A 144,179-nucleotide genomic window follows, 5' to 3' on the forward strand; every position below is an offset into this window, starting at 1 on the left:
TGATATCCGATATTGAAAAAATATCGGTACCCGGTATCGGAATTCCGATACAGCGACTATCGGCCGATACCCGATATTTGCAGTATCGGAATGCTCAACACTACTCCTGATATATAGACGTACATTGTTAATGTTTAAACTATGCTATATATACCTGCTATCTGATGATACTGTACACTTTGTCTACTTTTTATATTCTTGTTTAATCCATACTGAGCCTGGGAGTGTCTCTGTGTGACTGATGGAATATATATAGAGATTGACAATTATCCTTTGACTGAATAGAGCTGTACATTTCTGATACAGTGCCATATATCTGATGTTATTTTGTGTTTATTTTGTGCAAAATTTTGAAGTTTGGTGGAAGAGGCCGCGGACGTGGGCGCGGGGGGGCCAGCTGGTGATGATGATGGTGGTGCATCTGCTGGTAGTGGCAAAAGCACAATAGCAGCTAAGGCAGGAGGTGTTGAGCCTGCATCATGGTCTGGCTCCGGAACGCCTGGAACGATACCTTTTCTGGGAGTAGGATAACCGCTTTTAAAGGCGGAGCATGAGGAACTGGTTTTGGCTTACATTGCCGAAGCAGACTCCATCAAATATGCCTGCCTCCTCTGTAGTTTCAAAAAATGCAAGCACTGAGTGGTCAAGTGCTGGCTCCTGGTCAGGAAGAACCCCTTTCCTTGTGTCCTGCACCCCCACCCAAACTGAATGAGGCAGCAGGCCACTCTTCACATTAGTCCATGTAGCTCTTTCTATCATACCATGCCTGGGTTACCAAGTCAAATCGTGAATTCCCCAGTCCAAGATGAATCTGACATGGAGTGTGGGTGGCCAGCCAGGGCAGTTGGGTTAATTGGTACCGGGCCGGTGTCTCACAGGGATGTGTCACGGTGGTGGTGACCCGTTCCGTGGCCCTGGGCGTCCATGCAAAGGGGTGAATTACGTTTATAGGTGAATGATACGTGACGCCACCTCTGGTTTCTGATTAGATTGACCAGCGCTGCAGTGTCGCTTCTGTGGGACAGATGTTGTGGTGCAGTTAAGATGTAGAAGACCTGCACAGGTAGGGCCGTAGTCGCAGGGCAGATGAAAGAGTTGGGAGATGGTGTGCAGTGCAGGATGTAGCTGAGCCGTGTGCCAGGCGCAGGGGAAAGATGACAGACACAGTCGTGCAGTTCCTTTACCTCTACTTGGTAGGTGCTGTCCAGGACCCAGAGTACAGATGGAGAAGGAGTTGGTCAGCCTGGAAGCCAATTTGGATTTCTCTCTCTGCAGATAGGTAGTGTGGGCTCCATTCTAGCGCTTATCTGAGGTACTCGCAGTGCTGAGTTCAATGAAGTTCCACCTGTTGACTCTCTTTTGGAACTTTCTCATATGGCTGGCAGCTGTAGCCTTTTCATTCTGGCTCACACACGTCGATGCTGGGGCCTCCGAGCCTCAGTTGGGTACAGAGCATTTACAGCTGCTACTTCCTCCGGATTCTGCTGCAGGAACGTCTGTGTCTCGGACTCCGGAATCCGGACCATGCGCTCCAGCTATGAGTGAGCCTTAACTCTGCTCATCCTCCAGCTCCCCTTCTCACGTTCACACACTTCCCCTTCCCTGCACAGAATGGCCTAACTTACCTCCTCCCGACCACAGAGAGCAGCTCCTCAGCAGTCATGTTCAGAGGTCTCCCTGCTGGCGTGGAGTGGGAAATTTGTTGTGTGTTGGTTTAACTGCTAGAGAGATCCTTCGTTGCTCCCAAGCATGACATCACACTCCCTAGGAGGAAGGTAATGCCGCTGTGGCGACCGAACTCCTGGGGACGCCACAAGTGCACTGATGCCCAGCCACTGCTAGATGATTCTGCTGGTACTTTGACCCAGACCATTACATTCCCCCCACACTCTACACAGCCAGAATCTGACCCAGAGGAAACTCAGGTTCCCCTTCCCGCATACTATACCACCTTACACGGTGACAAAGAGGAAGGTGCAGATGAAAGTGCAGGTTCCTTGAGCTGGTGGAGGGGGCATACTCATGGGCGACGGCACTGGCACAGGGCCACTCATAGTACGCAAAAGTGTCTCTGCCGGTAGGAGGGCATACCCGCCGTCAGACACACCGCCACACACCGCCGTACTATGAGGGGCCCTGTGCCAGTGCCGTCGCCAACGAGTGGGCCCCCCCTGCTTGCTCAGGATCACAGCACTTGCAAAGATGAAATACTTACCTCTCCCTGCTCCACCGCCATGACGTCTTCCGCGTTTCCTGACAGTGATAGTCTGATCAGAGTGCGCAATGACATCACGTCTGTACGCCCTCTGCCTAAACAGCCAAGTGCAGTGAGATGGACGATGGGGACGACGAGGAGTCCAGACTAGTACAGGGATTCCATAGCGAGGAGACTTATTTAATTGTTTTCAATGTTGGGACAGCAATTTTTGGGGAGCACTATACTCTGGAGAATGATATATATTGGGCCCACCATACACTGGAGCATTCCAAAGGTGGACATCAGACACTGGAGCAGCATTTACAGGGCACATTATACACTAGAGCATTATAAATGGGGCCCATTATGTATGGAGCATTATTTGGGACCATAAAACAGTGGAGCTTCATCCATGGGGACCAACATATAGTGTAGCATTATGTGGAGCTCATCATATACTGTTTCAAACATTATTTGGGACCAATGATTCTGTATGGAGAAATATATGGGCCTCATTACTCTGTATAGCGCACTATGCGGTGGCCATAATACTGTATGGAGTAATATACTGTCCGTTTTTGGAGCTATTAAAAATGGATATCAGTCATGAGATGTAAAAAGTGAAGTATTTTTCATTGTACTATGCCGCTATTTCTCTACGGTATCGGAACATCATGAGTTGTGGTATGTGTTAAAGGGGCGCTCTTTGGCCCAGGGCACATGAAAACCTGGTGCCAGCCCTACCCCCCACAAATTTAGCCAAATAACCCCCATTTTTCAGTGCGTAACTAGTATTATGAAGTAAATTAAGGTTGAAAAGCTTCAGTAATCAGAATTGATGTTTTTGGCATTCAAAAGGGCACTGTAGGTGTGTTTCCTGTCCTCCACTCCCTGCCGATTTTGCTTCCCCATTGACTTGCATTGGGTTTCGTGTTTCAGTCGGCCTTCGGCTTTTCACGATAATCGGCCGATTTCGTTCAACCCGACTTTTGCGAAAGTCGGGTTTCATGAAACCCGACTCGACCAGAAAAAAGGCAAAGTCGCTCATCTCTACTGACCTGAAATCCTAAACCTTCCCGCTCTTTTATGTGTTCCAACTCCACCCGCCTCCCAGCACATTTCGTGTTCCAAGCAGGGAGCCACCAAAGGTGCTCTGCTACACTCCAAGCAGGGAGCCGCAATGTGGATTTGCTGAACTATTGTGTTGTGTGGGATGCAGGTGTTGGAGCGTGGTCAGGAGCCTCCAATCTACCTGGATGGTGGGGCACCACACCTCAGGAGGAGGTGCAGTACCTCTGTGGCAACTGAATCCTCAGGGGCGCCACACATATACAATGTGGGGCTGGGCTATATATACCTTGTGGGGCTGGGCTGTAAATAGCATGTGGGGCTGGGCTATATACACCATATGGTGCTGGGCTGTATATACCATGTGGTGCTGGGCTATATATACTATGTGGGGCTGGGCTGTATATACCATGTGAGACTGGGCTTTATATATACCATGTGGTGCTGAGCTGTATATACCATGTGGTGCTTGGCTGTATATACCATGTGGGGCTGGGCTGTATATACCATGTGGGGTTGGGCTATATATACCATGTGCGGCTGGGGTGTATATACCATGTGCGGCTGGGCTGTATATACCATGTGGTGCTGGGCTGTATATACTATGTGGGGCTGGGCTATAAGACGCCAGTACAATTGATCCCTGGGATCCGGCGTGCTGCAGCCTCTCTGTGCCGACTGTCAGCTTGAAAGCCAGTTCAGAGAACAGCTGACTCCCACTCTGGGGGGTGGCAGAATGCAGCTGTCGGGGGAGACACTGCGGACTTCTTTATTATGCGGCCTGACTGCGCCCCCCTGCCGGCTGTTCCCGGGGCACATGCCCTGGCAGCCCCCCTTAGATACGCCTCTGTTACCTTCATTACTACACTGCCCAAAAAAATTAAGGGAACACTTAAACAACAGAATATAACACCAAGTAAATCAAACTTCTGTGAAATCAAACTGCCCACTTAAGGTACTGTCACACTTAACGATATACCAGTGATCCTGACCAGCGATATGACGCGGTCAGGATCGCTGGTACATCACTAAGTGGTCGCTAGTGAGCTGCCACACAGGCAGATCTCACCAGCGACATAGCAGGGGACAAGGGTCGCTACTTACCTGTCACACTAGGCGATCCTGCGTCCTCCCGCCCGGCTCCACGCTCGTCGCTCGTCTCTCCACAGGAAGCGCCACAGGAGGCTGACGACGAGAAACGGTCCAGGACGACACAAGTTATAACGATATTGCTAGCGATATCGCTTAGTGTGACAGTACCTTTAGGAAGCAACACTGATTGACATTCAATTTCACATGCTGTTGTGCAAATGGAATAGACAACAGATGGAAATTATTGACAATTATCAAGCACACTCAATAAAGGAGTGGTTCTGCAGATAGGGACCACAGACCAAATCTCAGTACCAATGCTTTCTGGCTGATGTTTTGGTCACTTTTGAATGTTGGTTGTGCTTTCACACTCGTGTTAGCATGAGATGGACTCTACAACCCACACAAGTGTCTGAGGTAGTGCCACTCATCCAGGATGGCACATCAATGCGAGCTGTGGCAAGGTTCGCTGTGTCTGTCACCGTAGTGTCCAGAGGCTGGAGGCACTACCAGGAGACAGGCCAGTACACCAGGAGATGTGGAGGGGGCCGTAGGAGGGCAACAACCCAGCAGCAGGACCGCTACCTCCGCCTTTGTGCAAGGAGGAACAGGAGGAGCACTGCCAGAGCCCTGCAAATTGACCTCCAGCAGGCCACAAATGTGCATGTGTCTGCACAAACGGTTAGAAACTGACTCCATGAGGATGGTCTGAGGGCCCTACATCCACAGATGGGTGTTATGCTTACAGCCCAACACCGTGCAGGATGCTTGGCATTTGCCACAGAACACCAGGATTGGCAAATTCACCACTGGTGCACTGTGCTCTTCACAGATGAAAGCAGGTTCACCCTGAGCACATGTGACAGATGTGACAGAGTCTGGAGAAATAACGTAGAGGAGCAGCATCCAATCCGGGTGAAAAAATGTGTGGCGCCCCTGAGGGTTCAGTCGCCACAGAGGTACTTCACCTCCTCCTGAGGTGTGGTGCCCCACTATTCAGGTAAGGTGGAGACACCTGACCACACTCCAACACCTGCATCCCACACAACATAGTAGTGTAGCAAAGCACCCTTTGGTGCCTCCCTGCTTGGAACACGAAGCATGCTGGGAGGCGGGTGCAGTTTAGTTTGCACTAAAAGAGCGGGAAAAGAATAGGATTTAGTCAGTTAGTCACAGGAGTCTGACTAGGTCAGTCTGTGAGAGAAGATCACTTGAGTAGGATGGATGAAGGAAGTGCTGCAGCCAACCTCATTGATCTGGGTCCACTGGCACAAGAAGGGAACATTGATAGAAAGCCTGACTTTCCATAAGAAAGAAAGGATTGATACGGAACGTGAGGAGAATAAGAGAACAAGGACCAGGGTTAGAGGAGAACACTTCCCAAGTTCTAAGCGCAAGGCCAGGGTCCGGTCCCCGAGGTTGTATGGATACTAATGGTCCTGCAGCAGACACCGGAGGAATAGAAGTAGTGACCACTTTATTCCCACACCAGACTTGGGGGCACAACAGCAACATGTGTGAGCCGGGACTAGGTAGAAGGAGTCCCCGAAGCAGGCTACAGCTGTCTGCCGTACAAGTAGAAGTCTTAGGAACATCTGACAGGAGGAACTCCAGTGTAACTCAGTACTGTGAGTACTTCACTAAAATGCACTAAGAGGGAGACGTTCAGAAAAGGCACATATGTTGGCGGAGTGTTGGAAAGGTACTCCTTTCCAACACTCCGCCAACATATGCCTGGAAGTTGGCTGAGCTCCTGACCCAGAGGACACGGCATGGATGCGGGCACCTATACCACAACAGACTGTGAGTAAAGCTTTGGAACTACATGCCCTGGTGTCCTCCACTTATTCCTGCGCCAACCTGCTCGACACCGCTACATCCCTCCTGCGCACGACACTACACCATCTAAGTGTCACCTTGCCTACACTGCCCTGGGACTACAGCCCTGCTTGTGGAGGGCTATAACATCATTGCTGCACCACACCATCGGTCCCAGAAGATCTGTCTGCAGCGTCAGTTTAACATCTTCCTTGCCAAACACCACACGTGGCGTCACGAATCACTTATAAACTTTCACCACCATAAGCACACTGAAACAACCCCTTTTGCAATGGAGCCCCAGGGCCACGGACCGGGTCACTGCTGCCGTGACAACTCCCAATGGGAAGATCAACCGGCCGGGTACCGAGTACCCCACGGCCCTGGCGAGTGAGGGTGCTCCAACTTGGCGTCACGAACAGGATGACGAGACCCGGTGCCACTGGGTTCTGTGTGCCTACGATTTATTGGATTTAACAGCTTGTGAAAATGTGCAGAATAACCAATTTGATAGACTGTAAAATGAACGCTAAAAATGGCCGCCAGCGCGCAGAAGAAGGGCGTGACAACATGGGTGGTCCTAAGAAAAGACCGCGAACCGTCCTTGGCCTCCCATGTCTGAACTTCTATGCAACAGCAGCATGGCCCACCCCCCCGAGGGGTTCGTATGCTGGCTTGGTATGAAGGAGTAGGAAGAAGACGCCGCCCCCAGAAGGAGGAGCGGGAGCCGGTGGCAGGAAAAGAGTCCAGACCGGAAGAGAAAGGAGAGAACGCCATGATGAAAGGAGAGAGGAGGCCTGAAGAGCGAAGGGAGGTTAAGCTGGACCTCCCCGGTGCAATGGCTGAAGGCTCCGATCTGGCTTCCCATCTGGACCGTCAACAGCTGGAGGATGAGATTACCCGGCTGACTCATGAACTGCGGCTGAAGCAGGAGGCGCTCTGGATGAAGAAATGGCAGCACGCCCAGGAGGGGCCACCATCAGCGGTACCCCAGTCACCTGTGCCCTCCACTGCTGCACCGGATCTCCTCCAGGCAAACCCTGTGGAGCTTGCGGCCGCTGCCATACCACCGGTGGCATCTATCACCGCTGCCCTGCTGTCACCGTCGCTGGGAGAGGCCTGCCAGGAGGAGTTGTCCGAGGGCCTGGGAGCCGAAGTGGAGGAAGAAGTAGAGATCCCGCCTAGACCTGACGTGGATGCGCAGGTCCCGCCGGAGATCCCCGCAGACCCGGAACCGCCATCTGCTCCACCACCGCCGACATCCGGACAGACTACCCCTGTGGATACCCCTGCAGCTGCCCACCATCTCAAGTCTGCACCGGGGCCGGAACACCGCCAGGAGTCCCCAGGTACGTCTGCTGTCCCTGCACCTGGGAAGGCCCTGGGGTGTACGCCCGTGGCAGCATCAGGACAGGTCGTGCTGGACCTTGTCTGGGACCGGGACTCTGATCCCTGGGGGGAACACCTGAACCTCTAGCGGTAGTGCCCCTTTCCACCGTGGGTAGTGGCAGGCCCCGGGAAGAGGAAGATGAGACACGGTCTCGTTGCCAGGATACCATCCGCCGGCTGGCAGTGGAGCAGAGAGAGAGAGAACAGAGGAGACTGGCTGTGCTAGGCCCAGATCTGGACAAGAAAGAAAGGGTCTGTACCGGTCACTTTGGTCCCCGGGACTCGGCAGGATGGTGACAGGTACTGAATGTGAACCAAGAACAGGGGTTCGGTATCATCACCGACCCCAAACGGATCTCCGACCTTTTCTTTAACCGATGGGATGTGGAGTCACACCTGAGGAAGGGACACCCTGCTAGAGATCTGCAACTGGGGAATATGTAAACTTCACCCAGCATGAGGGGTTAAGAGGTTGGTACGCCATGAACATCCGCCGCATCCCTGAGGATTTTATTGCAGCCTATAAGAAGGAGAAGGCGTATGTACCCCCAGCAGGAATGCCTCCTACCAACACCTACCAGGTGTTGCACCTACCAACACCACACAGGCTATATCTACCTCTGTCATCCACCCCATGGTACAGGTAGCTACACCCGCTGTACCACAGGCAGCAATTGCACCAGCTGCCACCACTTCGTCCTATGTAAACCAGTCAGCAGGAAGAGGATGCCCTGAAGTTCTCCCCTGGAAGCAGCCAAGGAAACCAGCTTCCACCACCCCAGGAGGAGACCACTATTAAAGAACATTTCCCAAATAACTAACTTTTGTTACCCAGGGGTATTAGCACCATTGTGCCTGTTTTTTCTGGGTTTTTTTGTTCATCATGTTTTTCTCGTTTAACTGTTTCCAGTTTTGTTGCCCAGTCTAGTTGGCAGCGTTTTTACACTTGAACTGTGGAGATCATGGACACTGAGTGATCCAGAACTGTCATGTAAATAGTTTGCACCTCTTTAGGTGCTCTCTCTTGGTTTTACATAAGACTTTCCTGGAATAAGGACTGCCTCTTTTCCTTGTTGAATAGGGACATTTCAAGACATGTTGGCTGGACCAGTGTCTACTCTTTATAGAATTGCACTTAAAGAAAAAATGATGATGCTTAGTATTTTTGTAATAAAGAAGTAAATAGTGATAGTGTTTACAGATTTTACAGAGAATGTTTTATGATGTTTAAGAACAAGGGAGTATTTATTGAAGTCTGAATAAAGATTTAAAATTTTAGGTGACGAACCAGGTAGCGACTGTTGTCACTTAGGCTTTTAGAAAGTAGTAAATGTGAAGGAAAAGAGAAAGTGAAGAAGAAGTGTATTAATGATGATACTTGAAGTGGTAGTGAGTTATTGCCAAAAGCACTTTTGAATTAGTTACTATACTAAAGTATAGATATTTAGTTAAATTGTTTGTAACGTTCAAGAATGAGTGCCTCCCACATTGGGACGTCTAGATAAGAACTGTTTATTAGCATTATAAAAATTTTGTATGCTCCTGTATTTGTCCACCTTTGTTTTCTTGCAGCTTGCGGACGTGCTGTGTTTAACGGTGGGGTATCTAGCACCCCTGAGGGTTCAGTCGCCACAGAGGTACTGCACCTCCTCCTGAGGTGTGGTGCCCCACTCTTCAGGTAAGGTGGAGACACCTGACCACACTCCAACACCTGCATCCCACACAACATAGTAGTGTAGCAAAGCACCCTTTGGTGGCTCCCTGCTTGGAACACGAAGCGTGCTGGGAGGCGGGTGGAGTTTAGTTTGCACTAAAAGAGTGGGAAGAGAATAGGATTTAGTCAGTTAGTCACAGGAGTCTGACGAGGTCAGTCTGTGAGAGAAGATCGACTGAGTGGGATGGATGAAGGAAGTGCTGCAGCTGACCTCAGTGATCTGGGTCCTCTGGCACAAGAAAGGAACATTGATAGAAAGCCTGACTTTCCATAAGAAAGGATTGTTACAGAACGTGAGGAGAATAAGAGAACAAGGACCAGTGTTATGATTGAGTCACCGTAGGAGGCAAAAACAGAAATGCTAGCTAAGTCCAGAAAACCAGAGAGGTTGGCAGCTATCGGATTGCAGACCCCAGATCCTATCCACAACAACTAACAGTAGCCGTGGGGGGTTCCTACGATGCCCTAGACCCCTCGATCACAGCCGGAGAATTAAATAGGCCTAAAGAAAGAAAGAGGAAATCTAAACTGCCCCAGAGCAGACCCCAAAGCAATAGGCAGCCCCCAACATATAATGACGGTGAAGCAAGATGAAAACACTAACACAGACAGAAAGATAGACTGAGCAAAGACGGGGCCCAAGCTAAATAGATAGGAAAGGACAGGAAGGCTGCTGTCTGCAATCCATGAAAAACCCTATGAAAATAAGAGCCAACAGACTGACAGTGAAAAAGGCCCTGAAGACGCTAGGCTTCAAAAAAGCTATGTCAGAACTCAGGAATATTCTGAAGACAGAGCAAACGGCAAAAGGAGATTCAGCTCACCCCAGCAGGGAATGGCAGAATCCAGAAAAGCAAGGAAAACAAAAACAAAACACAAATGCTAACAGGCAAAGCAGAAGACTTAGCTTTAGAGGAGCAGGAATCAGACTGGTGTCATAGAAGTCCACAGAGAAATCACCCGCAGGGCAGAAGGGCGTCGGCAGCCTTATATCCAGTCCGTGACTCCACTCAGCCAGTCATCATCATTAGGCTCAGGTGCCTGATAATCAGGCTCATTACCTTCCTTTACCAGAATAGGGAGTTCACCAGACCTCAGTGACGAAGGGGAAAATGAACTCACAACAGACCAGGGTTAGAGGAGAACCCTTCCCAAGTTCTAAGCGCAAGGCCGGGGTCCGGTCACCGAGGTTGTATGGATACTAATGGTCCTGCAGCAGACACCGGAGGAATAGAAGTAGTGACCACTTTATTCCCACACCAGACTTGGGGGCACTACAGCACCATGTGTGAGCCGGGACTAGGTAGAAGGAGTCCCCGAAGCAGGCTACAGCTGTCTACCGTACAAGTAGAATTCTTAGGAACATCTGACAGGAGGAACTCCAGTGTAACTCAGTACTGTGAGTACTTCACTAAAAGGCGCTAAGAGGGAGACGTTCAGAAAAGGCACATATGTTGGCGGAGTGTTGGAAAGGAGTACTTCATCTTGCCTGGAAGTTGGCTGAGCTCCTGACCCGGAGGACACGGCACGGATGCAGGCACCTGTACCACAACAGACTGTGAGTAAAGCTTTGGAACTACATGCCCTGGTGTCCTCCACTTATTCCTGCACCAACCTGCTCGACACAGCTACCTCCCTCCTGCGCCCGACACTACACCATCTAAGTGTCACCTTACCTACACTGCCCTGGGACTACAGCCCTGCCTGTGGAGGGCTATAACATCCTTGCTGCACCACACTATCGGTCCCAGAGGATCTGTCTGCAGCGTCGGCTTAACATCTTCCTTGCCGAACAACACAGGTGGCGTCATGAATCACTTATAAACTTTCACCACCATAAGCACACTGAAACAACCCCTTTTGCAATGGAGCCCCAGGGCCACGGACCGGGTCACTGCTGCCGTGACAACTCCCAATGGGAAGATCAACCGGCCGGGTACCGAGTACCCCACGGCCCTGGCGAGTGAGGGTGCTCCAACTTGGCGTCACGAACAGGATGACGAGACCCGGTGCCACTGGGTTCTGTGTGCCTACGATTTATTGGATTTAACAGCTTGTGAAAATGTGCAAAATAACCAATTTGATAGACTGTAAAATGAACGCTAAAAATGGCCGCCAGCGCGCAGAAGAAGGGCGTGACAACATGGGTCGTCCTAAGAAAAGACCGCGAACCGTCCTTGGCCTCCCATGTCTGAACTTCTATGCAACAGCAGCATGGCCCACCCCCCGAGGGGTTCGTATGCTGGCTTGGTATGGAGGAGTAGGAAGAAGACGCCGCCCCCAGAAGGAGGAGCGGGAGCCGGTGGCGGGAAAAGAGTCCAGACCGGAAGAGAAAGGAGAGAACGCCATGATGGAAGGAGAGAGGAGGCCTGAAGAGCGAAGGGAGGTTAAGCTGGACCTCCCCGGTGCAATGGCTGAAGGCTCCGATCTGGCTTCCCATCTGCACCGTCAACAGCTGGAGGATGAGATTACCCGGCTGACTCATGAACTGCGGCTGAAGCAGGAGGCGCTCTGGATGAAGAAATGGCAGCACGCCCAGGAGGGGCCACCATCAGCGGTACCCCAGTCACCTGTGCCCTCCACTGCTGCACCGGATCTCCTCCAGGCAAACCCTGTGGAGCTTGCGGCCGCTGCCATACCACCGGTGGCATCTATCACCGCTGCCCTGCTGTCACCGTCGCTGGGAGAGGCCTGCCAGGAGGAGTTGTCTGAGGGCCTGGGAGCCGAAGTGGAGGAAGAAGTAGAGATCCCGCCTAGACCTGACGTGGATGCGCAGGTCCCGCCGGAGATCCCCGCGGACCCGGAACCGCCATCTGCTCCACCACCGCCGACATCCGGACAGACTACCCCTGTGGATACCCCTGCAGCTGCCCACCATCTCAAGTCTGCACCGGGGCCGGAACACCGCCAGGAGTCCCCAGGTACGTCTGCTGTCCCTGCACCTGGGAAGGCCCTGGGGTGTACGCCCGTGGCAGCATCAGGACAGGTCGTGCTGGACCTTGTCTGGGACCGGGACTCTGATCCCTGGGGGCAACACCTGAACCTCTAGCGGTAGTGCCCCTTTCCACCGTGGGTAGTGGCAGGCCCCGGGAAGAGGAAGATGAGACACGGTCTCGTTGCCAGGATACCATCCGCCGGCTGGCAGTGGAGCAGAGAGAGAGAGAACAGAGGAGACTGGCTGTGCTAGGCCCAGATCTGGACAAGAAAGAAAGGGTCTGTACCGGTCACTTTGGTCCCCGGGACTCGGCAGGATGGTGACAGGTACTGAATGTGAACCAAGAACAGGGGTTCGGTATCATCACCGACCCCAAACGGATCTCGACCTTTTCTTTAACCGATGAGATGTGGAGTCACACCTGAGGAAGGGACACCCTGCTAGAGATCTGCAACCAGGGAATATGTAAACTTCACCCAGCATGAGGGGTTAAGAGGTTGGTACGCCATGAACATCCGCCGCATCCCTGAGGATTTTATTGCAGCCTATAAGAAGGAGAAGGCGTATGTACCCCCAGCAGGAATGCCTCCTACCAACACCTACCAGGTGTTGCACCTACCAACACCACACAGGCTATATCTACCTCTGTCATCCACCCCATGGTACAGGTAGCTACACCCGCTGTACCACAGGCAGCAATTGCACCAGCTGCCACCACCTCGTCCTATGTAAACCAGTCAGCAGGAAGAGGATGCCCTGAAGTTCTCCCCTGGAAGCAGCCAAGGAAACCAGCTTCCACCACCCCAGGAGGAGACCACTATTAAAGAACATTTCCCAAATAACTAACTTTTGTTACCCAGGGGTATTAGCACCATTGTGCCTGTTTTTTCTGGGTTTTTTTGTTCATCATGTTTTTCTCGTTTAACTGTTTCCAGTTTTGTTGCCCAGTCTAGTTGGCAGCGTTTTTACACTTGAACTGTGGAGATCATGGACACTGAGTGATCCAGAACTGTCATGTAAATAGTTTGCACCTCTTTAGGTGCTCTCTCTTGGTTTTACATAAGACTTTCCTGGAATAAGGACTGCCTCTTTTCCTTGTTGAATAGGGACATTTCAAGACATGTTGGCTGGACCAGTGTCTACTCTTTATAGAATTGCACTTAAAGAAAAAATGATGATGCTTAGTATTTTTGTAATAAAGAAGTAAATAGTGATAGTGTTTACAGATTTTACAGAGAATGTTTTATGATGTTTAAGAACAAGGGAGTATTTATTGAAGTCTGAATAAAGATTTAAAATTTTAGGTGACGAACCAGGTAGCGACTGTTGTCACTTAGGCTTTTAGAAAGTAGTAAATGTGAAGGAAAAGAGAAAGTGAAGAAGTGTATTAATGATGATACTTGAAGTGGTAGTGAGTTATTGCCAAAAGCACTTTTGAATTAGGTACTATAGTAAAGTATAGATATTTAGTTAAATTGTTTGTAACGTTCAAGAATGAGTGCCTCCCACATTGGGACGTTTAGATAAGAACTGTTTATTAGCATTATAAAAATTTTGTATGCTCCTGTATTTGTCCACCTTTGTTTTCTTGCAGCTTGCGGACGTGCTGTGTTTAACGGGGGGGTATGTAGCACCCCTGAGGGTTCAGTCGCCACAGAGGTACTGCACCTCCTCCTGAGGTGTGGTGCCCCACTCTTCAGGTAAGGTGGAGACACCTGACCACACTCCAACACCTGCATCCCACACAACATAGTAGTGTAGCAAAGCACCCTTTGGTGGCTCCCTGCTTGGAACACGAAGCATGCTGGGAGGCGGGTGGAGTTTAGTTTGCACTAAAAGAGTGGGAAGAGAATAGGATTTAGTCAGTTAGTCACAGGAGTCTGACGAGGTCAGTCTGTGAGAGAAGATCGACTGAGTGGGATGGATGAAGGAAGTGCTGCAGCTGACCTCAGTGATCTGGGTCCTCTGGCACAAGAAAGGAACATTGATAGAAAGCCTGACTTTCCATAAGAAAGGATTGTTACAGAACGTGAGGAGAATAAGAGAACAAGGACCAGTGTTATGATTGAGTCACCGTAGGAGGCAAAAACAGAAATGCTAGCTAAGTCCAGAAAACCAGAGAGGTTGGCAGCTATCGGATTGCAGACCCCAGATCCTATCCACAACAACTAACAGTAGCCGTAGGGGGTTCCTACGATGCCCTAGACCCCTCGATCACAGCCGGAGAATTAAATAGGCCTAAAGAAAGAAAGAGGAAATCTAAACTGCCCCAGAGCAGACCCCAAAGCAATAGGCAGCCCCCAACATATAATGACGGTGAAGCAAGATGAAAACACTAACACAGACAGAAAGATAGACTGAGCAAAGACGGGGCCCAAGCTAAATAGATAGGAAAGGACAGGAAGGCTGCTGTCTGCAATCCATGAAAAACCCTATGAAAATAAGAGCCAACAGACTGACAGTGAATCATAGAATCATAGAATCGTAGAGTTGGAAGGGACCTCCTGGGCCATCTGGTCCAACCCCCTGCTCAAAGCAGGATTCGCTAAATCATCCCAGTCAGATGTCTGTCCAGCCTCTGTTTGAAAACTTCCATTGAAGGAGAACTCACCACTTCTCGTGGCAGCCTGTTCCACTCATTGATCACTCTAACTGTCAAAAAGTTTTTTCTAATATCTAATCTGTGTCTCCTCCCATTCAGTTTCATCCCATTGCTTCTAGTCTTTCCTTGTGCAAATGAGAATAAAGTTGATCCTTCTACAATGTGACAGCCCTTTAGATATTTGTAGACAGGCCCTGAAGACGCTAGGCTTCAAAAAAGCTATGTCAGTACTCAGGAATATTCTGAAGACAGAGCAAACGGCAAAAGGAGATTCAGCTCACCCCAGCAGGGAATGGCAGAATCCAGAAAAGCAAGGAAAACAAAAACAAAACACAAATGCTAACAGGCAAGCAGAAGACTTAGCTTTAGAGGAGCAGGAATCAGACTGGTGTCCTAGAAGTCCACAGAGAAATCACCCGCAGGGCAGAAGGGCGTCGGCAGCCTTATATCCAGTCCGTGACTCCACTCAGCCAGTCATCATCATTAGGCTCAGGTGCCTGATAATCAGGCTCATTACCTTCCTTTACCAGAATAGGGAGTTCACAAAACCTCAGTGACAAAGGGAAAAATGAACTCACAACAGACCAGGGTTAGAGGAGAACCCTTCCCAAGTTCTAAGCGCAAGGCCGGGGTCCGGTCACCGAGGTTGTATGGATACTAATGGTCCTGCAGCAGACACCGGAGGAATAGAAGTAGTGACCACTTTATTCCCACACCAGACTTGGGGGCACAACAGCACCATGTGTGAGCCGGGACTAGGTAGAAGGAGTCCCCGAAGCAGGCTACAGCTGTCTACCGTACAAGTAGAATTCTTAGTAACATCTGACAGGAGGAACTCCAGTGTAACTCAGTACTGTGAGTACTTCACTAAAAGGCGCTAAGAGGGAGACGTTCAGAAAAGGCACATATGTTGGCGGAGTGTTGGAAAGGAGTACTTCATCTTGCCTGGAAGTTGGCTGAGCTCCTGACCCGGAGGACACGGCACGGATGCAGGCACCTGTACCACAACAGACTGTGAGTAAAGCTTTGGAACTACATGCCCTGGTGTCCTCCACTTATTCCTGCGCCAACCTGCTCGACACCGCTACCTCCCTCCTGCGCCCGACACTACACCATCTAAGTGTCACCTTACCTACACTGCCCTGGGACTACAGCCCTGCCTGTGGAGGGCTATAACATCCTTGCTGCACCACACTATCGGTCCCAGAGGATCTGTCTGCAGCGTCGGCTTAACATCTTCCTTGCCGAACAACACAGGTGGCGTCATGAATCACTTATAAACTTTCATCACCATAAGCACACTGAAGCAACCCCTTTTGCAATGGAGCCCCAGGGCCACGGTCGGGTCACTGCTGCCGTGACAACTCCCGTTGAGAAGATCAACCGGCCCGGTACCGAGTACCCCACGGCCCTGGCGAGTGATGGCGCTCCAAATGTACAAAAGTTTATTCTGCCATTAAAAATACATACAACGTTTCGACCACAATTGGTCTTTTTCAAGAATTTTTTATGTCCAATTGGGTCCTTGGACTGGGAGCGTGCATCTCCTTCATTCTGAATGTGCTGTTGGCTGCTTTCTTTTCTGGCTGGTGACAGAGTCTGGAGACTGAGAAGAGCAATCTGCTGCCTGCAACATTCTTCAGCATGATTGGTTTGGCAGTGGGTCAGTAATGGTGTGGGGTGGCATTTCTTTGGAGGGCCGCACAGCCCTCCATGTGCTCGCCAGAGGTAGCCTGACTGCCATTAGGTACAGAGATGAGATCCTCAGACCCCTTGTGAGATCATATGCTGGTGCGATTGGCCCTGGGTTCCTCCTAATGCAGGACAATGTCAGACCTCATGTGGCTGGAGAGTGTCAGCAGTTCCTGCAAGATGAAGGCATTGAAGCTATGGACTGGCCCGCCTGTTCCCCAGAAATGAATCTGATTGAGCACATCTGGGACATCATGTCTCGCTCCATCCACCAACGTCACGTTACACCTCAGAACATCCGCCACCTCATCAGTACCAAGCCCAGGCATTGTAGGGAGGTCATACAGGCACGTGGAGGCCACACACACTACTGAGCATCATTTCCTTGTCTTGAGGCATTTCCACTGAAGTTGGATCAGTCTGTAATTTGATTTTCCACTTTGATTTTGAGTATCATTCCAAATTGATATCTCCATGGGATATTAAGTTTGCTTTACGTTGATCATTTTAATGTTTTATTGTTCTCAACACATCCCATTATGTAATGAATAAAGATTTGCAACTGGAATTTTTCATTTAGTAATATCTAGGATGCAGTATTTTAGTGTTCCGTTTATTTTTGTGAGCAGTGTACATTATTATCAGTGGTATGTACTGCAGATTTATTACCATCAGGGTCGGGACAAGGGGTAGGAATGGTAGGCACCTGACTAGGGTGATTCCTTCTGCCTACTTGAGGGGGGTGCATTTCAAAGAAAAAAAAATCCCTGACATTGCTGAATGCCTGCAGCTTCCATCACATTCCTCCGGCCATAGGCATACAGGGGAGCAGTGTCAGTCACTGACACCATTTTCCTCTCTGGTTGCACCCCAGAAATCACTCCTTCCTTGCACTCAATTATATTCGCGGCTGAAAGATGCAAATATAATTTATCTCAATGCCACCCGGAGCAGAGGAGCTATAGTCAACTCCCTGCTCTGCCAGGAACTCCGATGCATGCATTGATCTTTGGAAAGCAGTGTTGTAATTGGGTCACCCTCCCAGGGCTGTGGGGTACTCGGTACCGGGCCGGTGTCAGGGGGAAAGGTGTCACAGCGGCGGTGACCCCGTCCATGGCCCTGGGCGGCCAAATCAATGGTGGTTCGTGATATAGTTTATGTGATAGTTCGTGACGCCACCTGTGGTGTTTGGCAAGCAAGATGTTAAGCCAACGCTGCGTGCAGATCCTCTGGGGCTGATGGTGTGTTGCAGCATAGATGGTGTAGCTCCCCACAGGTGAAGCTGTAACCCCAGGGCAGTGTAATAGCAAAAGATGAGAATAGGCGCAGGCAGTGTGAGGAATGCTGGTACACAGATGTAACGGTGCTGACGGTGTTAGCGCACAAATGAATGGAAGACACCAGGGCTTGCAGTTCCAAAGCTTTACTCACAGTCCGTGGTACACACTGGTGCCTGCCTCCGTGCCGTGTCCTCTGGGGCAGAGACTCAATCAACCTCCCGGGCAAGTCAGGATTCTCCTCTCCAACACTCCGCCAACATGTACCTCTCCTGAACGACTCCTTTATTGCGCCTTAAGGTGTGAAGAGCTCCAGTACCGTAGTACTCTGGAGTTCCTCCTGTCAGATGTTCCTAACAACTCTACTTGTATGGCAGACAGCTGTAGCCTCTCTCGGGGACTCCCATCTCCGGAATCCTGGCTCTCTATTCAGTTGCTGTTGTGCCCCAAGTCTTAGATGGGAGTAGTGCATTTACAGACAACTACTCCACCGGTGCCTGCTGCAGAACCATAAGCGTCCATATAACCTCGGGGACCGGGCCCCGGCCTTGTGCTGAGAACCTATAGGCAGGGTTCCTCTTCTGACCCACAACTCCTCTCTGTTCTCTCTACTCCTCTTTCCTAGGGAAACTTAGGTTGCAGTTCTATGTCTTTCTCCTTCTGTTCCTCTCCCGTGCCAGCTGACTCAGATCACTGAGGCAGCTGCAGCACTCCTTCTTCTCTCCCTCTTCTAGGGATCGCCTTCCTCTCGGACCCGTCCTCAGACTCTCCTGACTGACTGTCCAGACTGATCTGTAATTCTAAACCTTCCCAACCTTTTATATGGATCTCAACTCCACCCACCTCCCAGCACATCATCCAGTGTTCCATGCAGGAAACCACCAGGGCACTCCTAATGTCTAGGAGGAGCGAGAACTCTCACTGTGGTTGTGCTGAACTACCCTGTCGTGTGGGATGCGAGTGTTGGAGTGTGGAAAGGAGTTCCCAACTTACCTAGGTGGTGGGGCACTACACCTTAGGAGAAGGTGCAGTACCTCTGTGGTGACAGCCTCAGGGGTGCCACATACCCCCCCGTTAAACACAGCATGTCCGCGGGCTGCAAGACAACAAAGTTGACAGTACAGGAACATACAAATTTTTTTTATAATGCTGCATAAACAATTCTTATACTAAGCTTCCTAGTATAGGAGGTACTTATACTTGAATGTTACAAACAATTCTTAATTAACTATCTAAATGTCAATTCAAAAAGTGCAATTTTTCATTCTAAGTGCCATTATCTGTGACTCACTATCACTTCAGTATTATTGAGCTTTTCCTTCTCTAGTATACAATTCTTTATCACTTTTCCTACTTTCTCTGTCTCTTCTAGACGCAAGACGCTGACCGCAAGTACCTGATCCGTCACCTGTCTACTTTAAATTCTTTATTCTTAATTCTGTATCAAAACATTTCTCACTCTATCTAAAAGCCATTTCTCAGTTACTAATACAGTAAAACATTCAACAATTATTCTTGTAAGTGCTGGACACTACTCCCAGCCGGGATTTCTTGCAGTGTCCTTTGAGGTAGACATCATCTTCGAAAAGTGTCCATGCAAAACATCATCTTCGCAAAGTGTCCTTACGTAAAACACCATCCTCTCAAAGTGTCTTTCTATGTAAAACCAAGAGAGTGCACCTAAAGAGGTGCAAACTATTTACAAGAGAGTTTGTGATACACTTCAAGTTCATGATCACTTTAGTTCAAAATTGAAGAACGCTGCCACTGCAAACATTAGGCAACAAAAGTGCTACCAGAAAAGCAAAAAAAAAAACATGATGAACAAAAGGGCACAACTGGTGCAAACAAACCCTCCTGGGTAACGAGATTTACTGTAATTTTTTCTTAATTGTGGTCCCCTCCTGGGGCTCTGGAAGCTGAACTGGAACTGTCCTCATCCTGATTCTGGTTTCTCACTAAAGGACCTTGAAGCTGTGGCAAATGGAACCCATGATGTATCTCAATGCCCATCAACTGCTCCTCCTCGATAGGTGGTTCCGCTATCCTAGTACAAGGTCTAGCTCCTAGGGCTTCTGCAGCTTGTCGGTGCTGATAAGCAACTACCTGGGGGCTTGGCAGTGAAGGGATCCCGAGATCACCGTCCCAAAACGATCCAGACCCCCCTCTTCCCTGAAGATATCGGATCGGGCGTGCCGGCTCCAACCGTACCCCCCAGCAGCAGGGACCTCCTCCGCCTCCCCATCAACCCATTAGGAAGGCCGGGGTATATACCTGGGAGTTCTCGGCGGTGCGGTCTCTGCTCCGGTGCAGGCGTGGTGGCAGCGGGCGCTGCCGGGTGAGACACCGGGGACGGCGGTGGAGCCCATGGCAGCACTGGCTCCGCGGGGGTCGCTGGCGGGACCTGTGCAGCTGCGTCAGGTCCAGGCAGGAGCCTCTTTTCTTCCGCTTCAGCTCCCTGGGCTGTGTTCAACTCCTCCGGTATTAGCGGCTAAGAGGGGACAGAGTACGCTGCTGGTGGCATGGCAGCGGCTCCAAGCTCCACAGGGTCTGCCAGGGAAAGGTCCGATGCTGCAGCAGCGGTGGGTACTGGTGTCGCGGGTACCGCAGGTGTAGGCCCCTCCTGGGCGCGCTGCAAGTTCAATGTCCATAGCGCTTCTCGCCTCAGTCGCAGGCGGCGCGTCAGCTGGATAATCTCGTCCTCCAGCTGTTGGTGATTCATCCCTGAAATCGGGTCAGAGCCTTCAGCCATGGCACCGGGGAGATCCGTTTCCCCGCGCTCCGCAGGACTCCTTCCCTCGCTCTCCAAAATTTCATTCTGGTGTTCTTCTTCCTGCCTCGGCCCCTTTCCCGCCACAGGCTTCTTCTGCCCCTCCTTCTGGGGACGGCGTCTTCTTCCAGCGCCTCCATACCAAGCCATTATACGAACTCCTCTCCAACACTCCGCCAACATTTACCTCTCCTGAATGACTCCTCTATTGCGCCTTAAGGTGTGAATTGCTCCAGTACCGTAGTACTCTGGAGTTCCTCCTGTCAGATGTTCCTAACAACTCTACTTGTATGGCAGACAGCTGTAGCCTCTCTCGGGGACTCCCTTCTCCGGAGTCCTGGCTCTCTATTCCAGATGGAAGAATAGATATAGCTACGCTGGATAGCGAGATTGGATTAGGTGAGTATAAGTTTTTTTTTTAAACCAGTTATTTTTATTTAGGTTTCAAAAGATTTTAAACAATAAACAGTGGATATCAATATACATGTAACAATTCACATATCTTGTAATAACACTCCTCTCTCCCACTCACTCCTCTTGGTATTTGTTGTGATCTACTGTATGTGATTATTGTTATGCTGTAATGTCTATTGTCTGTACAAATCCCCTCTGAAATGTAAAGTGCTGCGGAATATGTCGGCGCTATAAAAATAAAATTTATTATTATTATTAATAATACAATCATAGCCATCCCCCCCCTCCCCCCTCCCCCAATACTCCTTATGCCGGGTATAATTGAGAGTCTTAGCAATCATATCACCGCCATCCAGGCGGACCATATTTTTTAGAAAGTTCTTTCACCATGCCTTCGCCTGTAAATGCTTTCCTCTAAATGCATTACCGTACGTGTCTGAGCAATAAATTCCATCCTAGTGGGGGATTCCAAATCCTTCCATTTTCATGCTATTAGTTTGCGTGCCACATACAGCAACCTCGCTATTGCCACCTTGTAATGTTCTAAGACACGTATCCCATCCACCTCCCCAAAACACACAGCACTGGATTCCTTTCGAGCGTACATGCATAAGCTCTCTCAATTTTGTTGATAACGACCAGCCAGTATGCCCCCAGCCGCGGACACGACCATAACATATGCAACAGTCCGGCCTGGTCTGTGCCACATCTAGGGCAGCTAGAGTCTCCCCTCAAGCCCGTCTTGAATAGGACCAGCGGTGTTTTGTATGTTCTATGTATTACATATAATTGGGAGAGCTGTGCCTGCTCGCTTAGAGAGATCTTCGGGACATATTCAAGAATTGCCTCCCATTGTTCTGTTGTGAGGGTACCCACCTCCGTTTCCCATTTACTCTTTGCAGTGAGGTGACTGTCCCCCAGATAAGAGTGTAGTAGATCATGATATATGCTCGATATAACTCCCCTCGTCCCTCCCTTCATACACACAAAGTCTAGTACAATGTCGCCCTGAACCGTCATGGCTCCCAATCTACACTGTGCCCTCCAAGCATGTCGAAGCATATAGTATTGAAACCCCCATACCGAAGGCAAATCGAATTCCTCTCTCAATGTCTCAAAGGTCTTCAGGTCCATTCCACTCTGCAGCTGGCACACATATCTCACTCCTTTCGCCTTCCAATTGCCCATTTGACGCAGGTTATTAAGTTCCGGCAGATGTTCATTGTCCCACACCGGTGAGTACCTAGTCAGCTCATCCACCCCTCTGATCCTTTTAATGGTGTCCCATACCTTCTGAATCATGCCTATGGTAGGATATGGTGCTCCCCATTTCTTAAAGGTACCATCCTCTAGACCCTAGATAAGTGGGCGTCTCCCTGTCACATGTACCAGCACCCGGTGAACTGCTCCTCCACAATCGAGCTCTCTCCACCCCCTGAAATGCTGGCCCTGTACTGCCAAGAAATAGACCCATGGACTTGGTGCGGCCAGTCCTCCCTCTTCCTTCCCTTTTTGCAGAGTTCCAAATTTAATCCGTGCCTGCCTCTTGCCCCATATCAAGGATCTGAAGACAGAATCAATGCCCCGAAACCGTTTTTTTGGTAGCCATATCGGCGAATTGTGCAAAACGTACATTAGTTGTGGCATAAGGACCATCTTAATCAGGTTAGTTCTACCCATTACCGCTAAAGCCAATTTGCACCATGCACCTATTTTCCCTTTAGGCTGTGTGCACACGCTGCGGATTAGGTGCGGATTCATCCGCGCGGATTTTGTAAAATCCGCAGGTGAAACGGCAGGTCAAAAGACCTGCGGTTTTACCTGCGGATTGCTCTGCGGTTTTGCCCTGCGGTTTTTCATCTCCTCAATGGAGGAGATGGCAAACCGCAGCAGAATCCGCAGAAAGTATTGACATGTCAATTCTTTCTGCGGATTGAAAACCGCAGATAATCCGCGCGGAAAATTCCGCACCGTCTGCACTGCGGTTTTTGATTCCCATAGGGAATCATGGTACTGTACACCGCAGCAAAAACTGCTGCGGGTCCGCAGCAGCCAAAACCGCTGCAGAACCGCAGCAAAATCTGCAGCGTGTGCACACAGCCTTAAATTTCTCTAGCAGAGGAACCAAATTCAGATCCGTGAATCGGGACAGTAGAAGAGCTACCCATATCCCTAGGTATCTAAACTGTGAAACTAGCTGGAGTTGTTTCCCCCTCTCATCTATCTCCTCTGCTTCTATTGCTCTATCCACAGCCATGACATAAGACTTGTGCCAATTTATCTCCAGTCCCGAAATGCTTCCAAATTGTTCAATTACATCCATCGTGCACCCCAGTGTCTCTCCTGCACTTTCCAAAAACAACAGGATGTCGTCGGCATACAATGATATTTTTTCTTCCAGCTTCCCAAATTTAAATCCGACCACTCCCCTCTCAGCTCTGATCTTGGCCGCCAGGGGCTCCACTGCCACCGCGAACAATAGCGGGGACAGCGGACACCCCTGCCTTGTGCCCCTATGCAAGTCAAACATCCCGGACTGTTCTCCATTCACCTTAACTACCGCCTTTGGGGATGAGTACAATAACTTCACCCAGGCCATGAACGCGGGGCCGAATCCCATCAGTTCCATGATTTTCCATAAGTATTGCCATTCCACGCTATCAAATGCCTTTCTAGCGTCCAACGACATCACTATTCTCCTGCCACCATTATCAGCAGGCAGTTGCATATTAAGAAATAATCTTCTTAAGTTAACAGCCGTGGAGCGGTTAGGCATAAAGCCCGACTGGTCCTCGTGTATAATAGTATGCGCAACCCCGGTGAGCCGGGTGGCCAGGATCTTAGCGAGTATTTTGACATCCATTGTCAACAACGAAATGGGCCTGTACGACTCCGCATCCATGGGATCTTTTCCCTCCTTCGGCAGAACTACTATCACCGCTTCCTCCATTGATCTCGGCAGTGCCCCCGTCACTAAAGCCTCATCAAACACAGATTTCAATTTCGGAGCCAGCAGATCCACTAACTCCCTGTACACCTCCCCAGGTAGACCATCAGCTCCCAGTGATTTGTTATTGGGCATAGACAGTATTGCACATTCCACCTCCTTCACACTCACAGGTTCTTCCAACCTCAACCTATCTTCCTCAGACAATTTAGGTAGTGAAATGCCTTCCAAAAAATTCTCCACATCCCCCTCTGTGTCCCGTGCTCTCGAAGTGTACAGTGCCATGTAATATGCCTTGAAGACCTCCAGTATGTCCTTTGTGTCTGTCAGAGTCGCCCCTGTTTGATCTCTCAGTTTATACACCCTGGAAGACTCCCTCTGTGCCGCAGATATCACCGCCAACAAGTGACCCACTCTCTCTCCTTCTTCAAAGAATTGGGCTTGCTGAAATGCCCTTTTCCTCTCAGCTTGCATCATGTGCAGTTTATCAACTGCCTCCTGAGCCAATTTTAGTCTATTGTGAGCTTCACTCGTTGGCGCCAAAATCATGTCTGCCTCCGCTCTTGTCAGGTCATCCTTTATTTGTTGATCTGCCAATTTAGTTTTGGTCTTACACCTCGCAATCTCACTTATAAAAAGTCCCCTCGTAAACGCCTTCATGGCATCCCATACCGTTGTGGCCTCAGTACTCCCTTCGTTCATTTGGAAGAAGTGCTCTAGCTCTTTGGTTATGCCACCCATATCCACCACTTTAAGCCACGTCGGGTGAAGATGCCAACCTCCCCTCTGACCCTGAGCAGATCTCACCAGAAGTGTGACCACCACAGTACCATGATCCGAGAGAGTCCTCTGTAGGTATTCCACCTCCCCCACCATCCTGTCCATAGTGGTATCCCCCAAAGCCAGGTCTATCCTCGACAGTGTTCCATGTGTTGCCGAATGACATGAAAAAGTCCTCTTACCCTCATTCCGCACTCTCCACAGATCTACCAGCCCAAGTTCCCCTACATACGTGCCAAAGGCAGTCATCTTGTCCTGTCCAGCTTCCCTACCTGCCGGTCGTACTTTATCCCAATAATCATTTAGAGTGTTGTTAACATCTCACATAATCAACAATGGAGTCTCCCCCATCTGCCCGTCAGTTCCAGTACTGCTTGTAGTTTCTTTTTAGAGTAAGGTGGAGGGATATATAAAGCCACTAAAATCATTTTGTGTCCGAACAATCTGCAAGCAATCCATACATACTGCCCTTCACTGTCTACATGCACTTCCAGCACTTCATAATGTGTGTTTTTGTGTATTAGGACTGACACCCCCCTGGAGTACGAGGAATAAGTAGAATGATATGTCTTTAGCATCCAGGCTCTTGACAACCAGTGCATAGTGTCTCTAGTGAGATGTGTCTCTTGCAAGCACGCGATCATAGGTTCACAGGATTTGATATGATTCAGAACAGCCGCCCTCTTAACCTTATCAGATATACCACGTACATTCCAACTTAACATCCGAACAGTACGGTTACTCATTGTGCATTAGAAAGAACAATCCATCATCATCAAGTAACATCATTACATTGTGGTCCCAATCATACCCGGTCAAACAGCATGAAAACCCCCATCTCCCTACAAATCCGCCCCACCCACCTCCCCCCATCCCTCTCCGCTTCCCCTCCCCCCACCCTTCCCCTTTTGCAGTTGTCACTCTCTCCCCAACGTGAGAGTGGGAACTCAAAGAACCTGAGCAACGTCTCAGTATTCCGCACTTCAACATGCGTCGTGTCCTCCTCCATCATTGGCAGCCTCTCCGCCATATTGTCAACAGTATGCATAGACCCGAACCATTAGTCAAACAAGTAACCATAATACATAGATCCCAGTGGGGAGTTCTCCCCCTCCTCTGCGCTCCTATTTCGCAGAGTAAAGCAGCGCCACGACCCTGTTCAGTGATCAGTCTAGCCGGGTCATGTGGTCATATTGCCATTATCCTCTCTCAATTTGCTCCGGTTGCGCTCCAACCACGAAGCAGCCTCAACCAGTGACGGGAAAAAAATGACCTTTCCAAAAGCTTCCACTCTCAATTTAGCAGGGTAAATTGTAGAGTATTTCAAATGCAAAGAGCGGAGCTGTTTCTTCACTTCGCCATACCGCAGTCGTAACTTTTGCACCTCGGCTGAGTAATCCGGGTATATTTCGATTCGTTTGCCCTCCAGGTTAAGATCTGTCAACTTTCCAGCCTTTCGTAAGATAGTGTCCCTGTCTCTGCAATTCAGGATTCTGGCTAGCATCGTGCGAGGTCCATCTCCCGGCACGGGGGGTCTCATGGGTACGCGATGGGCACGCTCCACCGCAAACACTCTCGACAAGTTATCAGCACCAAACTTGTCCAGCAGCCAGGTTTCAATAAAGGCTGTGGGGTCAGCACCCTCAGCTCTCTCAGGGATGCCCACAATGCGCAAATTGTTCCTACGTGACCGGTTTTCCAGGTCATCATTTTTATTGGCTACTACCGTGATCTTCTGAGTGTGCTGTTGTTGTGTCTTTTGCACTGAGGTTAAGTGATCTTCTGTTACACCAACTCTGTCCTCCACCTCAGTTAATCTGGCTGTAACTTTCTGCATAGATGTTTTTATGCCTCCCATTTCCTCTTTCAGGCAATTCACCTGCTTTGTCAGAGCAGTTAAGGCAGTCTTGCAGTATAAGACAGCATGGAATACATCCCGCAGGGTGGGCTCTGCTACATCTGCACTTTCAGCTGCCTGCACAGTGTCACCATCCCCCTCTTCCTGCTGCTCCAGCTCTGCATTCAGCACAGGCATCTCCTCATCGTCTTCCTCCTCATCTCTGTGCTTCTCACTCCCTCCATTTCCTTCTTCATCTGTCTCCATGCCCCTCACATACCTGATCAGCCGGGCTGAGACTTCCAGCTTCTGTGCATAGGCTGTGTTTCTTCTTCCCGCCTCCTCCTCTCTCTCAGCACCATCTTGGACTGGGGCACTGCTGCAGGCTCCGGCATCTTTCTGCCTTTTGCGGCCCATGTCTGTCTCTCTGAGTCTGGCAGAAGCTCGCCCCTGACTCCTGGGACCTTCAGACATCTGATCCTGGTAAAGGAATTAGCTAGTTCGGGCTCTGTGCAGGATAATTGAGGCTAATGGCGGCAGAGAAGCACAGCCACCCAACTTCTCACATCAAGAGCTAGGCCCCACCCCTGTTTTTTTTTAATTCTATTATTTTCCTAATGAATGGAGGCTATTATACCTAGGGCCTGTGGGTTCAATCTAAGGCTGGTTTCACATTAGCGCTTTTTAAGCGCACGCACGGCCGGGGGTAGCTCCGCCCCCGAGCCGGCTCTCTGCCCGGCGTGCCCGCCCCTTGCTTGTAGCGCCGCCTCCTAGCGCACAGCGGCGCCTGCGATTGGCGCACCCTATCTTTAGCATAGGGTGCGCAGATCGTGCGCAGGCCGTGCGCTAGTTGCGCTTTGACCTGCACTGCGCACTTTTGACGGTGCGCCGTGCGCGCCAAAATCGAACTTTTCGGATTTTGGCGCGCACGGCGCACCGTCAAAAGTGCGCAGCGCAGGTCAAAGCGCAACTAGCGCACAGCCTGTGCACGATCTGCGCACCCTATGCTAAAGATAGGGTGCGCCGATCGCAGGCGCCGCTGTGCGCTAGGAGGCGGCGCTACAAGCAAGGGGCGGGCACGCCGGGCAGAGAGCCGGCTCGGGGGCGGAGCTACCCCCGGCCGTGCGTGCGCTTAAAAAGCGCTAATGTGAAACCAGCCTAAGAGGGGCTGGCTATGAAAACATATTGGGGACCTTATATGGGGGCTGTGGGGACCATACTGTAAAGGGGGCTGTGCAGGGCATTATACTGTATGTTGGGACCTGTGGTGGATATCATACTGTGTGGAGTACTGTGGGGATATTATGCTGTATATATGGGACTGTGGGGAAATTATACTGTATCAGTGACTGGGAGGCTAGAATACTGTGTGATGTGATGTGCTGTGGGGACCAATGTACTAAATAACGGAGTCTATGGTGCACATCATACTGCATGGAGGGCTGTGATGAACATCAAAGTGTATATTAGGTCTGTTGTGGATATCATACTGAATGGGCAGCTGTGGTGACCATCATACTGTGTAGGAGTGCAATGTGAGGAGGGGGTACAGTTTGTACAGGACAACATGGCAGGAAAGATGAGGACATAGTTCGAAAAACGGGCACAGCATGAATATGCAGAGGGGGCAGGGTGAAATGGGGGCAAAATGGAGATAGGTTAGCATGGTGGTGGGACAGTGTGGAGCTATAGAGAGTGTAACTGAAAACAGCGGAGACGGGACAGCCATGGTATAGGCCATGGTTCATAGGGGCAGACAGTGTGGCTGTTATAGCTAATAATGGCAGACAGTGAGTACCGGGAGTGGATACCGGGAGCAGCTCCGGAGACGCAGCCCTGAATCTGGGGACGGTGAGTAAAGGACTGATAATTTTTTATAACAAACTGCAGCCAGAAATGAATATTGTCTGAATCTATTCTCTGTACAGCAACTGCTATGTGTGCAATTCTGTAACGTACTGCTGCGCCATTGTGGCTCTATTAGTCTGCTCTGGTATAGCGGTGTCATGGTTTGGTAGTTTTGCCTTTCCTTATGGCATTTCTTCTCTCACGTAACATCATTTGTGTTGGAGAGCAATGACATGTTCTGGATCCACAGCAGAGTTTTCTGCAGACTACAGACCTTGCTGCCCATCCGTCCCATTCCACTTCAGCATGTAGTCAGACTCTGCTCCACGTATTGTGGCCGTCTGCTGCGGCTGCTAAGCTGACAAACTTGCCTGAGCCGGCTGAAACCGGATTTATCCAGTTCCTCCCACTTGCAGAGCAACAGCTGCGTGCTCCTTCCTGCTAAACAAAGAAACAGTGACATTGCCAGTGCCTACACACATAGGCTGTAATTCACAGTCCGGGCACATAGAGCAGACGCGGCTAATTCAGGCCTGATAGAAATACAATCACTGAGATTGTGGCTGGAAAGGTCTGGAAATGGAGGAATGATTGCCTGCAGTGATCACAGTCTGTGTCTTCTAAGGGTGTGTGCACACACTGCGGATTGTCCTAAGGAATTTTCCACGCGGATTTGTGTAAATCCGCAGGTCAAAAGACCTGCGGTTTATCTGCGGATTTGCCTGCGGGTTTCCCTTGCGGTTTGACACCTGCCATGGAGCAGGTGCCAAACCGCAGTGGAATCCGCACAAAGAATTGACATGCTGCGGTTTTGAAACCGCAGCAAATCCACGCGGAAAATTCTGCACTGTGTGCACTGCGGATTTCTATTTCCATTGATTATAATGGTACTGCAGGACCAAAACCGCTGTGGATCCGCAGCGTGTGCACACACTCTAACAATCACCCAAATGCTGGTGGCAGATGGGGCTTCACATGCGATAACCATCGGGAACTTAGGTGAAATGTTATCAGTAGTTATAGGGGCTTTCTGGCTGGATGTAAGTAACCGTATTGCACTGTACAAGCGTAGACAAAGCTACTATCTAATATACTTATAAAATCTCTGCTTGCTGTCAGTGAATGAGATTATTCTTGTTGACAGCCAAAGGCTTTTGTACACGCCGTGTACGTCAGCAGCATAAATGTGGTGTTTGCCACAATATAGCCAGCATCGGTGGCAGAGTCGTTAACAATCCTAATGGCACATACAGGTACTTGTTATAGCTGGTTATATCTCCTTAGATACAACTTACACTTGCACGCTCTGTTTGGCTGAGCATCCATTTGTTTTAAATGATGATTGTAGAGTAAGCCGCTGCCAGACACCTGTGTATCCCGGGAGAACGAAAGCACAAATATCCCTCATTCCCCTGACATCATCGGGTGCCTTTAGTGATCGTCATCTATTGAGAAATAAACCATAGTAATTGAATACATCAGAATTGTATAATATTAATAAAAATTCACAAATTAGAGCTTTTCTTTTTAATGGAATTTGGCCAAGGGTAATACAAACTAATAAGCGCGTGTGAAAGGCTGTAGGATGGGAGTCTTTAATGAGGAATACTCTGCTATTCCTCAAGGGCCTGTCACACTAAGCGATATCGCTAGTAATATCGCTGTGTCTGATACTTACCTACAACCGGCTCCCCCGCTGGTTATCGCTGATCGCGCGAGAACGTCCAGGACTGTTTCTCGTCGTCAGCTTCCTGCGGCGCTTCCTGTGGAGAGACGAGCGACGAGCGTGGAGCCGGGCAGGAGGACGTCAGGATCGCCTCGTCTGACACGTAAGTAGCAACCCTCGATACCTGCGGTGTCGCTGGTGAGATCTGCCTGTGTGGCAACTCACTAGCGACCACTTAGGCCTCTTTCACACTTCCGTTTTTGACAATCAGTCAAGATCCGCCAAATTTGAAAAAAAACAGATCCGCCATTTTTCTTTGCGGATCCGTTTTTTTCCGCATTGACTTTCATTATTGGCGGATCCTGACTGATTGCCGTCCGTTGCATCCGTTTTTGTGAGGATCCGCCACAATGTTAGTGTCCATCAACATCCTCAAAGATTTCCAAACGGAGCTTGCAACGTTTTTTTGGCCGGCGGATTCTCCAGACACTGAATTAACCCCAAATTCTGTCTGGGTGCCGGACAAAAAAAATTCTCTCTCTCTCTCTCTCTCTCCTTCTCTCTCTCCTTCCCGGCCACCGGTTCCTTTAAATTTCATCATTTTCAGGATCCGTCTAAAAACGGATCCTGTGCCATCCATTCACATCAGTTGAGAACGGATCCGCTTGTCTGCCTTTTTGGCGGATTATAACTGATGCAAATAACTGAAGTGTGAAAGAGGCCTTAGCGATGCACCAGCGATCCTGACCGTGTCATATCGCTGATCGGGATCGCTGGTGCATTGCTAAGTGTGACAGTACCTTCAGTCGTCATCCTCTTCCCTGTTCCCTCCCAGAGCTTATTACTCATTGTTATCCTGTCTGTTCAGCAAGTGATGAAGCACAGAATCTCTACCAGGTCCATATAGAGTTGTGTTATCAGCAGAGTTCTGCAAGGCCTGAACAACAAATCCCAGTGCATGGAACCATATCTGTACTGTGAAGTTTTATCTGTTCCTGATCACTGTGGGTCCGACTGCAGAGTGAACCAGTGGCGTAGCAACTGTTTGTGGCGCCCGGGGCGGTCAAAAAATTTGCCGCCCCTTTGGTCGTTGATAATTCGGAAGCATCCGAAGAGCCCACACTACACTCAAAGATCTAATTTTTAGTCTGCTACTAACTCTGCTATTATTTCTAAATTTCTAGACTTTCAACTTCTTGCAGTTCTCTATATATATGTATGTATTAGCTTGATGATGCTGGATGAAGACCTAATGGCTTTTTTTAATAATAATTTTTAATAATGTGACAGAAAAAAAACCAGAAAGTACAAATTATTTTGGCGGACAGGGGGCGGACACTGACAGCTTGGGGTCCCTGTGCAAGAAATGTGTCCGGGCCCCCCTCCTTTTATGGCGTCAAAGCTACGTGTGTGTATATATATATATAGATAGATAGATTATTGATATTATATAGCCACACACACACATACAGGTATATATTACATAGTCTCCTTTATTATGTATATTGCTGTCCCATACACAGTGCCTTCTCTTGTTATGTACAGTTCCGTCCCTTACATATTGGATTATATAGAGCCCTGTTTTTTATTACATACCGTCCTGTCTTGTTAGCTGTATAATGCAATGATGGCTGATGGAGCATGGGAAAGCTTCCTTTCTAATGGAGGAGCTGATGGACTGGTCGTCTGGTCACCGGCTCCTCGATCAGCAGTCATTTTATATCTAACAAGAGAGGGGACCATGTAATAAAAGAGGGCGCTGTGAATAACAAAAATAACAAAAATACACTATGTAAGAGACAGCACTATACATAACAGCAGAGGAAGCTATATAATAAGGGACGGCACCATATATAACTAGAGAGGATGGTAGGTAATAAGGGGCGGTGTTATACATAATAAAAGAGGAAACTATGTAACTAAGGATGGTGTTATACAGAATTAGTGAGTACACTATATACTAAGGGACTGTGTTAGACATAATAAACGATAATGTCTTCCTCCACCTCCCCCTGTTCCTAAGGCCATTATAAGTCCCCCTTCCTCCCATCCCAATCCCCCACACCCCTCATTGTCCTCCTCCCCTCGCATCCCATTATTGTCCTCTCCCTCACCCCCATCATTTTCTTCTCCACCACTATCTTTGCTTTCTCCCCCACCACTCCCATCATTGCCCATTCCACCACCTCCATCATTTCCTCCTCCTCCACCACCCCCATTTATTGCCCTTTCCACCACCACCATCATTGCATTCTCACCCACCACCCCATCATTGCCCTCTCGACCATCACCCCATCATTGTCTTCTCCCCATCACTGCCTTCTCCATCACCCCATCACTGTGCCTTCTCCCCATCACTCCCATCATTGCCTGCTCCATCACCCCATCACTCCCATCATTGTCTGCTCCATCACCCCATCATTGCCTGCTTCATCACCCCCATCATTGCCTGCTCCATCACCCCATCACTGCCTTCTCCATCACCCCATCACTGCCTGCTTCATCACCCCATCACTCCCATCATTGTCTGCTCCATCACCCCATCACTGCCTGCTCCATCACTCCCATAATTGTCTGCTCCATCACCCCCATCATTGCCTGCTCCATCACCCCCATCACTCCCCTCATTGCCTGCTCCATCACCCCATCATTGCCTGCTCCATCACCCCCATCATTGCCTGCTCCATCACCCTATCACTGCCTTCTCCATCACCCCATCACTGCCTGCTCCATCACCCCCATCACTCCCCTCATTGCCTGCTCCATCACCCCATCATTGCCTGCTCCATCACCCCCATCATTGCCTGCTCCATCACCCCCATCACTCCCCTCATTGCCTGCTTCATCACCCCATCATTGCCTGCTCCATCACCCCATCACTGCCTGCTCCATCACCCCCATCACTCCCCTCATTGCCTGCTCCATCACCCCATCACTGCCTGCTCCATCACCCCCATCATTGTCTGCTCCATCACCCCATAATTGCCTGCTCCATCACCCCATCATTGTCTGCTCCATCACTCCCCTCATTGCCTGCTCCATCACTCCCCTCATTGCCTGCTCCATCACCCCATCATTGCCTGCTCCATCACCCCATCATTGCCTGCTCCATCACCCCATCACTGCCTGCTCCATCACCCCATCATTGCCTGCTCCATCACCCCATCATTGTCTGCTCCATCACTCCCCTCATTGCCTGCTCCATCACCCCATCATTGCCTGCTCCATCACCCCATCATTGCCTGCTCCATCACCCCATCACTGCCTGCTCCATCACCCCATCACTGCCTGCTCCATCACCCCATCATTGCCTGCTCCATCACCCCATCATTGCCTGCTCCATCACCCCCATCATTGCCTGCTCCATCACCCCATCATTGCCAGCTCCATCACCCCATCATTGCCTGCTCCATCACCCCATCATTGTCTGCTCCATCACCCCATCATTGCCTGCTCCATCACCCCATCATTGCCTGCTCCATCACCCCATCATTGTCTGCTCCATCACCCCATCATTGCCTTCTAGACCATCACTCCCATCATTGCCTGCTCCATCATACACACAGACACACACACACACACAGACATACATACATACATACACACAAGACACCACCTCTCTCCTCTCACCTGTCCGCAGCATCGCCCGCGCTTCCTCCCTCACACAGCAGCGGCCGCTGAATGATGACGTCACTCAGCGGCGCTCCTCTGTGTGAAACAGGAAGCGCGGCCTCCGGGCAGGAAGCAGGACGGACCATTGCCGCTCCGCTCCTGCTATTCACTCTTGCAGGCAGCGGAGCTGCCGTGATCGCATCGCTCCCTGCCCGCCGCTGCACTGCACTGCAGGGTGGAATTGCTGCTGCCGCGCCGCCCCCACACACATTCCGCCTGGGGCGGACCGCCCCCCCCGCCCCCCCCACGCTACGCCAGTGGAGTGAACCCAGCAATCATGAGACTCGGGGTTCTGAAAAAGTGGTGTGCGATCATGTGCACTGCCACTTTATTCATTCTTAATGGGTCTGTCGGAGATAGGTAAGCTCTGCTCTCAGCTGATCTGTGGGATTCCCATAAGAATGAATAGAGCTGATGCCTCGTTTTTGGGATCAGTGAGGGTCCCAGTGATGAGGAAGCTATCACCTATCCCACGAATAAAGGATAACTACCAAATGTGAGAAGACTAGTGATGAGCGAGTATACTCATTGCTCGGGTTTTCCCGAGCATGCTCGGGTGTCCTCCGAGTATTTTGGGGTGCTCGGAGATTTAGATTGGGTGGATGCAGCTGCATGATTTGCGGCTGCTAGACAGCCTGAATACATGTGGGGAATGCCTGTTTGTTAGGGTATCCCATGTATTCAGGCTGTCTAGCAACCGCAAATCATGCAGCTGCATCGACAGACACTAAATCTCTGAGCACGCCAAAATACTCAAAGGACACCAGAGCATGCTTGGGAAAACCCAAGCAATGAGTATACTCGCTCATCACTAGAGAAGACCTCTTTAACCCTTTAATGACCGCCGATACGCCTTTTAACGGTGGTAGTTAAGGGTACTTAAACCACAGCGCCGTGAATTTACGGCGCTGTGGAGAAAGTAAACAGCGCCCCCCAGTGTCGGATTTTCTCCAGGGTCTCGGCTCCCGGGGGTAGCCAAGACCCCAGAGAGCGTGAATCAGATCGGTTTTTAACGACCCCGCTTTTGCGATCGACGTTATTAACCCTATAATGGCGACTGCCAAAAAAAGGCACGATTTTGCATTTAATTTCTCTCTCCTCTGATGTGATCGCACATCAGAGGAGAGAGAAATAGGGTTCCTGATCCCCCGGTACTTCCCGATGGTCCTGGATCCCTTCCCGGTGGTCCTGGGTCCCTACTGCCTCCTCTGGTGGGCGCCACCATCTTGGATCTGGAAGAAAATGGCGAGTGCATGCGCAGTGCGCCCGCCGCGATTCTGCAAGCTCCGGCTGGCAGATTCCATTCCTTCATTTTGATCACTGTGATAAACTATCATGGTGATAAAAATAAAAAAATAGTAAATAACCCCCCCATTTATCACCCCCTTAGTTAGGCAAACATAATGAAATAAGGAAAGTATTTTTTTTTTCATTTTTCTATTAGGGTTAGGGTTGGGGTTAGGGTTAGGGTTATGGCTAGGTTTAGGGCTAGGGCTGGGGTTAGGGTTAGAATTAGGGTTAGGGTTGGAATCAGGGTTAGAATTAGGGTTAGGGTTGGAATCAGAGTTAGGGTTAGGGCTAGGGTTATTGTTAGAATTAGGGTTAGGGTTAGAATTAGGGTTAGGCAATAGGGTTGGGATTAGGGTTAGGGTTGGGATTAGGGTTAGGGGTGTGTTGGGGGTTAGGGTTGGAGCAAGAATTGAGGGGTTTCCACTATTTACCAACTTTTGGGGTCTAATTTCTCCTGTTACCCTTGGGAAAATAAAAATTGGGGGCTAAAAAAATAGCTTTTGTGGAAAAAAAGATTTTTTATTTTCTCAGCTCTGCGTTATAAACTTCTGTGAAGCACTTGGGGGTTCAAAGTGCTCACCACACATCTAGATAAGCTCCTTGGGGGCTCTAGTTTCAAAAATGGGGTCACTTGTGGGGTGTTTATATGGTTTAGGCACATTAGGGGCTCTGCAAACGCAACATGATGCCCGCAGAACATTCCATCAAAGTCTGCATTCCAAAATGGCGCACCTTCCCTTCCAAGCTCTCCCATTTGCCCAAACAGTGGTTCCCCCTCACATATCGGGTATCAACGTACTGAGGACAAATTGCACAACACTTTTTGGGGCCTAATTTCTCCTCTTACCCTTGGGAGAAAATAAAAAATATCGGGCTAAAAAATCATTTTTGAGGAAAAAAAATGATTTTTTATTTTCACTGCTCTGCGTTTATAAACTTCTGTGAAGCTCTTATGAGTTCAAACTGCTCACCACACATCTAGATAAGTTACTTCGAGGGTCCAGTTTCCAAAATGGGGTCACTTGTGGGGGGATTTTACTGTTTAGGCACATCAGGGGCTCTGCAAACGGAACGTGAAGACCGCAGAACATTCCATCAAAGTCTGCATTCCAAAATGGCACTTCTTCCCTTCCAAGCTCTCCCATGCACCCAAATAGTGGTTCCCCCTCATATATGGGGTTTCGGTGTACTCAGGACAAATTGCACAACAACTTTTGTGGTCCAATTTCTCCTGTTACCCCTGAGAAAATAAAACATAGCTTAAAAAAATCATTTTTGAGGAAAAAAAAGTGATTTTTTATTTTCACGGCACTGCATTATAAACTTCTGTGAAGCACCTGGGGGTTCAAAGTGCTCACCACACATCTAGATAAGTTCCTTAAGGGGTCTAGTTTCCAAAATGGGGCCACTTGTTGGGGGTTTCCACTGTTTAGGCACATCAGGGTCTCTCCGACAGCAACATGGCGTCTGATCTCAATTCCAGCCAATTCTGTGTTGAAAAAGTCAAATGGCGCTCCTTCCCTTGCGACCTCTGCCGTGCTCCAAAAAGTGGTTTACCCCCACATATTGAGTATCGGTGTATTCAGGAGAAATTGCACAACAAATTTTGTGGTTCATTTTCTCTTTTAACACTTGTAAAAATAGAAAAAATTGGTTCTGAAGTAAATTTTTTGCAAAAAAAAGTTAAATGTTAATTTTTTCCTTCCACATTGCTTTAGTTCCTGTGAAGCACGTAAAGGGTTGCTAAACTTCTTAAATGTGGTTTTGAGCACCTTGAGGGGTCTAGTTTTTAGAATGGTGTCACTTTTGGGTATTTTCTGTCATGTACACCCCTCAAAATGACTTTAACTATGATGTGGTCACTAAAAAAAATGGTTTTGTAAATTTTGTTGTAAAAATGAGAAATTGCTGGTCAACTTTTAATCCTTATAACTTCCTAACAAAAAAAAATTTGTTTCCAAAATTGTGCTGATGTAAAGTAGACATGTGGTAAATGTTATTCATTAAGAAATTTGTGTGACATATCTCTCTGATTTAAGGGCATAACTTTGAAAATTGCAAAATTTTACCAGTAACATGAAGTACAATATGTCATGACAAAACAATCTCAGAATCAGCAGTATCCATTAAAGCGTTCCAGAGTTGTATCCTCATAAAGTGACAGTGGTAAGAATTGTAAAAATTGGCCTGGTCATTAAGCTGCAAAATGGCTCTGTCACTAAGGGGTTAACAGGACTGGACTATGACTACCTCCTGCATGTATTGCTGTGGATATGCTGGTTAGAGTCTTTCTGCTTTTCCTTATATATTAGATGCAGCCATGGAAGCATGTAGAGGCGGGTACGGTTCATCTGTACATGTCACATGTAGCAATTGTTTTTCTTCCCTTCAGGCATGACCTGGCCTTGGTGTAGTGGTTTGAGTGCAGATTGTGTCTCTTTTTTTTCATCAGCAGGAGTTCGGTTTTTAAATACATGTATTTTTTCTTCTTTTTTTCTCTCTTTTTTTCTTGATTTTCGAGTCTTCCTTGAGTTTTTATCTGTGAATCAATAAAAATAATATTTTTAATGAACAAAGATTAACTTATATGACATTCCACTTGGTGTACATTGAACTTTGACATTTGTACCATATGACGTGATCATTGGCGCCAACTTTTTGAATCATGGTTGTATATAATCTGTGACAGCTTTATCTGTTCATATATGTCATCCCCTGAGGAAGAAGTGGTATACACTTTGAAACGCGTTGGGAAATAAACAGTTAATCTTTCTCATAATCTGGATTGGTGAAATTTGTCAGGCAGCCCACTGAAGTCCATGAATTTATTCCCTTAAAATCTGATGTGCAGGATACAGCAGACATTCACATGACTCAGTTGTGGGCTGGGGAGGGATAGCTTTTATATCCGTGTCATATTTACGGGTGTGACAGGCTGGACATGCTGCACATTTCTTTTTGTAGTTCATAGGGAGGTTGTGTATTATATCTGTGTGACTCATCTGTAATGTGGGGGGGCAAGGACTCTGTATACCTGTATAAGGAGGAGGCACAGGCTCCCTGGTTATTGCACACTTCCATAGTGAGGGAGTGGCGCTCTCTCTCTCTCTCTCTGAGCTCTCCTTTATGTGCTCTCATGTTTCTAGCCTTGCGGTGGGGAGGGATAGGCTCAGCGCTCAGCCCTCTGCTCTGTGTGGGGGAGGGATGGTTATTGGTTATGCAAAGCCCTGCACTGGGGGAAGGGAGGACTGGTCCTTGTTCCTGCTAACAATTATTTTCTGCATTTGCTGCTGTTTCTAGATCATTCTGTTTGTTTTCTAGATCTTTCTATTTCTATGATTAAAATCTTATATGAAATCTACAGCAGGATATAATACATCGGAGTGTAATCCAAATCCAAATTTTACAAAACTCGAGAGCTGCAAACCTTCCGGTCCCATGACTAAACATACAAATTTTTTTAAAAGTTCAGCTCTCGAATTTATCTGTGAAAAAGGGGTAATATAGGGATTCGTATTTGCTCACACACAGCAGCGTCTCAGATCCAGCCCCTAGATTTTTTTTTTGCTTGAAAAAGATTCTCAGGAGTTCAAGTTAAAACATTATTTTGTGAGGACACATAAAACACTCTATTTTTCCCAATTAATTGGAATGCTGCCATTTTTTTTAAAATTGGGAATTTTAAAACAGATGTAAAGTAATGCAGACATTTTTTGCAGTTTATATTATGTTACAAATATATTAATATATTTAAAACTTATAAAACTATTAATTTTATGTCAAACATTAGTGTTATTTATTAGTGATGAGTGAGCACTAAAATGCTCGGGTACTCGTTTCTCGAGTCAAGCAAATCGTAATGCTCAGGTGCTCGACCTGAGTAACAAATAAATGAAATTCAATGGGAAATTTGAACTATGCCCATCTGAGGTGGGCACATTTTCTTTTTCATTTTAATACTGTAAAGTTTGAAACTTGGAGGCCCAGTAGGTGGCCCTCAAAATTTATAGAGGGCCAGCAGGTGTTTTGTGGACAGATGAGACAAAGATAGTTTTTTGCTTAAGCTTATCATCTACTGTTTACTGTAAATGGAATGAGGCCTACAAATAAAAGAACACAGTAGTTCCAGTGAAATATGGTGGACGTTGTGGTATGGCGACTGGTTATGTGTTTAATGGGTGGTATGTATCATTTAGGTGGGTGGCCTCTGTGATGGAAACCTGAACTTGTTTGGCTCAACAGATCTGCTGCTGAGGGTTGATAATATGTTGGACAGGCTTCCAGGTGACTCGGAGTAGATGGGTGGGTCCAGTCACCTACACACCCCACTTAATGGGTGTGTTTCAACAAGATGGAGCCTATGTTTGTTGGGACAGGCGGCAGTGCTGGCGAGTCTGAGCCAGAGTGAGGATGCATATGATATACCTCTGGAGAGGATGGCTTGGCAACCGTGAGTGATATTGACCGGGGTCAGCGAGAAGTGTTGGTAGGTTGCCTCTGAGGATAAGAGGTATCCGGGAACCTGTGTGGTCATTGACAGTCAATGGACAGTAATCCATAGTACGTACACAGGGGGCTGCACGTTAGGAAGTTCCTGGAGAGTGGTTTATGCTGTGTTCAAATAACCTGAATGGACTTTTTAACCCTGAATGTCCCGGTATATTCCTCAGCAACCAGCCAAGTGAGTACTCCCCATTTACAACATACAAAGAAATTTTGGTGTTGTTTTGCTGCCTCTGGCCCTGAGTGCCTTGACAGTGTGCAAGGCATAATAAAATGTAAAGACTCCCAAAGTATTTTGGGTCGCAAAAGTATGCTTATGGTGCATGTGCCGGTTCATGCATGTACACTGGCCCCCTCAGTCAGTTGGGCAGTTGGAGAGTTGAGATGTGGGAGGAAACAAAAGTAATTGGGTTGCCATCTCTGTGGATTTTACTGTGTGGGACATTAAGCTGGAGGAAGAGGAGAGGCCACTTGACGAAGCGCTTGCCTTCTACTGGAGCCTTTGCTCTTTCTGACTCTCAACAAGGAGTACCGCTGTACGGCTGGTAAAGAAAGGTAGTCATGTAGTCTGTCCAGTAACAGATGTTATCATCTGTCTTTGGATAGGACAAGAAGATGTTTGTTCAGTAGAGCTTTCAGTACACTAAATTAACAATCAGTATTTATGTTAGTATTTATTTGCTGAGATAGTGTGTCTGGACCACAGTGCCTGCAATACATTATTAGCACAAATGATTTAGATAAGGAAATGTGGCCTCCTGCCTGCACCACACTATTAGCACAAACGAGTTAGGGCCCCATCACACACAGTGAGATAGCCAGTGAAATCGCTAATTTTGTGATGCCACAGCGATCTCGCTGTGTGACACACATAAGCGACCGGCCCCCCCTGCCGGGATCGCTGATCGCGCTTGACCATCCTGGGCCGTTTTTTGATCGTTAGACAGCCCCTCCAGCTATCAGGACCAGCGAGCAAGCTGGTTTCCAATGTAAACAGCGGATAACTAAGAGCCACGCGTTTCCTAGATACCCGCTGTTTACATTGGAAACCAGCATGCAGCGTCGCTGATCGTTGCTCTCCCACTGCCACACGCAGCGATGTGTGCTGGCCAGCGGGAGACCAACAATCAAAAAATGGCCCAGGATGATCCTGCATGATCAGCAATACCCGGCAGGGGGGGCGGTCGCTGATCCGAGTCACACACAGCGATATCGCTGGCGAGATTGCAGTGGCGTCACAAAATCAGCGATCTCGCTGTGTGTGACGGGGCCTTTAGATTAACAAATGTGGCCTCCTGCCTGCACCACAATGTTAGCAGAAACTAGTTAGATTAGGAAGTGTGGCATCCTGCCTGCACCACAATATTAGTACAAATTATTTGAATTAGGAAATGTGGCCTCCTGCCCACCCCACATTATTATCACAAACGATTTAGATTATGAAATGTGACCTGGTGGTTTCACCATAGTATTAGCACAAATGATTTAGATTATGAAATGTGGCCTGGTGCCTGCATCACAGTATTAGCACAATTGATTTAGATTATGAAATGTAGCCTCCTGCCTGCACCACAATGTTAGCACAAACGATTTAAATTAGGAAATGTGGTTTCTTGCCATCATGTCAATACTAGCACAAAAGATTTTAAATAGGAAATGTGACCTCCTGTGTTATGAATGGGTCACCAAGGAGAAAAAAGCAAAACAAGCTAAGTCACAGAAAACCAGAGAAGTTGGTAGCTATGCAGATTGCAGATCCCTGATCTTACCACACAACTAGCAGTAGCCGTGGAGCGTGCCTACGAAGTTCCTAGATGCCTCATCATGGCCGGAGGACTAAATAAGCCTAAAGCAAGAAAGGGGAAAACTAACTGCCCCAGAGCAGACCCCAAAGGAATAGATAGCCCCCACACATGTATTGTCAGTGAAACAAGATGAAGGCACAAACACAGGCAGGAAAATAGGCTGAGCAAATGATGGGGCCCAAACTAACTAGACAGGAAAGGAAAGGAAAGACACTGTCTGCAACCTGCAAAAAACCCTACAAAAATCATGTCCAACACTTCTGATAGCAAAATTAACCCTGATGTCACTAGACTTCTCCCACTATATCAGCACTATTCTGAGACAGAGCAAAAAGAGACCGAACTAGTAAGGGACAAAAAGCAAATTGGCAAAATACTGATAAATAAGAGTGGAAATTCAGCACAGCCCCCAGCAGGGGCTGGCTGACCACACAAAAAAACTTGAACAGACCAACAAAATCAAGTGTGAACATTAGCAGAAAAACTTAGCTTTAGATGACTGGAACAGAGCAGAAAACCAAGAGCTGACAAGCCAGAAGGAATCACCAGCAACTGAATAGGGCGTCGGCTGTCTTAAATCAAATCTGAGAATCCTGAGGTCCAATCGTCATCCTCATTCTCAGGTGGCAGACCTCCACCGATCAAACCAGCCTCACCACCTCCTGTCACCACCAGAGGGAGTCTGGAAGGGGAACTCACAACTGGTGAACCAGAGAATGAACTCACAACACTCCTGTCTACATTGCAATATTAGTACAAATGAGTTAGAATAATAAATGTGGTATCCTGCCTGCACCACACTATTATCACAAACTATTTACCATATATACTTGTGTATAAGCTGAGTTTTTCAGCACTTTTTTTGTGCTGAAAACACCCCCCTTAGCTTACACATGAGTCAATTGTCCCAGAGGGCCGGCAGGGAAGGGGGAGCAGCAGAGTAGCGGGTCACAGAGGCAGGAGACGGTGGCTGTGGGTGTCACTATGCCCGCTGTTAAAGAGAAAGGAATATTCATTTCTCTTATAGTGCACACAGTGACATCCACAGCTGACGGCTTTCAGAAGACATCCAACTCACCCTCCTATGCACCCTCACAGCATCTCGTTGGTTCCGGTGTCAGCAGCTCTTCCTGTGCCTAGCAATCACGTGGCCCCGCTCATTAAGGTAATGAATATGCATGCCTCTCCACTCCCATAGGCGTGAAGTGCAAATTCATTACCTTAATGAGAGGGGCCACGTGATCCCTCAGCAGGAAGAGCTGCTGGCATCGGAACGAGATGCGCAGGAAGGTGAGTAGGATGTTTTTTTTTTTAAATATGAAACATGCATACAACGACAGGGACCGGAGAACCATGAATACAACGACAGGAACTGGAGAGCCATGGATACAATGGCAGGGACTGGAGAGCCATGCATACCAAAACAGGGTCCGGGGAGCCATGCATACAACGACAGGGACCAGAGAGCCATGAATACAATGACAGGGACAGGAGAGACATGCATACAATGGCAGGGACTGGAGAGCAATGCATACCAAAATAGGGACCGGGGAGCCATGCATACGACAGGGATGGGGAGCAATGCATACAACGACAGGGACGGGGGAGCCATGCACACAATGACAGGGACTGGGCAGCTATGCATACAATGACAGGGATCGGTGAGCCATGCAGACAGGGACAGGGAGCCATGCATACCAGGACAGGGATGAGGGGACAATGCATACCTGGCTTATACTTGAGTCAATAAGCTTAGCCAGCTTTTTGTGGCAAAATTAGGTGCCTCAGTTTATACTTGGGTCAGCTTATACTCGATTATATACGGTAGATTAGGAAATGTGGCCTGGTGACTGCACCACAGTATTAGCACAAACAACTTAGATTTTGAAATGTGGTCTGGTGCCTGCCCCACACTATTAGCACAAATGATTTAGATTAGGAAATGTAAAATTCTGCCTGCACCACAGTATTAGTACAAACAAGGTAGATTAAAAAATGTGGCCTCCTGCCTGCACCACACTTTTTAGCAAACAAGTTAGATTAGGAAATATGGCCTCCTGTCTGCACCGCAATACTAGCACAAACAATTTAGATTAGGAAATGGGGTCTCCTGGCAGCACCACACTGTTCGTGCAAATAGGGCAAAAGTTACTGTCACACTTAGCGATGCACCAGCGATCCCGACCAGCGATATGACGCGGTCAGGATCGCTGGTGCAATGTTAAGTGGTCGCTAGTGAGCTGCCACACAGACAGATCTCTCCAGCGACAATGCAGGGGTCGGGGGTCGCTACTTACCTGTCAGACTTGGCGATCCTGACGTCCTCCCGCCCGCGTCCACATGTCGCTCGTCTCCACAGCAGGAAGCCCAGCAGGAAGCTGACGACGAGAAACGGCCCAGCATGTTCTCGCGCGATCAGCGATAACCAGTGGGGGAGCGGTCATAGGTAAGTATCAGACATAGCGATATCGCTAGCAATATCGCTATAACGTCACAAAAACCAGTGACGTTATAGCGATATTGCTAGCGATATCGCTTAGTGTGACAGGCCCTTAAGTTCACATTTGAATATATGTGCACAGCGTATTATCTGCATGCGCAAACGCATGCAAACGCGTACACACACAGAAAGAAGAAGAGACAGATGGAGAAGACGTAGTCGTCGCTACTGGCAACACCCCATCGTTGAAGTGCGAGAGAGCCGTGGAGCCTACCACTCGTTATACACCGAGTTGCGTGCAAACCCTGACGTTTTTCGAGTACATTAGGATGACTTACTGCTACGTGCTCGAGGATCCATCACAGTCAGGACACACAACTAGGTCGAACAATTACTGCTGAGGAACGTCTTTTGGTGACCCTAAGGCATATAATTTTGAAAAATCACCACCTGTCATTAATATTAATGTTATAAAAGCCATGTACTGATTTTTTTTTTCCCATTTTCTGTTCAGCAGATTCCTGGCTACCAGAGAGACCTTATCATCTCTACATTTTCAATTCTACATTGGAGTGTCCACCCTTTCTCGGATTGTTGGAGACACCTGCCGTGCTTTATGTGCCGTTCTGTGTGAGGAATTCCTCCCCCAACCCACAACTGAACTCCGGCTGGAAAATGCTGAAAAATTCCAGGACATTTGTAATTTTCCTAACTGTTCGGGGGCTGTGAACGGCAAACACATTTGGATTAGGAAACCTGCTGGAAGTGGATCCGAGTATTTCAATTACATAAAATATTTTTCAATTGTTCTAATGGAGATTGCAGATGCTGACTGTCGATTTTTCACCGTAGACGTTGGCTCATTTGGATGAGGAAATGACTCACAGACTTTCAAAAACTCTGACATGGGCCAACGTTTGTATGGGAACAATTTCAATTTTCCACAGCCACGACTGTTGTGAGTTCATTTTCTGGTCCACCAGTTGTGAGTTCTCCTGTCAGGCTCCCTCTGGTGGTAACAGGAGGTAGTGAGGCTGATTTAATCAGTAGAGATCTGCCACCTGATAATGAGGATGACGATTGGACCTCAGGAATCTCCGACTGGATTTAAGTCAGCCGACTCCCTATTCTGGTGCTGGTGATTCCTTCTGGCTTGTCAGGTTTTGGTTTTCAGCTCTGTTCCAGTCATCTAAAGCTAAGTTTTTCTCCTAATGCTCACACTTGATTTTGTTGGTCTATTCAGTTTTTTGTGTGGAGCCCCAGCCTGTATTACCTGTATTTGCCAATTTGCTTTTTGTCCCTTATTAGATTGGCCTCTTTTTGCTCTGTCTCAGACTATTTCAGAGTGCTGATATAGTGGGAGAAGTCTAGTTATTTCAGGGTTAATTTTGCTATCAGACGTGTTGGACATTATTTTTGCAGGGTTTTTTGTAGATTGCAGACAGTCTCTTTCCTTTCCTATCCTTTCTAGTTAGTTTGGGCCCCATCGTTTGCTCAGCCTATTTCCCTGCCTGTGTTTGTGCTTTCATCTTGTTTCACCGTCAATACATGTGTGGGGGCTGTCTTTCCTTTGGGGTCTGCTCTGGGGCAGTTAGTTTTCCCCTTTTCTTGCTTCAGGCTTATGTAGTTCTCTGGCTGTGACGAAGCATCTAGGCTCATCGTAGGTACGCTCCACGGCTACTGCTAGTTGTGTGGTTAGGATCAGGGATCTGCAATCTGTATAGCTACCAACCTCTCTGGTTTTCTGTGACTTAGCTTGTTTTGTTTTTTTCTCCTCGGTGACCAATTCATAACAGAATCACCAGCCTTATCGCAGATTCTAGGGTACTCAAAAGCAGGAAAAAGTTGTTTGAAAAAAAAAAGTGTCAGAATTTTTTAAATATAATTTTTCCTCTTTTTCTCTGGGGCCATAGGAGGATTTTGTTTTTCCTAATGGAGATTAAGCAATTGTCTGATCGTGTGGAGCAACTTGCTGCTGAAGTACCGGGAATTTCCACCTACCTCATTCAGTCACATGCTGCTGAACCTAAGATCCCTACTCCTGATGTGTTTTCTGCGGATGGGTCTAAATTTCTGAATTTTAAGAATAATTGTAAATTATTTCTTGCCTTGAAACCTAACTCATCGACGAGATCTGTGCAGCAGGTTAAAATTGTCATCTCCTTGCTGCGCGGCGATCCCCAGGATTGGGCTTTTTCTCTGACACCTGAAAATCCTATTCTGACTAATGTGGATGCATTTTTTCAAGCCTTGGGGTTGTTGTATGATGAACCTAATGCTGTTGATCAAGCTGAGAGAACCCTGTTGGCATTAAACCAGGGTCAGGATTCTGCAGAGTTATACTGTCAAAAATTCCGAAAGTGGGCGGTCCTTACTACATGGAATGATAGTGCATTGGCAGCTCTCTTTCGGAAGGGTTTATCAGAGACCGTAAAAGATGTTATGGTGGGATTTCCTGTTCCCTCTGGTCTGGATGATTCTATGTCATTAGCCATTCAAGTTGATCAGCGTTTACGTGAACGTAAAACTACACGGGAGGCGCTGCCACCTTTTGAATAAACGACTGAACCTATGCAATGTGATGGGGCTTTGTCTAGGGCGTAAAGTCAGGAGTTTAGAAGGCATAATAAGCTGTGTTTTTTCTGTGGAGATGTCTCTCATACTATTTCTGTCTGCCCTAAGCGAGAGAAACGTTTTGCACACAAATTTGCTGTGGGCAGTGTACAACCTAAGTTTCTTTTGGCAATTACACTGATCTGCTCCTTATCCACGTTTTCCTCGAAGGCTTTTGTGGATTCAGGAGCAGCGTTGAATCTGATGGATTTGGACTTTGCTAAATTATGTGGTTTTTCCATGACGCCTCTGCAGATGCCTATTCCTTTGAGGGGTATTGATGCTACTCCTTTGGCGGAGAATAAACCTCAGTTTTTGACTCAGGTGATAATGCGAGTTGCCCCAGACCACCAAGAAAATTGCAAATTTTTGCTGCTGCATAATTTGCATTATACTATTGTTCTGGGTTTTCCTTGGTTGCAAACTCATAATCCAGTTTTGGATTGGAAATCTGGGTCTATGGTGAGTTGGGGTTGTCAGTGTGTTCTTAGTGACGCTCCTGTTTTCTCCACCTCTCCTCAGTCTCATGATATTCCTGAATATCTAGCCGATTTTTCTGGTGTATTTAGTGAGAGCAAGTCTGCGTCTTTTTCTCCTCATAGGAATTATGACTGTGCAATTGATTTGATGCCTGGGTGTAAATTTCCCAAGGGTCGGTTTTTCAACTTACAGTACCCGAACATGATGCTATGCGATCCTATATTAAAGGAGTCGTTGGAGAAGGGTCATACTAGACCATCCTCATCACCTTTAGGTGCTGATTTCTTTTTCGTGGCCAAGAAAGATGGTTCATTAAGACCGTGTATTGATTATCGTTCCCTTAACAGGATGACGGTTAAATATCAGTACCCGTTACCTCTAATGTCTGATTTATTCTCCAGAGTTAAGAGTGCCTGCTGGTTTACTAAGCTTGACCTCAGGGGGGTGTATAATCTTATTCGCATCAAGCACGGGGATGAATGGAAGATGGCGTTTAATACTCCGGAGGGACATTTTGAGTACCTGGTGACGCCTTTTGGGCTCACTAATGCCCCTTCTGTCTTCCAGTCCTTTATGAATGATATTTTCCGATACATTGTGGATAAGTTTTTGATCTTCTATCTGGTTGATATTTTGATCTTTTCTAGTGACAGGGATGTGTCACGGTGGTGGTGACCCGTTCCATGGCCCTGGGCGTCCATGCAAAGGGGTGAATTACATTTATAGGTGAATGATACGTGACGCCACCTCTGGTTTCTGATTAGATTGACCAGCGCTGCAGTGTCGCTTCTGTGGGACAGATGTTGTGGTGCAGCTAAGATGTAGAAGACCTGCACAGGTAGGGCCGTAGTCGCAGGGCAGATGAAAGAGTTGGGAGATGGTGTGCAGTGCAGGATGTAGCTGAGACGTGCGCCAGGCGCAGGAGAAAGATGACAGACACAGTAGTGCAGTTCCTTTATCTGTACTTGGTAGGTTCTGTCCAGGACCCAGAGTACAGATGGAGAAGGAGTTGGTCAGCCTGCAAGCCAATTTGGATTTCTCTCTCTGCAGATAGGTAGTGTGGCCTCCGTTCTAGCGCTTATCTGAGGTACTCGCAGTGCTGTATTGTGAGTTAATTTTCCCCTTCACCGTCGATGTCTGATGAACTCCCTCTTCTGGTGAAGGAAGGTAGTGAGGCTGATTACCAAACACCTGATCTGGTAGATGATGACTGGGTAACAGGAAATTCTGACTGGATATAAGGCAGCCAACGCCCTTCTGAGTCGCTGGTGATTTCTCTGCTGGATTCTTGGAGACCAGTCTGATTCCTGCTTCCCAAGATAAGTTTTTGCTCTGCTATTGAACTTATTAGTTTTGTTTTGTTTTCCTTGTTTTTTGGAGTTCAGCCATCCCCTGTCGGGGGTGTGCTGAGTTCCATTTTTGTCTCTGATCAGTTTGTCTCTTTGCTCTGTCTTCAGAATTTACCTTGAGTGCTGATATAGTCTTTCTGAAGTCCTAGCGACTTCAGGGCCTGTTTTTCCTATCAGACGGTTGGGACATTTTTTGGTAGGGTTTTTTACGGATTGCAGACAGCAGCTTTTCTATCCTGTCCTTTTTAGTTAGCTTGGGCCCCATCGTTTGCTCAACCTATCTTTCTATCTGTGTTAGTGTTTTCATCTTGCTTCACCGTCATTATATGTTGGGGGCTGCCTATTGCTTTGGGGTCTGCTCTGGGGCAGTTTAGATTTCCCCTTTCTTTCTTTAGGCCTACTTAGTTCTCCGCCTGTGATCGAGGGGTCTAGGGCATCGTAGGAACCCCCCACGGCTACTGTTAGTTGTTGTGGATAGGATCAGGGGTCTGCAATCCGATAGCTACCAACCTCTCCGGTTTTCTGGACTTAGCTTGTATTTTTGTTTTTTCCTCCTTCGGTGACTCATTCATAACAGTGCTGAGTTCAATGAAGTTCCCCCTGTTGACTCTCTTTTGGAACTTTCTCACATGGCTGGCAGCCGTAGCCTTTTCCTTCTGGCTCACACACGTCGATGCTGGGGCCTCCGAGCCTCAGTTGGGTACAGAGCATTTACAGCTGCTACTTCCTCCGGATTCTGCTGCAGGAACGTCAGTGTCCCTACAAATTCGGAGACCGGAATCCGGACCATGCGCTCCAGCTATGAGTGAGCCTTAACTCTGCTCATCCTCCAGCTCCCCTTCTCACGTCCACACACTTCCCCTTCCCTGCACAGAATGGCCTAACTTACCTCCTCCCGACCACAGAGAGCAGCTCCTCAGCAGTCATGTTCAGAGGTCTCCCTGCTGGCGTGGAGTGGGAAATTTGTTGTGTGTTGGTTTAACTGCTAGAGAGATCCTTCGTTGCTCCCAAGCATGACATCACACTCCCTAGGAGGAAGGTAATGCCACTGTGGAGACCGTACTCCTGGGGACGCCACAAGTGCACTGATGCCCAGCCACTGCTAGATGATTCTGCTGGTACATTGACGCAGACCACTACGTTCCCCTCACACTCTACACAGCCAGAATCTGAACCTGAGGAAACTCAAGTTCCCCTTCCCGCATACTATACCACCTTACACGGTGACAAAGAGGAAGGTGCAGATGAAAGTGCAGGTTCCTTGAGCTGGTGGAGGGGGCATACTCATGGGCGATGGCACTGGCACAGGGCCCCTCATAGTACGCAAAAGTGTCTCTGCTGGTGGGAGGGCCACCCCCACCCGCCGTCAGACACACTGCCACACACCGCCATACTATTAGAGGGGCCCTGTGCCACTGCCGTCGCCAATGAGTGGGCCCCCCGCTTGCTCAGGATCACAGCACTTGCAAAGTTGAAATACTTACCTCTCCCTGCTCCACCGCCATGACGTCTTCCGCGTTTCCTGACAGTGATAGTCTGATCAGAGAGCGCAGTGACATCACGTCTGTACGCCCTCTGCCTAAACAGCCAAGTGCAGTGAGATGGACGATGGGGACGACGAGGAGTCCAGACTAGTACAGGGATTCCATAGCGAGGAGACTTATTTAATTGTTTTCAATGTTGGGACAGCAATTTTTGGGGAGCACTATACTCTGGAGAATGATATATGGGGCCCACCATACACTGGAGCATTCCAAAGGTGGACATCAGACACTGGAGCAGCATTTACAGGGCACATTATACACTAGAGCATTAGAAATGGGGCCCATTATGTATGGAGCATTATTTGGGCCCATAAAACAGTGGAGCTTCATCCATGGGGACCAACATATACTGTAGCATTATGTGGAGCTCATCATATACTGTTTCAAACATTATATGGGACCAATGATTCTGTATGGAGAAATATATGGGCCTCATTTCTCTGTATAGCGCACTATGCGGTGGCCATAATACTGTATGGAGTAATATACTGTCCGTTTTTGGAGCTATTAAAAATGGATATCAGTCATGAGATGTAAAAAGTTAAGTATTTTTCATTGTACTATGCCGCTATTTCTCTGCGGTATCGGAGCATCATGAGTTGTGGTATGTGTTAAAGGGGTGCTCTTTGGCCCAGGGCACATGAAAACCTGGAGCCAGCCCTACCCCCCCACAAATTTAACCAAATAACCCCCATTTTTCAGTGCGTAACTAGTATTATGAAGCAAATTAAGGTTGAAAAGCTTCAGTAATCAGAATTCATGTTTTTGGCATTCAAAAGGGAACTGTAGGTGTGTTTCCTGTCCTCCACTCCCTGCCGATTTTGCTTCCCCATTGACTTGCATTGGGCTTCGTGTTTCAGTCTGCCTTCGACTTTTCACGATAATCGGCCGATTTCGTTCGACCCGACTTTTGCGAAAGTCGGGTTTCATGAAACCCGACTTGACCAGAAAAAAGGCAAAGTCGCTCATCTCTACTGACCAGAAATCCTAAACCTTCCCGCTCTTTTATGTATTCTAACTCCACCCGCCTCCCAGCACATTTCGTGTTCCAAGCAGGGAGCCACCAAAGGTGCTCTGCTACACTTCAAGCAGGGAGCCGCAATGTGGATTTGCTGAACTACTGTGTTGTGTGGGATGCAGGTGTTGGAGCGTGGTCAGGAGCCTCCAACCTACCTGTATGGTGGGGCACCACACCTCAGGAGGAGGTGCAGTACCTCTGTGGCAACTGAATCCTCAGGGGCGCCACACATATACAATGTGGGGCTGGGCTATATATACCTTGTGGGGCTGGGCTGTATATACCATGTGGGGCTGGGCTACATACACCATATGGTGCTGGGCTGTATATACCATGTGGTGCTGGGCTATATATACTATGTGGGGCTGGGCTGTATATACCATGTGAGGCTGGGCTATATATACCATGTGGTGCTGGGCTGTCTATACCATGTGGTGCTTGGCTGTATATACCATGTGGGGTTGGGCTGTATATACCATGTGCGGCTGGGCTGTATATACCATGTGCGGCTGGGCTGTATATACCATGTAGTGCTGGGCTGTATATACTATGTTGGGCTGGGCTATAAGATGCCAGTACAATTGATCCCTGGGATCCGGCGTGCTGCAGCCTCTCTGTGCCGGCTTTCAGTCTGAAAGCCAGTACAGAGAACTCCCCGTCTGAGGGTGGCAGAATGCAGCTGTCGGGGGAGACACTGCGGACTGCTTTATTATGCGGGCCGACTGCGCCCCCCTGCCGGCTGTGCCCAGGGCACATGCCCTGGCAGCACCCCGTAGATACGCCTCTGTTACCTTCTTTACTACACTGCCCACTTAAACAGGGAACACTTAAACAACAGAATATAACACCAAGTAAATCAAACTTCTGTGAAATCATAGAATCATAGAATCATAGAATCATAGAATCGTAGAGTTGGAAGGGACCTCCTGGGCCATCTGGTCCAACCCCCTGCTCAAAGCAGGATTCGCTAAATCATCCCAGTCAGATGTCTGTCCAGCCTCTGTTTGAAGACTTCCATTGAAGGAGAACTCACCACCTCCCATGGCAGCCTGTTCCACTCATTGATCACTCTAACTGTCAAAAAGTTTTTTCTAATATCTAATCTGTGTCTCCTCCCATTCAGTTTCATCCCATTGCTTCTAGTCTTTCCTTGTGCAAATGAGAATAAAGTTGATCCTTCTACAATGTGACAGCCCTTTAGATATTTGTAGACAGCTATTAAGTCTCCTCTCAGTCTTCTCTTTTGCAAACTAAACATTCCCAAATCCTGCAACCTTTCCTCATAAGACAGGGTTTGCAGACCGGTCACCATTCTGGTCGCTCTTTTTTGAACTTGCTCCAGTTTGTTGATGTCTTTTTTAAAATGTGGTGCCCAAAACTGGACACAAAATCAAACTGTCCACTTAAGGTACTGTCACACTTAGCGATGTACCAGCGATCCCAACCAGCGATATAACGCGGTCAGGATCGCTGGTACATCGCTAAGTGGTCGCTAGTGAGCTGCCACACAGGCAGATCTCGCCAGCGACATCGCAGGGGACAAGGGTCGCTACTTACCTGTCACACTAGGCGATCCTGCGTCATCCCGCCAGGCTCCACACTCGTCTCTCCACAGGAAGCGCCGCAGGAAGCTGACGATGAGAAACGGTCCAGGACGTCACAAGTTATAGCGATATTGCTAGCGATATTGCTTAGTGTGACAGTACCTTTAGGAAGCAACACTGATTGACATTCAATTTCACATGCTGTTGTCCAAATGGAATAGACAACAGATGGAAAGTATTGACAATTATCAAGCACACTCAATAAAGGAGTGGTTCTGCAGATAGGGACCACAGACCACATCTCAGTACCAATGCTTTCTGGCTGATGTTTTGGTCACTTTTGAATGTTGGTTGTGCTTTCACACTCGTGTTAGCATGAGATGGACTCTACAACCCACACAAGTGTCTGAGGTAGTGCCACTCATCCAGGATGGCACATCAATGCGAGCTGTGGCAAGGTTTGCTGTGTCTGTCAGCGTAGTGTCCAGAGGCTGGAGGCACTACCAGGAGACAGGCCAGTACACCAGGAGATGTGGAGGGGGCCGTAGGAGGGCAACAACCCAGCAGCAGGACCGCTACCTCCGCCTTTGTGCAAGGAGGAACAGGAGGAGCACTGCCAGAGCCCTGCAAATTGACCTCCAGCAGGCCACAAATGTGCATGTGTCTGCACAAATGGTTAAAAACTGACTCCATGAGGATGGTCTGAGGGCCCTACATCCACAGATGGGTGTTATGCTTACAGCCCAACACGGTGCAGGATTGGCAAATTCACCACTGGTGCACTGTGCTCTTCACAGATGAAAGCAGGTTCACCCTGAGCACATGTGACAGATGTGACAGAGTCTGGAGAAATAACGTAGAGGAGCAGCATCCAATCCGGGTGAAAAAATGTGTGGTGCCCCTGAGGGTTCAGTCGCCACAGAGGTACTGCACCTCCTCCTGAGGTGTGGTGCCCCACTATTCAGGTAAGGTGGAGACACCTGACCACACTCCAACACCTGCATCCCACACAACATAGTAGTGTAGCAAAGCACCCTTTGGTGGCTCCCTGCTTGGAACACGAAGCATGCTGGGAGGCGGGTGCAGTTTAGTTTGCACTAAAAGAGCGGGAAGAGAATAGGATTTAGTCAGTTAGTCACAGGAGTCTGACTAGGTCAGTCTGTGAGAGAAGATCACCTGAGTAGGATGGATGAAGGAAGTGCTGCAGCCAACCTTAGTGATCTGGGTCCACTGGCACAAGAAGGGAACATTGATAGAAAGCCTGACTTTCCATAAGAAAGAAAGGATTGATACGGAACGTGAGGAGAATAAGAGAACAAGGACCAGGGTTAGAGGAGAGCCCTTCCCAAGTTCTAAGCGCAAGGCCAGGGTCCGGTCCCCGAGGTTGTATGGATACTAATGGTCCTGCAGCAGACACCGGAGGAATAGAAGTAGTGACCACTTTATTCCCACACCAGACTTGGGGGCACAACAGCAACGTGTGTGAGCCGGGACTAGGTAGAAGGAGTCCCCGAAGCAGGCTACAGCTGTCTACCGTACAAGTAGAATTCTTAGGAACATCTGACAGGAGGAACTCCAGTGTAACTCAGTACTGTGAGTACTTCACTAGAAGGCGCTAAGAGGGAGACGTTCAGAAAAGGCACATACTGTATGTTGGCGGAGTGTTGGAAATGAGTACTTCATCTTGCCTAGAAGTTGGCTGAGCTCCTGACCCGGCGGACACGGCATGGATGTGGGCACCTGTTCCACAACAGACTGTAAGTAAAGCTTTGGAACTACATGCCCTGGTGTCCTCCACTTATTCCTGCGCCAACCTGTTCGACACCGCTACATCCCTCCTGCTCCCGACACTACTCCATCTAAGTGTCACCTTACCTACACTGCCCTGGGACTACAGCCCTGCCTGTGGAGGGCTATAACATCATTGCTGCACCACACCATCGGTCCCAGAGGATCTGTCTGCAGCGTCGGTTTAACATCTTCCTTGCCAAACACCACAGGTGGCGTCACGAATCACTTATAAACTTTCACCACCATAAGCACACTGAAACAACCCCTTTTGCAATGGAGCCCCAGGGCCACGGACCGGGTCACTGCTGCCGTGACAACTCTCAGTGGGAAGATCAACCGGCCCGGTACCGAGTACCCCACGGCCCCGGCGAGTGAGGGTGCTCCAACTTGGCGTCACGAACACGATGAGGAAACCCAGTGCCACTGGGTTCTGTGTGCCTACGATTTATTGGACTTAACAGCTTGTAAAAATGTGCAGAATAACCAATTTGATAGACTGTAAAATGAATGCTAAAAATGGCCGCCAGCGCGCAGAAGAAGGGCGTGACAACATGGGTGGTCCTAAGAAAAGACTGCGCACCGTCCTTGGCCTCCCATGTCTGAACTTCTATGCAACAGCAGCATGGCCCACCCCCCGAGGGCTTCATATACTGGCTTGGTATGGAGGAGTAGGAAGAAGACGCCGCCCCCAGAAGGAGGAGCGGGAGCCATTGGTGGGAAAAGGGTCCAGACCGGAAGAGAAAGGAGAGAACGCCATGATGGAAGGAGAGAGGAGGCCTGAATAGCGAAGGGAGGTTAAGCTGAACCTCCCCGGTGCAATGGCTGAAGGCTCCGATCTGGCTTCCCATCTGGACCGTCAACAGCTGGAGGATGAGATTACCCGGCTGACTCATGAACTGCGGCTGAAGCAGGAGGCGTTCTGGATGAAGAAATGGCAGCACGTCCGGGAGGGTCCACCATCAGCAGTACCCCAGTCACCAGTACCCGCCACTGCTGCACCGGATCTCCTCCAGGCAAACCCTGTGGAGCTTGCGGCCGCTGCCATACCACCGGTGGCATCTATCACCGCCGCCCCGCTGTCACCGTCGCTGGGAGAGGCCTGCCAGGAGGAGTTGTCCGAGGGCCTGGGAGCCGAAGTGGAGGAAGGAGTAGAGATCCCGCCTAGACCTGACGTGGCCGCGCAGGTCCCGCCGGAGATCCCCGCGGACCCGGAGCCGCCATCTGCTCCACCACCGCCGACATCCGGACAGACTACCCCTGTGGATACCCCTGCAGCTGCCCACCATCTCAAGCCTGCATCGGGGCCGGAACACCGCCAGGAGTCCCCAGGTACGTCTGCTGTCCCTGCACCTGGGAAGGCCCTGGGGTGTACGCCCGTGGCAGCATCAGGACAGGTCGTGCTGGACCTTGTCTGGGACCGGGACTCTGATCCCTGGGGGGCAACACCTGAACCCCTAGCGGTAGTGCCCCTGTCCACCGTGGGTAGTGGCAGGCCCCGGGAAGAGTAAGATGAGACACGGGCTCGTTGCCAGGAGACCATCCGCCAGCTGGCAGCGGAGCAGAGAGAGAGAGAACAGAGGAGACTGGCTGTGCTAGGCCCAGATCTGGACAAGAAAGAAAGGGTCTGTACCGGTCACTTTGGTCCCCGGGACTCGGCAGGATGGGGACAGGTACTGAATGTGAACCAAGAACAGGGGTTCGGTATCATCGCCGACCCCAAACGGATCTCCAACCTTTTCTTTAACCGATGGGATGTGGAGTCACACCTGAGGAAGGGACACCCTGCTAGAGATCTGCAACTGGGGGAATATGTAACCTTCACCCAGCATGAGGGGTTAAGAGGTTGTTACGCCATGAACATCCGCCGCATCCCTGAGGATTTTATTGCAGCCTATAAGAAGGAGAAGGCGTATGTACCCCCAGCAGGAATGCCTCCTACGGTAGTGGCTGCACCTACCAACACTACACAGGCTATATCTACCTCTGTCATCCACACCATGGTACAGGTAGCTACACCCGCTGTACCACAGGCAGCAATTGCACCAGCTGCCACCACCTCGTCCTATGTAAACCAGTCAGCAGGAAGAGGATGCCCTGAAGTTCTCTCCTGGAAGCAGCCAAGGAAACCAGCTTCCACCACCCCAGGAGGAGACCACTATTAAAGAACATTTCCCAAATAACTAACTTTTGTTACCCAGGAGGGTATTAGCACCATTGTGCCTGTTTTTTCTGTTTTTTTTGTTCATCATGTTTTTCTCGTTTAACTGTTGTTTCCCGTTTTGTTGCCCAGTCTAGTTGGCAGCCTTTACACTTGAACTGTGGAGATCATGGACACTGAGTGATCCAGAACTGTCATGTAAATAGTTTGCACCTCTTTAGGTGCTCTGTCTTGGTTTTACATAAGACTTTCCTGGAATAAGGACTACCTCTTCTCCTTGTTGAATAGGGACATTTCAAGACGTGTTGGCTGGACCAGTGTCTACTGTTTATAGAATTGCACTTAAAGAAAAAATGATGATGCTTAGTATTTTTGTAATAAAGAAGTAAATAGTGATAGTGTTTACAGATTTTACAGAGAATGTTTTATGATGTTTAAGAACAAGGGAGTATATATTGAAGTCTGAATAAAGATTTAAAATTTTAGGTGACGAACCAGGTAGCCACAGTTGTCACTTAGGCTTTTAGAAAGTAGTAAATGTGTAGGAAAAGAGAAAGTGAAGAAGAAGTTGGGTGACTTTTGGTTTTTTAGGGTCGAGTTTCGTTTCATGAAACCCGACAAAAGTCGGGTCGAGCAAAATCGGCCGACTATAGGGAAAAGTCTGGGGTCTGACCGAAACACGAAACCCAATGTAAGTCAATGGGGAATTAAAGTCGGCAGTGAGAGGAGGACAGGAAACACACCTACAGTGCCCATTTGAATGCCAAAAGCATCAATTCTTATTACTTAAGCTTGTCAACCTTAATTTACTTCATAATACTAGTTACGCACTGAAAAATGGGGGTTATTTGGCTACAGTTGTGGGGGGGTAGGGCTGGCTCCAGGTTTTCGTGGGCCCAGGGCCAAAGAGCGCCCCTTTAAAACATACCACAACTCATGATGCTCCGATACGGCAGAGAAATGGCAGTATAGTACAATGAAAAATACTTCACTTCTTACATCTCATGACTGATATCCATTTTAAATTCTCCAATACCTCCAAAAACGGACAGTATATAACTCCATACAGTATTATGGCCAGCGCTTAGTGCGCTATACAGAGTAATGAGGCCCATATATTTCTCAATATGGAATCATTGATCCCATATAATGTTTCAAAACGTATATGATGAGCTCCACATAATGCTATAGTATATGTTGGTCCCCATGGATGAAGCTCCACTGTCTTATGGGCCCAAATAATGCTCCATATATAATGGGCCCCATTTCTACTGCTCTAGTGTATAATGGGCCCTGTAAATGCTGCTCCAGTGTCTGATGTCCACCTTTGGAATGCTCCAGTGTATGGCGGGCCCCATATATCATTCACCAGAGTATAGTGCTCCCCAAAAATTGCTGTCCCAACATTGAAAACAATTACATAAGTCTCCTTGCTAGGGAATCCCTGCACTACTCTGAACTCCTTGTCGTCCCCATCTTCCATCTCACTGCACTTGGCTGTTTAGGCCCTCCCCACGGCAGAGACACTTTTGCGTACTATGCGGTGCCCTGTGCCAGTGCCATCGCCCATGAGTATGCCCCCCCACCTGCTCAAGGAACCTGCACTTTCATCTGCACCTTCCTCTTTGTCACCGTGTAAGGTGGTATAGTATAGTATATAGCACTTGTGGCGTCCCCAGGAGTACGGTCTCCACAGTGGCATTACCTTCCTCCTAGGGAGTGTGATGTCATGCTTGGGAGCAACGAAGGATCTCTCTAGCAGTTAAACCAACACACAACAAATTTCCCACTCCACGCCAGCAGGGAGACCTCTGAACATGACTGCTGAGGAGCTGCTCTCTGTGGTCGGGAGGAGGTAAGTTAGGCCATTCTGTGCAGGGAAGGGGAAGTGTGTGGACGTGAGAAGGGGAGCTGGAGGATGAGCAGAGTTAAGGCTCACTCTTAGCTGGAGCGCATGGTCCGGATTCCGGTCTCCGAGTTTGTAGGGACACTGACGTTCCTGCAGCAGAAACCTGGGGAAGTAGCAGCTATAAATGCTCTGTACCCAACTAAGGCTCGGAGGCCCCAGCATCGACGTGTGCGAGGCAGAAGGAAAAGGCTACAGCTGTCTGCCATACAAGTAAAGTCTGAGGAACATATGTTAGACAGGAGGCGTTTCAGAGAACCACGGTCCTGTGAGTGCTTCCCCCACAAGCGCTAGAAAGGAGACGTTCAGGAAGGTACATGTTGGCGGAGTGTTGGAAGGGAGCTTTCCATTTTGGTCCCGGAGGTTGGCTGAGGTCCTGACCCGGAGGACACAGCATGGAGGCAGGCATCTGTGTAACCTGCAGACTGTGAATAAAGCTTTGGAACTGCACGCTCTGGTGTCCTACAGTTATTCCAGCACCGCTACATCTGGGTACCAGCACCTACACCGCCTGTGCCTTTCCCCCATCACTACATCTACACTTCCCTGGGACTCCAGCTCCACCAGTGGGGAGCTTCACCATCTTTGTTGCACAACACCATCAGTCCCAGAGGATCTGCATGCAGCGTCGGCCTAACATCTATGTTGCCGAACACCACAGGTGGCGTCAAACTATCTATATAAACTCTTTAGCATTATACCACTCCATTTACATGGGCGCCCAGGGCCACCATCTGGGTCACCGCTGCTGTGACACATCCCACTGACACCGGCCTGGTACCGAGTACCCCACAGCCCTGGGAGGGCGACCCATTTGCCGACTGCTGATCGGGCGGCGTTATTCCCACGAACCTTCAAACAGCGTCCATGAAGGCAAAGTTTTTGGTTTCCGGGGGCAGTATGATTGCAAAGCTGAACCTTAAAGGAATGTCCAAAAGGGCACCACCAGGAGTGGAGCCTGTGGCTTAATTGGACTCCACCCGGGAAACCACAACCATGCCACCTAAAGAAAAGATGCACACTTTGAAAGCTTTGTCGATTCTGTGTGTGGTGTGGTATGTGTGTTTGTAGTTGTGCTAGCGATTTCTCAGCTTTATTCCGTTAACAACCGAGACTCCGGCATGCCCCCGCAGTACGCGTCAAGCTTACTAGAGGGATAAGCGAGGCTCTGGCACGTGAGATCGAGCAATAACAGGTCTAGCATTCCCATACATGTCCAGGGCTGCATGCACGCTACATTGAAAGGACCAGCTTTTGTCGCTTACAGGTGCAGATAACCTTCTGAACTCCGTTAGTGATGGGGATCTGAGATTCAGATTATTCCCCGCGAACGATGATTTCCCAGTAAGTTCAGGTCAACCGCAATTCGGGAGTTAGGCCTAACCGTCATTCCTGAAAAAATTACGTGTCCAAACCACAGGTGCTGTAGCTTGCTTAACAGCTCGGCAGCCGTTCTCAGGCCCAGTATGGATTCAACAACATTGTAGAAAGTTGATAAAGGGTACAGTTTTACCGGATAACACGTATACATGTAGCCTAGTTTACACATTAAAAATATACAGTGGGGCAAAAAAGTATTTAGTCAGTCAGCAATAGTGCAAGTTCCACCACTTAAAAAGATGAGAGGCGTCTGTAATTTACATCATAGGTAGACCTCAACTATGGGAGACAAACTGAGAAAAAAAAATCCAGAAAATCACATTGTCTGTTTTTTTTTCATTTTATTTGCATATTATGGTGGAAAATAAGTATTTGGTCAGAAACAAGCAATCAAGATTTCTGGCTCTCACAGACCTGTAACTACTTCTTTAAGAGTCTCCTCTTTCCTCCACTCATTACCTGTAGTAATGGCACCTGTTTAAACTTGTTATCAGTATAAAAAGACACCTGTGCACACCCTCAAACAGTCTGACTCCAAACTCCACTATGGTGAAGACCAAAGAGCTGTCAAAGGACACCAGAAACAAAATTGCAGCCCTGCACCAGGCTGGGAAGACTGAATCTGCAATAGCCAACCAGCTTGGAGTGAAGAAATCAACTGTGGGAGCAATAATTAGAAAATGGAAGACATACAAGACCACTGATAATCTCCCTCGATCTGGTGCTCCACGCAAAATCCCACCCCGTGGGGTCAGAATGATCACAAGAATGGTGAGCAAAAATCCCAGAACCACGCGGGGGGACCTAGTGAATGAACTGCAGAGAGCTGGGACCAATGTAACAAGGCCTACCATAAGTAACACACTACGCCACCATGGACTCAGATCCTGCAGTGCCAGACGTGTCCCACTGCTTAAGCCTGTACATGTCCGGGCCCGTCTGAAGTTTGCTAGAGAGCATTTGGATGATCCAGAGGAGTTTTGGGAGAATGTCCTATGGTCTGATGAAACCAAACTGGAACTGTTTAGTAGAAACACAACTTGTCGTGTTTGGAGGAAAAAGAATACTGAGTTGCATCCATCAAACACCATACCTACTGTAAAGCATGGTGGTGGAAACATCATGCTTTGGGGCTGTTTCTCTGCAAAGGGGCCAGGACGACTGATCCGGGTACATGAAAGAATGAATGGGGCCATGTATCGTGAGATTTTGAGTGCAAACCTCCTTCCATCAGCAAGGGCATTGAAGATGAAACGTGGCTGGGTCTTTCAACATGACAATGATCCAAAGCACACCGCCAGGGCAACGAAGGAGTCGCTTCGTAAGAAGCATTTCAAGGTCCTGGAGTGGCCTAGCCAGTCTCCAGATCTCAACCCTATAGAAAACCTTTGGAGGGAGTTGAAAGTCCGTGTTGCCAAGCGAAAAGCCAAAAACATCACTGCTCTAGAGGAGATCTCCATGGAGGAATGGGCCAACATACCAACAACAGTGTGTGGCAACCTTGTGAAGACTTACAGAAAACGTTTGACCTCTGTCATTGCCAACAAAGGATATATCACAAAGTATTGAGATGAAATTTTGTTTCTGACCAAATACTTATTTTCCACCATAATATGCAAATAAAATGAAAAAAAAACAGACAATGTGATTTTCTGGATTTTTTTTTCTCAGTTTGTCTCCCATAGTTGAGGTCTACCTATGATGTAAATTACAGACGCCTCTCATCTTTTTAAGTGGTGGAACTTGCACTATTGCTGACTGACTAAATACTTTTTTGCCCCACTGTATGTCTATAGATCAGGAGGCAGACTCAGATGTTCTCAGGCCCAGTATGGATTCACTCCTTCACTCCTTATTTTAGTGACCCTAGAGGTCCCTTTTTCTGAAGTCCTACGCTGCACAGGTATATTTTTCTTCCTTCAACCTATTCCTTGTCTCCCTCTTGTATTTCACTGGTTGATAGGCCATTTATTTTACAGCTGCCTGTTCTGATTTTGGACGGCTCAGTCCACATACGCTTTCCAGACGCCAGCCATTTAACATTTCCACTGGCCATCCAGGTATTCCTTTTTTCAGTCTATATGACCACACATAGTTGGTTCTGTGCTGCAATATGACTGCCATATACATTGTGTCACATCTATTGCATTTAATTAGAACCTCCATTTTGCTTTCAGACTCTCTACTTTGTCCTTCTTTTGGCTACCATTGCAAGGATTTATTTATTTCAGGTATTGGTGTGACTTCTATTCCTAGCCATCTTGGAAGCACTAGATTGCACATGTATGAGATATCGCTATACCTGTATCCTTCAAAGCACAAGGGCGCACCATACAACAAGTTATTATCTGTTGTAGTTCCTTCTATGCTCAACAATACTCACTTATAGGATCCCTCTTCCTTAACGACCAGCACAGCACTTTTGGAGTTACCATCGCCTGACTCAGCAAAGCATCCTTGGATAGTACCTCTACTAGCCATCTCTCTCTCCTTTGAATTTTTGATGAAGTTGGAACATATATTTTTGTCATGTCTTTTGTTAGAATGTGTTTCTGTGATGATGAGGACAGCAATTAACGCCTTGTTTTTGTTCTTTTTTTGTATGTATATTTCAGTAAACAAGATTTTTCTGATGAAGGTCCTATGCTGGACCGAAAACGTTTAAACCTTTCTGTCTGGATGCACAAAATAAGTGTCTGAATATTTCACATATTGAGTGCCAAGATTTTTGTCATTTTTGATTGATGGGTTGGATACCCGACTTGAGCACCAACAACCAAACTATTCCTGAGTGCCGTGCTCTCTTTATAGGATTGCCACAAAATTACTGCCGTTATCACTAACTACCTTGCCTGCCTCAAGATGTATACTGCCCAGCCATGACTCAGTTTGTCGCTGAAAGCACTCGGCCAGCACCTTCGCGGTGTGTCTGTCGCCCAAACACATCATCTGCAACACAACCTGCTGACGCTTTCCACTAGCTGCTCGATAGGGGGACACCTCGTGTGCAACAGTGGCAGCTGCAGATGGAGTGCTCGTACGATTGCACTCTGTGGACGAGCTTTCGCTTCTGGAGGAGGAGGAGGAGGGTCGAACGCCTACAGCCAACTGTTTCCTATACCGTGGGCTAGGCAGCACTGTCCCACCACCGCTGTCCCCTGTGGACCCTGCATCCACCACATTAACCCAGTGCGCAGTGATGGACACGTAACGGCCCTGGCCATGCCGACTGGACCATGCATCTGTTGTGAGGTGCACCTTTCCACTCACTGACTGCTTGAGTGCATGGACAATGCGGTCTTTCACATGATGGTGGAGGGCTGGGATGGCTTTGCGAGAGAAGAAGTGGCCACTGGGTAGGTCATAGCGTGGTACTGCATAGGCCATGAGTTCGCGGAAAGCTGCGCTTTCCACCAACCGATAGGGCATGATCTCTAACGAGATTAGTTTGGCAATGTGGGCGTTCAAACCCAGTGTACGCGGATGAGAGACTGAGTACTTTCTTGACCTACTCATAGTCTCTGGGAAGGTGAGCTGGACTTGAGAGCTGCATATGGTGGAACTAGCGGTGGACAGGGCGGACTGAGAGAGGGTTGATGATGGTGATGGAGTTGGTGTTCTTTCTGATGGCCTAGATTCAGTCTTTCGTTGATATAACAGTGGGATTCCCTGACTGCTTTGGCCTTGCAACGACACCTCAACATTTGCTGCTGTGCTAACCGGTGGGCTTACAGTGGGGGAAACAATGTAGCGTTGCTGACTACCTTCTTTGTGATCAGTTGCACATGTAGTACTTGAGGTTTGGTGTTGTGTCCATGCTTGCAAGTGCATGCTGGTTAAATGTCTAAGCATGCAACTGGTATTCAAATTTTTCAGATTTTTCCCTCGGCTAAAGGTCTTTGCGCACTTCTTACAGATAACCTTGGCCTGATCTTGAGGATTTTGTTCAAAAAAGTGCCACACTGCACTCTTCCTACTTTGGAAGATATTTTGCGGCCTAGCACGCTGTGCTATTTTGACCGTTTGGACAAGCTGTCCAGCAACTCTTTTGATTTTTGGAACCTGTCTTTGGAGTGCTCCGGGCCTGCCAGATAACAGCTGTTGCGATGTCGATGTCTGCTGTGGATGCTCCTCCTCCTCATCTGAGCTACTGGAAGCAGCACCCTCTTCCCCCAATGGATGCCAATCTGGGTCAATAACTGGGTCATCCATCACCTCCTATTCAATGTCATGTGCACCTTCCTCTGTGTCACCGTGTATGGTGGTATAGTATGCGGGAAGGGGCACCTGAGTCTCATCAGGGTCAGAATCTGGCTCATTACACTGCGAGGACAATGTTGTGCTCTGAGTGAATGGACCAGCAGAAACATCTATCAGTGGCTGTGCATCAGTGCACTCCATGTCAGATTCATCTTGGCCTGGGTAATTCACCATTTCACTTGATAACCCAGGCATGGTATGTGAAAACAGCTCCATGGAGTAATCAGTTGTATGGCCTGCGTCATCCTTCAATCTTGGTTGGGGTGAAGGACACAAGGAAAGGTGTGGTTCATGAACATGAGCCTCCAATGACGACTCAGTGCTTTTATTTTTTACAACCTCAGAAGAGGAGGCGATAGAGCTGGAGGTTGAGTCAGCAATGTAAGACAAAACTTTTTCCTGAAGCTCTGGCTTTAAAAGCGGTTTGCCAACTCCTAGAAAACTAAGCCTTCGAGGCCTTGTGGAGCCAGATGATGACGCAGACTCAACACCTCCTGCATTCGGTCCTATTTTGCTTTTGCCACTACCATCAGATCCACCACCAACACCATCATTACCAGCTGGCAACCCCCACCCAATTCCACGGCCTCTTCCACCAGCCTTCCTCATTTTTGGTAAAAATGTGCACAAAATCCCACAAACTATTGTAAGCATCATTCCTATTCTGCTGTGTTCCGGACTTTGCCCTTACTGTTGCCCTTAAGCCTGGCTTCGTTTGGCCATACTGGTTCCTGTGACATCACCGCCTGTTGGTCCCGCCCGCCGGGTTTAAATAGCTTTTCTGGACGTGACTACCTTGCTTGTATATCTCGTTCTGTACCTGATCTGCTAGCTGGGAGTTGCACGCTGTGCTACCTCCTTCCTTCCTGCTGAATCCACCTGGATTACCTGCTGCCTAACTGCCGCTGCCTGGACCTTCTGACGGTGTCGGCCTGAAGGCTCCTTCCAGCCCTGCCTCCACCGCTCACCGCTACTACAGCACTCACGGTATGCGCTGAAGATCTTGACTGCTGTGTGCGTTCCACCTGAGAGACTATCCCTGCTACCTTTGCACATCCAGTATCAATTACCTAGTGACTTTCTCTGCCACTGCACTGTGCCCGAAGATTCCCCTCCCGCAAGGGAGAGGGCTAAGTGACTGTCCTTGCCTGCATTCTTAAGACTGTGTCTGCTTACATCTACACAGTGCTGGTGTACAACTTGCTATCTACTGGACTGAGTTCTGCTGCTGTTACCACTGCTGTCATTATCTGGCTCCGCCAGCACCTGTGCTGTTCTGTGCTGCTTGTTTAATACAAACTACTTTCACGTATACCTGTGTCTGTGACTCTATCATCTAGCCACTGTCTTCATAGAAACCTACTATAAATCATTACAACTATATAGTAATGTAAAACAAGGTGCGAGGTGTATATAGGACAGAGGAGATGTAGAATTTCTGAACACACTTGTGGACACTGTTGGATTGTGTGAGGCCCAGTGAATATCACACCGCTATGTCACAGGCTCAATGTCGCAGGTGTTAAAAATGTCACTATAGGACAGGGGAGATGTAGAATTTCTGAACACACTTGTGGACACTGTTGGATTGTGTGAGGCCCAGTGAATATCACACCGCTACGTCACAGTCTCAATGTCGCAGGTGTGAAAAATGTCTCTATAGGACAGGGGAGATGTAGAATTTCTGAACACACTTGTGGACACTGTTGGATTGTGTGAGGCCCAGTGAATATCACCGCTATGTCACAGGCAGAAATTGGCTAGTGTATGACAAACTACAAGGTGTATATAGAATTGGGCAGAATAGGAATCTCCCTAGAGTGTAGGTCTGTAAGAACGGAACAAGTCCTCGACTTATCCTTACAGAGTCACACACAGATAGCTTCACTGTGGCCGTGATAACAGCCGTTACACGGTACTGAGAGAGGAGCGTGCACGTACACCGCTGTCCGGTGTCCGTAAAATTGTCAAGCTCCGTGTTTTTTAAGTATACGGACTGACACACGCTGTCTCTCTATAGTTTTGAATGTGATCAAACAGCAAATATATTTAACTGTTTGAAAACCAGACAAAACTAGAAGGTGGAGGTCTGTAAGAACGGAACATGTCCTCGACTTATCCTTACAGAGTCACACACAGATAGCTTCACTGTGGCCGTGATAACAGCCGTTACACAGCACTGTGTGAGGAGCGTACACCAGTGTATGGTGTGAAAAAATGCATCCTCAGTACCTCACCAGGACAAAAAAAAAAATTTGGATTGCTTTTACAAAAGCAGTTTGCAGAGCAGTGGGAAAACAGCAATGCAGCTATCAGGAAGCCTTATAAGGCAGCCTAACAACCAACACAGCTGATCCAGCAAAATATAGCCTCCACTTGCACTGCACACACAGTGACTGGTGTGTTGTACAGGCAAAATCGCTAGCAGCAGAAGCAGTTTTTGGTGTCTTCTTCCCTGCCTAACGCTCTCCCTACAGAATCAGCAGCAGCAGCTCTCCCTATTCTGAGATCAGCATGAGTAACATGGCGGTCGGCGTGCACGCCCTTTTATACCCCCTGTGACGCCCCCCAAAGCAAGCCAATCACTTGCATGCCCTTCTCAAAGATGGTGGTGACCCCTGCCTATGTCATCACGTTGCCCACAGTGTCCGTGGATCCTGATTGGCTGAAAAAGGGCGGAAAACAAGCTTTTGAAACGCGACTTTGGCTCTAAAGTCGCTGAGCTTGTGGCCGACCTCACCCTAGGGTCGGGTTTCGTTTCATGAAACCCGACTTTACCAAAAGTCGGCAACTTTTGAAATTTTTCGACCCGTTTCGCTCAACTCTAATGATGATGCTTGAAGTGGTAGTGAGTTATTGCCAAAAGCACTTTTGAATTAGGTACTATAGTAAAGTATAGATATTTAGTTAAATTGTTTGTAACGTTCAAGAATGAGTACCTCCTACATTGGGATGTTTAGATAAGAACTGTTTATTAGCATTATAAAAAATTTGTATGCTCCTGTATTTGTCCACCTTTGTTTTCTTGCGGACGTGCTGTGTTTAACGGGGGGGTATGTGGCACCCCTGAGGGTTCAGTCGCCACAGAGGTACTGCACCTCCTCCTGAGGTGTGGTGCCCCACTATTCAGGTAAGGTGGAGACACCTGACCACACTCCAACACCTGCATCCCACACAACATAGTAGTGTAGCAAAGCACCCTTTGGTGGCTCCCTGCTTGGAACACGAAGCATGCTGGGAGGCGGGTGGAGTTTAGTTTGCACAAAAAGAGTGGGAAGAGAATAGGATTTAGTCAGATAGTCACAGGAGTCTGACGAGGTCAGTCTGTGAGAGAAGATCGACTGAGTGGGATGGATGAAGGAAGTGCTGCAGCCGACTTCAGTGATCTGGGTCCGCTGGCACAAGAAAGGAACATTGATAGAAAGCCTGACTTTCCATAAGAAAGGATTGATACGGAACGTGAGGAGAATAAGAGAACAAGTACCAGGGTTAGTGGAGAACCCTTCCCAAGTCCTAAGCGCAAGGCCGGGGTACGGTCACTGAGGTTGTATGGATACTAATGGTCCTGCAGCAGACACCGGAGGAATAGAAGTAGTGACCACTTTATTCCCAGACCAGACTTGGGGGCACAACAGCAACATGTGTGAGCCGGGACTAGGTAGAAGGAGTCCCCAAAGCAGGCTACAGCTGTCTGCCGTACAAGTAGAAGTCTTAGGAACATCTGACAGGAGGAGCTCCAGTGTAACTCAGTACTGTGAGTACTTCACTAAAAGGCACTATGAGGGAGACGTTCAGAAAAGGCACATATGTTGGCGGAGTGTTGGAAAGGAGTACTTCATCTTGCCTGGAAGTTGGTTGAGCTCCTGACCCGGAGGACATGGCATGGATGCGGGCACCTGTACCACACCAGACTGTGAGTAAAGCTTTGGAACTACATGCCCTGGTGTCCTCCACTTATTCCTGCGCCAACCTGCTCGACACCGCTACCTCCCTCCTGCGCCCGACACTACACCATCTAAGTGTCACCTTATCTACACTGCCCTGGGACTACAGCCCTGCCTGTGGAGGGCTATAACATCATTGCTGCACCACACTATCGGTCCCAGAGGATCTGTCTGCAGCGTCGGTTTAACATCTTCCTTGCCAAACACCACAGGTGGCGTCACGAATCACTTATAAACTTTCACCACCATAAGCACACTGAAACAACCCCTTTTGCAATGGAGCCCCAGGGCCACGGACCGGGTCACTGCTGCCATGACAACTCCCATTGAGAAGATCAACCGGCCCGGTACCGAGTACCCCACGGCCCTGGCGAGTGATGGCGCTCCAAATGTACAAAAGTTTATTCTGCCATTAAAAAGACTTGCAACGTTTCGACCACAATTGGTCTTTTTCAAGTATTTTTTATGTCCAATTGGGTCCTTGAACTGGGAGCGTGCATCTCCTTCATTCTGAATGTGCTGTCGGCTGCTTTCTTTTCTGGCTGGTGACAGAGTCTGGAGACTGAGGAGAGCGATCTGCTGCCTGCAACATCCTTCAGCATTACCGGTTTGGCGGTGGGTCAGTAATGGTGTGGGGTGGCACTTCTTTGAAGGGCCGCACAGCCCTCCATGTGCTCGCCAGAGGTAGCCTGACTGCCATTAGGTACAGAGATGAGATCCTCAGACCCCTTGTGAGATCATATGCTGGTGCGATTGGCCCTGGGTTCTTCCTAATGCAGGACAATGTCAGACCTCATGTGGCTGGAGAGTGTCAGCAGTTCCTGCAAGATGAAGGCATTGAAGCTATGGACTGGCCCGCCTGTTCCCCAGACATGAATCTGATTGAGCACATCTGGGACATCATGTCTCGCTCCATCCACCAACAGACTACCCAGGAGTTGGATAATACTTTAGTCCAGATCTGGGAGGATATCCCTCAGAACATCCGCCACCTCATCAGTACCAAGCCCAGGCGTTGTAGGGAGGTCATACAGGCACGTGGAGGCCACACACACTACTGAGCATCATTTCCTTGTCTTGAGTAGTGTTGAGCGATTCCATTCGATACCCTAAAATATCGGATCGGATGGTATCGGCCCGATACGAAAAAAATATCGGGTATCGCCGATTCCGATACCGTAAGTCCCATTCAAGTCTATGGGACTTCCGGTATCGGAATAAGAAAAACCCTTTTCTGTCCTTGTACAGCCTCTCGGGGGGTGTACGGACCTTCCAGGGGTCTGTGCGGATTGCCGGGGGTCTGTACCGGCCTGCCGGGGGGCTGTGCCGGCCTGCCGGTGGTCTGTACCGACTGTCCGGGGGTCTGTGCAGGCTGCAGGGGGCTGTACCGGCCTGCCGGTGGTCTGTACCGACTGTCCGGGGGTCTGTGCAGGCTGCGGGGATCTGTACCGGCCTGCCGGTGGTCTGTACCGGCCTGCCGGGGGGCTGTGCCGGCCTGCCGGTGGTCTGTACCGACTGTCCGGGGGGCTGTGCAGGCTGCGGGGGTCTGTACCGGCCTGCCGGGGGGCTGTGCCAGCCTGCCGGTGGTCTGTACCGACTGTCCGGGGGTCTGTGCAGGCTGCGGGGTTCTGTACCGGCCTGCCGGGGGGCTGTGCCGGCCTGCCGGTGATCTGTACAGGCTGCGGGGGTCTGTACCGGCCTGCCGGGGGGGCTGTGCCGGCCTGACGGTGGTCTGTACCGACTGTCCGGGGGTCTGTGCGTGCTGCGGGGGTCTGTACCGGCCTGCCGGGGGGCTGTAGTATGTATGTATGTATGTTGCATGCATGTAGTATGTATGTAGCATGTAGCATGTATGTAGTATGTATGTAGCATGTAGTATGTATGTAGTATGTTTTTTTTTTTTTTTTACATTCAACACATAGGCCGGATGATGGGACTACTACTGTCCCATCATTGGCTAATGTGTCAATCACCGTCATGGTAGCAGGCATCGCCCGATGGGACTTGTAGTCCCATCGGACGATGCCTGCACAGACCCCCGCAGCCTGCACAGACCCCCGGACAGTCGGCACAGCCCCCCGGCAGGCCGGCACAGCCCCCCGACAGGCCGGTACAGACCCCCGGCAGTCCGCTCAGACCCCCGGACAGTCGGTACAGACCACCGGCAGGCCGGCACAGCCCCCCGGCAGGCCGGTACAGACCCCCGCGGCCTGCACAGACCCCCGGACAGTCGGTACAGACCACCGGCAGGCCGGCACAGCCCCCCGGCAGGCCAGTACAGACCCCCGGCAGTCGGCACAGACCCCCGGGCAGTCAGCACAGACCCCCGGCAGGCCGGTACAGACCCCCGGGCAGTCGGCACAGACCCACCGGAAGGCCCGAACTGACAGCGCATCATGATGCGCACAGACCGCACATCATGATGACGTCATTTCGGCAGCCAATCAGAGCCACAGCAGTGGCTCTTTGTATTATGGGAACTTCCGATATCCGATATTGAAAAAATATCGGTACTCGGTATCGGATTTCCGATACAGCGAATATCGGCCGATACCCAATATTTGCAGTATCGGAATGCTCAACACTATGTAGTATATATGTAGTATGTATGTTGCATGTAGTATATATGTAGTATATATGTATGTTGCATGCATGTAGTATATATGTGGTATATATGTAGTATGCATGTGGTATATATGTAGTATGCATGTAGTATATATGTAGTATATATGTATGTTGCATGCATGTAGTATGTGTATGTAGTATGTATGTAGTATGTATTTTTATTTTTATTTTTTTTTACATTCAACATATAGGCCGGATGATGGGACTATTACTGTCCCATCATTGGCTAATGTGTCAATCACCGTCATGCGTCATGGTAGCAGGCATTTCCCGATGGGACTTGTAGTCCCATCGGACGATGCCTGCACCGACCCCCGCAGCCTGCACAGACCCCCGGACAGTCGGCACAGCCCCCTGGCAGTCTGCTCAGACCCCCGGACAGTCGGTACAGACCACCGGCAGGCCGGCACAGCCCCCCGGCAGGCCGGTACAGACCCCCGGCAGTCCGCTCAGACCCCCGGACAGTTGGTACAGACCACCGGCAGGCCGGCATAGCCCCCCGGCAGGCCGGTACAGACCCCCGCAGCCTGCAGAGACCCCCGGACAGTCGGTACAGACCACCGGCAGGCCGGTACAGACCCCCGGCAGTCGGTACAGACCCCCGGGCAGTCGGCACAGACCCCCAGGCAGTCGGCACAGACCCCCGGCAGGCCGGTACAGACCCCCGGGCAGTCGGCACAGACCCCCCGGAAGGCCCGAACTGACGGCGCATCATGATGTGCACAGACCGCGCATCATGATGACGTCATTTCGGCAGCCAATCAGAGCCACAGCAGTGGCTCTTTGCATTATGGGAACTTCCGATTCCGATATTGAAAAAATATCGGTACTCGGTATTGGAATTCCGATACAGCGAATATCGTCCGATACCCGATATTTGCAGTATCGGAATGCTCAACACTAGTCTTGAGGCATTTCCACTGAAGTTGGATCAGTCTGTAATTTGATTTTCCACTTTGATTTTGAGTATCATTCCAAATTGATATCTAGATGGGATATTAAGTTTGCTTTACGTTGATCATTTTAATGTTTTATTGTTCTCAACACATCCCATTATGTAATGAATAAAGATTTGCAACTGGAATATTTCATTTAGTAATATCTAGGTTGCAGTATTTTAGTGTTCCGTTTATTTTTGTGAGCAGTGTACATTATTATCAGTGGTATGTACTGCAGATTTATTACCATCAGGGTCGGGACAAGGGGTAGGAATGGTAGGCACCTGCCTAGGGTGATTCCTTCTGCCTACTTGAGGGGGGTGCATTTCAAAGAAAAAAAAATCCCTGACATTGCTGAATGCCTGCAGCTTCCATCACCTTCCTCCGGCCATAGGCACACAGAGGAGCAGTGTCAGTCACTGACACCATTTGCCTCTCTGGTTGCACCCCAGAAATCACTCCTTCCTTGCACTTAATTGTATTCGTGGCTGAAAGATGCAAATATAATTTATCTCAACGCCACCCGGAGCAGAGGAGCTATAATCAACTCCCTGCTCTGCCAGGAACTCCGATGCATGCATTGAATCTGCAGTATATTTTTTACTTTTAGTTCAGGATATTTGTGTTTTTTGCTTTTTGTTTTCTCTGGTTAATGGTCATGTGTTAATATGCACTTACATTGTGCATACACATTAACTTACTTTTCTCAGTTCAGATTTGTTTTTTATTCATTTCATTGTGCATTCAGTGCATATATGGGTGTGACCGCCCTCTTTCTGAGCTGGGAAAGCCATCCAGTCTGGCCTAAGCTGTTACAAGTGGTTCAGCCGCTCGACCCTTATTCACATTCACGCCACTTGGCAAGTGAAAAGGTTTTAAATATTAGAGTAGGGACTGTCCCACAAGGGTTGCCGTGACGTGGTGGGATGGCTTGTTCATTATTTTGATCAAAATTATGTTTACTAAACACCCTTATTATTATTATTACCTTTATGCATTACTTGCAGTATATTTTTTACTTTTAGTTCAGGATATTTGTGTTATTTGCTTTTTGTTTTCTCTGGTTAATGGTCATGTGTTAATATGCACTTACATTGTGCATACACATTAACTTACTTTTCTCAGTTCAGATTTGTTTTTTATTCATTTCATTGTGCATTCAGTGCATATATGGGTGTGACCGCCCTCTTTCTGAGCTGGGAAAGCCATCCAGTCTGGCCTAAGCTGTTACAAGTGGTTCAGCCGCTCGACCCTTATTCACATTCACTCCACTTGGCAAGTGAAAAGGTTTTAAATATTAGAGTAGGGACTGTCCCACAAGGGTTGCCGTGACGTGGCGGATGGCTTGTTCATTATTTTGATCAAAATTATGTTTACTAAATACCCTTATTATTATTATTATTATTATTACCTTTATGCATTATCTGCAGAATATTTTTTACTTTTAGTTCAGGATATTTGTGTTTTTTGCTTTTTGTTTTCTTTGGAAAGCATTGATGTAATTGGATCGCCCTCCTAGGGCTGTGGGGTACTCGGTATCGGGCCGGTGTCAGGGGGAAAGGTGTCACAGCGGCGGTGACCCGGTCCATGGCCCTGGGCGCCCAAATCAATGGTGGTTCGTGATATAGTTTATGTGATAGTTCGTGACACCACCTGTGGTGTTTGGCAAGCAAGATGTTAAGCCAACGCTGCATGCAGATCCTCTGGGGCTGATGGTGTGTTGCAGCATAGATGGTGTAGCTCCCCACAGGTGAAGCTGTAACCCCAGGGCAGTGTAATAGCAATAGATCAGAATAGGCGCAGGCAGTGTGAGGAATGCTGGTACCCAGATGTAACGGTGCTGATGGTGTTAGCGCACAAATGAATGGAAGACACCAGGGCTAGCAGTTCCAAAGCTTTACTCACAGTCCGTGGTACACACAGGTGCCTGCCTCCGTGCCATGTCCTCCGGGGCAGAGACTCAATCAACCTCCCGGGCAAGTCAGGATTCTCCTCTCCAACACTCCGCCAACATGTACCTCTCCTGAACGACTCCTCTATTGCGCCTTAAGGTGTGAAGAGCTCCAGTACTGTAGTACTCTGGAGTTCCTCCTGTCAGATGTTCCTAACAACTCTACTTGTATGGCAGACAGCTGTAGCCTCTCTTGGGGACTCCCTTCTCCGGAATCCTGGCTCTCTATTCAGTTGCTGTTGTGCCCCAAGTCTTAGATGGGAGTAGTGCATTTACAGCCAACTACTCCACCGATGTCTGCTGCAGAACCATAAGCGTCCATATAACCTCGGGGACCGGGCCCCGACCTTGCGCTGAGAACCTATAGGCAGGGTTCCTCTTCCAACCCACAGCTCCTCTCTGTTCTCTCTACTCCTCTTTCCTAGGGAAGCTTAGGTTGCAGTTCTATGTCTTTCTCCTTCTGTTCCTCTCCCGTGCCAGCTGGCTCAGATCACTGAGGCAGCTGCAGCACTCCCTCTTCTCTCCCTCTTCTAGGGATCTCCTTCCTCTCGGACCCATCCTCAGACTCTCCAGACTGACTGTCCAGACTGATCTGTAATTCTAAACCTTCCCAACCTTTTATATGAATCTCAACTCCACCCACCTCCAAGCACATCCAGTGTTCCATGCAGGGAACCACCAGGGCACTCCTATTGTCTAGGAGGAGCGAGAACTCTCACTGTGGTTGTGCTGAACTACCCTGTCGTGTGGGATGCGAGTGTTGGAGTGTGGAAAGGAGTTCCCCACTTACCTAGGTGGTGGGGTACTACACCTTAGGAGAAGGTGCAGTACCTCTGTGGCGACTGAGCCTCAGGGGTGCCACATACCCCCCCATTAAACACAGCATGTCCGCGGGCTGCAAGACAACAAAGTTGACAGTACAGGAATATACAAAAATTTTTTATAATGCTGCATAAACAATTCTTATACTAAGCTTCCTAGTATAGGAGGTACTTATACTTGAATGTTACAAACAATTCTTAATTAACTATCTAAATGTCAAGTCAAAAAGTGCAATTTTTCATTCTAAGTGCCATTATTTGTGACTTACTATCACTTCAGTATTATTCAGCTTTTCCTTCTCTAGTACACAATTCTTTATCACTTTTCCTACTTTCTCTGTCTCTTCTAGACGCAAGACGCTGACCGCAAGTACCTGATCCGTCACCTGTCTACTTTCAATTCTTTATTCTTAATTCTGTATCAAAACATTTCTCACTCTATCTAAAAGCCATTTCTCAGTTACTAATACAGTAAAACATTAAAACAATTATTCTTGTAAGTGCTGGACACCACTCCCAGCTGGGATTTCTTGCAGTGTCCTTTGAGGTAGACATCATCTTCGAAAAGTGTCCATGCAAAACATCATCTTCGCAAAGTGTCCTTATGGAAAAAAACACCATCTTCGCAAAGTGTCTTTCTATGTAAAACCAAGAGAGTGCACCTAAAGAGGTGCAAACTATTTACAAGAGAGTTTGTGATACACTTCAAGTTCATGATCACTTTAGTTCAAAATTGAAGAACGCTGCCACTGCAAAAATTAGGCAACAAAAGTGCTACCAGAAAAGCAAAAAAAAAACATGATGAACAAAAGGGCACAACTGGTGCAAACAAACCCTCCTGGGTAACGAGATTTACTGTAATTTTTTCTTAATTGTGGTCCCCTCCTGGGGCTCTGGAAGCTGAACTGGAACTGTCCTCATCCTGATTCTGGTTTCTCACTAAAAGACCTTGAAGCTGTGGCAAATGGAACCCATGATGTATCTCAATGCCCATCAACTGCTCCTCCTCGATAGGTGGTTCCGCTATCCTAGTACGAGGTCTAGCTCCTAGGGCTTCTGCAGCTTGTCGGCGCTGATAAGCAACTACCTGGGGGCTTGGCAGTGAAGGGATCCCGAGATCACCGTCCCAAAACGATCCAGACCCCCCTCTTCCCTGAAGATATCGGATCGGGCGTGCCGGCTCCAACCGTACCCCCAGCAGCAGGGACCTCCTCTGCCTCCCCATCAACCCATTAGGAAGGCCGGGGTATATACCTGGGAGTTCTCGGCGGTGCGGTCTCTGCTCCGGTGCAGGCGTGGTGGCAGCGGGCGCTGCCGGGTGAGACACCGGGGACGGCGGTGGAGCACATGGCAGCTCCGGCTCCGCGGGGGTCGTTGGCGGGACCTGCGCAGCTGCGTCAGGTCCAGGCAGGAGCCTCTTTTCTTCCGCTTCAGCTCCCTGGGCTGTGTACAACTCCTCCGGTATTAGCGGCAAAGAGGGGACAAAGTACGCTGCTGGTGGCATAGCAGCGGCTCCAAGCTCCACAGGGTCTGCCAGGGAAAGGTCCAGTGCAGCAGCGGCGGGTACCGGTGTCGCGGGTACCGCAGGTGTAGGCCCCTCCTGGGCGCGCTGCAAGTTCAATGTCCATAGCGCTTCTCGCCTCAGTCGCAGGTGGCGCGTCAGCTGGATAATCTCGTCCTCCAGCTGTTGGTGATTCATCCCTGAGATCGGGTCAGAGCCTTCAGCCATGGCACCGGGGAGATCCGTTTCCCCGCGCTCCGCAGGACTCCTTTCCTTACTCTCCAAAATGGCGTTCTGGTGTTCTTCTTCCTGCCTCGGCCCCTTTCCTGTCACTGGCTTCTTCTGTCCCTCCTTCCGGGGGCGGCGTCTTCTTCCAGCGCCTCCATACCAAGCCAGTATACGAACCCTTCTGGGGGTGGGCCTTGTCGCTGTCACATAGTAATTCAGGCAGGGAAAGCCCAATACTCTTCGCGGTCTTTTCCTAGGACCTCCCATCTCTTCACGCCCTTCTTCTCCGCGCCAGCGGCCATTTCTAATGTCCATTTTACAGTCTATTAAATCAGGTCTTCTACACATTTTCAAAAGTTCAAAGTCTCACAAATTTCAGGCGCACAGAACCCAGTGGCATCGGGTCTCGTCATCCTTTTCGTGACGCCAAATTGGGTCGCCCTCCCAGGGCTGTGGGGTACTCGGTACCGGGCCGGTGTCAGAGGGAAATGTGTCACAGCAGCGGTGACCCGGTCCATGGCCCTGGGCACCCAAATCAATGGTGGTTCGTGATATAGTTTATGTGATAGTTCGTGACGCCACCTGTGGTGTTTGGCAAGCAAGATGTTAAGCCAACGCTGCGTGCAGATCCTCTGGGGCTGATGGTGTGTTGCAGCATAGATGGTGTAGCTCCCCACAGGTGAAGCTGTAACCCCAGGGCAGTGTAATAGCAATAGATGAGAATAGGCGCAGGCAGTGTGAGGAATGCTGGTACCCAGATGTGACGGTGTTAGCGCACAAATGAATGGAAGACACCAGGGCTTGCAGTTCCAAAGCTTTACTCACAGTCCGTGGTACACACTGGTGCCTGCCTCCGTGCCATGTCCTCCGGGGCAGAGACTCAATCAACCTCCCGGGCAAGTCAGGATTCTCCTCTCCAACACTCCGCCACCATGTGCCTCTCCTGAACGACTCCTCTATTGCGCCTTAAGGTGTGAAGAGCTCCAGTACCGTAGTATTCTGGAGTTCCTCCTGTCAGATGTTCCTAACAACTCTACTTGTATGGCAGACAGCTGTAGCCTCTCTCGGGGACTCCCTTCTCTGGAATCCTGGCTCTCTATTCAGTTGCTGTTGAGCCCCAAGTCTTAGATGGGAGTAGTGCATTTACAGCCAACTACTCCACCGGTGTCTGCTGCAGAACCACAAGCGTCCATACAACCTCGGGGACCGGCCCCGGCCTTGCGCTGAGAACCTATAGGCAGGGTTCCTCTTCCGACCCACAACTCCTCTCTGTTCTCTCTACTCCTCTTTCCTAGGGAAGCTTAGGTTGCAGTTCTATGTCTTTCTCCTTCTGTTCCTCTCCCGTGCCAGTTGGCTCAGATCACTGAGGCAGCTGCAGCACTCCTTCTTCTCTCCCTCTTCTAGGGATCTCCCTCCTCTCGGACCCATCCTCAGACTCTCCTGACTGACTGTCCAGACTGATCTGTAATTCTAAACCTTCCCAACCTTTTATATGAATCTCAACTCCACCCACCTCTCAGCATATCCAGTGTTCCATGCAGGGAACCACCAGGGCACTCCTAATGTCTAGGAGGAGCGAGAACCCTCACTGTGGTTGTGCTGAACTACTCTGTCGTGTGGGATGCGAGTGTTGGAGTGTGGAAAGGAGTTCCCAACTTACCTAGGTGTTGGGGCACTACACCTTAGGAGAAGGTGCAGTACCTCTGTGGCGACTAAGCCTCAGGGGCGCCACATAATCGCGCCGTCCAGCGCCCACTGATGCACCAGATGGAAGAATAGATATAACTACGCTGGACAGCGAGATTGGATTAGGTGAGTAAGTTTTTTTTTAATTTTTATTCTATTATTTTACTAATGAATTGAGGCTATTATACCTAGGGCCTGTGGAGTCAATCTAAGAGGGGCTGGCTATGAAAACATATTGGGGACCTTATATGGGGGCTGTGGGGACCATACCGTAAAGGGGGCTGTGCAGGGCATTATACTGTATGTTGGGGCCTGTGGTGGATATCATACTGTGTGGAGTACTGTGGGGATATTATGCTGTATATATGGGACTGTGGGGAAATTATACTGTATCAGTGACTGGGAGGCTAGAATACTGTGTGATGTGATGTGCTGTGGGGACCAATGTACTAAATAACGGAGTCTATGGTGCACATCATACTGCATGGAGGGCTGTGATGAACATCAAAGTGTATATTAGGTCTGTTGTGGATATCATACTGAATGGGCAGCTGTGGTGACCATCATACTGTGTAGGAGTGCAATGTGAGGAGGGGGTACAGTTTGTACAGGACAACATGGCGGGAAAGATGAGGACATAGTTCGAAAAACGGGCACAGCATGAATATGCAGAGGGGGAGGGTGAAATGGGGGCAAAGTATGGAGATAGGTTAGCATGGTGGTGGGACAGTGTGGAGCTATAGAGAGTGTAACGGAAAACAGCGGAGACGGGACAGCCATGGTATAGGCCGTGGTTCATAGGGGCAGACAGTGTGGCGGTTATAGCTAATAATGGCAGACAGTGAGTACCGGGAGTGGATACCGGGAGCAGCTCCGGAGACGCAGCCCTGAATCTGGGGACGGTGAGTAAAGGACTGATAATTTTTTATAACAAACTGCAGCCAGAAATGAATATTGTCTGAATCTATTCTCTGTACAGCAACTGCTATGTGTGCAATTCTGTAACGTACTGCTGCGCCATTGTGGCTCTATTAGTCTGCTCTGGTATAGCGGTGTCATGGTTTGGTAGTTTTGCCTTTCCTTATGGCATTTCTTCTCTCACGTAACATCATTTGTGTTGGAGAGCAATGACATGTTCTGGATCCACAGCAGAGTTTTCTGCAGACTACAGACCTTGCTGCCCATCCGTCCCATTCCACTTCAGCATGTAGTCAGACTCTGCTCCACGTATTGTGGCCGTCTGCTGCGGCTGCTAAGCTGACAAACTTGCCTGAGCCGGCTGAAACCGGATTTATCCAGTTCCTCCCACTTGCAGAGCAACAGCTGCGTGCTCCTTCCTGCTAAACAAAGAAACAGTGACATTGCCAGTGCCTACACACATAGGCTGTAATTCACAGTCCGGGCACATAGAGCAGACGCGGCTAATTCAGGCCTGATAGAAATACAATCACTGAGATTGTGGCTGGAAAGGTCTGGAAATGGAGGAATGATTGCCTGCAGTGATCACAGTCTGTGTCTTCTAAGGGTGTGTGCACACACTGCGGATTGTCCTAAGGAATTTTCCACGCGGATTTGTGTAAATCCGCAGGTCAAAAGACCTGCGGTTTATCTGCGGATTTGCCTGCGGGTTTCCCTTGCGGTTTGACACCTGCCATGGAGCAGGTGCCAAACCGCAGTGGAATCCGCACAAAGAATTGACATGCTGCGGTTTTGAAACTGCAGCAAATCCACGCGGAAAATTCCGCACTGTGTGCACTGCGGATTTCTATTTCCATTGATTATAATGGTACTGCAGGACCAAAACCGCTGCGGATCCGCAGCGTGTGCACACACTCTAACAATCACCCAAATGCTGGTGGCAGATGGGGCTTCACATGCGATAACCATCGGGAACTTAGGTGAAATGTTATCAGTAGTTATAGGGGCTTTCTGGCTGGATGTAAGTGACCGTATTGCACTGTACAAGCGTAGACAAAGCTACTATCTAATATACTTATAAAATCTCTGCTTGCTGTCAGTGAATGAGATTATTCTTGTTGACAGCCAAAAGCTTTTGTACACGCCGTGTATGTCAGCAGCATAAATGTGGTGTTTGCCACAATATAGCCAGCATCGGTGGCAGAGTCGTTAACAATCCTAATGGCATATACAGGTACCTGTTATAGCTGGTTATATCTCCTTGGACACAACTTACACTTGCACGCTCTGTTTGGCTGAGCATCCATTTGTTTTAAATGATGATTGTAGAGTAAGCCGCTGCCAGACACCTGTGTATCCCGGGAGAACGAAAGCACAAATATCCCTCATTCCCCTGACATCATCGGGTGCCTTTAGTGATCTTCATCTATTGAGAAATAAACCATAGTAATTGAATACATCAGAATTGTATAATAATAAATATTCACAAATTAGAACTTTTCTTTTTAATGGAATTTGGCCAAGGGTAATACAAAGTAATAAGGGCGTGTGAAAGCCTGTAGGATGGGAGTCTTTAATGAGGAATATTCTGCTATTCCTCAAGGGCCTGTCACACTAAGCGATATCGCTAGCAATATCGCTGTGTCTGATACTTACCTACAACCGGCTCCCCCGCTGGTTATCGCTGATCGTGCGAGAACGTCCAGGACTGTTTCTCGTCGTCAGCTTCCTGCGACGCTTCCTGTGGAGAGACGAGCGACGAGCGTGGAGCCGGGTGGGAGGATGTCAGGATCGCCTCGTCTGACACGTAAGTAGCGACCCTCGACCCCTGCGATGTCGCTGGTGAGATCTGCCTGTGTGGCAGCTCACTAGCGACCTTTTAGCAATGCACCAGCGATCCTGCCCACGTCATATCGCTGATCGGGATCGCTGGTGCATCGCTAAGTGTGACAGTACCTTCAGTCGTCATCCTCTTCCCTGTTCCCTCCCAGAGCTGATTACTAGTGTTGAGCGACTTTTGGTTTTTTAGGGTCGAGTTTCGTTTCATGAAACCCGACTTTTCCAAAAGTCGGGTCGAGCAAAATCGTCCGACTATAGGGAAAAGTCGGGGTCGTCCCGAAACACGAAACCCAATGTAAGTCAATGGAGAATTAAAGTCGGCAGTGAGAGGAGGACAGGAAACACACCAACAGTGCCCATTTGAATGCCAAAAGCATAAATTCTTGTTACTGAAGCTTGTCAACCTTAATTAACTTCATAATACTAGTTACGCACTGAAAAATGGGGGTTATTTGGCTACAGTTGTGGGGGGGAGGGCTGGCTCCAGGTTTTCGTGGGCCCAGGGCCAAAGAGCGCCCCTTTAACACATACAACAACTCATGATGCTCCGATACGGCAGAGAAATAGCAGTATAGTACAATGAAAAATACTTCACTTCTTACATCTCATGACTGATATCCATTTTAAATTCTCCAATACCTCCAAAAACGGACAGTATATAACTCCATACAGTATTATGGCCAGCGCTTAGTGCGCTATACAGAGTAATGAGGCCCATATATTTCTCCATACGGAATCATTATTCCCATATAATGTTTCAAACCGTATATGATGAGCTCCACATAATGCTACAGTATATGTTGGTCCCAATGGATGAAGCTCCACTGTCTTATGGGCCCAAATAATGCTCCATATATAATGGGCCCCATTTCTACTGCTCTAGTGTATAATGAGCCCTGTAAATGCTGCTCCAGTGTCTGATGTCCACCTTTGGAATGCTCCAGTGTATGGTGGGCCCCATATATCATTCACCAGAGTATAGTGCTCCCCAAAAATTGCTGTCCCAACATTGAAAACAATTACATAAGTCTCCTTGCTAGGGAATCCCTGCACTACTCTGAACTCCTTGTCGTCCCCATCTTCCATCTCACTGCACTTGGCTGTTTAGGCCCTCCCACCGGCAGAGACACTTTTGCATACTATGCGGTGCCCTGTACCAGTGCCATAGCCCATGAGTATGCCCCCCCACCTGCTCAAGGAACCTGCACTTTCATCTGCACCTTCCTCTTTATCACCGTGTAAGGTGGTATAGTATGCGGGAAGGGGAACCTGAGTTTCCTCTGGGTCAGATTCTGGCTGTGTAGAGTGCGAGGGGAATGTAGTGGTCTGGGTCAATGTACCAGCAGCATCATCCAGCAGTGGCTGGGCCTTAGTACACTTGTGGCGTCCCCAAGAGTACGGTCGCCACTGTGGCATTGCCTTCCTCCTAGGGAGTGTGTTGTCAAGCTTGGGAGCAACGAAGGATCTCTCTAGCAGTGAAACCAACCTCTGAACCTGACTGCTGAGGAGCTGCTCTCTGTGGTCGGGAGGAGGTAAGTTAGGGCACTCTGTGCAGGGAAGGGGAAGTGTGTGGACGTGAGAAGGGGAGCTGGAGGATGAGCAGAGTTAAGGCTCACTCCTAGCTGGAGCGCATGGTCCAGATTCCGGTCTCTGAGTTTGTAGGGACACTGACGTTCCTGCAGCAGAAACCGGTGGAAGTAGCAGCTATAAATGCTCTGTACCCAACTAAGGCTCGGAGGCCCCAGCATCGACGTGTGCGAGGCAGAAGGAAAAGGCTACAGCTGTCTGCCTTACAAGTAAAGTCTGAGGAACATCTGTTAGACAGGAGGCGTTTCAGAGAGCCACGGTCCTGTGAGTGCTTCCCCCACAAGCGCTAGAAAGGAGACGTTCAGGAAGGTACATGTTGGCGGAGTGTTGGAAAGGAGCTTTCCATTCTGGTCCCGGAGGTTGGCAGAGGTCCTGACCCGGAGGACACAGCACGGAGGCAGGCATCTGTGTAACCTGCAGACTGTGAGTAAAGCTTTGGAACTGCACGCTCTGGTGTCCTACAGTTATTCCAGCACCGCTACATCTGGGTACCAGCACCTACACCGCCTGTGCCTTTCCCCCATCACTACATCTACACTTCCCAGGGACTCCAGCTCCACCTGTGGGGAGCTTCACCATCTTTGCTGCACAACACCATCAGTCCCAGAGGATCTGCATGCAGCGTCGACCTAACATCTATGTTGCCGAACACCACAGGTGGCGTCAAACTATCTATATAAACTCTTTACCATTATACCACACCATTTATATGGGCGCCCAGGGCCACCGTCCGGGTCACCGCTGCTGTGACACATCCCACTGACACCGGCCCGGTACTTAGTACCCCACAGCCCTGGGAGGGCGACCCATATGCCGACTGCTGATCGGGCGGCGTTATTCCCACGAACCTCCAAACAGCGTCCCTGAAGGCAAAGTTTTTGGTTTCCAGGGGCAGTATGATTGCAAAGCTGAACCTTAAAGGAATGTCCAAAAGGGCACCACCAGGAGTGGAGCCTGTGGCTTAATTGGACTGCACCCGGGAAACCACTACCATACAAGCTACCGAAAAGATGGACAGATTGCAAGCTTTGTCGATTCTGTGTGTGGTGTGGTATGTCCGTTTGTAGTTGTGCTAGCGATTTCTCAGCTTTATTCTGTTAACGACCGAGACTCCGGCATGGCCTCGCGGTAAGCGTCAAGCTTACTAGAGGGATACGCGAGGCTGTGGCACGTGAGATCGCGCAATAAAGGGTCTAGCATTCCAGTACATGTCCGGGGCTGCATGCACGCTACACTGAAAGGACCAGCTTTTGTCGCTTACAGGTGCAGATAACCTGCTGAACTCCGTTAGTGATGGGGATCTGGGATTCAGATTATTCCTCGCGAACGATGATTTCCCAGTAAGTTCAGGTCAACCGCAATTCCGGAGTTAGGCCTAACCGTCATTCCTGAAAAAATTACGTGTCCAAACCACAGGTGCTGTAGCTTGCTTAACAGCTCGGCAGCTGTTCTCAGGCCCAGTATGGATTCAACAACATTGTAGAAAGTTGATAAAGGGTACAGTTTCACCGGATAACACGTATATACAGTGGGGAAAAAAAGTATTTAGTCAGTCAGCAATAGTGCAAGTTCCACCACTTAAAAAGATGAGAGGCGTCTGTAATTTACATCATAGGTAGACCTCAACTATGGGAGACAAACTGAGAAAAAAAAATCCAGAAAATCACATTGTCTGTTTTTTTTTCATTTTATTTGCATATTATGGTGGAAAATAAGTATTTGGTCAGAAACAAAATTTCATCTCAATACTTTGTGATATATCCTTTGTTGGCAATGACAGAGGTCAAACGTTTTCTGTAAGTCTTCACAAGGTTGCCACACACTGTTGTTGGAATGTTGGCCCATTCCTCCATGCAGATCTCCTCTAGAGCAGTGATGTTTTTGGCTTTTCGCTTGGCAACACGGACTTTCAACTCCCTCCAAAGGTTTTCTATAGGGTTGAGATCTGGAGACTGGCTAGGCCACTCCAGGACCTTGAAATGCTTCTTACGAAGCCACTCCTTCGTTGCCCTGGCGGTGTGCTTTGGATCATTGTCATGTTGAAATACCCAGCCACGTTTCATCTTCAGTGCCCTTGCTGATGGAAGGAGGTTTGCACTCAAAATCTCACGATGCATGGCCCCATTCATTCTTTCATGTACCCGGATCAGTCGTCCTGGCCCCTTTGCAGAGAAACAGCCCCAAAGCATGATGTTTCCACCAGAATGCTTTACAGTAGGTATGGTGTTTGATGGATGCAACTCAGTATTCTTTTTCCTCCAAACACGACAAGTTGTGTTTCTACCAAACAGTTCCAGTTTGGTTTCATCAGACCATAGGACATTCTCCCAAAACTCCTCTGGATCTTCCAAATGCTCTCTAGCAAACTTCAGACGGGCCCGGACATGTACAGGCTTAAGCAGTGGGACACGTCTGGCACTGCAGGATCTGAGTCCATGGTGGCGTAGTGTGTTACTTATGGTAGGCCTTGTTACATTGGTCCCAGCTCTCTGCAGTTCATTCACTAGGTCCCCCCGCGTGGTTCTGGGATTTTTGCTCACCGTTCTTGTGATCATTCTGACCCCACGGGGTGGGATTTTGCGTGGAGCACCAGATCGAGGGAAATTATCAGTGGTCTTGTATGTCTTCCATTTTCTAATTATTGCTCCCACAGTTGATTTCTTCACTCCAAGCTGGTTGGCTATTGCAGATTCAGTCTTCCCAGCCTGGTGCAGGGCTACAATTTTGTTTCTGGTGTCCTTTGACAGCTCTTTGGTCTTCACCATAGTGGAGTTTGGAGTCAGACTGTTTGAGGGTGTGCACAGGTGTCTTTTTATACTGATAACAAGTTTAAACAGGTGCCATTACTGCAGGTAATGAGTGGAGGAAAGAGGAGACTCTTAAAGAAGAAGTTACAGGTCTGTGAGAGCCAGAAATCTTGATTGCTTGTTTCTGACCAAATACTTATTTTCCACCATAATATGCAAATAAAATGAAAAAAAAACAGACAATGTGATTTTCTGGATTTTTTTTTCTCAGTTTGTCTCCCATAGTTGAGGTCTACCTATGATGTAAATTACAGACGCCTCTCATCTTTTTAAGTGGTGGAACTTGCACTATTGCTGACTGACTAAATACTTTTTTGCCCCACTGTATGTAGCCTAGTGTATACATTAAAAATATATGTCTATAGATCAGGAGGCAGACTCAGATGTTCTCAGGCCCAGTATGGATTTGACCAGATTGTACAAAGTTGAGAAAGGGTACTTTATCACTGGATAGCAGGTACATATAGCATAGTTTAAACATGTAAAATCTCCGTGTTCTCAGTATGGATTACACAGCAATCTAAAAAGTGGAAAAAAGGAAATGCATTTGAGGCGTACACAACTATATACTTTTGGTGTTATTTTTAAATCTTCATATATATTTCTGTCCCAGTAATACAGTCCAGCCTCTCTGCAATAGGAAATGAGATGCATACAATTAGTGACATAAAGGCTATTGATTGCAGAAATCTAGGAATTATTATTCACGGGAAAAACTTCCGTCACAATTCTCATAGGCGATGCTGACCCTCAATTAATTTGTGTGTTGAGACAGTGAAAACATTTTTTTGTGAATAAAGTCTTGCTGTATTGCACTTCCGTTGATTCCATCACTGTTACTCATCTCAATCCAATTTTTATCACAGGGAGCGATGTAAACATGGTGCTCACTGGCTATCATGATCTGTCACGTAACTTTGGAGTGCAAAAGACAGAAGCCACAGGCCGTAGGCGATTCTATTTGATTGGCATGAGAGGGCACATTTTGAAATGTGCGCCGGAATGTCACACGTTTGTGAGTAGGAAAACTGTGAAAGCTGATGATAAACCACCACTGCATGTAATTGTGAGTCGACGTCCATAAGAAATGGAAGCCACTGATCATCTGGAGCTAGAGCCCGGCCAGCAGGACAGGGCATAGCTACATCTTAACCATCATCTTTCAGTTCAATCAATTTGTAGTGGCAGTCCCAGTGAAGGATTTGACAGCCCAGACTACACAGCGGAGGAGCAGGGAGAGGTAAACATTGCAAATGCTGGGGCCCTGCCCAAGCAAGGGGGCACACTCGTGGGCCTCGGTACTGGCACTGGGCCCCTCATAGTACGGCGGTGTGTCTGACGGCGGGTGTGCACCACCACTGTCAGAGACACTTGATTGTACTCACTATGAGGGACCCTATGCCAGTGCCCGCGCCCAAGAGTCGGCCTACCCACCTGTCCAGGGCAACGGCACTCGCACGGTTTTGTGCACTAGGTGGTGACCCCGGCCATGGGGGGGGGGCCGCCCACTTAGGGAGGTTTACAAAGTTGCATATGTAGATGTGGGTCATTCAGCTGCTGCAAAAGGCGAAATAGGTCAAGTTCGCGGAATAAGAGGAGGACCAAAGCAAGCCATTTTTCTGGCAACCTATGTGTCATCAAGGGAAGGTGGGACAAAATCCTTAGAAACCCATGCATGGTTCATTTTAATGAAGGTTAGATCATCCACATTTTGAGTTGACAGACGGGTCCTTTTTTCTGTCAGGATTGATCCAGCTGCACTGAAGACTCTTTCCGATAGCACACTTGAAGCTGGGCAAGCGAGCTCTTGTAAGGCATATTGTGCCAATTCAGGCCAGGTGTCCAGTTTAGCAGCCCAATAGTCAAAGGGGAATGACCTGTGCGGGAGAACATCGATATGGGAGGAAAAGTAGTTGTTAACCATAGTTGACAACTGCTGTCTCCTGTCACTTTCCATCGATGCAGTATTACCAGTTGTGTGAGCGGTCCGTGAAAAATCAGTCCACAACATTGTCATGAAACCCCTGTCTCCAAAGCCACTTCTGCTGTGTGCACCACGAACACCTCTGCCAAGCTGCCCCCGGCCCGTACGGCTCGTGTGAGAACCATCACCGCTGCTGTGTCCTGGGAATGCCTCAACCAACCGGTTAACCAGAGTTGCTTGTTTAGTAGACAATATTAGGTCAAGGTTCTCCTGTGGCATGATGTTTTGTAATTTGCCTTTATAGCGTGGATCCAGGATGCTGGCCAACCAGTAGTCGTCATCGTTCATCATTTTGGCAATGCGTGGGTCCCTTTTTAGGATCTGCAAGGCATAATCTGACATGTGGGCCAATGTTCCCAGTGTCAATGATGCACTGCGAGTGCTGGGTGGAGGAGCACTTTCTGGCAAATCCACATCCCTCCAGTCACGCACAAACCCTGTACCAGACCTTGCCACGCCAACATTTTCACTTGCCCCACAAGATGCATCCTCCTCCCCTAAGTAATGATCCCCATCATCATCCTCCTCCTCCTCTTCTTCTTCCACCTCGTCCAGGAGAGGTCCCTGAGCAGACAATGGCTGAATGTCATCAAGGATTCCCTCCACCTCTTCCTCCTCATCAACACTGGCTGCAGACGCCTGCTCCTTAAGGTGCGTCAAAGTTTGCATGAGCAGACACATAAGTGGGATGCTCATGCTTAGGATGGCGTCGTCTGCGCTTACCAGCCGTGTGCATTCCTCAAAACACTGAAGGACTTTACAGAGGTCTTTCAGCTTCGACCACTGCACACCTGTCAACTCCATGTCTGCCCTCAAAGTGCCTGCCCGTGTATCCTCCCACAAATGCATTATGGCCTGCCTCTGCTCGCACAGCCGCTCAACCATGTGCAGGATGGAGTTCCACCTTGTTGCAATGTCGACAATGAGGCGGTGGTTGGGAAGGTGGAGCAATCACTGCAGCTTCTGCATACGAATGGAGTGTACAGGCGACCGGCGGATGTGCGCGCACAGTCTTCGCACCTTCTGGAGCAGGGCTGTTAACGCCGGATAATTATTGAGGAAGCACTGCACCACTAGGTTCAAGGTGTGAGCCAAGCAAGGTATGTGGCTGAGTTTTGAAAGGGCTATGGCTGCCACAAAATTAGATGTACACTGCCCAGCCATGACTCAGTTTGTCGCTGAAAGTACTCGGCCAGCACCTCGGCGGTGTGTCTGTCGCCCAAACACATCATCTGCAACACAGCCTGCTGACGCTTTCCACTAGCTGCTCGATAGGGGAACACCTCGTGTGCAACAGTGGCAGCTGCAGATGGAGTGCTTGTACGACTGCGCTCTGTGGACGAGCTTTCGCTTCTGGAGGAGGAGGGTCGAACGCCTACAGCCAACTGTTTCCTATACCGTGGGCTAGGCAGCACTGTCCCACCACCGCTGTCCCCTGTGGACCCTGCATCCACCACATTAACCCAGTGCACAGTGATGGACACGTAACGGCCCTGGCCATGCCGACTGGACCATGCATCAGTTATGAGGTGCACCTTTCCACTCACTGACTGCTTGAGTGCATGGACAATGCGGTCTTTCACATGATGGTGGAGGGCTGGGATGGCTTTGCGAGAGAAGAAGTGGCGACTGGGTAGGTCATAGCGTGGTACTGCATAGGCCATGAGTTCACGGAAAGCTGCGCTTTCCACCATCCGATAGGGCATCATCTCTAACGAGATTAGTTTGGCAATGTGGGCCTTCAAACCCAGTGTACGCGGATGAGAGACTGAGTACTTTCTTGACCTACTCATAGTGTCTGGGAGGGTGAGCTGGACTTGAGAGCTGCATATGGTGGAAGTTAGCGGTGGACAGGGCGGACTGAGAGAGGGTTGATGATGGTGATGGAGTTGGTGTTCTTTCTGATGGCCTAGATTCAGTCTTTCGTTGATATAACAGTGGGATTCCCTGACTGCTGTGGCCTTGCAACGACACCTCAACATTTGCTGCTGTGCTAACCGGTGGGCTTACAGTGGGGGAAACAATGTAGCGTTACTGACTACCTTCTTTGTGATCAGTTGCACATGTGGTACTTGAGGTTTGGTGTTGTGTCCACGCTTGCAAGTGCATGCTGGTTAAATGTCTAAGCATGCAACTGGTATTCAAATTTTTCAGATTTTTCCCTCAGCTAAAGGTCTTTGCGCACTTCTTACAGATAACATTGGCCTGATCATGAGGATTTTGTTCAAAAAAGTGCTACACTGCACTCTTCCTACTTTGGCAGACATTTTGCGGCCTAGCACGCTGTGATATTTTGACCATCTGGCCTTGCTGTCCTGCAACTCTTTTGGTTTTTGTAACCCATTTTTGGACTGCTCCGGACATGCCAGATAACAGCTGTTGCGATGTCGATGTCTGCTGTGGATGCTTCTCCTCCTCATCTGAGCTATTGGAAGCAGCACCCTCTTCCCCCAATGGATGCCAATCTGGGTCAACAACTGGGTCATCCATCACCTCCTCTTCTATGTCATGTGCACCTTCCTCTGTGTCACCGTGTATGGTGGTATAGTGTGCGGGAAGGGGCACCTGAGTCTCATCAGGGTCAGAATCTGGCTCTGTACACTGCGAGGACAATGTAGTGCTCTGAGTGAATGTACCAGCAGAATCATCTATCAGCGGCTGTGCATCAGTGCACTCCATGTCAGATTCATCTTGGCCTGGGTAATTCACCATTTCACTTGATAATCCAGGCATGGTATGTGAAAACAGCTCCATGGAGGAATCAGTAGTATGGCCTGCGTCATCCTTCAATCTTGGTTGGGGTGAAGGACACAAGGAAAGGTGTGGTTCAAGAACATGAGCCTCCAATGACGACTCAGTGCTTTTATTTTTTACAACTTCAGAAGAGGAGGCGATAGATTTGGAGGCTGAGTCAGCAATGTAAGACAAAACTTTTTCCTGAAGCTCTGGCTTTAAAAGCGGTTTGCCAACTCCTAGAAAACTAAGCCTTCGAGGCCTTGTGGAGCCAGACGATGACGCAGGCTCAACACCTCCTGCATTCGGTCTTATTTTGCTTTTGCCACTACCATCAGATCCACCACCAACACCATCATTACCAGCTGCCAACGCCCGCCCAATTCCACGGCCTCTTCCACCAGCCTTCCTCATTTTTGGTAGAAATGTAGACAAAATCCAACAAACTATATAGCAATGTAAAACAAGGTAAAAGGTGTCTATAGGACGGGGAGATTTTGAATTTCTGCACACACTTGTGGACACTGGACACTTTTGGATTGTGTGAGGCCCACTGAATATCACAGCGCTATGTCACAGGCTCGATGTCACAGGTGTGAAAAATGTCTCTAGAGGATAATGGAGATTTTGAATTTCTGCACACACTTGTGGACACTGGACACTTTTGGATTGTGTGAGGCCCACTGAATATCACAGCGCTATGTCACAGGCTCGATGTCGCAGGTGTGAAAAATGTCACTAGAGGATAACGGAGATTTTGAATTTCTGCACACACTTGTGGACACTGGACACTTTTGGATTGTGTGAGGCCCACTGAATATCACAGCGCTATGTCACAGGCTCGATGTCGCAGGTGTGAAAAATGTCTCTAGAGGATAACGGAGATTTTGAATTTCTGCACACACTTGTGGACACTGGACACTTTTGGGTTGTGTGAGACCCAGTGAATATCACAGCGCTATGTCACAGGCAGAAATTGGCTAGTGTATGACAAACTACAAGGTGTATATAGAATTGGGCAGAATAGGAATCTCCCTAGAGTGTAGGTCTGTAAGAACGGAACAAGTCCTCGACTTATCCTTACAGAGCAACACACATCTTCACTGTGGCCGTGATAACAGCCGTTACACGGGACTGAGAGAGGAGCGTGCACGTACACGGCTGTCCGGTGTATGTAAAACTGTCAAGCTCCGTGTTTTTTAAGTATACGGACTGACACACGCTGTCTCTCTATAGTTTTGAATGTGATCAAACAGCAAATATATTTAACTGTTTGAAAACTAGACAAAACTAGAAGGTGCAGGTCTGTAAGAACGGAACATGTCCTCGACTTATCCTTACAGAGCGACACACAGATAGCTTCACTGTGGCTGTGATAACAACCGTTACACGGTACTGAGAGAGGAGCGTGCACGTACACGGCTGTCCGGTGTATGTAAAATTGTCAAGCTCCGTGTTTTTTAAGTATACGGACTGACACACGCTGTCTCTCTATAGTTTTGAATGTGATCAAACAGCAAATATATTTAACTGTTTGAAAGCCTGACAAAACTAGAAGGTGCAGGTCTGTAAGAACGGAACATGTCCTTGACTTAACCTTACAGAGTGACACACAGCTTCACTGTGGCTGTGATAACATCCGTTACACGGTACTGTGTGAGGAGTGTGCACCGCTGTATGGTGTGAAAAAATGCACGCTCAGTACCTCACCAGGAAAAAAAAAAAAATTGGGATTGCTTTTAAAAAAGCAGTTTGCAGAGCAGTGGGTAAACAGCAATGCAGCCGTCAGGAAGCCTTAGAAGGCAGCCTAACAACCAACACCGCTGATCCAGCAAAATATAGCCTCCACTTGCACTGCACACACAGTGACTGGTGTGTTGTACTGGCAAAATCGCTAGCAGCAGAAGCAGTTTTTGGTGTCTTCTTCCCTGCCTAACGCTCTCCCTACAAAATCAGCAGCAGCTCTCCCTATTCTGAGATCAGCATGAGTAACATGGCGGTCGGCGTGCACGCCCTTTTATACCCCCTGTGACGCCCACCAAAGCAAGCCAATCACTTGCATGCCCTTCTGAAAGATGGTGGTGACCCCTGCCTATGTCATCACGTTGCCCACAGTGTCCGTGGATCCTGATTGGCTGAAAAAGGGCGCAAAACAAACTTTTGAAACGCGACTTTGGCGCTTAAGTCGCCGACCTCGTGGCCGACCTCATCCTAGGGTCGGGTTTCGTTTCATGAAACCCGACTTTGCCAAAGGTCGGCGACTTTTGAAATTTTTCGACCCGTTTCGCTCAACTCTACTGATTACTCATTGTTATCCTGTCTGTTCAGCAAGTGATGAAGCACAGAATCTCTACCAGGTCCATATAGAGTTGTGTTATCAGCAGAGTTCTGCAAGGGCTGAACAACAAATCCCAGTGCATGGAACCATATCTGTACTGTGAAGTTTTATCTGTTCCTGATCACTGGGGGTCCGACTGCTGATGCCCCCAGCAATCATGAGACTCGGGGTTCTGAAAAAGTGGTGTGCGATCATGTGCACTGCCACTTTATTCATTCTTAATGGGTCTGTCGGAGATAGGTAAGCTCTGCTCTCAGCTGATCTGTGGGATTCCCATAAGAATGAATAGAGCTGATGCCTCGTTCTTGGGATCAGTGAGGGTCCCAGTGATGAGGAAGCTATCACCTATCCCACGAATAAAGGATAACTTCCAAATGTGAGAAGACTAGTGATGAGCGAGTATACTCATTGCTCGGGTTTTCCCGAGCATGCTCGGGTGTCCTCAGAGTATTTTGGCGTGCTCGGAGATTTAGTTTGAGTGGATGCAGCGGCATGACTTGCGGCTGCTAGACAGCCTGAATACATGTGGGGAATGCCTGTTTGTTAGGGAATCCCATGTATTCAGGCTGTCTAGCAACCGCAAATCATGCAGCTGCATCGACAGAAACTAAATCTCTGAGCACGCCAAAATACTCAAAGGACACCAGAGCATGCTTGGGAAAACCCGAGCAATGAGTATACTCGCTCTTCACTAGAGAAGACCTCTTTAACCCCTTAATGACCGCCGATACGTCTTTTAACGGTGGTAGTTAAGGGTACTTAAACCACAGCGCCGTGAATTTACGGCGCTGTGGAGAAAGTAAACAGCGCCCCCCAGTGTCGGATTTTCTCCGGGGTCTCGGCTGCCGGGGGTAGCCAAGACCCCAGAGAACGTGAATCAGGTCAGTTAATAACGACCACGCTTTTGCGATCGACGTTATTAACCCTATAATGGCGACTGCCAAATAAAGGCGCGATTTTGCATTTAATTTCTCTCTCCTCTGATGTGATCGCACATCAGAGGAGAGAGAAATAGGGTTCCTGATCCCCCCCGATACTTCCCGATGGTCCTGGATCCCTTCCCGGTGGTCCTGGGTCCCTACTGCCTCCTCCGGTGGGCGCCGCCATCTTGGATCTGGAAGAAAATGGTGGGTGCATGCGCAGTGTGCCCGCCACGATTCTGCAAGCTCCGGCTGGCAGATTCCATTCCTTCATTTGATCACTGTGATAAACTATCATGGTGATAAAAATAAAAAAATAGTAAATAACCCCCCCGTTTATCATCCCCTTAGTTAGGCACACATAATGAAATAAGGAAAGTTTTTTTTTTTTCATTTTTCTATTAGGGTTAGGGTTGGGGTTAGGGCTAGGGCTAGGGTTATGGCTAGGTTTAGGGCTGGGGTTAGGGTTAGAATTAGGGTTAGAATTAGGGTTAGGGTTGGAATCAAGGTCAGGGTTAGAATTAGGGTTAGGGTTGGAATTAGAGTTAGGGTTAGGGCTAGGGTTATTGTTAGGGTTAGAATTAGGGTTAGGGTTAGGGTTGGGATTAGGGTTAGGAGTGTGATGGGGGTTAGGGTTGGAGCAAGAATTGAGGGGTTTCCACTATTTACCAACTTTTGGGGTCTAATTTCTCCTATTACCTTTGGGAAAATAAAAATTGGGAGCTAAAAAAATAGCTTTTGTGGAAAAAAAAATGTTATTATCTCAGCTCTGCGTTATAAACTTCTGTGAAGCACTTGGGGGTTCAAAGTGCTCACCACACATCTAGATAAGCTCCTTGGGGGGTCTAGTTTCCAAAATGGGGTCACTTGTGGGGTGTTTATACGGTTTAGGTACATTAGGGGCTCTGCAAACGCAACATGATGCCCGCAGAACATTCCATCAAAGTCTGCATTCCAAAATGGCGCGCCTTCCCTTCCAAGCTCTCCCATTTGCCCAAACAGTTGTTCCCCCTTACATATCGGGTATCAACGTACTCAGGACAAATTGCACAACAACTTTTGGGGCCTAATTTCTCCTGTTACCCTTGGGAAAATAAAAAATATCGGGCTAAAAAATCATTTTTGAGGAAGAAAAAAGATTTTTTATTTTCACTGCTCTGCGTTTATAAACTTCTGTGAAGCTCTTATGAGTTCAAACTGCTCACCACACATCTAGATAAGTTCCTTCGAGGGTCTAGTTTCCAAAATGGGGTCACTTGTGGGGGGATTTTACTGTTTAGGCACATCAGGGGCTCTGCAAACTGAACGTGAAGACCGCAGAACATTCCATCAAAGTCTGCCTTCCAAAATGGCACTCCTTCCCTTCCAAGCTCTCCCATGCACCCAAATAGTGGTTCCCCCTCATAGAAAATAGGGGGGGAAGCCAGCACTGTTTAAGGTTAGAACGCATAAATTGGAGTGCATATGCACATAATGTCTAGCTGTATTCAAAAATGAGATATTTAGCAAAAAAATTGATCAATTCAATTGAGCCACCCCGCCGCGCCAAGGCAATCTCATATGGGGGGTCCTACTCTATATATTTTTAATAAATGCTGTGCCATTATGGCCTCCTAAATACATCTAGAGCATGACCACATCAAGTGCAATCTGTACCTGAACATTACTGGATCGCTCCCATGAAGCCAGATGAAGCAAGTGCAGATGAAGGCCAACCAGGTCTGAACACAGACATATCAGGAATGGCCTCCACACATTGCCTGACCAGCAAACATAGATGAAGGGCGATGTTGGTCCAGACACAGGTGCACAACTAAATAAAGCTTGGGGCAGGGTGGGGCTGCCGTGTGTGTGCACAGCAGCCTAATCCATCACAATGAACACAGAAAAATTACGTCGGACATAACCAAGCGTGCACGGCAACAGTGGTGGTGAGCCACAAACCAACAACAAGAAAATAGGGGGGGAAGCCAGCACTGCTTAAGGTTAGAACGCATAAATTGGAGTGCATATGCACATAATGTCTAGCTGTATTCAAAAATGAGATATTTAGCAAAAAAATTGATCAATTCAATTGAGCCACCCCGCCGCGCCAAGGCAATCTCATATGGGGGGTCCTACTCTATATATTTTTAATAAATGCTGTGCCATTATGGCCTCCTAAATACATCTAGAGCATGACCACATCAAGTGCAATCTGTACCTGAACATTACTGGATCGCTCCCATGAAGCCAGATGAAGCAAGTGCAGATGAAGGCCAACCAGGTCTGAACACAGACATATCAGGAATGGCCTCCACACATTGCCTGACCAGCAAACATAGATGAAGGGCGATGTTGGTCCAGACACAGGTGCACAACTAAATAAAGCTTGGGGCAGGGTGGGGCTGCCGTGTGTGTGCACAGCAGCCTAATCCATCACAATGAACACAGAAAAATTACGTCGGACATAACCAAGCGTGCACGGCAACAGTGGTGGTGAGCCACAAACCAACAACAAGAAAATAGGGGGGGAAGCCAGCACTGCTTAAGGTTAGAACGCATAAATTGGAGTGCATATGCACATAATGTCTAGCTGTATTCAAAAATGAGATATTTAGCAAAAAAATTGATCAATTCAATTGAGCCACCCCGCCGCGCCAAGGCAATCTCATATGGGGGGTCCTACTCTATATATTTTTAATAAATGCTGTGCCATTACGGCCTCCTAAATACATCTAAAGCATGACCACATCAAGTGCAATCTGTACCTGAACATTGCTGGATCGCTCCCATGAAGCCAGATGAAGCAAGTGCAGATGAAGGCCAACCAGGTCTGAACACAGACATATCAGGAATGGCCTCCACACATTGTCTGGGCCAACATCGCCCTTCATCTATGTTTGCTGGTTGGGCAATGTGTGAAGGTCAATCCTGATATGTCTGTGTTCAGACCTGGTTGGCCTTCATCTGCACTTGCTTCATCTGGCTTCATGGGAGCGATCCAGCAATGTTCAGGTACAGATTGCACTTGATGTGGTCATGCTCTTAGGAGGCCGTAATGGCACAGTATTTATTATTAATGTAGAGTAGGACCCCCCACATGAGATTGCCTTGGCGCGGCGGGGTGGCTCAATTGAATTGATCAATTTTTTTGCCAAATATCTCATTTTTGAATACAGCTGAATATTATGTGCATATGCACTTCAATATATGCGTTCTAACCTTAAGCAGTGCTGGCTTCCCCCCTATTTTCTTGTTGTTGGTTTGTGGCTCACCACCACTGTTGCCGTGCACGCTTGGCTATGTCCGCTATAAATTTTTCTGTGTTCATTATGATGGATCTAGGCTGCTGTGCACACACACGGCAGCCCCGCCCTGCCCCAAGCTTTATTTAATTGTGCACCTGTGTCTGGGCCAACATCGCCCTTCATCTATGTTTGCTGGTTGGGCAATGTGTGGAGGTCAATCCTGATATGTCTGTGTTCAGACCTGGTTGGCCTTCATCTGGCTTCATGGGAGCGATCCAGCAATGTTCAGGTACAGATTGCACTTGATGTGGTCATGCTCTTAGGAGGCCGTAATTGCACAGTATTTATTATAAATGTAGAGTAGGACCCCCCACATGAGATTGCCTTGGCGCGGCGGGGTGGCTCAATTGAATTGATCAATTTTTTTGCCAAATATCTCATTTTTGAATACAGCTGGATATTATGTGCATATGCACTTCAATATATGCGTTCTAACCTTAAGCAGTGCTGGCTTCCCCCCCTATTTTCTTGTTGTTGGTTCCCCCTCATATATGGGGTATCGGTGTACTCAGGACAAATTGCACAACAACTTTTGTGGTCCAATTTCTCCTGTTACCCCTGAGAAAATAAAACATAGCTTAAAAAAATCATTTTTGAGGAAAAAAAAGTGATTTTTTTTATTTTAACGACTCTGCATTATAAACTTCTGTGAAGCACCTGGGGGTTCAAAGTGCTCACCACACATCTAGATAAGTTCCTTAAGGGGTCTAGTTTCCAAAATGGGGCCACTTGTTGGGGGTTTCCACTGTTTAGGCACATCAGGGGCTCTCTGACAGCAACATGGCGTCTGATCTCAATTCCAGCCAATTCTGCGTTGGAAAAAGTCAAATAGCGCTCCTTCCCTTGCGACCTCTGCCGTGCGCCAAAAAGTGGTTTACCCCCACATATGGAGTATCGGCGTATTCAGGAGAAATTGCACAACAAATTTTGTGGTTTGTTTTCTCTTTTAACACTTGTAAAAATAGAAAAAATTGGTTCTGAAGTAAATTTTTTGCAAAAAAAAGTTAGATGTTAATTTTTTCCTTCCACATTGCTTTAGTTCCTGTGAAGCACGTAAAGGGTTACTAAACTTCTCAAATGTGGTTTTGAGCACCTTGAGTGGTCTAGTTTTTAGAATGGTGTCACTTTTGGGTATTTTCTGTCATGTACACCCCTCAAAATGACTTTAACTATGATGTGGTCACTAAAAAAAATGGTTTTGTAAATTTTGTTGTAAAAATGAGAAATTGCTGGTCAACTTTTAATCCTTATAACTTCCTAACAAAAAAAAAAATTTGTTTCCAAAATTGTGCTGATGTAAAGTAGACATGTGGTAAATGTTATTCATTAAGAAATTTGTGTGACACATCTCTCTGATTTAAGGGCATAAGTTTGAAAATTGCAAAATTTTACCAGTAACATGAAGTACAATATGTCATGACAAAACAATCTCAGAATCAGCAGTATCCATTAAAGCGTTCCAGAGTTGTATCCTCATAAAGTGACAGTGGTAAGAATTGTAAAAATTGGCCTGGTCATTAAGCTGCAAAATGGCTCTGTCACTAAGGGGTTAACAGGACTGGACTATGACTACCTCCTGCATGTATTGCTGTGGATATGCTGGTTAGAGTCTTTCTGCTTTTCCTTATATATTAGATGCAGCCATGGAAGCATTAGAGGTGGGTACGGTTCATCTGTACATGTCACATGTGCAGGATACAGCAGACATTCACATGACTCAGTTGTGTGCTGGGGAGGGATAGCTTTTATATCCGTGTCATATATACGGGTGTGACAGGCCGGACATGCTGCACATTTCTTTTTGTAGGTCATAGGGAGGTGGTGTATTATATCTGTGTGACTCATCTGTAATGTGGGGGGGGGGCACGGACTCTGTGCTGCTCCTAATCCCCTGTATAAGGAGGAGGCACAGGCTCCATGGTTATTGCACACTTCCATAGTGAGGGAGTGGCGCTCTCTCTCTCTGAGCTCTCCTTTGTGTGCTCTCATGTTTCTAGCCTTGCGGTGGGGAGGGATAGGCTCAGCGCTCAGCCTCTGCTCTGTGTGGGGGAGGGATGGTTATTGGTTATGTAAAGCCCTGCACTGGGGGAAGGGAGGACTCGTCCTTGTTCCTGCTAATAATCGGGTTCTCACTCTGCTGCTGTTTCTAGATCATTCTGTTTGTTTTCTAGATCTTTCTATTTCTATGATTAAAATCTTATATGAAATCTACAGCAGGATATAATACATCGGAGTGTAATCCAAATCCAAATTTTACAAAACTCGAGAGCTGCAAACCTTCCGGTCCCATGACTAAACATACAAATTTTTTTAAAAGTTCAGCTCTCGAATTTATCTGTGAAAAAGGGGTAATATAGGGATTCGTATTTGCTCACACACAGCAGCGTCTCAGATCCAGCCCCTAGATTTTTTTTTTGCTTGAAAAAGATTCTCAGGAGTTCAAGTTAAAACATTATTTTGTGAGGACACATAAAACACTCTATTTTTCCCAATTAATTGGAATGCTGCCATTTTTTTAAAATTGGGAATTTTAAAATAGATGTAAAGTAATGCAGACATTTTTTGCAGTTTATATTATGTTACAAATATATTAATATATTTAAAACTTATAAAACTATTAATTTTATGTCAAACGTTAGTGTTATTTATTAGTGATGAGTGAGCACTAAAATGCTCGGGTACTCGTTTCTCGAGTCAAGCAAATCGTAATGCTCAGGTGCTCGACCTGAGTAACAAATAAATGAAATTCAATGGGAAATTTGAACTATGCCCATCTGAGGTGGGCACATTTTCTTTTTCATTTTAATACTGTAAAGTTTGAAACTTGGAGGCCCAGTAGGTGGCCCTCAAAATCTATAGAGGGCCAGCAGGTGTTTTGTGGACAGATGAGACAAAGATAGTTTTTTGCTTAAGCTTATCATCTACTGTTTACTGTAAATGGAATGAGGCCTACAAATAAAAGAACACAGTAGTTCCAGTGAAATATGGTGGACGTTGTGGTATGGCGACTGGTTATGTGTTTAATGGGTGGTATGTATCATTTAGGTGGGTGGCCTCTGTGATGGAAACCTGAACTTGTTTGGCTCAACAGATCTGCTGCTGAGGGTTGATAATATGTTGGACAGGCTTCCAGGTGACTCGGAGTAGATGGGTGGGTCCAGTCACCTACACACCCCCCTTAATGGGTTTGTTTCAACAAGATGGAGCCTATGTTTGTTGGGACAGGTGGCAGTGCTGGCGAGTCTGAGCCAGAGTGAGGATGCATGTGATATACCTCTGGAGAGGATGGCTTGGCAACCGTGAGTGATATTGACCGGGGTCAGCGAGAAGTGTTGGTAGGTTGCCTCTGAGGATAAGAGGTATCCGGGAACCTGTGTGGTCATTGACAGTCAATGGACAGTAATCCATAGTACGTACACAGGGGGCTGCGCGTTAGGAAGTTCCTGGAGAGTGGTTTATGCTGTGTTAAAATAAACTGAATGGACTTTTTAACCCTGAATGTCCCGGTATATTCCTCAGCAACCAGCCAAGTGAGTACTCCCCATTTACAACGTACAAAGATATTTTGGTGTTGTTTTGCTGCCTCTGGCCCTGAGTGCCTTGACAGTGTGCAAGGCATAATGAAATGTGAAGAATCCCAAAGTATTTTGGGTCGCAAAAGTATGTTTATGGTGCATGTGCCAGTTCATGCATGTACACTGGTCCCCCTCAGTCAGTTGGGCGGTTGGAGAGTTGAGACGTGGGAGGAAACAAAGGTAATTGGGTTGCCATCTCTGTGGATTTTACTGTGTGGGACATTAAGCTGGAGGAAGAGGAGAGGCCACTTGATGAAGCGCTTGCCTTCTACTGGAGCCTTTGCTCTTTCTGACTCTCATCAACAAGGAGTACCGCTGTGCGGCTGGTAAAGAAAGGTAGTCATGTAGTCTGTCCAGTAACAGATGTTATCAGCTGTCTTTGGATAGGACAAGAAGATGTTTGTTCAGTGGAGCTTTCAGTACACTAAATTAACAATCAGTATTTATGTTAGTATTTATTTGCTGAGATAGTGTGTCTGGACCACAGTGCCTGCAATACATTATTAGCACAAATGATTTAGATAAGGAAATGTGGCCTCCTGCCTGCACCACACTATTAGCACAAACGAGTTAGGGCCCCATCACACACAGTGAGATAGCCAGTGAGATCGCTAATTTTGTGATGCCACAGCGATCTCGCTGTGTGTGACACACATGAGCGACCGGCCCCCCCTGCCGGGTATCGCTGATCGCGCTTGACCATCCTGGGCCGTTTTTTGATCATTGGTCTCCCGCTGGCCAGCACGCATTGTGTTTGGCAGTGGGAGAGCAATGATCAGCAACGCTGGGAGCCAGTTTCCTATGTTTTTTTCCTATACTTTGCATGGGATGCGCTTATGTGCGCATACACATGCGTTTGTATGCGTTTTTCCGCGCATGCGTTTTTTTGCGGTATGCGCTCGGGCGCACAAAATGCATCCTGTTGCATTTTTTGAGCGTCCGACTTGCCTCAAAAAAACGCATGCGCACGCAATGCGTTTTTTTACAGCAAGACACCCATTATAAGTCTATGGGTGCGCATATGTGCGCATTGGCATGCTTATGTATGCGTTTTTTTGCGCATGCGTTTTTTTTTTTACCATTAGTTGGACAATGGAATTTAGGGGTTTGGGTTAGAGTTAGGGTTAGTTAAGGGGGTTTAGGGCTAGGGTCAGGGTTAGGGTTAGGGTCAGGGTTAGGGTTAGGGTCAGGGTCAGGGTCAGGGTTAGGGTTAGGGTTAGTAAAGTCATGGTTTGGGTTAGTGTGAGGGGCCACCTAATGTTGGAAAAAAACGCAAACGCGGTAAAAACGCACTAAAAACGCATACAAACGCATAAAAACACTGCGTTTTTTTCATGCATGCTCATAAAAATGCTTGAAAAAAACGCAGCATTTGTATGCGTTTTTTCTATGCGTTTTTTTGCGCTAAAAACGCGCTGGAAAAAAAAGCAAGTGTGAAATTAGCCTAAGAGTGGAAATTCAGCACAGCCCCCAGCAGGGGCTGGCTGACCACACAAAAAACTTGAACAGACCAACAAAATCAAGTGTGAACATTAGCAGAAAAACTTAGCTTTAGATGACTGGAACAGAGCCGAAAACCAAGAGCTGACAAGCCAGAAGGAATCACCAGCAACTGAACAGGGCGTCGGCTGTCTTAAATCTAATCTGAGAATCCTGAGGTCCAATCGTCATCCTCATTCTCAGGTGGCAGACCTCCACCGATCAAACCAGCCTCACCACCTCCTGTCACCACCAGAGGGAGTCTGGAAGGGGAACTCACAACTGGTGAACCAGAGAATGAACTCACAACACTCCTGCCTACATTGCAATATTAGTACAAATGAGTTAGAATAATAAATGTGGCCTCCTGCCTGCACCACACTATTATCACAAACTATTTACCATATATACTTGTGTACAAGCTGAGTTTTTCAGCACTTTTTTTGTGCTGAAAATGCCCCCCTTGGCTTACACATGAGTCAATTGTCCCAGACGGCTGGCAGGGAAGGGGGAGCAGCAGAGTAGCGGGTCACAGAGGCAGGAGATGGTGGCTGTGGGTGTCACTGTGCCCGCTGCTAAAGAGAAAAGAATATTCATTTCTCTTATAGTGCACACAGTGACATCCACAGCTGACGGCTTTCAGAAGACATCCAACTCACCCTCACAGCATCTCAGTGGCCCCGGCACCCTCACAGCATCTCGTTGGTTCCGGTGCCAGCAGCTCTTCCTCTGCCTAGCAATCACGTGGCGCCGCTCATTAAGGTAATGAATATGCATGCCTCTCCACTCCCATAGGCGTGAAGTGCAAATTCATTACCTTAATGAGAGGGGCCACATGATCCCTCAGCAGGAAGAGCTGCTGGCATCGGAACGAGATGCGCAGGAAGGTGAGTAGGATGTTTTTTTTTAAATATGAAACATGCATACAATGACAGGGACCGGAGAACCATGAATACAACGACAGGGACCGGAGAGCTATGCATACAATAGCAGGGACTGGAGAGCCATGCATACCAAAATAGGGTCCGGGGAGCCATGCATACAACGACAGGGACCAGAGAGCCATGAATACAACGACAGGGACCGGAGAGCCACGCATACAATGGCAGGGACTGGAAAGCAATACATACCAAAATAGGGACTGGGGAGCCATGCATACAACAGGGATGGGGAGCAATGCATACAACGACAGGGACGGGGGAGCCATGCACACAATGACAGGGACTGGGCAGCCATGCATATAATGACGGGGACAGGGAGCCATGCATACCAGGACAGGGATGAGGGGACAATGCATACCCGGCTTATACTTGAATCAATAAGCTTACCCAGTTTTTTGTGGCAAAATTAGGTGCCTCAGCTTATACTTGGGTCAGCTTATACTCGATTATATACGGTAGATTAGGAAATGTGGCCTGGTGACTGCACCACAGTATTAGCACAAATGATTTAGATTAGGAAATGTAGAATTCTGCCTGCACCACAGTATTAGTACAAACAAGTTAGATTAAAAAATGTGGCCTCCTGCCTGCACCACACTTTTAGCAAACAAGTTAGATTAGGAAATATGGCCTCCTGCCTGCACCGCAATACTAGCACAAACAATTTAGATTAGGAAATGGGGTCTCCTGGCAGCACCACACTGTTCGTACAAATAGGGCAAAAGGTACTGTCACACTTAGCGATGCACCAGCGATCCCGACCAGCGATATGACGCGGTCAGGATCGCTGGTGCATTGCTAAGTGGTCGCTAGTGAGCTGCCACACAGGCAGGTCTCTCCAGCGACATCGCAGGGGTCGGGGGTCGCTATTTACCTGTCAGACATGGCGATCCTGACGTCCTCACGCACGCGTCCATGCGTTGCTCGTCTCCACAGCAGGAAGCCCAGCAGGAAGCTGACGATGAGAAATGGCCCAGGATGTTCTCGCGCGATCAGCGATACCCAGCGGGGGAGCGGTCAGAGGTAAGTATCAGACATAGTGATATCGCTAGCAATATCGCTATAACGTCACAAAAACCAGTGACGTTATAGCGATATTGATAGCGATATCGCTTAGTGTTACAGGCCCTTAAGTTCACATTTGAGTATATGTGCGCAGCGTATTATATGCATGCGCAAACGCATGTCAAAACGCATGCAAACGCATGCACACACAGAAAGAAGAAGAGACAGATGGAGAAGACGTAGTCGTCGCTACTGGCAACACCCCATCATTGAAGTGCGAGAGAGCCGTGGAGCCTACCACTCGTTATACACCAAGTTGCATGCAAACCCTCAGACGTTTTTCGAGTACATGAGGATGACTTACTGCTACGTGCTCGAGGATCCATCACAGTCAGGACACACAACTAGGTCGAGCAATTACTGCTGAGGAACGTCTTTTGGTGACCCTAAGGTATGTAATTTTGAAAAATCAACACCTGTCATTAATATTAATGTTATAAAAGCCATGTGCTGATTTTTTTTTCCCATTTTCTGTTCCGCAGATTCCTGGCTACCGGAGAGACCTTATCATCTCTACATTTTCAATTCCACATTGGAGTGTCCACCCTTTCTGGGATTGTTGGAGACACCTGCCGTGCTTTATGTGCCATTCTGTGTGAGGAATTCCTCACCCAACCCACAACTGAACTCCAGCTGGAAAATGCTGAAAAATTCCAGGACATTTGTAATTTTCCTAACTGTTCTGGGGCTGTGAACGGCAAACACATTTGGATTAGGAAACCTGCTGGAAGTGGATCCGAGTATTTCAATTACCAAAAATATTTTTCTATTGTTCTAATGGAGATTGCAGATGCTGACTGTCGATTTTTCACCGTAGACGTTGGCTCATTTGGACGAGGAAATGACTCACAGACTTTCAAAAACTCTGACATGGGCCAACGTTTGTATGGGAACAATTTCAATTTTCCACAGCCACGACTGTTGTGAGTTCATTTTCTGGTCCACCAGTTGTGAGTTCTCCTGTCAGGCTCCCTCTGGTGGTAACAGGAGGTAGTGAGGCTGATTTAATCAGTAAAGATCTGCCACCTGATAATGAGGATGACGATTGGACCTCAGGAATCTCAGACTGGATTTAAGTCAGCCGACTCCCTATTCTGGTGCTGGTGATTACTTCTGGCTTGTCAGGTCTTGGTTTTCAGTTCTGTTCCAGTCATCTAAAGCTAAGTTTTTCTCCTAATGCTCACACTTGATTTTGTTGGTCTATTCAGTTTTTTGTGTGGTCAGCCAGCCCCGACTGGGGCTGTGTTGAATTTCCACTCTTATTTACCTGTATTTGCCAATTTGCTTTTTGTCCCTTATTAGATTGGCCTCTTTTTGCTCTGTCTCAGACTATTTCAGAGTGCTGATATAGTGGGAGTAGTCTAGTTACTTCAGGGTTAATTTTGCTATCAGACGTGTTGGACATTATTTTTGTAGGGTTTTTTGCAGATTGCAGACAGTGTCTTTCCTTTCCTATCCTTTCTAGTTAGTTTGGGCCCCATCGTTTGCTCAGCCTATATTCCTGCCTGTGTTAGTGCTTTCATCTTGTTTCACCGTCAATACATGTGTGGGGGCTGTCTTTCCTTTGGGGTCTGCTCTGGGGCAGTTAGTTTTCCCCTTTTCTTGCTTCAGGCTTATGTAGTTCTCCGGCTGTGACGAAGCGTTTAGGCTCATCGTAGGTACGCTCCACGGCTGCTGCTAGTTGTGTGGTTTGGATCAGGGATCTGCAATCTGCATAGTTACCAACCTCTCTGGTTTTCTGTGACTTAGCTTGTTTTGTTTTTTTTCTCCTCGGTGACCCATTCATAACAGAATCACCAGCCTTACCGCAGATTCTAGGGTACTCAAAAGCAGGAAAAAGTTGTTTAAAAAAAAAAAAGTGTCAGAATTTTTTTAATATATTTTTTCCTCTTTTTCTCTGGGGCCGTAGGAGGATTTTTTTTTCCTAATGGAGATTAAGCAATTGTCTGATCGTGTGGAGCAACTTGCTGCTGAAGTACCAGGAATTTCCACCTACCTCATTCAGTCACATGCTGCTGAACCTAAGATCCCTACTCCTGATGTGTTTTCTGCGGATGGGTCTAAATTTCTGAATCTTAAGAATAATTGTAAATTATTACTTGCCTTGAAACCTAACTCATCGACGAGCTCTGTGCTGCAGGTTAAAATTGTCATCTCCTTGCTGCGCGGCGATCCCCAGGATGGGCCTTTTTCTCTGACACCTGAAAATCCTATTCTGACTAATGTGGATGCATTTTTTCAAGCCTTGGGGTTGTTGTATGATGAACCTAATGCTGTTGATCAAGCTGAGAGAACCCTGTTGGCATTAAACCAGGGTCAGGATTCTGCAGAGTTATACTGTCAAAAATTCCGAAAGTGGGCGGTCCTTAATACATGGAATGATAGTGCATTGGCAGCTCTCTTTCGGAAGGGTTTATCAGAGACCGTAAAAGATGTTATGGTGGGATTTCCTGTTCCCTCTGGTCTGGATGATTCTATGTCATTAGCCATTCAAGTTGATCGGCGTTTACATGAACGTAAAACTACACGGGAGGCGCTGCCACCTTTTGAATAAACGTCTGAACCTATGCAATGTGATGGGGTTTTGTCTAGGGAACAACGTCAGGAGTTTAGAAGGCGTAATAAGCTGTGTTTTTTCTGTGGAGACATCTCTCATACTATTTCTGTCTGCCCTAAGCGAGAGAAACGTTTTGCACACAAATTTGCTGTGGGCAGTGTACAACCTAAGTTTCTTTTGGCAATTACACTGATCTGCTCCTTATCCACATTTTCCACGAAGGCTTTTGTGGATTCAGGAGCAGCGTTGAATCTGATGGATTTGGACTTTGCTAAACGTTGTGGTTTTTCCATGACGCCTCTGCGGACGCCTATTCCTTTGAGGGGTATTGATGCTACTCCTTTGGCGGAGAATAAACCTCAGTTTTGGACCCAGGTGATAATGCGAGTTGCCCCAGACCACCAAGAAAATTGCAAATTTTTGGTGCTGCATAATTTGCATGAAACTATTGTTCTGGGTTTGCCTTGGTTGCAAACTCATAATCCAATTTTGGATTGGAAATCTGGGTCTGTGGTGAGTTGGGGTTGTCAGTGTGTTCTTCGGGACACTCCTGTTTTCTCCACCTCTCCTCAGTCTCATGATATTCCTGATTATCTAGCCGATTTTTCTGATGTATTTAGTGAGAACAAGTTTGCGTCTTTGCCTCCTCATAGGAGTTATGACTGTGCAATTGATTTGATGCCTGGGTGTAAATTTCCCAAGGGTCGGCTTTTCAACTTATCAGTACCCGAACATGATGCTATGCAATCCTATATTAAGGAGTCGTTGGAGAAGGGTCATTTTAGACCATCCTCATCACCTTTTAGGTGCTGTTTTTTTTGAGACCAAGAAAGATGGTTCATTAAGACCGTGTATTGATTATCGTTCCCTTAACAAGATGACGGTTAAATATCAGTACCCGTTACCTCTGATGTCTGATTTATTCTCCAGAGTTAAGAGTGCTTGCTGGTTTACTAAGCTTGACCTCAGGGGGGCATATAATCTTATTCGCATCAAGCACGGGGATGAATGGAAGACGGCGTTTAATACTCCGGAGGGACATTTTGAGTACCTGGTGACGCCTTTTGGGCTCACTAATGCCCCTTCTGTCTTCCAGTCCTTTATGAATGATATTTTCCGATACATTGTGGATAAGTTTTTGATCTTCTATCTGGTTGATATTTTGATCTTTTCTAGTGATTGGTATTCTCATGAGAAACACGTCCGGACTGTGTTCCGGATTTTGAGGGAGAATTCCCTGTTTGTTAAGGGATCGAAATGCCTCTTTGGTGTACAGAGGATTTCATTTTTGGGATTTATCTTGTCTCCATCGACTATTGAAATGGACCCGGCCAAGGTACAGGCCATTTATGATTGGGTTCAGCCTACTTCTTTGAAGGCCCTCCAGAAGTTTTGGGTTTTGCTAATTTCTATCTTAAATTTATAGGTAATTTTTCTGGTATTGTCAAACCACTGTCTGATCTGACCAAGAATGACGCTGATGTGCTAAATTGGTCTCCTGAGGCTGTCTCAGCATTTCAGGAGCTTAAGCAAAGATTTACTTCAGCTCCAGTTTTACGGCAACCTGATGTCTCACTTCCATTTCAGGTGGAGGTAGATGCTTCTGAGATTGGTGCAGGAGCTGTTTTGTCCCAAAAACACCCTGTGACTTCTAAGATGAATCCCTGTGCCTTCTTTTCTCGAAAGTTCTCCCCATCTGAACGCAACTATGACGTGGGGAATTGGGAATTGTTGGCCATGAACAGGGCATTTGAGGAGTGGAGACAATGGTTGGAGGGAGCTAGACATCAAGTTGTGGTCCTCACCGATCACAAGAATTTGATTTATCTGGAGTCGGCCAAACGCTGGAATCCTAGACAGGCTAGATGGGCCTTGTTTTTCACGCGTTTTAATTTTCTGGTCTCTTTTCTTCCAGGCACTAAGAATGTTAAGGCAGACTCCCTTTCTAGGAGTTTCTTTTCCGATTCCCTTAGTGTGACCGAGCCTACTACAATCCTAGGTGAGGGGGTAGTTCTTTCTGCCATTTCGCCCGATTTGAGACGCGCCCTGGAGGAATTTCAGGAGGATAAACCTGAGCGTTGCCCTATGGGAAAATTGTATGTTCCTGACCAGTGGAGAAAGAGAGTGATGTCTGAAATTCATTGCTCCGCATTGGCTGGTCATCCAGGTATTTTTGGTACCAGAGATTTGGTGAGTCGGTCTTTTTGGTGGCCTGCCTTATCTTGTGATGTCAGGAATTTTGTACAGTCCTGTGGGACTTGTTCTCTTTCTAAACCCTGTTCTCGTTCTAGTGGGTTGCTGATTCCCCTGCCGGTGCCCAAGAGGCCATGGACCCATCTCTCAATGGATTTTATTTCTGATCTTCCTGTCTCTCAGAGGATGACTGTTATCTGGGTTATTTGTGATAGATTTTTGAAGATGGTCCATCTTGTACCACTCCCAAAGTTGCCATCTTCCGCTGAGTTGGTGCCCTTGTTTTTACAACAGGTGGTTTGGTTACATGGGATTCCTGAGAACATTGTGTCCGACAGAGGAGTCCAGTTTGTTTCCAGATTCTGGAAAGCCTTTTGTTCCAATCTGGGAATTCAGTTATCCTTCTCCTTCGCGTTTCATCCCCAGACCAATTGACAGACTGAGAGAACAAACCAGACCTTGGAGTCTTATTTGAGATGTTTTATATCTGCTGATCAGGATGATTGGGTCTCATTTTTGCCCTTGGCCGAATTCGCACTGAACAATAGAGCTAGTTCTGCCACTTTGATGTCACCCTTTTTCTGTAATTTTGGGTTTCATTCTCGATTCTCTTCAGGGCAAGTGGAATCTTCGTCCTGCCCAGGTGTGGACACTGTGGTTGAGAGAATGCAGCAGATATGGGACCAAGTGGTGGATAAGTTGTCACTCTCTCAGGAAAAGGCCCAGCATTTTTCCAACCGGCATAGGACCATTGGTCCCCGGTTTAAAGTGGGTGACATGGTTTGGTTGTCGTCTAAGAATATTCCTATGAAGGTTGCAACTCCAAAATTTAAGCCAAGATTTATTGGACCTTATAAGATTTTGGAGATTCTTAATCCTGTTTCTTTTCGATTGGCTCTCCCAGTTACGTTGAAGATCCAAAACGTATTTCACAAATCTCTGTTGAAGAGGTTTGTTGAGCCAGTGGTGCCTATGGCAGCAACTCCTGACCCTGTGTTGGTTGAAGGTAATGTGGAATATGAGGTAGAGAAAATATTGGATTCTCGTTTGGTTAGACGGAGACTCCAGTATTTGGTCAAATGGAAGGGTTATGGCCAGGAGGATAATTCTTGGGTCTCTGCTTCTGATATTCATGCCAATAGATTGGTTCGTGCTTTTCACCGGGCCCATCCTGATCGGCCTGGTGGCGTGGATGAGGGTTCCGTGACCCCTCCTCAAGTGGGGGGGTACTGTTGTGAGTTCATTTTGTGGTCCACTAGTTGTGAGTTCTCCTGCCAGGCTCCCTCTGGTGGTAACAGGAGGTAGTGAGGCTGATTTAATCAGTAGAGATCTGCCACCTGATAATGAGGATGACGATTGGACCTCAGGAATCTCAGACTGGATTTAAGACAGCCGACTCCCTATTCCGGTGCTGGTGATTCCTTCTGGCTTGTCAGGTCTTGGTTTTCAGCTCTGTTCCAGTCATCTAAAGCTAAGTTTTTCTGCTAGTGTTCACACTTGATTTTGTTGGTCTATTCAGTTTTTTGTGTGGTCAGCTGGGGCTGGGGGATGTGCTGAATTTCCACTCTTATTTATCAGTATTTTGCCAATTGGCTTTTTGTCCCTTAATAGTTCGGTGTCTTTTTGCTCTGTCTCAGAATATTTCAGAGTGCTGATATAGTGGGAGAAGTCTAGTGACTTCAGGGTTAATTTTGCTATCAGAAGTGTTGGACATGATTTTTGTAGGGTTTTTTGCAGATTGCAGACAGTGTCTTTCCTTTCCTATCCTTTCTAGTTAGTTTGGGCCCCATCGTTTGCTCAGCCTATTTTCCTGCTAGTGTTTGTGCTTTCATCTTGTTTCACCGTCAATACATGTGTGGGGGCTGTCTTTCCTTTGGGGTCTGCTCTGGGGCAGTAAGTTTTCCCCTTTTCTTGCTTCAGGCTTTTGTAGTTCTCTGGCTGTGATGAAGCGTCTAGGCTCATCGTAGGTATGCTCCACAGTTGCTGCTAGTTGTGTGGTTAGGATCAGGGATCTGCAGTCTGCATAGTTACCAACCTCTCTGGTTTTCTGTGACTTAGCTTGTTTTGTTTTTTTCTCCTCGGTGACCCATTCTTAACACACGACCTCTTCCGAACACTGAAGGACCGCTAATGCCATTTGTTGTGGTTGGGATTGAGACATTTCAAATGTGTGCCAACCTCATAAAACCGTACCCAAGTCGAGACTTGAATCACACTAAACAGATTTTCAACTACCTACTGACAAGAGCACAAAGGACTGTGGAGTGTGCCTTTGGTTTGCTGACATCTAAATGAGACATTTTGGGAACACCCATCAATCTAAAAACTGAGACAATTGATGAGGTTGTGAAAGCGTGTGTTGTTACACACAATTACATCCTGGCAAAAGAGCGACCCAACTTAGAACTAGATGATCCTGTTGCTACCACATTGCAAGATTACCAAGATCACCCACTGAGGACTACAGTGGAAATTGCCCAAATGAGGGATACTTTTGCTGCCTACTTTGTTTCGGATATTGGACGTGTGGCATGGCAGGACAAAATAGTTTATTAAGCTGCTAAAATGTACCTGTAATGTTATGTACCCTTAATTTTTGCTTACTTTAATAATGAATCACCTCTAGTGAAACACCCATTACAAGTTACCTCAACAATATACACAGGTGTGTGTTTGTGGCACATAAAGAGACAAAGAAAACACAGTGATTGTGCAAACAAAAGAAAATTTTTATTGAACAATAAAATCAGTAATTAGCTTTGGGATATGTTGGAGGGTGAGATATTGTGGACGTGGGGGGTGTGGAGCTGGAATGAGTGGCTACCATGAGTGGATGATGGAGGGGTTCCAGGGGAAGGGCCTATAAAATACATGGGGTCTGGGAGGTCATGGATGGGACACATTGGAAGGGAGAGACAAATTGGAAAAGAGAGATACATTGGTAGGTGAGGGTGGAGTTGGTTCGACAGTTTTGGGGCGACGTTTGATGCTCCTAGTCTTCCTCTTCTGGCGGTGCTGAGCAGAGCTGGTACTGGGCATCTGTTTCCTGCTTTCTTTCCTTGGGTGTGTGGGAGTGGTGGCTTCAGACTGGCGTGCTGCAGGACTCGAATGATGGTGGCTTGAGGCTGGTGTACTGCAGGACTCAAATGGTGATGGCTTGAGGCTGGTGTGCTGCAGGACTCGGCATGGTGGTGGCTTCAGACAGGTGTGCTTCAGGACTTGGCATGGTGATGGCTTCAGACTGGTGTGCTGCTGGACTTGGCACCATGGTTTAGTTGGGTAGTGATGGAATATCCCTGTGTCCAGCGGTGGTAGTGGAGGATAGGTCACCGTCTTCTGCCACTGCCCTTGTTGCCGTGTTGAAAATGTCATGTGTGGCTGCTGGAAGTACCGGGACTGCTTCATTGCCTGACTGTAAGCAGGCTGGCAGGCTTGCATCACATTCAGCTGGAGGTCAGGCGTAAGGTTTTCCAACATGCCCCGCTCTATAGCAGAAAAAAAATGTTGTGCAGGTCTCTAAAGGTCGGCTTCCAGGCAGTCAAGGTGTAGGTGGACTTCCTGAAAAAGTGTGTTCACATGGGTGAACCCACTTTCCAGTCTCTCTCCAATCGCCTTCTGTCCATTCTGGAAGATTGACCCTAAGTGAAGAAACTCGGGAAAGACTGGCTTGTCCCAGGCCCTCTGCCACTGGCAGGAAGACTAAAAAAACCCAGTTAGGACGATGTGAGTAAACGGTCAGAAGAGCGCCAGGAATAAGAAAAGAGAGCAGTAGTTTCTTTAGCCCACAACGTGCTTCGACGGTGAACCGTCTTCATCAGGTGGCAGTTTATTGATTAAAACTGGAAGGGGTATATATGTGACCAGCAACCAATCAATGATCACGGTGGTTAGATACATGATTGACAAGTCACATGACAGAGTGAAATCACAGGAAGAAATAAACAATGGGAATAAAATATATAAAAATACATAATTAAACAAGGTAAAAAGCAAAATTAAGAACACTTATGTTATAGTAAAATGGTGACAAATAAAAAAATAAAACAATAAAAGAAACCAGTAAAAAGATATATATAAAATATGTAAAATATATAGAATTATCTCATCACTTTTTCAATGGTTAGATTCAGTCCCTCAGGTGCCAATGTGTCCAATTTAAAAATCCAAAAGCTTTCCCAATTAATTAGGCTGTTACAGCGGTCAGTTACAGTATCAGGTATATGACCAATAATTATTAATTTGAGTGATTTTGAATCTTTCTGGTGCCTATTAAAGAAACGGTGTTTGTTAAGCAGCGCGGGCATGGTCTGTATAGTGCGGCCTACATATTGGACCATGCACACGCGGCTTAACAAACACCGTCAGAATATACGTAATGGCTATCTACTGCACAGCCTCTCCAATCATTTCTTTAATAGGCTTTTCCTAATCTGTCTTAGGTTGGTTTCACATTTGCGTATCTGAGCGCAGCGTTTGATCCACATATGTACGCATGACGCAGGCGGATCTATCTTTAACATGGTGTACGCAGGAACATGCGTTTGCATGCTTTCGCTTGCGGATGCATATGCATGTGTCATTTCACGGTGTGCAGCGAATGCAACATGTTGCATTTTTGAGGCGTCAAATATTCGCAGCCATATTCATGCGGATGAGTGTAGATGAAGTGCATCAAAACAACGCATTACTGTCTATGGGAACGCACTGGTATGCAAGGACATAAGAACTTAAGAATGAGCAGGTCCAGGAACTGGTTTCAGCCACCCCCAAAACAAAGCTGTATAAAAAGAGGGTGTGGACACTGGAAGTCCAGTACTTTCAAGCCTCTGGATGCTATTACAAGCCAGTGGATCTGTTGTGAAGACTTAGGGCCCCGTCATACATAGCGACTCACCAGCGATCCCGACAACGATATCAACTTGTCAAGGTCGCTGGTGTGTCGCTACATGATCGCTGGTGAGCTATCAAACAGACAGCTTCACCAGCGATCAGCACCAGCGACGCCGAGCGCCCGGCATTGCTGTGTACATTAGTTACCAGCGCGATGATGCAGGGAGCTGGTAACTAAGGTACACATCGGATTTCTAAGCAGCGCGCGTCACTTAGAAACCCGAAGTGTACCTTGGTTACCAGCTCCCTGCATCAGCGCGCTGGTAACTAAGGTACACATCGGGTTTCTAAGTGACGCGCGCTGCTTAGAAACCCTGCGTTTACCCTAGTGACCAGTGCGCTGATCACTGGTCTCCCACCTGTCACACGCAGTGATGCGTGCTGGCCAGCGGGAGACCAGCGATCAAAAAAATGTCCTGGCTATTCCAGGACGATCAGCGATAACCAGCAGGGGGGCCAGTCGCTGGTCAGTGTCACACACAGCGATCTCACTGGTGAGATTGCTGTTGCGTCACAAAAATTGTGACTCAGCAGCGATCTCGCTAGCGAGATCACTATGTGTGACGGGGGCTTAAGGATTTCACTCTGGATGTGAGTATAGAAGCTATGAAAATGTCTGTCTGTCTCTCTTACTGCAGTCTGTACTCATATCTGTCTCTCTTGCAGCCGCCTTCAAAGATGTCCTCAAATGAAGACCAGAATTCCTCTCAGAGTGGACAGGAGACTGATGAAATTTGCTATACTGATAGGTATTTATTGACTGTCAATATGACACATGTGGTAAATCATGTATTTTCTTTACAGAACAGTTCCAGTGCAGAAGAGCAGGAGCAGTTGACTCGGGCCCAAGTTCCTCAGGTGGAAAGATGGCGTGTAAGTATTCTTGAATGTTTTTGGTTTAAGGCTGTGTGCACACATTGCATCTTTTTTGCATTTTCGCAGCGTTTTTCCGCTGCGGAATCGCCGAGAAAACGCAAAGAAAATGTATCCCATGCAATCCTATGGGATTCCGCAATGCTGTGCTAATGCTGCAGATTTTTACGCTGCAGAATCAGATAGCGAAAATACGCAGCAGGCTCATTCTTTTTGCAGAATCGTGGAGATTCTGCACCCATAGGAATGCATCGATCCACTTACTTTCCGCATGTGGCTATGCCCACCATGCGCCAAGTAAGTGGATCATGTGCGGATGGTACCCAGGGCCTGGAGGAGAGGAGACTCTCTCCTCCAGGCCCTGGGTATCATAATGGTGCAAGCCTGGGAATCATAATGGTGCAAGCCTTCTGCTTGCACCACAATATTAGTACAAATTTGTTAGCTTAGGAAATGTGGCCTCATTCCTGCACCACAATCAGGGTCTGTGTTAGGGGCAGGCAGCTGCCTAGGGCCCCCGCTCCACCAGGGGCCCCCAGCTAGCGGCACATCACACAGCCGCTATGGGGCGCGTGAGGCATGGGGGCCCACCAGCCCACGCTGGTGCAGTTCAAAGCAATGATGGAGGAGAGTGTTATGAATGAGTCACCGTAGGAGGCAAAAACAGAAATGCTAGCTAAGTCCAGAAAACCAGAGAAGTTGGCAGCTATCGGATTGCAAACCCCTGAACCTATCAACAACAACTAGCAGTAGCTGTGGGGGGTTCCTACGGTGCCCTAGACCCCTTGATCACAGCCGGAGAGCTAAATAGCCTAAAGACAGAAAGGGAAATCTAAACTGCCCCAGAGCAGACCCCAAAGCAAAAGGCAGCCCCCAACATATAATGACAGTGAAGCAAGAAGAAAAAACACTAACACAGATAGAAAGATAGACTGAGCAAATGATGGGGCCCAAGCTAACTAGATAGGACAGGATAGGAAAGCTGCTGTCTGCAATCCGCGAAAAACCCTATCAAAATAAGAGCCAACAGACTGACAGGGAAAAAGGCCCTGAAGACGCTAGGCTTCAAAAAGACTATGTCAGTACTCAGGCATTTTCTAAAGACAGAGCAAAAAGGCAAAAAGGAATTCAGCTCACCCCAGCAGGGAATGGCAGAATCCAGAAAAGCAAGGCAAACTAAAACCAAAACACAAATGCAAAAAGGCAAAGCAGAAAACTTAGCTTTTGAGGAGCAGGAATCAGACTGGTATCCTAGAATTCCACAGAGAAATCACCAGCGAGGCAGAAGGGCGTCGGCTGCCTTATATCCAGTCAGAGATCCCCGTCGCCCAGTCATCCTCTCCCAGCTCAGGTGCTTGGTAATCAGCCTCACTACCTTCCTTCACCAGAAGAGGTAATTCATCAGACCTCCATGGTGAAGGGGAAAATGAACTCATAACAGTACCTCCCCCTTGAGGAGGGGTCACCGAACCCTCATCCACGCCACCTGGGCGATCAGGGTGAGCCCAATGAAAGGCACGCACCAATCTTTTGGCATGAATATCAGAGGCAGAGACCCAGGAATTATCCTCCTGACCATAACCCTTCCACTTAACCAAATACTGGAGTCTCCGTGTAGCCAGACGGGAATCCAGTATCTTCTCTACCTCGTATGCCATGTTACCTTCAACCAATACAGGTTCCGGAGGTGCCACCCCAGGAACTACTGGTTCAACAAACCTCTTCAACAAGGACTTATGAAACACATTATGGATTTTAAATGTGACAGGAAGAGCCAACCGAAAAGAGACCGGATTAATGATCTCCAAAATCTTGTAAGGCCCAATAAATCTAAGCTTAAACTTAGGAGAAGCTACCTTCAAAGCGATATTATTTGATGATAACCAAACCATATCACCCACCTTAAACTGGGGACCAACGGTCCTATGTCAGTTGGAAAACCGCTGGGCCTTTTCCTGGGAGAGAGATAACTTATCCACCACTTGGTCCCAGATCTGGTGCATTCTCTCCACCACAGTGTCAACACCTGGGCAGGCAGAAGGCTCCACCTGCCCTGAAGAAAATCGAGGATGAAACCCAAAGTTACAAAAAAAAGGTGACCTCAAAGTGGCAGAACTAGCTCTATTATTTAAAGCAAATTCGGCCAAGGGCAAAAATGAAACCCAATCATCCTGATTAGCGGAAATAAAACATCTCAAATACGACTCCAAGGTCTGGTTTGTTCTCTCCGTCTGCCCATTGGTCTGAGGGTGAAACGCAGAGGAGAAGGACAACTGAATTCCTAGCTTGGAACAGAACGTCCTCCAAAATCTAGACACAAACTGAACTCCTCTGTCAGATACAATGTTCTCAGGAATCCCGTGCAAGCGAACCACCTGTTGCAAAAACAGGGGCACCAACTCAGAAGAAGATGGCAACTTAGGGAGTGGTACAAGATGAACCATCTTAGAGAACCTATCACAAATCACCCAAATAACAGTCATTCTCTGAGAGACAGGCATATCAGAGATGAAATCCATTGAAATATGGGTCCATGGCCTCCTGGGGACCGGCAAAGGCATCAACAACCCACTAGAGCGAGAACAAGGTTTAGACCGGGAGCAAGTCCCACAGGACTGCACAAAACTCCTGACATCACGAGACAAGGCGGGCCACCAAAAAGACCAACTCACCAGATCTCTAGTACCAAAAATACCTGGATGACCAGCCAATGCAGAGCAATGAACTTCAGACATCACTCTCTTCTTCCACTGGTCAGGAACATACAACTTTCCACTGGGACAAAGCTCAGGTTTGTCCTCCTGGAACTCTTCCAGAGCACGTCTCAAATCGGGCGACATGGCAGAAAGAACTACCCCTTCGCCTAAGATGGTAGCAGGCTTGGTCACCACAGGAGAATCAGCAAAGAAGCTCCTAGAAAGAGCGTCTGCCTTGACATTCTTAGTGCCAGGAAGAAAAGAGACCACAAAATCAAAACGTGTAAAAAAACAAGGCCCATCTAGCCTGTCTAGGGTTCAAGCGTTTGGCCGACTCCAGGTAAATCAAATTCTTGTGGTCAGTGAGGACCATGACTTGATGTTTAGCTCCCTCCAACCAATGTCTCCACTCCTCAAATGCCCATTTCCAGGACGTCCACCTGACAGCACTATGGAGGACGTCCTCCTCCTCCTTACAGGGACAGGAAAGCACACGAGAGGTTAAAAGGCCATGTCCCACCCCCTTTCCCTCAGTGTTTTTCCTGTCCCTGCACGGAGGGACACGCGAGAGCTTACCGGAGGGACCCAGGGGATCGTGCGGCCGGTCCAATCCTTCCCCTGTCAAGAGGTCCCGGGGCCGAAACTTCCCGGTGGGGAGTCCCTCGGCTCCAAAGGCCAGGAGCAGGACGGCGCTCCTGGAGGGAGCCGTTCCTCCCAGTGGGGGGGGCTCTCGGCTCCAGGACGGGTCGGCTCCCCGCAGGCGGCTGGCCATGCGGGCACCGACAGAAGTGGGGCGGCAGGCCGAGTACCCGCAGGACGTCGCCGACGCTGGGTGGAGGCCGGAGCACCATAGCAGGAACAGCTCCCTGCACGCGCCGAGCGCGGTCGCGCACAGATGCCCGGCAGGAAGTGGAGGCGCGGCTTACCAGCGTCACATCCGGTGACGTCAGACGCCGGTTTCAAATCCAGGGCGCGCGCGCTCCTGGACCAAAGCGTTCTCCAGAGTCGTCACAGGTGGTTCCAGGCTGTGTGACTGGGAATGGAAGGCAACACTGCATCTGGTGGAGGGGTAAGTGCGCATAGCGCAGACCACCCTCCCCACCCGTCCCCACAACCCAGATCTGATGAGGTGCCCCTTATATTATCAGGAAAAGGGAACCCCGGCTGAGTCCCCCTCGGGGAAGGACCCGGCGAAAGCCACCGCCAAATCAGTCAGATGTCCGGTGTGCAGAGTAAAGCTGCCAGACACCTATAGCAAGACCCTATGCGGTCCCTGTACCTCCAGAGTCATAGGCGAGGAACAGCCATCTCTGCTTTCCGAAATGAGGTCGCTGATAAGGGAAGAGATTCAGGCCTCTACGTCCCGGCGTCGATCCCCCAGCCCTGGGCCAGGTCGCAAGCGTCCGAGGTGGGAACCAGTCCCAGTATCAGAGGCGAGCCCTAGCGAGGAATCCGATTTCCGGAACTCAGATCAGGAGGAAGAAGGCGAGATCCTGGGGGATAGTCAGGAACAGAACAGAAAGTACCTATTCAGACTGGAGGATACGGACGAGCTGGTACACGCGGTCAGAAATACCATGCAGATGGAAGAAGTCCCTAAGCCACAGTCCAGACAGGACTTAATGTTTGGAGGACTGGTGTCCCGCAAACAGGTGGTGTTCCCTGTGAGCGAGCACATCAAAGCAATGATCCAGGAGGAGTGGAAGGAAGCAGAGCGTCGGTTGACACTCTCCCGAAGCTTTAAAAATAGACTGCCCTTTGATCCCGAGGAAACTCGGGCGTGGGAAGAAGTCCCTAAGATCGACGTCCCGATTGCCAAGGTTACGAAGAAATCGGCTATCCCAGCCGAGGACTCATCCGGTCTTCGAGACCCAATGGATAGAAAGGCGGACGTCTTGTTAAAAAGAACATGGGAGACGTCGGCGGCCCTGATTAGAGCCAACATAGCAGCCACCTCGGTGGCCAGGTCTATGTTCCTGTGGTTGGGGCAGTTGGAGGAAAACCTAACCAACAAGACCCCGAGGTCAGAGATACTAGCATCTCTTCCTCTTTTGAAATCAGCCACGGCGTTCCTGTCGGATACGTCGGCGGAATCAGTTAGGTTTGCGGCCAGAAACAGCTCCCTCTCTAATGCGGCCCGGAGAGCAGTCTGGCTTAGATCCTGGTCGGGGGATAACCCTTCTAAGGCCAAGTTATGTGCCATCCCTTTCTCGGGTCTGAGGGTGTTTGGTCCAGCCCTGGATAATATCCTTGAGCTGGTGTCTGATAAGAATAAGGGATTTCCGGAAGAAAAGCCCAGGCGGTCCCAGTCCTTTCGGAGAGGCTCCTTCTTCAGAGGACAGTCAGAGTTTAGGGGCCGGGCGAGGTCTAATAGAAGCTCCTACAGAGGCTCCTTCAGCCAAAGTGGGAAGAACAGAGGTCCCCCATTTGCATCGACATCTAGGTCGAGGAGACAATGACGCCATAGGCATTGGGGGGAGACTTCGCCACTTTGCAGCAAACTGGTCGCGAGTCACCAACAATCAGTGGGTCCTCAGAACCATCAGCGAAGGTTACAGGATAGAGCTCTACTCTCCTCCCCCCGACAGATATATTGCCCCCACTGTCGTCCAGGAGGACTCCGCAATGTGGTCGGATCTTCAGGACATGTTAGACTCAGGGGTCATAATACCAGTTTCACCATCAGAAAGAGGAAAAGGTCACTACTCTTCCCTGTTTGCAATTACAAAGAAATCCGGCGAGGCCCGCACCATCATAAACCTGAAGCCACTAAATGCTTGGGTCAGATACAGGAGGTTCCGGATGGAATCAATCCGATCCGCAATTCCTCTGATAGACAGGGACGCAGTTATGTGCACCCTAGACCTAAAAAGGCATATTATCAGGTTCCTATTCATCCCTCATCCCAAAGCCTACTAAGGTTCGCGATCAGTTCACTAGCCCGGACCTGCCATTTCCAGTTCCAGGGTCTTCCATTCGGGCTGGCCTCAGCTCCCAGGATCTTTACAAAGCTGGTGGTAGAGGTGGTGGCCTACCTGAGAGATCAGGGTATTGTGATTGTGCCGTACCTGGACGACTTCTTACTGGTGGCAAGATCCAAAGAAGCGCTCATCCGAGACAGGATCCGAACAACTACTGTGATGGAGTTCCTGGGCTGGGTGATCAACTGGGAGAAGTCGGACCTCACACCAAACACCAGAAAGGTATTCCTGGGAGTCCTCCTAGACTCAGCCGACAGAATATCCTGGCTACCCGAGCAGAAGCAGAAGTCCATTCAGGCCAGAACCAGAGGTCTGTTGAAGCGTCAATGCTCCATAAGGGAAGCAATGGAGGTCCTGGGCCTCATGACGGCCTGCATCCAGTGTGTCCGTTGGGCCCAATTCCACTCGCGGTTGTTACAAAGAGAAATTCTCGCGAGGTGGGACAGGAGTCAGGCGTCGCTAGACAAACCCCTAAGACTCTCAGGACGAGTAAAGGAGTCCCTTCACTGGTGGTTACAGGCCAGGAACCTTCAGGTGGGCGTGCATTGGACAACCTCTCCATACGTGGTAGTCACCACAGACGCAAGTGCGTGGGGATGAGGAGCCCACATAGAAGGGAAGATCTTCCAGGGGAAGTGGCCAGCAAGCATCAAGGCCAGATCCTCCAATTTCAAGGAACTCTTCGCGGTCTGGGAAGCGTTGCGGAGAAACCGGTCGGTACTAAAGAGTCGTCATGTTCGCATTTTATCCGACAATACAACGACAGTGGCATTCCTGAAACACCAAGGAGGAACCAGGCATCAACCACTACAGGCACTGGCGGAAAAGATATTCACGTGGGCAGAACGGACAGTTCGATCCGTGACCGCGGTACATCTAGAGGGTTCCCAAAACGAAGTGGCGGACTACCTGAGCAGACAACAGATCCACCCGACAGAGTGGGAATTGAACATAGAGATCTTCAACCAGCTTTGTCAGCGCTGGGGGAACCCCAGTATAGATCTCTTCGCAAGCCGCAAGAACTCGAAGGTTCCCAGATTCTACTCCCTAAATCCGATGGACCATCCAGAGGGCGTAGACGCCCTGAGTCAGACTTGGGGAGAATCCCTCTCTTATGCGTTCCCACCACTGGCCCTCATACCGGCAGTGCTCAGAAAGATACGCGAGGACCACGCAAGAGTGATATTGATAGTGCCATACTGGCCGAGGAGAAGCTGGTTTTCCCTTCTGGGAGCCATGGCAGTAGAAGATCCAGTCGAGCTGCCCTTGTGGGAGAACATCATCCACCAGGGCCCGATCCACCACCCGGACCCAGCAAGACTCCATCTATCGGCTTGGATCCTGAGAGGGACATCCTGAAGGCAAAAGGATTGTCGGAGCAGGTCATATCCACCCTACAGGCCAGCAGGAAGCCGGTGACGTCGGCAATTTATCGGAAGATATGGAAGAGATTCTGTTTGGAGGGTGGCAGGTCCGGGCTCGTGGCAGGTACCCCGGATCTCCCTAACATACTAGGGTTCCTGCAGGCAGGTTTTAATAAAGGCCTCAAGCCCAGTACTCTAAAAGTCCAGGTTTCAGCTTTGAGCGCCTTCTATGATTATCAGTTAGCTGCACATCCCTGGGTGATAAGGTTTATAAGAGCCACACAGCGCCTGCGCCCCACGATTAGGCAGCTCACCCCGCCATGGGACCTGGGCCTGGTACTTCGGTTCCTCTGCTCGGACACTTTCGCCCTTAGTGAGAAGATAGCCATCCCTGCTCTCACTCGTAAAACGGCCTTTCTAGTAGCCATTACCACGGCCAAAAGAATAGGGGAGATCCAGGCCCTATCCACTAAGGATCCATACCTCCAGATAAGAGAGGATAGTATAATCCTAAGGTTAGACCCGGCATTTACCCCGAAGGTAGCCTCTACAAGAAATCTGAACCAGGAGGTAGTGTTACCCTCTTTCTGCGATAATCCCCGAAATGAGGAGCGGCGGCTCCACTCGCTAGACGTGAGGCGCGCAGTTATAGAATACCTAGAGGCCACCAATAGTTGGCGTATCGACCCGAATCTGTTCGTTCTCTTTGGTGGTAGGAATAAAGGGAAGAAGGCCTCTAAGGCGTCCATAGCGCGTTGGATTACCTCAGTAATCTCGGACGCTTACCAGGCTGAAGGCGCCAGCCCGTCTGATTCCTTAAAAGCCCACTCTACAAGGGCGGTATCGGCCTCATGGGCCGAGCGGGCGGGGGCGTCAGTTGATCAAATTTGTCGAGCGGCAACCTGGGCTAGTCTTAATACATTCTGCAAACACTACAAACTAGATGTGTTAGCTGGCCAACAAACCGCATTCGAGAGGAAAATTCTCCAAGCAGTAATCCCACCCTGAGGAGGTGCTTTGGTACTCTCCATAGTGCTGTCAGGTGGACGTCCTGGAAAATAGGTATTAGACCTACCGGTAATGATGTTTCCAGGAGTCCATCCTGACAGCACGGGTAGTTCCCTCCCTGTTATGTTATACTATGTTGTATTATGTTATGTCATATGCTGTAATATGATTGTTTCATTAAACCGTTACTAGCATCATCCACCTTGTGGTACTTGTCAAATCACTGAGGGAAAGGGGGTGGGACATGGCCTTTTAACCTCTCGTGTGCTTTCCTGTCCCTGTAAGGAGGAGGAGGACGTCCTCCATAGTGCTGTCAGGATGGACTCCTGGAAACATCATTACCGTTAGGTCTAATACCTATTTTCATGGCCAACAGTTCCCGATTCCCCACATCATAGTTACGTTCAGATGGGGAGAACTTTCGGGAAAAGAAAGCACAGGGATTCATTTTAGATGTTACAGGATCCTTTTGGAACAAAACAGCTCCTGCAGCAATCTCAGAAGCGTCCACCTCTACCTGGAACGGGAGTGAGACATCAGGTTGCCGCAAAACCGGGGCAGAAGTGAATCTTCGCTTCAGCTCCTGAAAGGAAGAAACAGCCTCCGGAGACCAATTCAACACATCAGCACCCTTCTTAGTCAGATCAGTCAATGGCTTGCCAAAACTAGAAAATTTTGCTATAAATTTCCGATAAAAATTAGCAAAGTCCAAAAACTTCTGAAGGGCATTCAAAAAAGTGGGCTGAACCCAATCATAAATGACCTGTACCTTGGCCGGATCCATTTCAATAGTTGACGGAGACAAAATAAATCCCAAAAATGAAATCCTCTGTACCCCAAAAAGGCATTTCGATCCTTTGACATATAGGGAATTCTCCCTCAAGATCCGGAACACCGTGAGAATCCCAATCCTTGGAGAAGATCAAAATATTATCCAGATAGATAATCAAAAACTAATCCACAAAGTCTCGGAAAATATCGTTCATGAAGCACTGGAAGACAGAAGGGGCATTAGTGAGCCCAAAAGGCATCACCAGGTACTCAAAATGTCCCTCTGGAGTATTAAACGCCATCTTCCATTCATCCCCATGCTTAATGAGGATAAGATTATACGCCCCCCTGAGGTCAAGCTTGGTAAACCAGCAAGCACCTTTAACTCTGGAGAATAGATCCGAAATCAGGGGTAACGGATACTGATATTTAATAGTAATTTTGTTGAGGGCACGATAATCAATGCAAAGCCTTAATGAACCATCCTTTTTGGCCACGAAAAAAAAACCAGCACCTAATGGTGAAGAGGATGGTCTAATATGACCCTTCTCCAACCCTCCTTAATATAGGATCGCATAGCCTCGTGCTCGGGTACAGATAAATTGAAGAGCCGACCCTTGGGAAATTTACACCCCGGGCTCAGTTCAATTGCACAGTCATAACTCCTATGAGGAGGCAAAGACGCAGACTCATTCTCACTAAATACATCATAAAAGTCCGCCAAATAGTCAGGAACATCATGCGACTGAGTAGAGGTGGAAAAAAACGGAGCCTCACTAAGGGCACACCGACAACCCCAACTCACCACAGACACAGATTTCCAGTCCAAAACTGGATTATGAATTTGCAACCAGGGAAACCCCAGAACAATGGTATCATGCAAATTATGCAACACAAAAAATCTGCAATTTTCTTAATGGTTTGGGGCGACCCGCATTACCATCTGGGTCCAAAACTGAGGTTTATTTTTCGCCAAAGGAGTAGCATCAATCCCCCTCAAAGGGATAGGCGTCCGCAGAGGTGTCATAGGAAATCCACAACGTTTAGCAAAATCCAAGTCCATTAGGTTCAGGGCTGCTCCCGAATCCACAAAAGCCTTGGCGGAAAATGTGGACAAGGAGCAGTTCAGAGTAATTGCCAGAAGAAACTTAGGTTGAACACCACCCACAGAAAAGGTGTGTGCAAAACGTTTCTCTCATTTAGGACAGACAGAAATAATATGCGAGGCATCTCCACAAAAAAAACAGCTTATTACGCTTTCTGAACTCCTGACGTTGCTCCCTGGACAAAACTCTATCACATTGCATAGGCTCAGACACTTGTTCAACAGGTGGCAACACCTCTCGTGCAGTCCTGCGTTCACGTAAACGCTGATCAACCTGAATGGCTAATGACATAGAATCGTCAAGACCAGAGGGAACAGGAAATCCCACCATAGTATCTTGTACGGCTTCTGACAAACCCTTCCGGAAGAGAGCTGCCAAGGCATTATCATTCCAGGCAGTAAGGACCGCCTAATTTCAGAATTTTTGACAGTACAATTCTGCAGAATCTCGACCCTGGCTCAATGCCAACAGGGTCTTTTCAGCCTGATCAATAGCATTAGGTTCATCATACAACAACCCCAAGGCTTGAAAAAATGCGTTCACATTAGTCAGGCTAGGATAATCTGGTTTCAAAGAAAACGCCCAATCCTGGGGATCGCCACGCAGCAAAGAGATGACAATTTTAACCTGCTGCGCAGAGCTCCCTGACGAGTTAGGCTTCAAGGCAAAAAATAATTTACAATTATTTTTGAAATTCAAAAATTTAGACCGATCCCCAAAAAACACATCAGGAGTAGGGATCTTTGGTTCAGCAGCATGTGAATGAGCAAGGTAGGCGGAAATTCCCCGCACTTCCGCAGCGAGCTGCTCCACACGATCAGACAATTGCTTTATCTCCATTGAGAGGAAAAAAAAATTCCCCCTACGGCCTCAGAGATATAAAGGAAAAAATATACACACTTTTTTTTTTTAATTCTTTCCTGCTATTGAGTACCCTAGGATCTGCGGTATGGCTGGTGATTCTGTTATGAATGAGTCACCGTAGGAGGCAAAAACAGAAATGCTAGCTAAGTCCAGAAAACCAGAGAAGTTGGCAGCTATCGGATTGCAGACCCCTGAACCTATCAACAACAACTAGCAGTAGCCGTGGGAGGTTCCTACGGTGCCCTAGACCCCTCGATCACAGCCGGAGAGCTAAATAGCCTAAAGACAGAAAGGGAAATCTAAACTGCCCCAGAGCAGACCCCAAAGCAATAGGCAGCCACCAACATATAATGACAGTGAAGCAAGAAGAAAAAACACTAACACAGATAGAAAGATAGACTGAGCAAATGATGGGGCCCAAGCTAACTAGATAGGACAGGATAGGAAAGCTGCTGTCTGCAATCCGCGAAAAACCCTATCAAAATAAGAGCAAAATAAGAGCCAACAGACTGACAGGGAAAAAGGCCCTGAAGATGCTAGGCTTCAAAAAGACTACGTCAGTACTCAGGCATTTTCTAAAGACAGAGCAAAAAGGCAAAAAGGAATTCAGCTCACCCCAGCAGGGAATGGCAGAATCCAGAAAAGCAAGGCAAACTAAAACCAAAACACAAATGCAAAAAGGCAAAGCAGAAAACTTAGCTTTTGAGGAGCAGGAATCAGACTGGTATCCTAGAATTCCACAGAGAAATCACCAGCGAGGCAGAAGGGCGTCGGCCTGCTTATATCCAGTCAGAGATCCCCGTCGCCCAGTCATCCTCTCCCAGCTCAGGTGCTTGGTAATCAGCCTCACTACCTTCCTTCACCAGAAGAGGGAGTTCATCAGACCTCAATGGTGAAGGGGAAAATGAACTCATAACAGTACCTCCCCCTTGAGGAGGGATCACCGAACCCTCATCCACGCCACCAGGGCGATCAGGGTGAGCCCGATGAAAGGCACGCACCAATCTTTTGGCATGAATATCAGAGGCAGAGACCCAGGAATTATCCTCCTGACCATAACCCTTCCACTTAACCAAATACTGGAGTCTCCGTCTAGCCAGACGGGAATCCAGTATCTTCTCTACCTCATATTCCATGTTACCTTCAACCAATACAGGTTCCGGAGGTGCTACCCCAGGAACTACTGGTTCAACAAACCTCTTCAACAAGGACTTATGAAACACATTATGGATTTTAAATGTGACAGGAAGAGCCAACCGAAAAGAGACCGGATTAATGATCTCCAAAATCTTGTAAGGCCCAATAAATCTAGGCTTAAACTTAGGAGAAGCTACCTTCAAAGCGATATTTTTTGATGATAACCAAACCATATCACCCACCTTAAACTGGGGACCAACGGTCCTATGTCAGTTGGAAAACCGCTGGGCCTTTTCCTGGGAGAGAGATAACTTATCCACCACTTGGTCCCAGATCTGGTGCATTCTCTCCACCACAGTGTCAACACCTGGGCAGGCAGAAGGCTCCACCTGCCCTGAAGAAAATCGAGGATGAAACCCAAAGTTACAAAAAAAAGGTGACATCAAAGTGGCAGAACTAGCTCTATTATTTAAAGCAAATTCGGCCAAGGGCAAAAATGAAACCCAATCATCCTGATTAGCGGAAATAAAACATCTCAAATACGACTCCAAGGTCTGGTTTGTTCTCTCCGTCTGCCCATTGGTCTGAGGGTGAAACGCAGAGGAGAAGGACAACTGAATTCCTAGCTTGGAACAGAACGTCCTCCAAAATCTAGACACAAACTGAACTCCTCTGTCAGATACAATGTTCTCAGGAATCCCGTGCAAGCGAACCACCTGTTGCAAAAACAGGGGCACCAACTCAGAAGAAGATGGCAACTTAGGGAGTGGTACAAGATGAACCATCTTAGAGAGCCTATCACAAATCACCCAAATAACAGTCATTTTCTGAGAGACAGGCATATCAGAGATATGAAAGGAAAGCTGCTGTCTGCAATCCATGAAAAACCCTATCAAAATAAGAGCCAACAGACTGACAGGGAAAAAGGCCCTGAAGACGCTAGGCTTCAAAAAGACTATGTCAGTACTCAGGCATTTTCTGAAGACAGAGCAAAAAGGCAAAAATTAATTCTGCTCACCCCAGCAGGGAATGGCAGAATCCAGAAAAGCAAGGCAAACTAAAACCAAAACACAAATGCAAAAAGGCAAAGCAGAAAACGTAGCTTTTGAGGAAAAGGAATCAGACTGGTCTCCTAGAATTCCACAGAGAAATCACCAGCGAGGCAGAAGGGCGTCAGCTGCCTTATATCCAGTCAGAGATCCCCGTCGCTCAGTCATCCTCTCCCAGCTCAGGTGCTTGGTAATCAGCCTCACTACCTTCCTTCACCACAAGAGGGAGTTCATCAGAACTCAATGGTGAAGGGGAAAATGAACTCATAACAGGAGAGAGCATCATCTGACACTCCCTCTCCCATCATTCCCCGCTCTGCCTCTTACACACAGTGGGTGCGCAATGACGTAATCGCGCACTCACTGTGTACAAGGCAGAGCAGGAGACAGAAGACAGCTGGGAGCAGCGCGGGCACAAGGAGAAGGTGAGGAGTGTGTTTTTTTTAATGTAACAGTACTGGACTGTGGGGCCATTCTCTGGGGGGGCGCCGAGAGATGCGGGCTGTGCTGTATACCATTGCGCTGTGCTGTATATCATGTGGGCCTGTGCTGTATACTATGTGGGCCTGTGTTGTATACCAATGGGGGCTGTGCTGTATACCATGGGCCTGTGCTGTATACTATGTGGGGCTGTGCTGTATACCATGGTGCTGTGCTATATACCATGTGGGGCTGTGCTGTATACCATGTGGTGCTGTGCTGTATACCATGTGGGGTTGTGCTGTCTACCATGTGGTACTGTGCTGTCTACCATGTGGTGCTGTGCTGTATGCTATACTATATGGAGCACTATGAGGAGTGTATTATACTAAGTGGAGGACTGAGCAGTGTATTTTAACATATGGAGGAGTGTATTATATTATATGGAGGACTGACTGTATTTTAATATATGGAGGGCTATGAGGAGTGTATTATACTATATGGAGGACCATGGGGAGTGTATTATACTATATGGAGGACTGAGTGTATTATACTATATGGAGAACTATGGGGAACATTATATTATATGGTAAAAGGTGGCTGGGACCCTAGGAGGTAGTGACCATGCTATTTTAGAATTTTGGATTACTAGAGGTGGAAGATCTGTGAAGACTCAGACGTCAAGGTTAGATTTCAGAAAGGCAGATTTTAAGGGATTCAGAAAGAGAATTGGAGGGATCCAATGGCTGGATATCCTTAAAGACAAAAATGTCCAGGAAGGATAGGAAATCTTGAAAAATGAAATTCTCAAAGCACAGTTGTTAACAATTCCGAAAAGAGGGAAGAATAGGAAGCATTTAAGGAAACCAGGATGGATGAACACAGAACTTAAGCACATGCTAAAAAGGAAGAAAAAAATGTTTATAAAATGGAAAGAGGGAGGCATATCTAAAGAAGAATATAATGCTGTCTGCAGAACCTGCAGGGCACAAATCAGATTATCTAAAGCTGAAAATGAACTGAGGCTTGCAAGAGATGTCAAAAGCAATAATAAAGGATTTTGGGGATATGTCAAAAGTAAAAGAAAAGTCAAAGATGCTATAGGATTTTTACAGGATGAAAATGATGAAATGGTAAGACAGGATGTTGAGAAGGCTGAACTTTTAAATTCCTATTTTGCATCTGTTTTCTCTCAGAAAGGAAATGCAACATCAACTGTTATTCACTGTCCTATTAAGGGAATAGAAGAATCCAGGATATCTATAAACAGAAAGATAGTGAGGAAACACTTAGCTAACCTAAATGAATTCAAGTCTCCAGGTCCAGATGAATTACACCCCAGAGTACTGAAGGAGATAGCAGAAGAAATTTTTGAACCCCTCTCCATAATCTTTGAAAATTCTTGGAGAACAGGAGAAGTGCCAGAAGACTGGAGAAGAGCAAATGTTGTTCCTATCTTCAAAAAGGGGAAGAAGGTGGACCCAGGCAACTGTAGGCCGGTGAGTCTGACTTCTATACCAGGAAAGATCTTTGAACAAATTATTAAACAACATGTATGTCAATACCTGGATAAGAATGAAGTGATTAAACAGAGTCAGCATGGGTTTCTAACTAATAAGTCATGTCAGACTAACTTAATTTCCTTCTATGACGGTATCACTGATTGGGTGGATCAAGGAAATGCTGTAGATATAGTATATCTTGACTTCAGCAAAGCATTTGACAAAGTCTCTCATACAATCCTTATTGAAAAAATGACTAAGTATGGAATGGACAAGGCAACTGTTAGGTGGATTCATAACTGGCTTAGTGATCGGACCCAAAGAGTGGTCGTAAATGGCTGTACATCCAGTTGGAAGAATGTCTCAAGTGGGGTACCACAGGGCTCTGTCCTGGGCCCTGTATTGTTCAACATCTTTATCAACGATTTAGATGAAGGAATTGAGGGTAAACTGATTAAATTTGCTGATGACACAAAGCTAGGAGGGATAGCTAATACTAGAGAAGAGAGAGAGAGGATTCAAAAAGATTTAAATAAACTGGAGAAGTGGGCAGCAACTAACAGAATGGTTTTTAACAGGGAGAAATGCAAAGTACTACATCTGGGCAATAAAAATGAAAAAAGCATATATAGAATGGGAGGAATAGGGCTAAGTGACAGCACATGTGAAAAAGACTTGGGTATACTAATAGATCACAGACTGAATATGAGTCAACAGTGTGATGCAGCAGCAAAAAAGGCAAATGCAATTCTAGGATGTATTAACAGAAGCATACAGTCTAGATCACGTGAAGTCATTATTTCCCTCTACTCCTCTTTGGTCAGACCTCATCTGGAATATTGTGTCCAGTTTTGGGCACCACATTTTAAAAAAGACATCAACAAACTGGAGCAAGTTCAGAAAAGAGCGACCAGAATGGTGACCGGTCTGCAAACCCTGTCTTATGAGGAAAGGTTGCAGGATTTGGGAATGTTTAGTTTGCAAAAGAGAAGACTGAGAGGAGACTTAATAGCTGTCTACAAATATCTAAAGGGCTGTCACATTGTAGAAGGATCAACTTTATTCTCATTTGCACAAGGAAAGACTAGAAGCAATGGGATGAAACTGAATGGGAAGAGACACAGATTAGATATTAGAAAAAACTTTTTGACAGTTAGAGTGATCAATGAGTGGAACAGGCTGCCACGAGAAGTGGTGAGTTCTCCTTCAATGGAAGTCTTCAAACAGAGGCTGGACAGACATCTGACTGGGATGATTTAGCGAATCCTGCTTTGAGCAGGGGGTTGGACCAGATGGCCCAGGAGGTCCCTTCCAACTCTACGATTCTATGATTCTATGATTCTATATGGAGGACTATGGGGTGTAAACTGTAGATGTGCTACTGATAGCATGATACTGTATGGGGACAGATTGATCCAATAGTGATCATTCTGTCCCCATTGTTCTTTCTCAGATGATGGAAAGAGGCCAGGAAACAAGTGTTGAACGACTTCAATATTGTCGATCACACTCCTTTAGTGTCCTGAACTCAGCGCATGTAAATACAATCGAAATGCTTCTGTGTGATGTGCAATATGTTAGCATTTGGGGCCCCATTTTAAATTTTACCTAAGGCCCCACTTTGTCTAAAACTGGCCCTGACCACAATATAAGCATGAACGACTTAAATTAGGAAATGAGGACTCCTGCCTCCATCACAATATTAAATTAATGATTTAGCTTAAGAAATGTGGCCTCCTGCCTGCAGCAAAATATTGGAACAAACAATTTATAATAGGAAATGTGTGGCCTCCTGCCTGCACCATACTATTAGATTGAGTTAGATTAGGAAATGTGGTCTCCTGCCTGTACCACAATATTACCACATATTAGTTAGAATAGGAAATATGGCCTCCTGTCTGTTAGGCGCCAGGATTCTCCCTCTCCACAGGCGGAATGCCTAGCCATGTCTTCTCCTGCGGTCTCCCATTCAGTCTCGGCCACAGCAGATCCTGCTCAGCAGAGACATCTGTCCCAGCGTATTGCTCAGACCCATGCTTTGTGATTGCTGCTGTCTCTCCAGCTTCAGCTATAGCAATCAACAGCAAACAACAGCGAGCAGTCGTTCCTCAAATTAAGTCCGGATTTCGCCCTACTGAGCATGCTCGTGAGGTGGTAACTTCTCATTGGTGGTAGACGATCAGCTGCTTAGGTCCTCAAGCGAGCCCAGATTGGTCCACTAGCAAGGTCCTGACAGACTGAGATCTATAAAAGGATTTCACAGCCGCATGGCCGTGCGCTAGTATAGACCATGTGGTGTGTGTGTTACATGCATGTATGATTGTCTCTGGTGACTGACTCATTATGAAATACCTACCCTTGGTATGCATGAGTTGCTCAGTCCTGCCAGCTAGTGCCTAGGCTGATAGTGCAGGTAGGAGGCAGAGTCGGTGCCTAGCTTCAGTGCCAAGTAGTGGCATCGCTTGTACAAAGCCGTGCGCATTGTGGGTCCAGTCAGACTTGAGTCCCTGCATTCTAGGCGTTGAGCCTAGAGACTTCACTCACACCATATTCGCTGAGCCCTGTGACATTTAACAGGGAACAGCATTCTATTTTTGTAGTTTCTGCGGCTCTGTGAAGTAACAGTGTTTGCCGTTGTTCACACCAGGTGACCTCTAACCCGTGTATTTTTGGCGTGCGACCGCCATCTTGTTCTGTCATTGCTTAGCAGCAGGTTCCATCTCCGCACAGTGGACCCTGGGTTGCGAGCGCACCTTATTATTGTTATTACTATTATTATAGTTCATTTGGTGCAATCCGCCAACCCTAACACTGTCTGCAGCACAATATTACAACAAATGATTTAGATGGGAGAAATGTGGCCTCCTGCCTGCACCACAATATTAGCACAAACGATTAAGAATAGGAAATGTGGCTTCTTTCCTGGACCACAATGTTAGCACAAACAAGTTAGATTAGGAAATGTGGCCTCCTTCTATGCACCAAATTATTAGCACAAACAAGTTAGATTAAGAAATGTGGCCTCCTGTCTGTAGTACAATATTAGAACAAATGTTTTATATTAGGAAATGTAATCTTCTCCCTGCTCAACAATATTAGCACAGATGATTTAGATTATGAAATGTGGCCTTCTGCCAGTGTGGGGAAGGTGACTTGACGGACAGACGTGACTGGTAGTAGGAGGGGACAGTTTGTGCACTGGAGACGGAGATTGGCAGGATAGAAGGGTGACAGCTGGGAAAGGTGGATAGGAGAGTGCAGTACCTAAAAATGACCACAAGATGGCAGGGGGGAGTAGCTTAGGACTCAACATCAGCTTATGGCTTGAGAAACGCTTAGTCATGGGGGGCAAGGAGATAGGAACCCAGGAGGGGAATTCCCGGTGAGAGAGGGGATAAATAGAACAGGATAGGGTTCCAGGCAGGCTAGTCCAGGGAGGAGCTCGGTAGAAGACGGTGAAGAGAGAAGAGCTAGACCAGGGGACGGACAGCGAAGAGACAGTCAGGGGGGTGGCCCTGACCCGACGGACCGCAGGATAGATGAGGCCCCAGGGGTACCAATTGGATGACGACCTCGGGCAGGTGAAGCGCTGGTGGTAGATTGGTCTAGGACAGCCCCAGCGAAAGATCCGCGAGGGACGTTACTTCGACTGAAGCAAAGGTGCAGGTACCCGGGCCTGAAGACCGAGAACTGTAAAGAGGCTGCGGTGCGTGGTTGTGGTCGTCAGGAGGACGACGAATAAATCCGGAACTGTTACTATTGAAATCTGTCTCCGCCTCGTCCTTGCATCGCCTGGTGTCTGTGTCATCCGGACAGGGTAAGCAGTGCTCCACCCCCATCCCGGCCCCTACCACATTTGGCGTAGTCGGCAGGATCGCCGCCGCTAATATGACATCTTCCGCGGCAGGCCTGCGTCTGAAGAACCCAACAGGACTTGGACTGTTCCCCTGTGGATTACGAATACCTGTGGATTACAAGACTGCTCACCTGTGGATAATTGGAGACTTGGTTCCCGGGGCGGTGGCGTCAAGAGGTCGAATCTCGCCGGGAGGCCTGCTTTCGGGAGCCACTGACGGCCCCCAGACATGGGGCGGAGAGGAGAAGCGAATTCAGGCTCTGCTGGAGCAGCCGCCAAAGACATCGCATTGGAGCCTCCCCGCAGGACCCACGAGCCTGGAGGTTAGCCCTGCCAGACGGCGGGGTGAAGATCTGAGGTCGTGGGAGGAGCTGCAGAGTGACCTGCCGGAGGCCGCAGCGCCGGGGAAGGTGAGAGATCCCCCAGCCCGGCCAGCGGCTCCGCGACCAGCCCCCTCCACCCGGCCTTCCCACGTGGCCTCCTGCGTTACTGTGGGCCCGGTCGCAGAGGGCTTTGCAGCCTCCGCTGGACCGACCGACGCTCTCACACGCCACCCTGAGCCACCCAGCCCGGCGGCTCATCTGCCCGCGTCGCCGGTGCGGAACCAGCCCGTGGCCGACGCTGCTGCGTTCCACCTGGCAGCAGAGGTTTACCACCCGAAGCCTGCCACCACTCCGGCCTCCCCTGCGGCCTCCTCACCAGTACCGGCCGCCACTCCGGCCCCATCTGCAACTCCGATTGCGGCCTGCTCCGTGGCCGCCTCTGGTTCGATTGCGGCGCCGGCCGCAGCCTACCCGTCAGCACCCGCGGCCTCGCTCATGGTTCCAGCTGCGGCCTGCTCACCGATACCCGGGGCCACCTCTGCCGCACTCCATACCGCGGCTGCGGCCTGCCCATCAAGGTCCGCGGCTGCTCCGGCCCCCCTCCGGATGGCGGCTTCGGTCGGGTCATCGGGCTCCGCCGCCTCTGCAGAGCCATCTGCCATCCACACTAGCAGGCCCCAGCTTTGCCACTCCGCTTCTCATCGGTCAATGACCCCGGTCCCTCACCTGTGGTTGGAGCTGCAGGAGCTGGGGGCCGGATGGAGCGAAGCCACCACGTCGACAGAAATGAGCGCATCCACTCCACTACCGGTGGTGGACTGCTGGTCCCCACATAGAGAAATGGCGCGGAACACACGCCGTGGAACCACTTTTGACCCCTTCTACCCCTTTTGACTCATCTCTCAGGAGGGAGATGACCCCTGAGCCCTGGGCAAAAAGAACACTCGGGGCTCAGGAACAGTCGAGACATCCCAGGAACATCACGGCTGTGGGGTTCCCCTGCTAGACTGGCGCAACATCGGCTGTCAGGAGATGGCCCAGACTGTCGGGATTTCGCTACACCGTTGTGCAGGCCCCAAGAGGACAGTCCGACTTCCAAGATAAGGGACATGTTTTATTGTTGATTGTTTGCTCCTGGCATAGCGGGGATGTGGGAGAGGAAGTACTCATGTTAAAGGGAGGGGGAGTATTTATGTTCTGTTTTAAAATGTTATGTTGAAAGAAAAGGAAAAAAACGGAAAAAAAAATGAAAAAAAACAAATAAGGCAAAAGGGGTTACCCCTGTTGGGTAACTCATATTGTTATTAAGGTAGAGATAACAGTATGTTAAAGTTGATTTAATGAGCAGTGTGTTTAAAAAAAAGTGTGTAACAGGTTCCGGGTAAGAGGTAGATGTGACGAAGACGCCGACCATGACTCTTTTAAGGTGAAGGACGTAGTGACGAAGAACATCCAACCAGACAGTGGTCCGTCAGTCAGGTCCCTGACACCACGGTCTCCCCAAAAGGACGGGCGCCACTGATAACCTGGTAGGCGAAAGGCCTCGGTCATGGCGTTCCAGAAAGCTGAAGGTAGTGGAAGGGGAGAGTAGTGGGAGGTTCATGCCGTAGAGTTGTCCGGGTGGACCTCGCCAACCCGAAAGAAGTTGTCACGTGGCGTGCACGCTGGCGAGTAGGGGTATGCTGCTCGGAGCATGGTGCTCTCGGTTTAGTTCGGCCCCCGTGGGCAACGGGTTTGGCCCAACGACCGGTCCGACAACAGACTGTGGACAAGCTTCAGAATGACGTAGGTAGGGAGTACGATTGTCGGGATGACAATGGACAAAGGGAGGGGGAGTGTGGGGAAGGTGACTTGATGGACAGACGTGACTGGTAGTAGGAGGGGACGGTTTGTGCACTAGAGACGGAGATTGACAGGATAGAAGGGTGACAGCTGGGAAAGGTGGATAGGAGAGTGCAGTACCTAGAAATGACCACAAGATGGCAGGGGGCAGTAGCTTAGGACTCAACATCAGCTTATGGCTTGAGAAACGCTTAGTCATGGGGGGCGGGGAGATAGGAACCCAGGAGGGGAATTCCCGGTGAGAGAGGGGATAAATGGAATAGGATAGGGTTCCAGGCAGGCTAGTCCAGGGAGGAGCTTGGTAGACGATGGTGAAGAGAGAAGAGCTCGACCAGGGGACGGACAGCAAAGAGACAGTCAGGGGGGTGGCCCTGACCCGACGGACCGCAAGACAGACAAGGCCCCAGCGGTACCGATTGGACGACGACCTCGGGCAGGTGAAGCGCTGGCAGTAGATTGGTCTAGGACAGCCCCAGCAAAAGATCCGCGAGGGACGTTACTTCGACTGAAGCAAAGGTGCAGGTACCCGGGCCTGGAGACAGAGAACTGTAAAGAGGCTGCGGTGCGTGGTTGTGGTTGTCAGGAGGATGACGAATAAATCCGGAACTGTTACTATTGAAATCTGTCTCCGCCTCGTCCTTGCATCGCCTGGTGTCTGTGTCATCCAGACAGGGTAAGCAGTGGTCCACCCCCCAATCCCGGCCCCTACCACACCTGCACCACAATATTAGCACAAATTATTTTCATTAGGACGTGTGGCCTCCTGCCTGCACTACAATACTGCACAAACGAGTTAGATTAGGAAATGTGGCCCCTTGCCGCACCACACTATTATTACAAACGATTTATATTAGGAAATGTGGCCTGCTGCCTACACCACAGATTAAGCCCAAACAATTTAGAGTAGGAAATATTTACTGGTGCCTGCAACACAGTATTAGCACAAATGATTTATATTAGGAAATGAGGCCTCTTGCCAGCACCACAATATTAGCACAAATAATTTAGAAAAAGAAATGTGGCCTCCTGCCTGCACCACACAACTATCACAAACGATTTAGATTAAGAAATCTGCCTTCATGCATTCACCTCAATATTAGCACAAACTATTTAGATTAGGAAATGTAGCCTGCTGCCTGCACCACAGTATTAGCACAAGCGAGTTAGATTAGGAAATGTAGCCTCCTGCCTGCATCCCAATATTAGCAAATGAGTGGACAGCATACAGAATCCTATCTAGCTGAAAAAGTGTGACAATAAACCACCTATCTAAATATCTGACTACTTGCAGCAGGAGCAGCCTCTGTGTGCTGTTACACTGGCAAAATGGAGCCTAAACAACATGTCAGCTTTTTATATGAATGGGAAAATGTGATTCCGGCATTCAATGACAGAAGCCTTTGTGTCTGGACATTGTGGATGGTTTTTGCACTCTGATTGGCTACCGTAATCTCCACCCATTAAGTTAAAAAAAAAATTACAGTTCGCCACTACTCCACCTCTCCCACTTCTCCCCAGACCCTCTTCTCATAAAACCTGTCCCCCTCCTCATCATACAGCACCACTATCCAAGCCAAAGTCATAACAAAAGCATTAGTGGGAACAAATTTAATTTTGTCAACATTGAGGGAAATTGTTTGGGAATCCAAACACAAATCCGAATGCACTATGCTCATGCCAAATATGAGATTGGCAAACATTTTCTGAAGAAGTTCGCTCATCTCTAGTCATGACTACCGCTCTGTAGCACTTCACAAGTACATATGAATAAAGCATTAAACAGACATGACTCAGCTGTGAGCTGGGGAGGGATAGCTTTTTCATCCATGTCATATATAAGGGTGTGACAGGCTGGGCATCCTGAGAATGTTTTTTTTGTAGGTCATAGGGACTAAGGTCCCATTGTATAAGGAGGAGGCACAGGCTCCCTGGTTATTACACACTTCCATAGTGAGGGAGTGGCGCTCTCTCTCTCTCTCTCTGAGCTGTTCTTTGTGTGCTGCTCATGTTTCTAGCCTTGCGGTGGGGAGGGATAGGCTCAGCGCTCAGCCTCTGATCTGTGTGGGGGAGGGCCGGCTCATTTCCTCTCTCTGCTACATGCAACACTCAGCACTGGGGGGAAGGGAGGACTCCTTGTTCATGCTAATCATTGTTTTCTCACTCTGATGCCATTTCTAGATCATTCCGTTTTGCTTTCCAGAAATTTCTAATTTTATGTAAAAAATGTGAGTGGGTGGGTATTTAATCTTTTGCTGAATAATATTGCAGTGCCATAGTTTAGTAGAAAATAATCTACTTTATTATATTTCATTATTTTGGAACAAATATCAGTTTCATGTGGCACTAATGGTAGAAAAATGTAAGGAAAGTAACACAGGTAGTTGACTGATCAACCTTTTATAATAGCACAGAAGCAGTGAGCAGTAGAGATGAGCGATTTTGCTTTTTTTCGGGTCAAGTCGGGTTTCATGAAACCCGACTTTCGCAAAAGTCGGGTCGAATGAAATCGGCCGATTATCGTGAAAAGTCGAAGGCCGACTGAAACGCGAAACCCAATGCAAGTCAATGGGGAAGCAAAGTTGGCAGGGAGTGGAGGACAGGAAACACACGTACAGTGCCCTTTTGAATGCCAAAAACATCAATTCTGATTACTGAAGCTTTTCAACCTTAATTTACTTCATAATACTAGTTACGCACTGAAAAATGGGGGTTATTTGTCTAAATTTGTGGGGGGGTAGGGCTGGCTCCAGGTTTTCATGTGCCCTGGGCCAAAGAGCGCCCCTTTAACACATACCACAACTCATGATGCTCCGATACCGCAGAGAGATAGCGGCATAGTACAATGAAAAATACTTCACTTTTACATCTCATGACTGATATCCATTTTTAATAGCTCCAAAAACGGACAGTATATTAGGCCGGTTTCACATTTGCGCTTTATAGCGAAATGCAGCATGCTGCGTTCGGCGCACACGGGCGCACCTTCAAAAGTACGCAGCGCACGCCAAAATCCTGCTAGCGCACGGCCAGCGCACGATCTGCGCACCCTATGCTAAAGATAGGGTGCGCAGATCGCAAGCGTCCATGTGCGCTAGTAGGCGGCGATGACCGTATGAGGCAGGCAGAGAGCCGGGAGGGGGCTGGGCTTGGCGGCGGCCGTGCGCAGGCCGTCGCTGCGCTATAAAGCGCAAATGTGAAACTGGCCTTACTCCATAGAGTATTATGGCCACTGCATAGTGCGCTATACTGAGTAATGAGGCCCATATATTTCTCCATACAGAATCATTAGTCCCATATAATGTTTGAAACAGTATATGATGAGCTCCACATAATGCTACAGTATATGTTGGTCCCCATGGATGAAGCTGCACTGTCTTATGGGCCCAAATAATGCTCCATATATAATGGGCCCCATTTCTAATGCTCTAGTGTATAACGGGCCCTGTAAATGATGCTCCAGTGTCTGATGTCCACCTTTGGAATGCTCCAGTGTATGGTGGGCCCCATATATCATTCTCCAGAGTATAGTGCTCCCCAAAAATTGCTGTCCCAACATTGAAAACAATTAAATAAGTCTCCTCAAATAAGTCTCCTTGCTAGGGTATCCCTGTACTAGTCTGGGCGTACAGACGTGATGTCATTGCGCTCTCTGATCAGAATATCACTGTCAGGAAATGCGGAAGACGTCATGGCAGTGGAGCAGGGAGAGGTAAGTATTTCAACTTTGCAAGTGCTGTGATCCTGAGCAAGCAGGGGGGGCCCACTCGTTGGCGACGGCACTGGCACAGAGCCCCTCATAGTACGGCGGTGTGTCTGACGGCGGGTGTGCACCCCCACCATCAGAGACACTTGATTGCACTATGAGGGACCCTGTGCCAGTGCCGTCGCCAATGAGTGGGCACCCCCTGCTTGCTCAGGATCACAGCACTTGCAAAGTTGAAATAGAGTCGGCCCACCCACCTGTCCAGGGCAACGGCACTTGCACGGTTGCGTGCGCTAGGTGGTGACCCCGGCCATGGGGGGAGGAGGCAGCCCAGTTAGGGAGGTTTACAAAATGGCATATGTTGATGTGGGACATTCACCTTCTGCTAAAGGCAAAATTGGTCAAGTCCCAGGAAGAGGCGGACCAAAGAAAGCCATTTTTCTGTCAACCTATGTGTCATCAGGGTAAGGTGTGACAAAAACCTTGCAAACCCATGCATGGTTCATTTTAATGAAGGTTAGATCATCCATATTTTTGGGTCGAGAGACAGGTCCTTTTTTCTGTCCGGATTGATCCAGCAGCACTGAAGACTCTTTCCGATAGCACACTTGCAGCTGGGTAAGCGAGCTCCTGTAAGGCATATTGTGCCAATTCAGGCCAGGTGTCCAATTTAGCGGCCCAATAGTCAAATGGGAATGACCTGTGAGGGAGAACATCGATATGGGACGAGAAGTAGTTTGTAACCATAGTTGACAAGTGCTGTCTCCTGTCACTTTCAATAGATGCCGTATTACCAGTCGTGTGAGCGGGACTTGAAAAATCAGTCCACAACATGGTCATGAAACCCCTGTGTCCAACGCCACTTCTGATGTGTGCACCACCAACACCTCTTCCAAGCTGCCCCCGGACCCTACGGCTCGTGTGAGAACCATCACCGCTGCTGTGTGCTGGGAATGCCTCAACCAACCGGTTTACCAGAGTTGCTTGCTTGTTAGCCAATATTAGGTCAAGGTTCTCCTGTGGCATGATGTTTTGGAATTTGCCTTTATAGCGTGGATCCAGGATGCTGGCCAACCAGTAGTCGTCATCGTTCATCATTTTGGCAATGCAGGGGTCCCTTTTTAGGATCTGCAAGGCATAATCTGACATGTGGGCCAATGTTCCCGGTGTCAATGATGCACTGCGAGTGCTGGGTGGAGGAGCACTTTCTGGCAAATCCACATCCCTCCAGTCATGCACAAACCCTGTACCAGACCTTGCCACGCCAACATTTTTTCTTGCCCCACGAAAAGCATCCTCCTCCCCTAAATAATCATCCCCATCATCATCCTCCTCTTCTTCCTCCACCTCGTCCAGGAGAGGTCCCTGAGCAGACAATGGCTGAATGTCATCAAGGATTCCCTCCTTCTCTTCCTCCTCGTCAACATTGGCTGCAGACGCCTGCTCCTTAAGGTGCGTCAAAGTTTGCATGAGCAGATGCATAAGTGGGATGCTCATGCTTATGATGGCGTCGTCTGCGCTTACCAGCCGTGTGCATTCCTTAAAACACTGAAGGACTTTACAGAGGTCTTTTAGCTTCGACCACTGCACACCTGTCAACTCCATGTCTGCCCTCAAAGTGCCTGCCCGTGTATCCTCCCACAAATGCATTACGGCCTGCCTCTGTTCGCACAGCCGCTCAACCATGTGCAGGGTGGAGTTCCACCTTGTTGCAACGTCGATAATTAGGCGGTGCTTGGGAAGGTGGAGCAATCGCTGCAGCTTCTGCATACGACTGGAGTGTACCGGCGACCGGCGGATGCGCAACTCTTTTGGTTTTTGTAACCTGTTTTTGGACTGCTCCGGGCCTGCCAGATAACAGCTGTTGTGATGTCAATGCCCGCTGCGGATGCTCCTCCTCCTCTTCTGAGCTATTGGCAGCGGCACCCTCTTCTCTCAATGGATGCCAATCTGGGTCAACAACTGGGTCATCCATCACCTCCTCTTCAATGTCATGTGCACCTTCCTCTGTGTCACCGTGTATGGTGGTATAGTGTGCGGGAAGGGACACCTGAGTTTCATCAGGGTCAGATTCTGCCTCAGTACACTGCGAGGACAATGTAGTGCTCTGATTGAATGTACAAGCAGAATCATCTATCAGTGGCTGTGCATCAGCGCACTCCATGTCAGATTCATCTTGGCGTGGGTAATTCATGATTTGACTTGATAACCCAGGCATGGTATGTGAAAACAGCTCCATGGAGTAATCTGTAGTGTGGCCTGCCGCATCCTTCAATTTTGGTTGGGGTGAAGGACACAAGGAAAGGTGTGATTCATGACCATGAGCCTCCAATGACGACTGAGTGCTTTTATTTTTTAAAACTTCAGAAGAGGAGGCGATAGAGCTGGAGGCTGAGTCAGCAATGTAAGCCAAAACTTGTTCTTGAAGCTCCGGCTTTAAAAGCGGTTTACCTACTCCCAGAAAAGGGAGCCTTCGAGGCCTTGTGGAGCCAGATGATGACGCAGGCTCAACACCTCCTGCATTAGGTACTATTTTGCTTTTGCCACTACCAGCAGATCCACCACCATCACCAACACCATCATTACCAGCTGCCAACTCCCGCCCACTTCCACGGACTCTTCCACCACACTTCCTCATTTTTTGGAAAATGTACCCAAAAAAACACCAACTATATGGTACTGTAAAACAAGGTACAAGGTGTATATAGAAGTGGGGAGAATTTGAATCTCTCTAGACTTCAGGACACAGTTGGATTCTGTCAGGCCCTGTTTATATTACACCGCAATGTGACAGGCAGATTCTTGATGGTGTAAGAAAGGTATATAGAGGACTGTGGAGAATTGGAATCTCTCTAGACTTCAGGACACAGTTGGATTCTGCCAGGCCCTGTTTATATTACACCGCAATGTGACAGGCAGATTCTTGATGGTGTAAGAAAGGTATATAGAGGACTGTGGAGAATTGGAATCTCTCTAGACTTCAGGACACAGTTGGATTCTGCCAGGCCCTGTTTATATTACACCGCAATGTGACAGGCAGAATTTGCCTAGTGTATGACAAACTACAAGGTGTATATAGAATTGGGCAGAATTGGAATCTCCCTAGAGTGTAGGTCTGTAAGAACGAACAAACTCCTCGGCTTTTCCTTACAGAGTCACACACTTGCTTCAATTTGGCCATGAAAACAGCCGTTACACGGTAATGAGAGTGGAGCGTGCACGTACACCGCTGTACGTGTATGTAAAATTGTCAAGCTCCGTGTTTTTGTATATGGACTGACACACGCTGTCTCTCTCTAGTTTTGAATGTAATCAAACAGCAAATATACTAAACTGTTTGAAAAATGGACAAAACTATAAGGTGTAGGTCTGTAAAAACGGACAAACTCCTCGACTTTTCCTTACAGAGTCACACATGTAAATAGATTCAATTTGGCTGTGATTACAGCTGTTACACGGTACTGAGAGAGGAGCGTGCACATACACCGCTGTACGGTGTATGTAAAATTGTCAAGCTCCGTGTTTTTGTATACGGACTGACACACGCTGTCTCTCTCTAGTTTTGAATGTAATCAAACTGCAAATATACTAAACTCTTTGAAAAACGGACAAAACTATAAGGTGTAGGTCTGTAAGAACGGACAAACTCCTCGACTTTTCCTTACAGAGTCACAAACGTTGATAGCTTCAATTTGGCCGTGATAACAGCCGTTACATGGTACTGTGTGAGGAGCGTACACCGCTGTACGTTGTGTGAAAAAATGAACGCTCAGTACCTCACCAGGACAAAACAATACAATTTGGATTGCTTTTAAAAAAGCAGTTTGAACACCAGTGTGCACACAGCAATGCAGCTAGCCTTAAAAGGCAGGCTAATCACCACCAGCGCTGCTGCACAAAAGCAAAAATCTTCACCTTTCACTGCACAGTAACTACAGTGAAAAGCGCTAGCAGCAGAAGCAGTTTTTTTTTTTCTTTTTGCCTTCCTAACGCTCTCCCTACAGAATCAGCAGCTGCAGCAGCTCTCCCTATTCTGAGATCAGCATGAGTAACATGGCGGTCGGCGTCCCCGCCCTTATATACCCCCTGTGACGCCACACAAAGCAAGTCAATCACTTGCATGCCCTTCTCCAAGATGGTGGTGACCGCTGCCTATGTCATCACGTTGCCCACAGTGTCCGTTCTTCCTGATTGGCTGAAAAAGGGCGCTAAAGCATCTTTTGAAACGCGACTTTGGCGCTAAAGTCGCCGACCTGGTGGCCGACCTCACGCTAAGGTCGGGTTTCGTTTCATGAAACCCAACTTTGGCGAAAGTCGGCGACTTTTGAATTTTTTCGACCCATTTCACTCAACTCTAGTGAGCAGCCATGGGCCATGCATAAGGTCTCATTGTCTGGGTCAGCATTGACAGCGTTGAATTGAAGTTTCAGTGAAGACCTGGTGGTTAAGGGAGCTGTGTAAGCCTTTGCTGAAAGCCCTGATACCTCATGCAACAGCTCCAATTTGTTTTGCCAGCCACACTCAGGTGGCACAAACATCAGTTTCATACAATACTATTGACAGAAAAATGGAAGGAAAGTAACACAAGTAGTTGAGTGAAAGTAAGTGCAGGCCTGCCTGTCTGGGAGCTTTACGTCTATAGGCAACACACATGAAGGAGACCCAACTTGAGTTCTCCACATTTTAAAAAATCATTGTCCCACACCACAAAAATGGCATCAATTTCTACAGAGTAGAAATGGTATAATAGGCTTCTGACACACATTTCACTACAGGCAATCCACCAGAAGGAGGCCCAACTTCGAGTTTCTACATTTCATAAAATGATTGTCACATATCACAAAAGTGGCATCAATTTTCCAAGTAGAAATAGTATGACAGGTCTCTGACACACCTTCCAATACAGGCAACCCACCAGATGGAGACCCAAATTGGAGTCTCCATATTTCAAAAAACTGTTTGTAACATCGTCAGCAATAGCAAAAGCAGGCACAGAAGTCATGACAAAGGTCGCACAGACTGCAATAACGCAAAATCAATACATGACATTAAAAACTACACTATTGCCTAGTCTGCCCAGTGTGCGGCAGTGGTGCAAAAGTCATTGGAGATACATGACTTGTTCATTTTGATGAAAGTTAGGCAGTCTACACTTTCTGAGGACAGCTGGATGTGCTTATCTGTCAAAACACCACCAGCAGCGCTGGAGACACGTACTGACAGAACGCTGGCTGCCAGGCAGGACAAAACCTTTAAGGCGTGACATGCGAGCTCAGGTCACTCTATTTTTGAATACCAAAATGCAAAATGGTCCGAATTCCCGCTGATGGCATTTATATTGAGCTCAAGATACTCCTGCACCATCCTCTGCAGTCGTTCACAACGTGTCAGACGTGTACTGTGTACTATGTTCTGCTGGTGCACAAGTTGGTCTAAAAAATGAGTGAAATGACTCAAAGAAATTACTCATGCCACTCAAACTGCTGCTGCTAATATTTTTGTGTTGACACATTGACGTTCCTGGGGTTCGAAGTCTAGAACGGCAATGCACACTGTGGGACTTACTGCTGTCTTGGGGAAAACCACTCTTAAGATTGACTACAAGTGTGTTTTGATACTCCAGCATGCGCCCGTCCCTTTCCATGGAGGGAAGCATCTGGTAAAATTTTCCCTTGTACCGTGAATCTAACAGTGGCAACCCAGTAGTCAGCACTATTTCTAACTCTAAGAATTCGGGAATCATGTTGAAGATAGTGCAGCAAGAAGTCGCTCATGTGTCAGGCGCTTCCATGAGGTCCAAGTTCATGGTGGGTTGGTGGCGGGGTAACATTCAAGGTTGATTCCTCTGTCCTCTCCCGTCAACCACAGACAACAGAGAAGGGATCATTATCCTCTTCCTCTCCTGACTGTTACCCATCCATCACCTCTTCCTCCTTGTCCTCAATTTGTTCCTCGGCTCCTGCACCTTCACTATCACTTTGGCTGGTGCCATGAGCCCCCTAGATCGCTGTAATCCACCCTCCCATGGCAGTCGCCTGTGTAACGACAGTCCGGAACATACAGATATTGTTTTCC

At 48.1% G+C, this 144,179-nt stretch overlaps 2 long non-coding RNA genes across 2 annotated transcripts; one reads left to right on the plus strand and one right to left on the minus strand.

Annotated features, from left to right (window-relative positions):
• Nucleotides 1-36,401: 36,401 nt before the first annotated feature.
• LOC141098731 (uncharacterized) lies at nucleotides 36,402-94,416 on the minus strand. Its single transcript, XR_012234338.1, has 3 exons — nucleotides 94,276-94,416; nucleotides 79,688-79,837; nucleotides 36,402-37,547 (listed from the first exon to the last, which is right to left on the minus strand). It is a non-coding gene; the product is annotated as an uncharacterized lncRNA (long non-coding RNA).
• LOC141098730 (uncharacterized) lies at nucleotides 61,537-62,361 on the plus strand. Its single transcript, XR_012234337.1, has 3 exons — nucleotides 61,537-61,599; nucleotides 61,771-61,843; nucleotides 61,957-62,361. It is a non-coding gene; the product is annotated as an uncharacterized lncRNA (long non-coding RNA).
• Nucleotides 94,417-144,179: the final 49,763 nt, after the last annotated feature.

The sequence above is a fragment of the Dendrobates tinctorius genome, unplaced genomic scaffold, assembly GCF_039654945.1.
Source record: "Dendrobates tinctorius isolate UK_male_01 unplaced genomic scaffold, ASM3965494v1 ptg000094l, whole genome shotgun sequence".
NCBI lineage: Eukaryota > Metazoa > Chordata > Amphibia > Anura > Dendrobatidae > Dendrobates > Dendrobates tinctorius.